General features: G+C 39.5%; 4 protein-coding genes and 2 pseudogenes across 8 annotated transcripts in view; 2 read left to right on the forward strand and 4 right to left on the reverse strand.

The window, feature by feature from the left end:
* Positions 1-16,479, forward strand: part of CPOX (coproporphyrinogen oxidase) — an 18,904-nt gene extending 2,425 nt beyond the window's left edge. Inside the window, exons 2-7 of one of the 2 annotated variants that reach the window (XM_069100724.1) lie at positions 21-164; positions 1,169-1,279; positions 2,715-2,856; positions 9,620-9,838; positions 13,311-13,415; positions 15,675-16,479. In XM_069100724.1, coding sequence (XP_068956825.1) covers positions 21-164; positions 1,169-1,279; positions 2,715-2,856; positions 9,620-9,838; positions 13,311-13,415; positions 15,675-15,762 — 809 coding nt within the window. In that variant the 3' untranslated portion in view covers positions 15,763-16,479. Of the gene's footprint in view, positions 1-20; positions 165-1,168; positions 1,280-2,714; positions 2,857-9,619; positions 9,839-10,166; positions 12,094-13,310; positions 13,416-15,674 lie in introns of those variants that run through there. The other variant, XM_069100725.1, reaches the window with a different exon arrangement.
* A 5,371-nt stretch (positions 16,480-21,850) lies between these two features.
* LOC138171168 (presenilin-associated rhomboid-like protein, mitochondrial pseudogene) lies at positions 21,851-28,109 on the reverse strand (annotated as a pseudogene).
* A 30,676-nt stretch (positions 28,110-58,785) lies between these two features.
* On the reverse strand, positions 58,786-98,819 carry GPR15 (G protein-coupled receptor 15). Of its 3 annotated transcripts, none has more exons than XM_069100728.1 (4): positions 98,399-98,819; positions 78,356-78,430; positions 76,592-77,799; positions 58,786-59,272 (listed from the first exon to the last, which is right to left on the reverse strand). In XM_069100728.1, exon 3 carries the CDS (start codon positions 77,671-77,673, stop codon positions 76,594-76,596), a length of 1,080 nt encoding a protein of 359 aa, XP_068956829.1. In that variant the 5' UTR covers positions 77,674-77,799; positions 78,356-78,430; positions 98,399-98,819; the 3' UTR covers positions 58,786-59,272; positions 76,592-76,593. The 3 variants fall into 3 exon arrangements, with proteins under 3 accessions (XP_068956829.1, XP_068956828.1, XP_068956827.1); XM_069100727.1 differs by having other exon boundaries at positions 76,592-77,802; XM_069100726.1 differs by lacking the exon at positions 58,786-59,272 and having other exon boundaries at positions 75,072-78,430.
* A 1,595-nt stretch (positions 98,820-100,414) lies between these two features.
* CLDND1 (claudin domain containing 1) lies at positions 100,415-109,669 on the forward strand. Of its 2 annotated transcripts, none has more exons than XM_069100730.1 (5): positions 100,415-100,489; positions 102,046-102,358; positions 104,697-104,807; positions 108,002-108,139; positions 108,306-109,669. In XM_069100730.1, exons 1-5 carry the CDS (start codon positions 100,457-100,459, stop codon positions 108,524-108,526), a joined length of 816 nt encoding a protein of 271 aa, XP_068956831.1. In that variant the 5' UTR covers positions 100,415-100,456; the 3' UTR covers positions 108,527-109,669. The 2 variants fall into 2 exon arrangements, with proteins under 2 accessions (XP_068956831.1, XP_068956830.1); XM_069100729.1 differs by lacking the exon at positions 100,415-100,489 and adding an exon at positions 100,698-100,853.
* Positions 106,919-107,548, reverse strand: LOC138171266 (glutathione S-transferase P pseudogene; annotated as a pseudogene).
* A 21,873-nt stretch (positions 109,670-131,542) lies between the features above and the next one.
* On the reverse strand, positions 131,543-132,523 carry LOC138171138 (olfactory receptor 5K1-like). The gene has a single exon (XM_069100495.1). It carries the CDS (start codon positions 132,521-132,523, stop codon positions 131,543-131,545), a length of 981 nt encoding a protein of 326 aa, XP_068956596.1.
* Between the last annotated feature and the right edge of the window lie 4,372 nt (positions 132,524-136,895).

The raw sequence follows: 136,895 nt of genomic DNA on the forward strand, positions 1-136,895 counted from the left end.
GTTTCTTTGTTTTCCCTCAGGAGGAGGTGGTATCAGCTGTGTGCTGCAGGATGGTCAGGTCTTTGAAAAAGCTGGAGTCAGCGTTTCTGTAGTTCACGGGAATCTTTCTGAAGAAGCAGCAAAACAAATGAGAAGCAGAGGGAAGATCCTCAAGACCAAAAATGGCAAGTCACATTATTCTAAAATGTATTTGATTGCACCCGTCAGTCTTTCTTACAGATTTTATTTATGAGATGAAGCGTTATGGTTGTTGGAAGTGACCGTTTGGACACATGCATTTGATGAGCGTGATTTCTCGTGGTTCAGTTGTGGCCCCATCTAAGGCTTTCTTGGCAAAGATCCTGGAGTGGTTTGCCATTTCCTTCTCTAGCTTATTTTACATTGAAGCAAACAGAGTCAAGTCACTGGCCCAGGGTCACATAACTAGTGAGTCTCTGAGGCTGATTTGAACTCATGATGGTGAGAGTCTTCCTGACTTCAGGCAGGGCCCCCTATTCAATGTGCCGCCTCTCTGCCTAGTGATGGGGCACTTACTATGCATACCAACACTTGCTGGTTGTATGACCATGAACCAGTCTCTTGACTTCTACAAGGCCTCCTTTTCCTTATCTCTAAAAGGAGGATAATAATGCTCACCATTTTCACAGGGTTGCTGTGAGAAAAGTGCTTTGTAAAATTTAAAGCACCATATAAATGTGAGTTGTTTATTGATAATGATTGGCACATTTACTATCACATTATCTGCATTGAAATGTGTATAAAATAAGGCAGGGAAGGTAAGTGGTTCAATGGATGGAACATTGGACTTGAAGTTGGAAAGAATTAAATTCAAATCAGTCCAGTCTCAGACATTTACTTGCCTGGGCAACTGACTAATCTCTGTCTGCCTCTGTTTCCTCATCAATGAAATGGGGATAATTAGAGCATTTACTTCCTGAAGTTGTGAGGGTAAAATGAGATAATATTTGTTAAGTGCTATGTAAACTTTAAAACACTATGTATCAGTGCAACTACTAAGGTTAAATAATCATAATAACCAGTAAATTAAATTTTAAAGTGCAAATTCAAAGGGCGATTCGAAATTTTACTCAGAAAAAAAAATAGTGAATTTCATTGTTTTAGATAGTGACTTTGTTTTTATTGAATGTCCTTTGTTATTACTCTGTAGGTCAGTTGGCCTTTTGTGCCATGGGAGTGAGCTCTGTCATCCACCCCAAGAATCCTCACGCACCCACTTTTCATTTCAACTATAGATACTTTGAAATAGAAGAAGCCGATGGTAAGACTCCCTGGGGACTTTGGAAACCTTCATGCTGTAAAATACGTACTTTTAAAGATAAAGAGTTCATATCATTTGGGAACAAGAAATAATATCCAATGCGGTTTAGATTGTTCATATTTCTTATGAAAGTGTTCCTTGGCAGATGTTGATAATGTCTTAAGGATGAAAACCAAGAGAGAGAGACTTTGACGGACTTAAGTTAACCATGAAACTAGCTGTTTAATCTCTCTGGCTTTCCTGAATGGTAGGTGTTTCTCAGAGACGACCAACGACATCATGAGGGTGATGGCTTGGTCTGCTTGTGAACTGTATTTGAGTGAGGCAGAGCTGTACAAGGAGAGTGAAACTTTCCTAGATGGAACAGATGCTTTGGCAAGTCCACAGAAAGAATAATACATCCCATTTTGAAACAACGGAAGTCATATGAGCATCTGAAGGAATGTCTTTATACTCTGCTAATGTGAGATCAGGAACTTTTTCTAAGAAAGTGGAACATATGGCAACTTATTACCTCTGTGTTACCAATTTTACAATTGCAGGGATCTGTGATTTCCACAATGTGGGTGATTCTTTCATCAGTGCATACTCGGATCCTCTTGTGCCTCAGTAGACATTCTTTAAATTTCTGTGGTCCAGAGAATTAATCATCTGATGGCCTGCCTCCTGTGATATCTAGTGTCTGCAGTGATATCAATACACCATTCATTGTCTCCAAATCAACCAATTTTGAACAGTATCTCCCTTCTCAAGTGCTATCTGTGTGTCAGTTATAGAATGGGGCAAATTTTAACACCACAGATTAATACCATTTGGATTTGTTCAACCTTTTTCAGGTTGATAACTAGAGCAGATTATGGACCACATTAAGTAGTTGCCCTTGGGTCTTATGCTACTTATTACTAATGGTATTTTAAGTCTTTTCTGGAAATTTTTAGTAGAATAGTATGTGTATGTACAAATTAAGGGTGTTGGGCTCCTTGATAATTTGTTTATGTCCTGGTTTTGAGGTGTGCCATATATTCTTGGATTCATTTGAATTATTGATATGATTATTATTTGAATGATGCTCTTAAATCCTCACTCCCACTTTAACCGTTCTGTTACCTTTCTTTTGCCTTTTTCCTTTTACTATCCCTTTGTCGTCATCTTCCTTTTTTTCCCTTTTCTGATGCCCGTACTTGCAGACTGCCATTGGCATTACTCAGCTTCAGAGTTGGCCACATGGCCTTAGAGTTTTCGAGTCTTTCTATAGGAAATCTTGCCGGTTCCACATATCTTCTACAATTATTATGCTTGTAACGTAAGCTCCTTGAGGCCTCCCTTCTGTATTTAAATCCCAACTCCTCAGTTCCCGGTTGATTGATCCTGTACCTCATGGCTAATTGGCCTGGTAGGGCGTTATTAATGATAGGTGATGTTTTTCATTTGGTAGGTAACAAGCAATGGTGGTTTGGTGGTGGATGTGATCTCACCCCGACTTATTTGAACCAAGAGGATGCTGTACACTTCCATAAAACCATCAAAGATGCTTGTGACCAGCATGACCCGAGCCTGTACCCCAAGTTTAAACAGTGGTAGGTGGAAACATCGAGACTCTCTGGGCACTGATGCAGCCCACGCTTTCGGGGGATCGCCTCAGGCTCAGGGACACTGACGCTTTCTCTTACTTCTTTTTTAAAACCATTCATTTTTGTAAGTAATTTAGGCAAAGAAATTTCTTTTTTGTCACAAATAATTTAGAATGATGAGATTTTAATTTCTTGAGAATAGGTTTTTTTAATTGATAACTTTTTTTAGATACCACAAACACCAATAAGTTCATAACCTCCACACAGCATTCCCTGAAAGCCATTCATGTATATAAAATCATGCAAGTGATTGCAACTAGTAATACCCACAACATGTGCTTTTATAGTTTTTTAAAAACAATAAATTTATGTCCTTTAATGAGTTAGTACCAATTTTGCCTATTGTATTTGATCTGAATTTTATTATGGCTTTATTTGCATCGTTACAGTGATTATGTCAGGAGGCAACTCAGTGATAGAGTAGACAGACTATTGAATTTGGAATCAACAAGACCTGAGTTTAGATCCATACCCTTCCTAACTTTGTGATCTTGGGTGAGTCACTCAACCTCCATTAACCTTGGTTTCCCCATTTGTAGAATGGGGTAATAATAGCACTTACCCACTACCTCTCATGTTTGCTTTGAAAGTAAAATTAGATAATATTTCTAAAGTCCTTTGCAAGCCTTAAAGTGCTACGTAAATGCTAGCTATTATTGTTATATAGATAAATAGATATAAACTTTTTATTCTCACTTCATTCTACAATCCTTCACATAAGTCCTTTAATGTTTCATTGAATCCTTCATATTTTTTGTTCTTTATGAATGTGAGCATTTGTCTGGACCTGTGATTGGAATTTATTGTGGCATATGGTGTTAGATTCTGGTCCAAATTCATTTCTTTTCCAAACTTTTAACTCCTTTTTCTAAAGGTTCTTTTTGACTAAAGAGAGGGGAAAAAACAGAATTTAACAGTAAAGGAGGAGGTAAGATTACGGTGAGAAAGAAGGGATGGGACCTGGAGTTGGTTTGAAAGTAAGGGATATTAGCTGTAGAGTGAGAAGGGAAGGAAACAGTATTAAAATTGTGAAGAGGCCTCTGGAATGGATTTGGATCTTAAATGGGGTGCTGGCCAGAAGATATTTGGGAACTGCAGTGAGGTCCTGTACCTCTTAGAACAGATTGATACTCTTTAATGATGAGGACAGAAAGGAGTGTGGGTTTTGTTGGGTTTTGCTTTGCTTTTGACACCAACAATACTCTTTCATCATGCCTTTAATAATGAAAACAGTGGTTCCACCTACATAAGACTTAGATTTGTATGTTAATCTTTTTCTTTATCTTCTACAAACAGGCCAACGTATTTTCCAGGAAGAGAGCTTCTAGGGCGTTTAAAAACTTCTATTAACTAGAACAAGCAGCTGTAGCAAAAGGAACTTTTATCTGTAAGAGGGAACCAAGGAAGACTGCCATTTATTTTATTTTTTTTAAAGCAATTGGGGTTAAGTAACTCGCTCAAGGTTACATAGCCAGTTATTTCTGGGTGTGGTGCTAAGTATCAGAGCCTGGATTTGATCTCAGATCATCTCGACTCTGGGGCCGGTGCTCTTACTCACTGAGCCACCTGGCCACTCTTAAGCAATTGGGGTTAAGTAACTTTCTCAATGTTACACGGCCAGGTGTTTCTGGGTGGGTGCTAAGTATCTGAGCCCAGATTCTATCCCAGGTCATCCCGACTCTGGGGCTGGTGCTTTTACTCACTGTGCTACCTGGCTGCACCAAAGACTGCCATTTAGAAGGAAAAGTTTGTGATTACTATTAAAATTGTTGGTTTTAATATATTTTTGTCCTTTTAAATCACTTTTTTTTGGAGAGAGACTTTGAAATCATTTACCTAAATCTTAAAGCTTCTTTGTAATCTAGCTTATGATATCCTTTCTTTACCATAACTTTAAAATATACAAATAAAGAAGAGAAAAGATGGTATCATATAGGTAAAAATGATCATGAACAACTATCATTTTGTATTTATTATGAATCCTTATTTCTGTTCATTTTTTTAAGTTAAATTTTTTTTCCCCAATTTTTAGCACTTTTATTTAAAGTCCCATCTCCCCTCCCTGAGAGAGTAAGGAACCAAATATAAGTTATGTATGTGCAATTATGTAAAACATTTCCATATTGGTCATTTTGTAGAAGAAGACTTGAATAAAAGGGAAAAAAAGAAAGTGAAAAATAGCATGCTTCAGTCAGTATTCAGACAGAATCCGTTCTTTCCCTGGAGACAGATGGTGTGCTTCACCATCAGTCCTTTGGGATTGTCTTTGATAAATGTGTTGCTGAGAATAACTAAGTCATTCACAGTTCTTCATCAAACAATATTGCTGTTACTGTGTACAACGGTCTCCTGCTTCTGTTCACTCTTCATCAGGTCATGTCAGTCTTTCCAGGTTTTTCTGAAATCATCCTGCTTGGAATTTCTTATAGCACAAGAATATTCCATTACAATTATATACCACAGCTTGTTTAGCCATTTCCCAGTTGATGGGCATCCCTTTAATTTCCAATTCTTAGTCACCACCAAAAAAAAGCTACTATAAGCTTGTTTGTTTTTTACAGAAGGTACTTTTCCCCTTTTTTTGGATGTCTTTGGCATATAGCTCTAGCAGTGGTATTGCTGGATCAAAGGGTACACACAGTTTTATAGCCCTTTGGGCAAAGTTCTAAATTGTTCTTCAGAACTGTTGACCAAGTTAAATTTTAGCAAAATTGTAGGATGTAAAATAAACCTACATAAATCATCCTCATTTCTTTATATGACCAACAAAGCCTAGTAGTACATGACAGAGAAAAGTCCATTTTAAATTATATAAATAAATAAGCAATATAAAATACTTGGCAGTCTGCCTGCCAACACAAACCCAGGAACTATATGAACACAACTACAAAACACTTCATACAAATAAAGTCAGACTGAAACAACTGGAAAAATATTAATTGTTCACAGGTAGGCTGAACCAATATAATAAAAATGACAATTCTACCTAAATTTAGCTATTCACTGCCATACCAATCAAACTCAAAAAATAATTTTATAGAACTAATAACAAAATTCATCTGGAAGAAGAAAAGGTCAAGGATTTTAAGGGAATCAATAAAAAAAAACGTGAAGGAAGGTGATCTAGTCATACCACATCTCAGACTATTATAAAGGGGTGATTATCAAAACAATCTGGTACTGGCCAAGAAATAAGAGGAGTGGGTCAGGAGAATAGATTAGGTACAAATTACATCATAGCAAATGACCATAGTAATCTAGTATATGATAAACCCAAAGATCTAAGTTTTTGGAACAAAAGCTCATTATTTCACAAAAACTGCTGAGAAAACTGGAAAACAGTATGGCAGAAACTAGGTATAGAATAGACCAACATCTCACACCTTATACCAGGATAAGGTCAAAATGGGTACGTGTTTCACACAGAGAGGGTAATACCATAAGCAAATTATAAGAGCATGGAATAGTTTATCTGTCAGATCTATAGATAAGGGAAAAGTTTATGACCAAACAGGAAATAGAGAACATTACAAAATGTAAAATAGATAATTTTGATTATATAAAATTTAAAAGGTTTTGCATAAACAATGCAACCAAAATTATAATGAAGGTAGAAAACTCAGGGAAATTTTGCAACAGGTATCTCTCGTAAAGGCCTCATTTTTTTTTTTTGCCTTTTGGAGGGCAGTTGGGGTTAAGCAACTTGCCCAAGGTTACACGGCTAGTTTTTTGTGTGGCTGTTAAGTGTCTGAAGCCGGAACCGAACTCGGGTCCTCCTGACTCCGGGGCCGGCGCTTTGAGGCCTTGTTTTTCAAATATGTAGAGAACTGAGTCAAGTTTATAAAAATACAAGTCATTTCTCAATTGATAGTCAAAAGGATATGAACAGGCAGTTTTCAGACAATGAAATCAAAGCTCTGTCTATAGTCATGAAAAAATACGCTAAATCATTATTGATTAGAGGAATGCAAATTAACACAACTCCAAGGTGCCTCATTCACAACTAATATGACAGAAAAGGAAAATGACAAATGTTGGAGTAGATGTGGGAAAACTGGTGCACTAATGCATCGTTGGTGGAGTTGTGAACTGATCCGACCATTCTGGAGAGCAGTTTGGAATATGCCCAAAAGGCTACACAATTCAGCTAGGTCTGTACCCCAAAGACACCAAAAAAGGGGGGAAGAACCTCAATGCACAGAAATATTTATAGCAGCTCTTTTTCCCTTTGCCTTTTCCTCTGTGTTATCTTATACTCCCATTACACCACCACAGTAATGACTTCTTAATTGAAACTAAAAACCCTTGGGGGTTCTGGAAGGCTGCGTGTGTGTACTGGGGGAGGGGATGGCATCGCAGCCAGAGGTACTGGGGAGGACCAGAGGAGACAAGCCCGCAGATGGCCTTGACGGGGCTTTTGAAGTTGCTGGCTGCCTGAAGCTGCAGTTGATGGGCCGTAGGGTAGATCTTGAAGCACAAATTGGCTGGCAGGCAGTTTGGGCCTGTACTCCGGGCGCACCCTGAGGAGCAGCTGGGGAAAGCTGGTGCCAAAGTAAGCACCGTCTGTGTGGTGGTACGCAGATGGCTGCACTGGGGCAGGGCAGCTTCCCCATGGCCCCCTCCGGTGTGTGTGACAGCAACATGGGCTGCTTTTCATAATGTGCCCAGGGAGTCCGGCATGTGGGCGATGCCTTGGTTTGTTTGGGAGGATGTCCGTCCATGTGGCATCTCGGCTGCCTGCTCAGTCAGGTTCCAAGTCGAGGTTCATGCCTCCTGCCTGCCTATAGTGGGGCCCCTGTGTGGTTGGACTTCTCTTGGATATAGACTTCATCCTCCTCACAGAAGAATTCATTGCCACGAAGCCCACGGAACCGTGAGATCCATGAGACTTAGTCTGAGCTTTTATGTCAGCTACCAGGCCAGGGCTGGGGAGGGAGACGGAGGTAGCAGCAAAGGCCGAAACGAAGCAGTGGGGAGTGGGGTCTAACCGCTCTTGTTGTGGATGCCCATCAGCTGGGGATGACTAAACAAGCCATGGTATGTGATTGTGATGGAATGTTATTATGCTGTAAGTAACGACAAGCAGCATGATTGCAGACAAGCCTGGAAAGACCGACATGAGCTGACGCAAAGTCAATGAACAGAAGTAGGGGAATGCCGTGCCCAGTAACAGCAATCCTGTTGGATGGAGAACTGCGAATGGCATAGGTGTTCTCAGCAATACAGTGATCCAAGACAGTCCCACAGGGTGATGAAGACCTGCTGTTGTCTGAATGCAGACTGTAGCAGGCTGTTTTCACTTTCTTTCATTCATTTCTTTTATTCAAGTCTTTGTACAAAATGACTAATATGAAAATCTTTTCCAAGATTATACATGTATAACATATAGTCGATTCCTTACCATCTCAGGGAGGGAGGAGAGAATTTGTAATTCAAAACTTAAAAAAAAAAAGCAAATGTTAAAAAAAATTGCTTAAGATATAATTATGGGGAAAATAAAATATTTTTTAAAAAAGAATATAGTTTAAAATCTTTTTAAAAACCTCTGACTCTAAAATAGACATATAGAGAAGAAAAAGGTTCTGGAGAATAGAGATTATGGCTGTGTAAGTATTAGGTGTGAGTATTAAGAGTTTTTCACCTACTGAAATATTAGGGGCTGCTAAGTGATGCAGTAGACAGAGCCCTGGAGACTTGAGTTCAAATCCCAGCTCAGGCACTGGGTGACCCTAGTCAAGTCTTTTGCCTCAGTTTCCTTACCTGTATATTGGAGATAATAGCACCTACCTCCTAGGATTGTCATGAGGATAAAATGAGATTTTGTTGTTGTCCAGTCTTTTCAGTCATGACTCTTTGTGACCCCTTTTGGGGTTTTCTTCACAAAGATACTGGAGTGGTTTGCCATTTCCTTCTCCAGCTCATTTTACAGGTGAGGAAACTAAGGCAAACAGGACTAAGTGATTTGCCCAGGGAAGTGTTAGTTATTATTCTTAACTATTATCATCATCATTGTTACATTAAAATCCCACTGTGTCTACAGTCCTTTCTCACAGTTATAAATAATGGCATGGAAATCAGTAACTTAAGGAACCAGTATGAATGCTGGTGTTACTATTTCATGGGGCACCTAGGTGTCATAGTAGATAGAGTGCCAGACCTGAAGGCACAGAGGAAAGAAGATTCTTCTTCATGAGTTCAAATCCGGCCTCAGACACTTACTAGCTGTGTGACCTTAAGCAAGTCACTTAACCCTGTTTGCCTCAGTTTCCTCTTCTGTAAAATGAGCTGCAGAAGAAAATGGCAAACCATTGCAGTGTCTTTGCCAAGAAAACTCCAAATGGGGTCACAAAGAGTTGAACACAACTGAAAACTGATTTAATAACAACATACTATTTACATTGCTATTGGGAGACTTTTCTCAAAGCATAATTTCCATTACGTCATGGACTGTGCTGATTTCCATAGTTAGTTCCTCAGCAAAATAACCAAAGCATTTATCATGCTGGAAAAATGGTCTGTGTATGAGATGGTGGGCTTTGTGTTTGTGTGTTGGCAGAGATCTGTTATTTTCATTCTGAGCAAAGGGGAGAGATTTAGCTGAGGTCCTTTTTTTTTTTTTTTAACACTGTAACTTGCATATTCATCTTAATGTTTTCCTCTTTGAAATTCAGTATTAGATTCCTTCTGACTTCTCTGTTTTTCTTTCCAGGTGTGATGACTACTTTGTTATAAAGCACAGGGGAGAGAGAAGGGGAATTGGGGGTATATTCTTTGACGATCTTGACTCCCCGTCCAAGGAAGATGTATTCCATTTTGTCCAAAGCTGTGCCCGTGCTGTTGTGCCTTCTTACATTCCCCTGGTGAAAAAACACTGTAATGATCCATTCACACCTGAGGAGAAACAATGGCAGCAACTTCGGAGAGGGAGGTGAGGCTGGAAAAAAAATAACCCATGGACATAGGCAGAAGCAACTACTGATGAAATGAGGAGTCACTTTTTTTCTGGTCATAACTTGTGATTGAAATATGACCCAAAAATAAGAGTGCCAGAACCAGGCAGTTCAGTCAGGCTTCTTTTTGTCATTTGATAAATGACTGAGGCTTTGTTGTGAAGTCATGCTCTGTCAACCCACATGAAATTCTCAGTACGTTCTTATTCAGTTGTTTTCAGGTAGGTCTGACTCTCACAACCCCATTTGGGGTTTTCTTGGCAAAGATACTGGAGTGTTTTGGTACTTCTCCATTTTATTTTACAGATGAGGAAACTGAGGCAAGATTAAGTGACTTGAGTAGGGTCAAACAGCTAGCAACTATCTGAGAAGAGTCTTCCTAATTCCATCTCCAGTGCTCTATCCATCATACTACCTAGCTATGTTTGAGACACTCACAAGCATTTGTCTATGTTTTGACCTATGTGTGATCTCATCATTGTACAGAACTTTCAGTGTGGAAATTCCCTCCATCACTACTTGTTGGCATCTTGTCTGTAACTTACAGTCTTGGAGGCTGTAAGACTTAAAGTTTAAAGTGCCTGGGACACCGAGTGGTTGGTGGTTAGGTGACTTACCCATGGTCACACATTTAGTATTGTAACAAAGGCAGGACCAGAACTCAGATCTTTCTCATAGCTGGTCCTCTGTCCTCTATGCCTCATATGTAAGGGGGCTTCATAAATATTAATTTAAATTGAATTCAATTGGTTTCTTTAATTAGTTCATTTACAGCTTTTCTTAGGCTTTGGACCAAAGGGTGAGATTTTTTTTTTAATTCTTGTAGAATTTTTTTTTAAATCAAATCTTAGGCTTTTTTTAATTTTGAGAGTTCCAAAGCATATGGTAATTTTTAGTTTGTTTTTCAAGAGTAAATGATAGTATCAGGAATCATTTTCATTGGTTTTCTGTAAGTTTGCATTTCCTGCTGTGGAATCAACCTCAGCAGATACTGCTTTGATATGTTACATTGATTAGATTAAGTCTACATTAAATCTTCAGCCAAAGTATATATGTGTGCATGTATGCATGTGTGTATATTCCCCACATTCCATATGTAGATCATTGCCAAATGCTTATTCCCTGGCCAGAGTCCCAGCCCCCAGGCTTACATTTGGGTCTCCCTTTCATGGCTACCTATGAGAATGTGTTTAGGGAATACAAAATAATTTGGATATTTGCTAAACAGAAGAAGAAAGGGTTATCAAGAAAATGAAACAATATCAGTGGTACAATGTATTGATATTAAAATAAATGTTTTTTGTACTAGCCTATCCTGTGACATACCATTGTTACTAATTCCCTCCATCAGCATGAATTATTAAAAGTTGATGATTTTCTACTTTTTAAAAATTCCCACAATAAAATGCAGCTTTGTTTCCATTAAAGCTTTAAAATGGATTACTTCTCAAATAATAATAATAGCTAGCATTCATGTAAAACCTGCTATGCTAAGCACTTCTCAAGTATTATGGCATGTGATCCTCACAACAATTGTGAAGGCAGGTGCTATTATCATGCCCATTTTACAGCTGAGGAAACTGAGGCAATCCGCGGTTAAGTTCATGCACAACTAGTAAAGGTCTGAGGCCGCATTTTAACTGGTTTTCCTGATTCCTGGCCCAGTGCTGTTCTCTGTTGTCCCATTTAGCTGCCTCAAGTGTATTGAGATCTTTCTTTCACCCAGTTTTATGAAGAATAACAGCATTAGGATTTTGGCCTTAAACTGTGTCGGGAGCCATCAGAAATACCTTCATTTACAAGAATATATTTATTTTATATCCTTTTCAGTCGTAATGTACAATCTTGTGATGGAAGAATTCCCTCTTTCTTAATGGGATCCCCTTTGTGATGCGATTAGACCAAGTTAGACTTTTTTGGGGTGTTTGTGTCGTTTTTTTTTTTTCTTTTGCCTTCCTGGGGCATTTTGAGCTAGGCAGAGGTGGAGAGGAGTTCGGTTAGCTCTTACTAGTCTTATGTAAAGACAGGAATATTGCTTAATAAGACTCCTCCCTCCTCCACAATTTAAGCTCTAGGTCTTAAGATAATTAAGGCCTCCTTGCAGCGCAATTTAAAAATTTATTCCCTGGGTGGCTCGGTGGAGCAGTGAATAGAGCACTGGTCCTGGAGTTAGGAGGACCTGAGTTCAAATCTGGCCTCAGACACTTAACACTTACTAGTTGTGTGACCTTGGGCAAGTCACTTAACCCCAATTGCCCTCCAAAAAGCAAAAAAAAAAAAATTATTGTCAATGAAGAAGGATTGTGATTTTTAAGACTTTTTACTACTTCTCTTGTATAGTTCTGACTTCCCTTTCAACACGCATTTATTAAACATCTGCTATATGCAAGACCCAAAGCTTGAGGAAGCTAGGTGGCACTGTGACTAGAGTGCCAGGCCCAGAGTCAGGAGGATCTTACTTCAAACCCAGCCTCAGACATATGCTAGCTGTGTGACCCTGCTTAGGTCACTTCACCTTGTTGCCTCGATTTGTACTGTCGATCTGTAAAACAAGCTAGAGAAGGAAATGACAAACTACTCTAGTATTTTTGCCAATAAAACCCCAAATGGGATCCTGGAGAGTAGGACACAAATGAAACAACTGAATGATGACAGTGGGCAGATTTGGTTAAGGATGATGGGATTTTAGAGCTAGAAGAGGTCACACCAGCTGAGGATGACACCTCCTGCTTCCCACAGAGCATGGGGGACATTCACTGAGAGCTCCCCCCCTCCTGATTCCTCCTTCACTTCCGTCTCCAATGAAGAGCTGGCACTACCCATGCCAAGTCCAGCCCTTGCAGATGAAACCGCTTTAGTGGTACAGTATAGATAGAACCCCGGGCCTGGGCTCAGAAAGAGCCGAGTTCAGATCCAGCCTCCGGTGCTCCCTAACTGTGTGACTGTGGCCAAGTCTCTTAACCTCTGTTGGTGGTTTCCTCAGCTGTAAAATGGGGGTCCAGGGTGGTTGTGAAGGTCAGATGACATAAGATTCACAAAGTATTTAGCATGGCACCTGGAGTTATGATCTGTGAGAAGAGAGTCAGTCTTGAAGCATCACCATAAAGGGTTGGGATCTGGAGGGGAGAGAACAGCATTGTTCTAGGACTTAGCTGTAAGGTCAGTCTGTTCAGTGTATTTATTGGAGAACATAACCTTCTTGTCTTACAACGCTGTGTGTTGTAATGGCATCTATCTCCTTTTGTTCAGTGGGTAGAATGCCCTATTTATTCATTCCTGTCCAGATGCTGAATCTCATCAGGACCTCCAGCTGGTGATCTTTGAGTGGCTGCCAGTTTTCCTAGGAGGGACCAAACCGCTCTGTTGTTAACCATTTCTTCACCAAGAGCTAACCTGAGAGAAGAGTCTCTTCAGCTAACTTTTTCCCCCTACTTTTCTCTGCTGTAACAGGTATGTGGAATTTAACCTACTATATGACAGAGGCACGAAATTTGGACTCTTCACTCCAGGATCTAGGATTGAAAGCATCCTTATGTCTTTGCCTCTGACTGCTAGGTAAGGAGATAATTTGATATAACTGTTATCTCCCAGTTACCCCTTTTCCTTAAGTGAACTAAAATTAAAGCCTCATATTTCCCTATTTGAGTATATTTGATCCCAAGAATACTGCAGAATACGTAGAGTATTTCAGGATACTTGGCCCCAAGAATATGTAGAAAGATGAGAATCAAACAAAGGAGTGAAATAATGAAGGAGGGAGAGGGGCAGTCTGGTTAGAGCCCCGTTGGCCTGCTTTCCCTGGCATTCCAGCTTTTGCTCAGGCCACCCCCCCCTCTCCTGGACAATACTTACTGCTTGCCTTTCTCTTACAAAATCTCCAGCTTCCTTCTAAGACCAATAAAAGTGTAAGGAGCTAGCATTGCACACCTCTCCTGCCCCCAGCCTTAGGAAGTACTTTCCATGGTCCTGTCTACATTTGGAACTTTCTTTCCTGTGTATGTGTCGTGTCTCCAATGTGAGGATGTCAGCCCTTTGAGGGTAAGGCTAGTCTAGGTTTATTTCCTAGTAAACCTCAGCACCTAGTACAGGGCCTGACCCCAAACCAACAATTCTGAAATGCTTCTTGAATTGAGCAACCATTTTGTATTGTGAGGAGAGGGACCCAGATACTTACATTATCCTTGACTATTTCGGATGAAAAAGAAAATATCATTGAATCTGCAGTGACTTTCTTGATTTTGGCTTTATCAGGCCTTTCACTCCCTAAGAATCTGTTTTGGGGCTTTTTTGGAAGCTGAATGAAGGATAACTTCAACCACCTAATAATTGTGTTGGCTTGTGTGATGATGCCCTGGTGTAGCCAGTTAAGTTTGAGCTACATCTTTGTGGTACCACTCCTGTTAGTAACAAAAAAAGAAGCAGAGTTTTTTTTTTGTCGTTGTTCTTAAAGACTGGGACTGCCCATCTTTTTGAACTACTCACACATCAGATCCCCAAAGCATAGGAGCTTTGGCCTTGGCCAACTGTTCACTCTTCCCTAGCAACCCTACCTTCCCCCAGTCCCCAGAGCTCAACATATTGATGCCAGACTTAGTACAGACACTTAGTCGATTTAATCTGGATAACGTATGGATTGCTGGGTTTGGAGTCAGGAAGATCTGAATTGAAATCTGATCTCAGACACACTTAGTAGCTGCATGACCCCAAAAAAGTCACTTAACCTCATTGCCTGTTTCCATAAAAAGGAGTTCATCATAGCACCTACCTCCCAGAGTTGTTGTAAGGATTTAACAAGATAATAGTTATAAAGTGCTTAGCACGTAAGCACTGTATAAATGTTGGCCATCAGTTCCTGAGTTCAGCCTCCCCAGTGGCAGGAATTACAGGTATGCACCTCCACACCTGACCAGAGAAACAGAGGTTTGGGTTTGGTTTTTTTTCCACATTAAATTTATTTATTTACTTTTAGTTTACAACATTCACTTCCACAGCCCCTTGTGTTCCAGATTTTCCTCCCCCTCCCCTCCCCACCCACCCCCAGTGGCAGCATGCAATCCGATGTAGATTCTGCAAATATCAGATAAGTAGAGTTCTTAAAACCCGGTTCTTTTTGCCCTCTGTGCAGTCTCTTCTGTGCCTTAAATATGTTTATTAGCTGTGAAATTTTCAGTTTATGAAATTTCTATAAAGATTTGGGGACATTTGCTAAGGAATATATAGTGAATTAATGATTAACCTAAGGTCACTGCTGGTCCACTCATAGCCTATGTCATTTATATCTTTACTCCAATATAATCAATAGATGAATGCATTGATAATCCAGGGACTAAGTAATAGACCCAGGGGTACCTGGTATTATTAAGTAATACTAATTGATCATCATTTGTTGTGTATCTCTTCATTTGAACAGCATTGTGTGAGGGGGCTGGAGATAAAGTGGGGCACAAGCCCCATTAGGGTTTTGCTTTGAAGCATCGTCATGGTGTGGAGGTGAAGGTTAAGCCTGGGCAGGTCCCACCAAGGTCCCAAAGCTTTTAGTACAAAGTGGGTCTATCATCAGAGGACTAGCTTAGCTGGTTATGGGCAGACTCATCTCTGGGGGTTGCCTCCCAGAGAATGAATTACTTTGGTGACACTGAGTCATCAAAACAGCTTCTAAGGTTGGTGGCCGTGCATTGGTGGGATCACTAAGATCATGAGTCATTTGAAGGACTGAATTCTGAGTCCTGAGGTCATTGTTTTCATTCTGTTGAAGTTTTGTTTTTGCTCTGATTTTGGAGGGGCTTTCATAAAAAACGTTCTTGTCTTACACAGATGGGAATACATGCATGCACCTCCCAAGAATTCCAAAGAAGCTGAGATCCTGGAAGTCCTGCACCATCCCAAAGACTGGGTACACTGATGGGCAGAGAGCAGATGTCTCATGGTCAAGGGAAAATGGAAGTGTGTGAACTCTGTCCCTCAGCGCCCTGAAGCTACTGGCATGTGGCAGTTGAATGGAGTATGTGTCTTAAATCAGTCAGGGGCTAATAATCTGTACGTCCTTTGACCTGCAACCTGAAGATCTGGGGGTGTCTGCCTCGCTGTTTATCATCACTCTTCCAATGGTGACCTTTGCCAGCGGTACATTGTCCAGGTGATGGTTTGGTTTTGTCTTCAAAAAGCTAATGAACGAAGTGCTGTGAGAACTGATTATTTTAGTGATATTTTCCTGTGGTTTTTCTATTGCAAAATGTAAAACTGGTTTCAGAATGATACATGATGTTCACAAGTGGCAAATTCAGCAACTCTCAGGACTGGAATAAATTATTTTTGTTGGAGAAAATTCTTGGCAAGTTATTTTGATGTATTTTTTTTTAAGTTCTGTATTTTATCTGGAAACAGGCCTTTGTCATTCTTGAAGTTTCCCTTTCTTATATTAAACGTAAATAAGGACTTAGAGATAAAAAAATAATACTTTGTTTAGATGAAAAAACTTTCATGCATATTTGGTTTTTGATTGTATAACTATAGCTATGTGATTTTTAATAGTAATTTTTAAAATCTCATAAGGTATCTGGCCTTGAAAACAGAATAACTGAACTCTGATCATACCACAAATAAAAGCTCTACAACTTTCTTTTCCTTATTCATATTTATTTTGTAAATATATATTATACATTATATATTTTATATATGTGTTTGTGTATACACACTTATATTTTATCACGTCCTTGCTTTTGCATCTCGTCTTTTCTTCATCTAACTTTTCCAGGAAACATTTTTAAACAGCAGGCTATCTCTCACTGTTATTTGGATGCAAGCATGGGCACTGCTAAAAATAAATCTGAAAAGAAAAGAAATAAATTCCCCAACAATGGTCATGGCAGCACATAGTGGACAGAGCCCACCTCAAAGCCTAGGACCAAGTCTTGCCTCGGACATATGCTGACTTTGTGACCCTGCAAGTAATTTAACTTCTGAGAGGCCCAGGCAGCTCTCTAAGAACATTGGTAGAGGCATTTCCCAACACCAATGAAATCACAAGTCCAGTTCCAATCCCTATTCCCAGTGATGATGGCAGTGGGGAATCATACATATTCCTGTTGGTGGAAAGGGCCCTTGGTCAACTAGTACAGTTTCCCCTTTGGAACATCCCTTGTAGAAGATCATCTCACTTGTTTGCTTGCTGAATTCACTACTGCCCAAGTTAGCCTCTCTCCGATTACTGGATGGCTCTGATGGTTAGAGGAGTCTACGTAGCCCTATAATTGAACCAAAAACAATGTGAGGTTTCAAGAATTAAGACTCCCAGAGGCCCCAAAACATTGTCAATGGAAAGCATAAATGGCATAAATGTACAAGTGCATTGTGAATGACTGAAATCCATGATGGCATGACTGGAAATTAAAGAAGGTATGAAGTTGTAGGGTGGGGAAGGGGACAGAGAAGTAGTTTGTAAGGAGTTCTAGAACTCGTCTCCAGAAGTTTCAGGAAGGGTATTAGTTAACAGCAGGTTAAAGATGGGTCACGGAAGGATATAATAGAAACAGCTGACACTCAATATCTTTGTGCTTTATGTATTCATAAGTTCTGTTGAATCTTGGTATCACGATAGTCCAAGAAGGAGAAGAGGTCAGCAATTAAATTGTGATGTTTCCTTCTTGTCACTCCAAAGAAATTAGCTGCTCCAATATATTTTAGATGAAAGGCTGCCCCTTTTGTTGAATGTGAGTATTTGGCTTGGAAAGGATAAATCCACAGCACCTTCTTCACTCTCACATCCTGTCTATCTCTTCTTACAATCACAAAATCTGTGTTTGTGCAAGAGGGCATCTGTTCTTCAACTTGAAAAGGCCACAAGCCAAGACCAAAGTGGGGGGAGGGTTGGTGCATGATTTGCTGTTGGTGGATGATTGTGCACTCACTGCAGCCTCTGAAGGTGAGATGCAACAAAGTATGTGTCAGGTCTTGGCTGCTTGTGCTAATTTTGGCCTAACAACTAACACCAAGAAAACCCAGGAGCTCCCTCAGCCAACACTGCACCATCCAGACATGGAACCACCAGTTACAGCAAATGGAGAGGTTTTGAATACTGTGGGTAAGTCCACTTCCCTTGGCAGTGTACTTTCCAGGGATGTCCACATTAATAATGAGGTTGGCACACACATTGCCAGACCTAGCTCAGTGTTTGGGAGGCTCCTAAGGAAAGTGTGGGAGAGAAGAGGTATTAGACTGACTACCAGACCGAAGGCCTACAGAGCTGTGGCGCTGACCTCATTGTTGTGCCTGTGAAACCTGGACAGTCTGCCAGCGCCTGGCCAGGAACTGAATCGCTTCCATTTGAATTGTCTTAGGAAGATTCTGAAGATCACCTGGCAGGATAAGGCACCAGACACTGGGGTCCTTACTCGAGCTAAACTGCCAGGCATTCAGACTCTGCTTCAGAGAGCACAACTCCAAGGGGCGGAATTAGGGTTCAAATTGTTCAAATGCAAAACATATACTTGCCAGAAAGACTTTTATGGAGAACTCACACAGGGTAAGCATTCACATGGTCAGAAGAAGTGATGCAAGGACACTCTCAAAGTCTCTCTGAAGAACTTTGGAATTATGTGACATGGGAGACACTGGCACAGGACCGCTCAGCATGGTATGCACACTTCAGAGAAAGCACTGTGTTCTATGAGCAAAGCAGAATTGAAACAGATAGGAGCTGACTCAGTAGGAATCTTGCCTGGTGTTACCAATAAAACTCATCTTGATTGGAAGGCTTTAGTGGTTGAATATTTTTTTTGAGGCAGTCTTGTACCCTTTTCCCTTGCATTTTGGGGCTCCCATCACACCTAGGCTGTAATATACCCATGACTCCTGAAAACTGTGTAACTATCATCAAAGTGAATCCCTTCTTCGTGGAATTTTTCTTAAATAACAGATTATGGATCAGGACTAGAAAGTTGGATGGACCTGTGACTTAATTGGTATAGAGGATTATTAGAAGAGGAATCTTCTTTTTTTCTTTCAGGTGCCCAAGACACAAATCTAACAGAAGAGAATGACTCCAAATAATCTTCAAGCAAAGCCTCAAAGAAAAGCACAGATTGAGCATGAGTTCAACTAGAATTCTTAGAAGATATGAAGGAAGGATTTTTGTAAGAGTTAAAAAATATCTTATAAATGAAATGAGAGTGCTATTGGAAATAATTAGAAAATAATTGAGAAGTATGGAAGAAATCTTGGAAAGAGAATTAACGAGAATACAATTGTACATAAGCAGCAGACTCCTTGAAAATTAGAGTGATCAAAAAGAAGTTAACGACTCTCTATGTAACAATAAGAAATATTAAAACAAAATCAAAAGACTTAAGAAAATAAAAGGAATCAAATATCTGAAAGAGCTGATCTGGCAAACAAATCAAAGAATTTAAGAATAAATTAAAACCAAAAACAGATCAGAGACATCACATTTAAGCAGATCATTAAAGAAAACTGCCTAGGTCTCTCAGAACCAGAAAGCAAAATTAAAATGGATAGCATCTACTGGTCATTTCCTGAAAGAAACCCCCAAACAAGAATGACAAAACATCATAGATAAAATCCAGACCTTCCAGGTAAAAAAATACATAAGCATCCAGAAGGAAACACTTCAATACCAAAGAGTCACAGTTGGTATCACACAAAATTTAGCAGCTACCACCATAAAGAAACAGAGAATTCAGAATGCAAATTCCCCAGAGTAAAACAGACAGACTTGTAACTAAGAATAACTTACCCAGAAAAAAAAATGAATATAAAGGTACAAGGGAAAAAAATGTTAACAGAATAGAGGACTTTCAAACATTCCTGATGAAAATGTCAGTGATAATTAAAAACATCGACATATAATCACAGGAGTCAAGGACTATATAAAAAATATAAACACAAGAAATGTTAGTGCAATAAACAATTCCATTTTGATAGGGAATTTGACACAATCTTTCCCATCAACCCTAATATTACTGGAGTATACAATGAGGAAAGAGTGAGGGAAATGGATGACATGAACTTAATTTTCATCTGAATTTAAAGGATGGAAGAATACACAGATATACACAGTTCGGTGCAGAAATATATTTCACTTAATGTGGAAACAGTAGGGTAAAGAGAGAAGAGAAGGTAGAATTCAACAAACGATAGATTCAGGGAGGGATGAGTCATAAACACAGAAAACTCTAACCATGGAGGGTGGATCATGAAATGTGGTTTAAACGCAAAGAAAGAAGGAAAACCTGTTATTGGGCTCTGAGCAGGGAAAGAGAAGAGGCAGTTGATAATATCAAATTTAAAACATTTTGCACAAACAAGACTAATGCAGCTAAAATGAGAAGGGAACCAGGTAATTCGGGAAAATCTTTGCATTAAGTTCCTTTGATAATGGTTTCATTATTCATCATATATTCATTTTATATGTATTTACATTTGTGTAACACATTGTACTGTAATGTAATGTAATGCCAAGGAAAGGCAACTTCCCAAGGTTCAAAATACCAGCATAGGTGCTCTCTATTTTATTCAGTGACAAACCAAGAACAGAGAAGATCAAAACATGACATCATTCAAAATACAGCATTTACTAAGTGTGATTAAATAATCTCCAAGTACTACCCCACCCCAGGACCTTCCAATCATTCAATCAATTACAAAGTCCCTGTTCTAAATACTACTTTACCCCTAGGCTGTACCTTCATTTAGTACACCACAAAGCCCCTCTTCTCAAATGGAGAAGTTTCCAATCTAAGTAAAGTACATTCATTTGTTCAACCATAGAACACAAAAAGGTCAAAAAGTCCCCCACCCCTGGATCACAATTCAATCTACCCCAGAGTTACATCAAGTTTAAATACAGCACTTAATACCCAAATGGAGGTCTTTTCTTCATCTTGACAAGTTCTCAGCAATCTTAGTTCCTGGGGAGACAAGGCTTAGCAAGGCCACAAGATACATTGCCAGTCCCTCCATTAATTCATCCTCTGTCTGCAGAACAGTCCTAGAACCCCTGAAAACATTAGCAAAACCCTCTCCTAGGATTTCTGTAAACATACAACAAGAAAATCCTTCTTCAGAGCTTCTGAACCAACAGAAAGGTTCCCAGACCCCTGCAACAACAGCACTGTCCTTCACCAGTGGACAGTATTCACTCTCTGTCTGCAGGACAGTCTCAGGGCTTCTTAACCAAAAGCCAGGTTCCAGGACTTCTTCAACAACAGGACTGTCTTTCACCAGTGGACAAATCTGGCAAAAGAACATCAAAACAGACAGACAAAGTACCAGCAAAACAGCCATGTCTCCTCAGTCCTTGGTAGCTCAGGGGGCAGGTCTCAAAAGTCCAGGGCAATTCAAAGTGGCCACCAGAAATTCTCTTAGTCTCTCTCTCTCTCCACGAGGTGCTGCTTCCAAAAAAAAGTTCTTCTGCCTCTCACTTGTCTCTCCAAATCTACGTCACCAGCTCCTCCCAGTTCGTGTCTCTCTTTTCAAGTCAACAAGTCCATCCCACAGGTGGGATTAACAAGCTCTGGGTTTTAACACAATCAATTTGAAAAACTAAGCCAATACAGGGGAATCTTTAAATGCCATTACTATCACACACATATATGCATTTATATATGCATATATTCACATTATCCATTATATATTCCAAAGCAAACACATCCAATGTATATATGTTATACACAAAATGATATAAACTTCAAGACTTGAAAAAAGAAAACACAGTTTGCACACATTTAGAGTAACCATCCCAAATGTTCACATGGATTGTTTGCACCCAAGCTGTCGTAGAGCATTCCAAGCTCATATTGATCTGATCAGCCACAGTCAGACACCTTGAAACTTGACTCTGACATAGTGGTGTCATTTTTATCCTCTTTAAGAATGAAGAACAACAACCAACCAACCATTACTAGGCATTTACTCCAAAGACATCAAAGAGAGGGAAAGAACAATATTAAAAAGAAAATTTAAATCATTCCAAATCAGCTCGTGGCCACACACCATAATCCAAACTGGACTCCTTCAGCACACACCACATGATCAAAAAATGCCCTTCTCATTGTCAGGCAGCTGTATGTCCCTTTACAATAAGAGCTTTGGGGGCCCTTCCTTGCTGTGAAGGTGAATGCTGGCCGGAAGAAGATGCCAACTTACCTTCAAAGATCTTTGTACGAACAGCTTCCAGGCCAATCATGATGGCCCCTGATGCTCTAAGTGATGATCCAGATCTCCCTGTGGCCACTTTACTGGCATGATTGACAAAAATCAAAATAGTATCTGGAGATGGCTATGAACTGCTTTCTTCAAAGACTTTGACTATGCTTGTGGAGAAATTCCACAAAACAGTGTTTGCTGCTGTGTGAAGTAAGGAGAAACAACTGAAGGTGGAAAGAAGGCTATACCAGGGGTAGAGTATGTATCCATTGACTTCTGTAGGGAAGGTTCTCTCCATAAACAGAATACAGAACACATTAGCAACTATGATACCAAGCACAGTTCACTGATCACCACTTAGGGTATTCCATCACTTGTTAAATGGCTCTCTGAAGTCATTTTGAGACATTTTTGCTGTCTACCCAATTTGCCTCTATGCTATCAAAAGAACTGTGGACCCTGGATTTCAGCACTTCTAACTGCCAAATAACAACTTATCCAACATACGTTGTAAGCCCAACAGTAAAAATCAAGGGTACCTAAGGTCGATAGAAGACAGAAAGACATATTAAAGGATTTCTATGTTTCGCCCACTCTTCCATTAGATTGTGAGTTCCTTGAGAGCAGGGCCTATCTTTTGCTTCTTTTGTTGTACCTAGTGCGTGGTACATAGTAGACGCTTAAATGATTATTCCTACATCTGGTCACTGAGATTAATTTCTGACTGCTTTTTTCTGAATCCGTTTTTCAAATGAATACAGAACTTAAACCTGGTGCCCAACAGCCGGGCACAGGATCAGCTGACATAGTGTTCTAGCCCTCAACCCCCAGCATCGTCCCAACCCTGCTGCCCTAGTTCCACCTGCTCCCAAGCCCCGCCCACCACATTAAGGTGCCTACATTCTAATGCAGTAAAATAAGACATAAAGAGAAGAAAAGGGAGGGTAGGAGAGGCATGAGCAGTGGAAGTGTGGTGTGGAAATAGCTGGGAAGTAACATGGAAGCCCAAGCTCACTCATTAGAGCCCAGGATTCCAAGAGCAGAGGCCAAGATGCCAGTGGGAGGGGAATGAGATTGATGGCCAGAGCACAGATTTGGAGATGACCAGAAAGTAGCATTGAAGTCTGCTTTCTAGTAAGATAAGGCTGGTGATAAAGAGATGAAAGGGTGGCATCTGCTCTTCAAACTTGTAATGGGAGCTCCTCTCCTATTCTTTCTCTGTTACGACACAACTTGTTTTTAACCAGTTCTCAATATACTACCCAAAATACAAACTGGAGGAAGAAAATGGAACAAACTTATAAACTGGGAAATCAGCTTTCAAACATCTGATAGACTTTGTTTAATTAGTTTTTCAACTGAATTTTTAAAATTTCTGTAAGGAAAATTTAAAAAAATCTTTTCCAATTTCCTATATTAAATTGCTAATGGTCCTTTCATCCTTCAAGTTTTTTAATTAAAAAATTTTTTTTAAGTTTATTTTTAGTTTTCAACATTCATTTCCCAAAGATTTTGAGTTACAGATTTTCTTCCCATCTCTCCCCTATTCCCCACCCCAAGCTGGCAAACATACTAAATACCCCTCCCCCCAATCTGCCCTCTGTTATATCCCTCTATCCCCCCCCCTTTACTTTCTTGTAGCGCAAGATAGATTTCTATACCCCATTACCTGTATATCTTATTTCCCGGTTGCATTAAAAAAAATTTTTTTAAACAATTGTTTTTAAAACTTTGAGTTTCAGATTCTCTCCTTTCCCCCTTCTCAATCACCCCTGCTGACAAGACAAGTAATTTAATATGGGTTATACATGTGTAGTAATGCAAAACATTTTCATAGTAGTCATATTGTGAAAGAAAAACTATATTTTCCTCCATCTTATACCACCCACTCCATTTATTCTATTTTCTCCTTTGACCCTGTCCCCTTTCACAATTATTTGCTTCTAACTACTGTCTCCCCCAATTTGCCCTCCCTTCTATCATCCCTCCTCTTATCCCCTTCCCCCTACTTTCCTATAGGGTAAGATACCCAATTGGGTATGCATGTTATTCCTTCCTTAAGTCAAATTCGATGTAAATAAGGTTGATTCTTTCCTTTTCTCCTTCCTGCTCTTCCCCTCCATTGTAATAGCCTTCTCCTGCCTCCTTTATTTGAGATAATCTATCCCATTCTATCTCTCACCCTCTCCTTCTCCCAATATATTCCTCTCTCATCTCTTAATTTAATTTTTTATATCATCCCTTCACATTCAATTCACCCTGTACCCTTTATCTATGTATACATGTACACACATATACACACATATATACATACACACATACACCCACCCATATATATACATATATATAAATGTGTGTATACATATATATGTATATAATCCCTTCAGCTGTCCTCATATTGAGAAAAGTCTCATGAGTTACAAATATCATCTTTACATGTAGAAATGTAAATAGTTCAACCTTAATAAGTTCCTTATGATTTCTCTTTCCTGTTTACCTTTTCATGCTTCTCTTGCTTCTTTAACTTAAAAGTCAAATTTTCTGTTCAGCTCTGATTTTTTCATCAAGAATGCCTGAAATTCCTCTATTTCATTGAATATCCATATTTTCCCCTGAAGTAATACTCAGTATTTCTGGGTAGGTGATTATTGGCTGTGATCTGTAACAGCAAGCAACCTAGCACACCCAGGGTGGCTGCCAACACAAGATCTTAGATCTGTTTCCCCAAAGGAAAGCAACTCAAAATGAGTTAACAATCTTACTTTAATCAATCAAACATATATCATTTTACCTAGTTCAGGGGAAAAGGTAAGCACCCTGCACTTCAGAGAATAAAAACAGAAGTTACAAGCAGACAGAGAAACAGATCAGCAGATAGGGCTTCCCACTGTCTGACCATTACAACCATACCTAGTCAGTTACCAGAGAGGGAAGCATCAACATCTGGGCTTTCAAAGTTGAGGGGCTCAATGGCTGTCCAGAGTCTCATATGGCTCCTTTGGCCTCTGGAATATCATATTCCAAGTCCTTCAATCCCTTAATGTAGAAGCTGCTAGATCTTGTGTTATCCTGATTGTATTTCCACAATACTTAAATTGTTTCTTCCTGAGTGCTTGCAGCATTTTCTCCTTGACTTGGGAACTCTGGAATTTGGCTATGATGTTCCTAGGAGTTTTCTTTTTGGGATCTTTTTCAAGAGGTAATCAGTGAATTCTTTTGATTTCTATTTTGCCCTCTGGTTCTAGAACATCAGAGCAATTTTCCTTGACAATTTCTTGAAAGATGATTTCTAGGCTCCTTTGTTGATCATGGCTTTCAGGTAGTCCAATAACTTTTAAATTATCTCTCGTGCATCTATTTTCCAGGTCAGTGGTTTTTCCAATGAGATATTTCATATTGCCTTCTATTTTTTCATTTGTTTGGATCTGTTTTATAGTATCTTGATTTCTCATAAAATCATTAGCTTCCATTTGCTCCAATCAGATTTTGAAGGAATTATTTTCTTCAGTAAATTTTTGAAATTCCTTTTTCTTCTGGTCAATTTGGCTTTTTAAGGCATTCTTCTCCTCATCGCCTTTTTGGGCCACTTTTGCCATTTGAGTTAGTCTATTTTTTAAGGTGTTATTTTCTTCAGTCAGGCTGTTGACTTATTTTTCATGATTTTCTTGCATCATTCTCATTTCTCTTCCCAATTTTTCCTCCACTTCTCTTACCTGATTTTCAAAATCCTTCTTGAGCTCCTGCATAACCTGCCACCAATTCTTATTTTTCTTGGAGGCTTTTGATGCAGGAGTTTTGTCTTCCTTTGTCTTTTGGTTTCATGTTTTGATCCTCTTTGTCCCCCAGAAAAGATTCTATAGTCTGATTTTGCTTCCTTTGTTTGCTCATCTTTTTTTTTTGTAAGAAATTGGGGTTAAGTAACTTGCTCAAGGTTACACGGCCAGTTATTTTTGCGTGGGTGCCAAGTATCTGAAGCTGTAACCGATACCAGGTCTTCCGACGCTGGGCCAGCATTCTTACTCGCTGTGCCACCTGGCCGCCCCTCTGTTTGCTCATCTTACCAGTCAGTTGCTTGACTTTTGAGCTCTTTGCCACAGTAGAACTCTGCCTCCAGAGTGGAGAGGGCTGTGTCCCAAATTGCTGGGGTTTTGCACAGCTGTTGTCAGAGCTTCTTCCAGGGACCTGCCTCTCCACAGCCTCCACAAGCTCTGCCCCGCCAGGGCTCCTCACCCCAGGACCATCACCCAAGACTGCGACCTAGATCCAAGCAGGTCAAAGCAGGAGAATCCTGCCTCGGCACCAGCAGAGAAGTTCCAGCCATTGCCCTCTGGTCAGCCACTTGGTCCCCCCATGATCTGCAGGATGGAAGCCAAATGCAGTATCAACAGCAAGCAGCTGCAGCTGAGCTAAGTCCTCCACCCCAGGAGCAGGCACCAGGCCGTGCTCTTCTCTCACCCAGGATCAGCAGAGTCCCCCAGTGACCTTTTACTTCCTCTTTGGCATTTATATAATTATAGAGAAGGCTGCCAGTGGCTCACTCTCCTGAAGTCTGCTCCAGCTAGCAAGGGCTGTGAGTCTCAGCCAGAACGGCTCACATGGGACTGTGCTCCACTCCCATCTCGGTGCCATAAACCCTTCCTGCTGGCCTGCCAGGCTGCCTTCAGTGGGAGACTTGTTCTCTCTGCCACTTTGTGGGCTTTGTAGCTCTAGAATGTGTTCAGAGTCCTATTTTACAGGTATTGGAGGTGGTTAGAGCAGGAGCTCATGCAAGTTCTTGCTTTCCTCTGTCATCTTGGCTCCACACCCCTTAAATTAAAAAAAGAAACAATTCTTTTTTTATTAGTAGATCGAAATAATCAGGTATTATTTTCTCATGTATAATAAAATTTTATACTTTTTCCTTTTAATTTTTTTTTTCTAAAATGAACAAGTTAAAAAAAAGAGTACTCAAGATTCTGGTTTCAGTCAAGATTATTTAAGAAAAAAATTACTAAACTGTGCTAGTGTAGCAGCAAGCACCCCAAGTGTCCCCAGGGTGGCTGCCCATACAGGTTCTTAGATCTCCTTTGATAAAGGAAAGCAACTCAAAATGGGTTAACAAGCTTACTTTAATCAGTCAGACATATATCATTTACCTTGTTCAGGGGAAAAAGGTCAGCACCCTGAACTTCAAAGTATACAGGCAGAATTATCAAGACAGAAACAGATCAAGTAGACAGATTTCCAAACTGTCCAACCATTACATCCATACCAAATCAACATCTGGGTTTCAACATCTGGGTTTTTCAAAGCCAGGGGGCTCTGGACAACGGCTTCCCAGAATTCAGATCAAATCACAGAACACTTCTCAAAGTGAGCCCCAAAACAAAGCCTCACATCAGGGCTTATATAGCCTTCTCCTGGCTCAGAGAATGTAACAACCTTATTGACTCACTGGCCAATCAAGAAGTATCTACTGAAAAACAAGTCTCCCACCCCAGGCTCCAGGTGCCCTTTAGCCTAGGGGCAGGGAAGATCTTTAAATTTACATTCCCATTACATTTGGCCCCAAGATCTTTCATGCCCATAGCATAGTCAATTTACTTTTGAATTAGCATTAAACATCTCTTAGGTCACATTTTGAAAATACAGAGCTAAAGTTACCAAAGTGGCCACTTGGCCTTAAACAAACACAAAGTACATTGCATTATTACCTCAATTCAAAACAAGAGTCCAAATTGGAGGGGGGTGTCCTTCCCCTCACACAGCTCCAGCCCTGGATTCCAAGTACAGAGAAGGGGCTGGGCAACAAAACCAACAAATGGGGTCAGTGGAAGTCCATGGCACTTCATCCCACCCACCATAGTCACAAGTCCATCCTCCCCCTGGGTCCCAAATTGTGGGATGCAGCCAGGAAACACACTCAGTGCCCCTGCTTTGCTGCTCAGTTCTTATCTTTTCCTGTGGCTGAATTCCGAACTCCTGGGTTCCTTCTCCTCCCGCAGGCAGCAGCCGCTCCTGGCTTCTGCCCAGGTCCCGATGCAGGCAGCTCACCATTCCTGCTCTCAGCTCAGTCTGCATGTAGGCCATTCTTCTCTCCTGCTCCATGGCTCCACAGTGTCACAGCTACCACAACTGGGAAACAAACAATTATCCCAGCACCCATACTTTCCTTTCACTCTGCAGATCCTGTTCGTGATGCTATTTGGTAGCAGTACACACCCCAGCATCCCCAGGGTCACTGCCACCACAGGTTATTGGATCTGCTTTGTTAAAGGAAAGCAACTCAAAATGGGTTAACAAGCTTACTTTAATCAGTCAGACATATATTGTTTACCTTGTTCAGGGGAAAAAGGTCAGCACCCTGAACTTCAAAGTATACAGGCAGAATTATCAAGACAGAAACAGATCAAGTAGACAGCTTTCCAAACTGTCCAACCATTACATAACCATACCAAATCAACATCTGGGTTTTTCAAAGCCGGGGGGGGCTCTGGACAACGGCTTCCCAGAATCCAGATCAAATCACAGAACACTTCTCAAAGTGAGCCCCAAAACAAAGCCTCACATCAGGGCTTATATAGCCTTCTCCTGGCTCAGAGAATGTAACAATCTTATTGACTCACTGACCAATCAAGAAGTATCTACTGAAAAGCAAGCCTCCCACACCAGGCTCCAGGTGCACTTTAGCCTAGGGGCAGGGAAGATCTTTAAATTTACATTCCCATTACAGCTAGTCTTTTAGGTTAAATAGCAGCAGAGAATTCACTTTACATGATTTTATTACTATTCCCAAGGGGAGGAGGAAAATAAATGCCAACAAGGCACTGTCTCCATGTGCCCCCTTATTGCCTCCAGCCTCCAGCTGAGGGCAGCCCACAATGGGGTGGCTGCCAGACAGGGACTGTACAATGGCTTTCACACTCTGGTCAATGAATCAGGGTCCCTCGGAGCTCAAACTTATTTAGAATTTTAGACTAACAGTCGGCATGAGACCAAAAGGAGACTACTACTATCTAATATAGGACCCGTAAAGTCAGGGTATTTTCTAAATTGCCCAATAATGAGTGAGGAAAAAGGCTAGGATTGTAGAGACGCTGTGCCACTTTATCAAGAGACTAGTTGGGAGCAGGAGGGGGGCGGTGAAGAGGGTGGTTAATTCCAAGTCTCTGGATTTTTAGCCTTGGTATACATGTGTCCTGGGGGCCTCAGGCTGTACCAAACTAGTTTTCAACAGTAAACAATAATTGACCTGAAATTTGCCATCTCACTGAGAAATAGCATTAGGAGGAATATTCTGTTGTACTGCTTGGATGTCATTAAAATTAGGTTCACAGTCATTCTCAATAATGTTTTTAATTACCTTTTTTCCAACAGTTTTCTTTAAGTCTTCAGAGTACATAGGAATAGCATGGTACAATGGAAAAGGGAACAAATTCGGAGTAAAATGGGTTGCATTCAAATTCTGGCTCTGCAATTTAAAAACTTTGTAATTGTAGGCAAGTTAATTAACTTTTCGGGACTTCAGCTCATCTCATGCGAAGGCTTGCCTAGTGGACCACTGAGGTCCCTTACAGATATCAATCTATCGTATGGTCATGGAATAGGAATTCCCTTTGAACAAGAAAACCACCTAAGCCTACTGGTACAGGTCTCAAAAGAAATCAGAAACAATTGTTAGAAATTTAGACCAAGAGAAAGTATCCTTGTGGTTTTACAGGGCAGCTGGGTGGCTGCAGAGGCCTACAGTTGCTGGGCTTTGGACTCAGGAGGACCAAGTTCAAATCTGACCTCAGATATTCAACAGCTGTGTGACCCTAGGTAAGTCACTCAATCTCTATGTCTCAGTTTCCTCAACTATAAAATGAGGATGATAATAATAGCACCTACCTCCCAGATTGTTGTAAGAATCAAATGAAACAATGACAATAATGAACTTAGGCCATGGGGTGGCCAGGTAGCACAGTGAGTAAGAGCGCCGGCCCCAGAGTTGGGATGACTTGGGATAGAATCTGGGCTCAGACACTTAGCACCCACCCAGAAACACCTGGCTGAGTAACCTTGAGCAAGTTACTTAACCCCAATTGCTTAGGGGCGGCCAGGTGGCTCAGCGAGTAAGAGCACTGGCTCCAGTGTCAGGATGACCTGGATATCAAATTTGGGCTCAGATACTCAGCACCACACCAAGAAATAACTGGCCGTGTAACCTTGAGCAAGTTACTTAACCCCAATTGCTTTAAAAAAAAAAAAAAGAGCTTAGGCCAGTGCCCGGCACACGGCAGACACTATGAAACACTGTTGATAATGACTGCCATACGAAAAACAGCATCAGGATCTGGCATCATCAGATCCCAGTGATCTTGACTTTTGTCTTGCCACTGGATTTCAATGACTTCGGAAGAGAGTGAGGCTGGTGACTTTGCACACTTATATCTGCCTCACTTATATCCAATTCACATGGAAGTCGAGACATCACCTGTGATGCCATTGGTTCTCTTTGAGAATGAAGCATGATTAGGAAAACAAGAAGCCTGGGTTCGTCTCCGCTGACTGATACTCACCAGTTGTGTGACCCTGAACTATCTTCTTTTCTTCTCTAAGCTTTAGTTTCCTCATCTATAAAAGGGGATGATACTACTTGTATTACTTACCACAGAAGGTTATTGTGAAACATGTGCTTTGTAACCCTCAAAGTACCAGATAAACTGAATTTGGGAAACGTTTTCTATAACAATATCCACGAAAATGGTAAGCATTGGAAAGATCTGTAAAAGTCTAGTGTCACATTTTGTGTGTAGGTGTTTTTTTTAATCGCTGGGTTAATAGATGCCTACCGAATTACTCATCTTGGAGTTTTAAGTGGTAAGAATGATATAAACATTCCTGAGGTCTACAAAGTGTCAGATGATAAGGCAAATATGTCTGAGAACATGTTTTCTCAAGGCCTTTGTTGTCTATCCTTTGTTTCTTTTGATGACTACTAGGTATATGTCATTATTTGTCTCTCATTCCCAAACTAGGAACTGTAGGGTGGAAAGTACATTTTTTCTTTTTCCCCTGAGAAACATTATAAAGCCTTAATATTCTTAAACCCCATACTTATATCAAGAGGCACTTAATGTAGGGGGAAAGGTAAGCAACAAAATAAAAAGAAAATCAAAACAAAAAATTTTTAAAAAGAACAGAAAACTTACATTTTTTTTGCTTACTGGGTTTTATTTTAATGAGTCTTAGGAGTCCAAGGGAGATTAACCTCCATTCATCAACTGATTAACAAACATATTTTATGTGTCAACTATGCACCAGGCATGTCCCAGGCATTAGGGATACAAATTCAATAGATGAAACAATCACTTCTCAGAACAAGTTTATATTCTGGTCCAATGGGCATACCTATCATCAGTACAGGTCCAGGAATTCTGAACTTTGGTGAGTTAAGTTTAATGTCTTCACTAAGTGTAACACTAACATAGAGAGTCCTCTGGAGGAGGGGTGGTGCTGACCAGTATTGGGATCAGGCCTATGAGTTGTTAGTGCATTCCCATGTTGAGTGAGATAGAGACTTTTATGAGTGAGAGAGACAGACAGACAGAGACACGTAGAGAAAGAGAGACAGAAAGAGAACATCTCGCTATTTATTCACTTTGGCTAAATTTACAGTTTGAATTACAAGACACTGCCAAGTTGGGAGTGAATTTGATTGAAACAGATAACAGAATGAACACATTCTACAAGACTGGAGAAAACAAGAGTCTGATATTTGACTTCTAAAGAGGCTCTAACAGAGAGAGTTAGCAACTTGGTCATTTGTATGGTGAACAACTGTCTCACCCAACCAAAAAGTTATTGGAATTGTGACTACATGTAAAGATGCAATCCAAAAACTTTTCTATTTAAGCATCCATATAATTAATTTACCAGTTCTTTAAGAAACACATTCAAGTGGACGAAAAGTCTGGAAACTTTAATATGAACTTGAATTTAGTCCTCTCTTTAGTCCACAAGTTTATTAGAGAATATATCTGTGACAAAAAGAACTCCTGGCCCTTTAAGGTGCTGCTACAAAAAAAAATTGGTTGAAGTCTTAAATTGGTATTATTGCACTAACTTCAAAACTTTAATTTACTGGGGTGCATGCCTCCTCTACCAGGACAAATTGAAACTCATTCTCGCTTCAGCAAGTCTTTTAATGAGCGGCCAAAAGTGGCCACTTTAAGTGGCCAAAAAAAGTTATTTGTCTGCTGGCCAATTATAGATGAAAGACTTTAGAGCTGAAAGAAAGCTTAGAGGTCACTTAGTCCCATTCTCTTGCTTTATAGGTGAGAAAACAGACCCAGAAAGGCTAAATAACTATCAGGACCTCCACCAAAGACCATCCCTCTTTTCAGTCCTCTCTTTTCTTATTATTAGGAGATGCCTTGCTTTCCAGGGCTAAGGCCCAGATAGCAACTTGTGCCCTGAGCTTGGCATAAAACCTTTATTCTAACCCTTTAGATGAACTATGCATCTCACGGCTTGATTCTTTGTCTTGACAGAACTATGTGTATCAAGATTTAGCCTCACTGCCTTGGGTCTCCTCCGTTCCAGAGCAGATTCTGGCACTCGTGTCTAGTTTCCCTCCTCCAAAAGAATAAAGAATGGTGGTTTGGGGGGTTCGTTTGTATTTTTTGTCTATAACCTCTGTGAGTTCTTTGGTCATTTATTTTTCAGAGTTGCTAGCAAGTTTAAGAACTGAGATTTGAACTCATGTTTTTCTAATTCCAAGTCCGGTCTACTAGACCAAGTTGCATCCCTTGAAATTTTATGTGTCCTAGAAGCTGATACTGCCCTCATTTGTATAATTCAAGAAAATATTCATTGGTAATATAAACTTAACTTTCAGATCTGATATTTTTATCAGAAGATGAAATACACTAGAATTTTGTTGGAAAGTGTATTAATTTCAATACATTCAGAAGTAGGTTTACATTATTTATTTGAGTGAAATGTAAATATATCTTGAACATGTTAATTTCAGTTGAATAGGAATTCATTTTCCATATTAGATGTATCTCAATTCTTTCTGAAACCCACAAGATTCATGAAAAAGCACTAGATGGCGCAAGTAAGCTAAAGAGAATAGATACAGACTTCAAAAATTAGGGTGTTTGAGGTTTTGAGGGGGGAAAAATCAGATGTTCATGGCTGTCATTGCTGAAGTGTTAGGTTTTGCAGAGTTAGAGTTGTTTTTTTAATGCAGTTTTCATATTTCAAATTGTCATAGTTCTGTGGATAAAAGTAACTCCTATTTGAAAATGTTATCATTAAGGGGATTGTCTAAATGGTTATTAGATATATTTAACTGCTTACAGTTAATTTGTAGATACTGTTTAGATGTCTGTAACGTTAAATCTAGTCTATCCACAACTGGACACTTTAGAAAGTGGAAAATCCTTGAGGTTGGGAAGTGCATCATTTTTCGTTTTTGTATTGTCATAACTAAGCCTAGTGGCTTGTACATAATAAATGTTTTCCAAATTTCATAACTATTAAAGGTATAAATATATTCACAACACATGTGAAGCAGTTTCATATTTGGTGCCAAAGATAAAAAGGTAAGGAATCAGGAAAAATGAGGCCTGAGAAAGACTTTAATTTAGAAAGACCAATGTCAGTCACTCGCTGCATCCTGGGCCATCACTGGTCATCTTGACTTTTGCCTTTGCCCCTGGACTCTGGTAACTCTGTTGGAGATGGTAAGTCTGCCTCACTTAAATCTAATTCACCACCCTTCTCTTTCAGAATGAAAAACGAACCACAATTTGCCTGGAGTAGTGATCAAAATTTTTAAAGAATACTAAGATGAAAAGTGTGGTTTAAAAAAAATCAGATGAACAGATGAAACACTCAGCACTTCATCTATCATTGCATCATATTATGATTTGGGTTTTGATAAATCTAAAAATATTCAATTGCATGACAAGTTTATATCCCATTTAGCCCGAGCTATAATAACCCCTCCCATCCCTTTCATTTTTCCTTCTGTCTATGATACTGTTACAATGCCTTTAATAAGAAAATGAATTGGATCTTTTTTTGCAGAAAAAAGAAGCAGCAGCTTATAGAGTAAGGGAATTAAGGGCAGCATTTCAGGGTTGGGGTGAGAAAAAATGATATATGGAAATTTATGTTTCTTTAGAAACTTTTATCTATATATGCTCTGGTTTTCCTGTGCTAACACTAACATGCATTCCTGTGGAGTCTTTCTGTCATATTCAACTTGTCTCTATTTGGCATCATAATTAGAATATTTGACCAAAAAAGCATGGAAGTTTCCACTCCACTATGTGAATTCCTTTTTAAGAGATTACTTCATCTAACTTTTCTAAATTTTGCTTTTCAGCTTGACCAAGAGCCTTCACTGCAACGATTTGGCTAAAAATAAAACCATTGGTAATGATAAAGAAAGGGATATGATGAGAAAAGATTTGTTTAGCAAATTGAAGTCACTTTTAAAACAAAGGTTTAATGTTCTCCTAAGTAGAATTTGAAATATTTTCCAAAGTGAACCAATAAACTACTATACACAAATCAAGCTGATCAGTCATGTATAATTGCTAGTGAAGTAGCCTCTGCTATATTTGGGAACCTTGGGAAGGAGAAGGCCCTCTGCGTGTATAGTGAGGATGTTATGAGGTGGGGAGGGAAAACTGCAAGAACATTTTGCAAAATTCCGTGTGAGAGCTCAGAATCTATATTTACATGACTGGTGACTGTTATTTCAGGGGAAAATAGTAGTCTTAAATTCTGTGATAATCTGACTCTTTTCACGATGTCACTTCATGTGAAGGAATGGGCACTTCAGAAGAGGACTTTTATTTAAAAGATTAGCAAAAATGAAGGAAAAAAACAACACAAGAAAGCATCATGCATCTTTGATGTTTTTTAAGGGGTCAGAGGAGAGCCATATCCTGTGGATAGGTTGATGTAGTGAACTCCCAGTGAGAAAAATCCTAAAGGACTTGGCCATTATCACATAACCAATATGTATCAGGAGTAAGGCCTGGTTCTTGACTCTAAGCCCACCTCTCTAGCCACGCTGCCTCTCTGACACCATTAAGTTTATATATTATGATAAAATATTGTTAGCTAGACTCTGAAATGCTCTTTCTTCCCATCCTGAGAAGAGGCCTTTAGAGAGAAAGAACAAGTAGCATCTCATTAAATGCTATACAGTGTGATGTTTCTAAATTAAACCGGAAAAGAGAGGAAGAATGATGAAGGCAATTATTTAGGGCCATTCAACCTGTCAGGCTATCAAGTCTAATATCCTTGAGACTTAGTCACTTTTATAGCTTTATTGGCTTGTGAAATGGGAGAATTTTAAAATTAAGCATTAACACGAGAAAAAGCTAGCCATTCTGAGGGAAATAGAGCGCCACGTGTCCTCTTTGCGCTGTCGCCTTTGGGTTTCCCACAATGCTTTTGTGAATGACTTGTACTTTGCAAGAGCAAGGAAGGTCCAGGCTATCTAGGCTTATGTGACCCCTGTGGTATCTCACTTGGGGTTCTCTGCCTTACCATCCATGTTATGTTTCTTTACTTGGGGAAAAAAAAACTGAGTATGTATACATATTCTTTCCTCTTTGAACCAATTCTGATGAGAGTGTGGTTCAAGCATTGCTTGGCATAACCACCCCACCCCCCTTATTTTCCTCTTCACCATAAAAACTCTTCTCTGCACACTTCTACATGAGAACATTTTCCCCATTCTACCACTCCTTTCTTCCTTCTCCCAGTGCATCCCTCTTTCTTATCACTTCATTTTTTTGGAGATGAAGGATTATACTCAATGTTGCTGGGTAGGTTAGTTTTGACTGTAATCCTAGCTCCTTTTTCTTCCAGAATATCATATTCCAAGCCCTTTAAGCCTCCTTTAAGTGGAAGTTGCTGAATCTTGTGTGATCCTAACTGTGGTTCCACAGTTTTTTAATTATTTCCTTCTGATTCCTTGAAGTGTTTTATCTCTGACCTGGGAGCTCTGAAACTTGGCTGTAATATTCTTAGAAGTTTTTATTTTGGGATTTCCTTCAGCAGGTGATTATTCTTTCAATTTCTATTTTATCCTCAGGATCTAAGATGTCAGGATAGTATCCTTGATAATTTCTTTCAATATGATGTCTAGGCTCTTTCTTTGATGATGGCTTTCAGGTAGTCCAAAAATTCTTAAATTATGTCTCCTTGATCTGTTTTCCAGGTCATTTGTTTTCCTAGTGATATATTTTATATTTTCCTCTATTTTCTCATTCTTTTGACTTTATTGTATTGTTTCTTGATGTCTCATGGAGTCACTGCCTTCCACTTGCCCAATTCTAACTTTGACAGAATTATTTTCTTCAGTGAGATTTTGCACCTCTTTTTCCATTTGACCTCTACTGCTTTTGAAGAAGTGTTTTCTTCAGTAAATTGTTGTGCCTCGTTTTTACCTTAAGGTCAATCCCAATTTTAAGGCATTATTGGCAACTGTGGATCTATACGATCCTATGAATTTTCAGTCATTTCTTTATTAACCGGATGTTTGATTATTTCTCCTCCAAAATGTCACGTTGGTAAACCAACGAATGGTTAAATAGATGAACTCATAGAGGCATGAACATTAATACAGCTTATGAAACTGAATGGAAATCCCCATAAGAGATAAATGTTTGAAACAAGCATGAAAATCCCACTTACCCATAACAGAGGTGAAAAAAAAAAGGAGGAAAGGTTAGAGTAATTATCTGAAATTCTATTTTTAACCTTCTGTTTAAAAATGACAAAATTTGAATAAATCGGTTGATGGTCGTTTTCTTTTTTAATCGGAGGAAGTGAAAAACATTAGCAACATAAGGTTTATGTATACATGAACACCTATGAACTCTTCTCTAAAGCCTTCTTTGTCTTCTTTAGCTAGAAACAGTCACTCCCTTCTCTGATTTTTCAGTGCTTTGTTTGAATCTTTTTTTTGTCATTCTGCAAATGCTTTATTAACTTCTGATTTATATCATTAATTTCTGCAAGATTTTGAGTTACAAGTTTTCTCTCCATTTTTCCCCTAACCACCACCCCAAAATAGCAGTCCCACAGGATATCCCCTCCTCCAATCTGCTTTCTCCCATATCTTCTCTCATAGCCCCTTAGACTGTTCCAGTAGAGCATGGTGGATCTCTATGCCCCAGTGCCTGTATATCTTATTTCCCAATTACATGTAACATAGTATTAATAATAGTATACATATAAATATAATTTTAAACATTTGATTTTAAAACTTTGAATTGCAGATTCATTCCCTTCCTTGCTTGTCACCCACCTGTACTGGGAAGATAAGCAATTCAGTATAGGTTGTACATGTGTTGCTATGCAAAACATTACCATAGTAGATATATTGTAAAAGACTGACTATATTTCCCTCTCTGTTATCCCACCACCCACTTGTTCTATTCTCTACTTTAATCCCATCCCTTTTCAAAAATAAGTGCTTCCAACGGCCCTCCGCCCCAGCCTGCCCTCCCTTCCATCATTCCCCTCTCATCCCCTTCCCCCCTACTCTCCTGTAGGGTGAGATACCCTATTTAGTGTGTACATCATTCCCTCCCCGAGCCAGATTCAATGAGAATAAGGTTGACCCATTCCCTTTTGCCTTCCTATTCTTCCCCTCCATTGTAACCATTTTCCCTTGCCTCTTCTATAAGAGATAGTTTCCCCATTCTGTCTCTCCCCGTCTCCTCTCATTACATTCCTCTCTCACCTCTTAATTACCCCTTTTAAGTATCATCCCTTCCTATTAAATTGGTCCTGTGCCCTCTATCTATGTATACCTATAAACATATATACACACATTCACATATGTATTCATATGCCTGTATACCCTTTGATATAGACATATATATGTATTTCTATTCCCTTCAACTATTTTCATACTGAGAAAAGTTTCATCAGTTACAATTGTCGTTTTTCCATGTAGGAATCTTAATAGTTCAACTTTGATAAGTGGCTTATGATTTCTTTTCCCTGTTTACCTTCTCAAGCTTGTCTTGCTTCTTGTATCTGAATGTCAAATTTTCTATTCAGCTTTGGTTTTTTTCATTAAGAATACTTGAAAGTCCTATATTCCACTGAATGACCATATTTTCCCCTGAAATGTGATACTCAGTTGTGCTGGGTAGGTGATTCTTGGTTTTAATCCCAGCTCCTTTTCCAGGCCCTTCAATCCCTCAGTGTAGAAGCTGCCAGATCCTGGGTTATCCTGATTGTGTTTCCACAATATTCAAATTGTTTCTTCCTGGCTGCTCGTAATATTCTCTCCTTGATCTGGAAATTTTGGAAGCTGGCTATAATATTCCTAGGAGTTTTCTTTTTTGGGATCTTTTTCAGGAGGTAATCAGTGGATTCTTTCAACCTCTATTTTGCCTTCTGGTTCTAAAACATCAGGGCAATTTTCCTTGAGAATTCCTTTAAAGATGATTTCTAGGTTCTTTCTTTGATCATGGCTTTCAGGTAGTCCAATAATTTTTAATTTATGTCTCCTGGATCTATTTTTCAGGTCAGTGTTTTTTTTTTCCCATCAGATAATTCACATTGCCTTCTATTCTTTCATTTGTTTGGATATGTTTAACATCATCTTGATTTCTCATAAAGTCACTAGCTTCCCTTTGCTCCATTCTAAATCTGAAGGAATGATTCTCCTCATTGATGTTTTGAGATTTTTTTTCCATCTGGCAAATTTGGCTTTTTAAGGCATTCCTCCCCTCATTGCCTTTTTGAGCCTCTTTTGCCAATTGAGTTAGTGTGTTTTTTAAGGAGTGATTTTCCTCAGTCAGGATGTTAACTCTCATTTTGTCATTTTCTTGCATCATTCTCATTTATCTTCCCAGTTTTTCCTCCACTTCTCTTATCTGTTTCTTAAGGTCCTCTATGGACTGTAACCAGCTCATATTTTCCTTTGAAGCTTTTGGCGCAGGAGTTCTGACTTCACTATCTTCCTCCTGTTCCATGCTTTGCTCCTTTTTGTCCCCAAAATAAGAGTCTAATGCTGGAATCTTCTGTTTTTTTTGTTTCCTTTGCCTGGTCATGTCCCCCTCAGTCACTTGACCCCTGGGCTTTTTGCACAGTAGGACTCTGCCACCAGACAGGGGAACTTTCGTCCCAAATGCTGGGGTTTTCTCAGTTGCTGGAGGTATTAGATGGGTGCCTTCTCTGAGGCCTCCACAAGCTCTGGCAAGCTGGACACACACCCCCAGGACCTCCACCCTAGACTGCAATCTAGATCCAAGCAGGTTAAAGCAAGAGCGATTACCCCTCAGACTGGTGCTTGGTCCCCCTACACTTTGCAGGCCAGGAGCTGAAGCTGCTACATGGTACCCACATGGTGTCTTAGCAGCTTCTCGTCCCAGGGGCAAAAACCACACACTCCCACTTACTGGGTCCCAAAGTCCATACTGCACTGACCTCTCACTTTGTCCTTTGCATCTACGTGTTGATATATCTGGAACTGTCCAGGCCACAGCTGCTGCTGATCTGGAGTCCCTCTGGCTGCTCCAGTAAGGCCCACCCTGGGGCTAAAACCTCCAGCTCACTTGGGCCTGGGCTCAGCTCCCAGAGCAATGCACTGGCCAATTCCTGCCAGCCTGCCAGGCTGTCCTCAGTGGGAGGTTAGCTTCTCTGTGTCATTTTGTGGGTTCTGCACCTCCAAAGTTTGTTTAGAGTCCCCTTTTTTATGGATTGGGGAAGGTGAAAGCTGGAGCCGCAGGGAGGTCCTGCTTCTACTCCGCCATCTTGACTCCGCCCGCTTTGTTTGAATCTTTACAAACACAGTAGATGTTCAATAACTGTTGAATGAATGGTTTAATGAATGAATTTGTACAATATGTTTCATATGTAATATATTTCAATGTGGAAAAATAAATTGCCATGTGCACTATGTTTTCTTCCAATGAGTAGCTGGTTTCTCTTTCTTATTTGTCATCCTGTTCATTGTTTTACTCTGTGGTTAAGTATATTCTAGAGACAACTGCCTTTTGTTTATCTGAAATTATAATATATAGTAGCTCCTGCATTACCATATGTGAATTGACCACATCTAAAGTCAACTAACAAGGTTATTTCCAGGCTCAGATGAAGTCTTATCTCTGTAAAGCCTTCCCCCAAACATCTCAAACTTCAGTTTTATTTCTCTCCTTAAGACTTCTCATCTTGACATATTTATCTGCCATATATTGCTTGTATTTTTGTATATATGTATACATATGTACATATGTGTGTAGACACATATGTGCATGTGAGCAGTTAAGTGATGCAGTGGATAGAGGACTGGGCTTGAAATCAAGAATATTTATTTTCATAAGTTCAAATCCAGCCTCAGACACTAGCTTTGTGACCCTGGTCAAGTCACTTAACCTTCTTTGCCTCAGTTTCCTCCTCTGTAAAATAAGTTGGAGAAAGAAATTAACAACCACTCAAGTTTCTTTGCAGAGAAAACCCCAAAAGGAGGCATGAAGAGCCAGATATGACTGAAACAATTCAACAACAAAATATATTTTCCTACCTCCTTGTCTGTGCTTTTTTCATAATTCCACCTAAGTTGCGGTCTATGCGTATGTATATGACATCTGCCCATATCGATGTTTTATCGTCTCAATTAGTATGCGAGACAGAAAACATCATACATCTTTGTATCCCCAACAGCACAACAATCTGTTAGCTCGTACCTGCTGTTAATGATTTCTTCTGTGAAAATAACTTGGGGATTTTGAGGGGCATGTTCTGTTTTACTATCTTTTCAAGTATTTCTCATCTACAACTTTGCTAAATAAATGCCTATCTGGCTGAATTTTTATGTTAAAATTTTTCAAAACTACATTCTGTATTTATTGTCTTTGGTCCTTCCTCCCTTCTCTGTTTTTCATTTTGAAATACATTAAATAATTTTCCTTTTAATTTTCCAACTCATACCGTGAAACTACTGCTACCGTCATATTTTGAGGCCCTTGGGATTAACCCAATCAGAGTCTCATAAAAAAGGGTTTGGAGATAGTGAGATGCTAAGGTAAACCCAATTTGTGGTTAATCCTGTCACTTCAATCTGAGGTACATGGCAGATGAATATCAAAGAGTTTTTTCATCTGGGACACAAACAGTTTGGAGAGATGGGCAGCAGCAGCAAGAACAATTCAACTGTGGGGGTCGTTGTGCCCCTAGGATATCACAGGGACACATTACCCTCTGGCAGCACATAAGGAACAGTGGAAGTCCTTAAGATGCAAGGCTTCCCAACCTACAACCCTATTAATGACTTTAAAGTATAGAATACTGCCCTATAAAGGACTGGGTAACAGAGACTGGGTGGGCCTGGATGAACACCCAGGAGAGTTTGCAGTTTTAAGTAGACCCACACAGTATAATTCTAGCCACATCCAATTCCTAATTAAAAAAAAAAAAGCTCTTCCTTAGTCTCTCCCTCATATTTTCTAAATAATTTCTAAAGAAATAGGGAACAGGGATTAGACCTATGATTTCATTAACACAAATATAAAAAATTCCCTCAACCAATGCGGGTTACCTTCTTCAGTGAAGGTCAACCTTCTTTAGTGTCTGGTCTCAAGAGAGCTGCCTAGAGCAAAGAGACTTGCCCAGTCACACAGATAGTATATATCAGAGGTAGAACTGTAAGGGTAATGTAATTTTGAATTTGAAGATCCCTTTGTGTTGGCAAAAGTAGCAGGTGCTTAGCACTTAGTAAGGGTCAAGCCTCTGTTGGGGAAACAGAAGGTATGAACTCCTGTCTCCTGCTATTGAGGAAGGGGTTGGCTGAAAGAGGAAGCTAATGCTGTGTGTATAAGAAAAGCCCCAGAGAGGCACAGTCAGAATTTCCTTGAGACCAAGATCTGGTGGCAGAGCAGCTACAGCTACAGAAGAATGGAGAGCTGAGTCCTAAAAACTTATGGTGGTGGAGGTGCTTCTGAACAGGAGCCCAGGAACACAGAGCCCAGGAGTGCAGAGCCTGGAGCCAGGAGCCCAGGAGCCCAGAGCCTGGAGCTTGGAGCCAGGAGCCCAGGAGCCCAGAGCCTGGAGCCAGGAGCCCAGGAGACTGAGGAAGCATGACTGGGATGCTGAGACTTTGTCTGTTTGTGCCTTGGTTGAGCCTTGAATTCCCTGGAGCAGAAATGGTGAAGGATCTGACATGGACCAGACCCTGTGAACTTCAGTGTGGAGCAGGACCTGCCCAGAGAGCTGGACAAGGAACTGGGAGCCGTCTGCCATTGAACCCAGGTGACAATCTGGTGAATCCAGGTAGAATCTGGGACCATGGAAGGGGATCCAGGGAATCTGAGAACAGGTCCCAAGTGAAGAGGAAAATATCTCTCCTTGGGTACTGAGCAATTATGGAATTATAGTTTACTGGTGACCTAAGGGGTGGAGGATTTTGTGTATAATACTTAGTAATTGATTGTGGAATAAGTGACTGATTGAGTTAACTTAAGTGTGATTATTTTACTTTGAGACTGTGTTGTGCATATTATATTGTGACTATTATATGATTGTTACTGATAAGTGACTGATTGAATTAACTTAGTGGCCCCATGAGTGGAAGACTTTGACTATTGTACATTGAGACTATGTTGTGAATATTATATTGTGATTTTCTCTTATAAGTTGTAATATTGTGAATGCTGTACTTCGATTTTCTGTGAAAGTTTTGCTTTGATTTGGTATGGAATAGAGTGATCACTATACTGTGTAATCAGAACCTTAAAAGCTGTTCACAGTAGCATTCTTCTGGAAAGCTGCATGTCCATGGCATTACAAGAGTTTAACCTGAACTCTTGACTCCAAAGCCATTTCTTTATCCACTACACCATGGTGACTCTGCACAAAGCAAAGATACTTCAAAAACATTAAGCATCTTTTCTTAAATGTAGGTCCTAAATGTCTATATATTAAGGTTCAACTAAAACACAAGATAGAAACTTGAGGCACACTTAAGTGTATGTATTTCTGAGAGGGAGACAAAAACCTATGCCACTCCCCGAGTTCTCCAGGTGCAGGATTCTGAGCAGCATCAGAGTGTGAATATTTAGGATCATAGGAGAGTCGGAAGGGACCTTGGAGGTCATCTGGCCCAATCTCCTCATTTTGCAGATGACATCTATGATCCTGTCCATCTGGGACCAGACTGTTAATATAAAACAGATCTCCACTCCTCCATACTTTTTTGCCTTGTGTGATTCTCCTTCATGCCTTTTGGAAAAGAAAAGGCCCTCTACACATGCTGGGAGCCTTCCTCTTATTCTTTCAATATTTAGGAGGGCAGTATTTAGTGCTCAAGCCAAGTATGTGTTATTGTTCTTGAGTCGTTTCAGTTGTGTCTGACTCTCCAAGACCCCATCTAGGGTTTTCTTGGTAAAGATCCTGGATTGGTTTGCCATTTTCTTCTCCTTATTTTACAGATGAAGAACTAAGGCAAACAGGGTTAAGTGACTCACTCGGCTAGTAAGTGTGTGAGGCCAAATTTGAACTCAGGTCCTCCTGACTCCAGCATAGACTTTATCCACTGTGCCACCTCACTGCCTAAGCACCTATGTCGTCTCTCACTAAATTACTATTTCATTTCCTTTTCTGGGCTTGTGTCCCTGACAATGTTCTTATGCCATTTATAGATTCAGAGGATTTAATTAGTCTTTCAGTATCTACTGTATTCCGGACTGAGGATAGTGGATGCTAGGGATAAACAACAAGCAAAACAATCATTTCCACCGAGTTTATATCCTAAGGGGAAGCAGAATAATATGCAAACATAGGAGTTTATACAAATCCCACATTAAAATTTAGTGAATAGGGAAGAATGGAGGCTAGGGGGATAAGGAAAAGTCTCCTGCAAAAGATGATGCTTGAAGGAAAACAGGGATTTCAGAAGGCAAAGGTGAGGAGGGAGTTCATTCCAGGCTTGGGCTTTTAGACAACCCAGAGGCATAAGGGAGTGCCCTGTGTGAAGAACTGCAAGAAGACCCATTGGGTTGGACCACAAGCTAATGCAGTATAGAGGACAACAACGTGTCATTAAACTAGGAAAGTACAGGGCAGATTACTTGAGAACGAGAAGCTTCCTTCAAGATCATCTAATCCAATCTCTTCTTTTTATGAACTGAAGAATGTGAGGACTAGAGAAATAAAATGATCCACCCACAGTGACACAAGAAGTAACTGGGACATGGGACTCCAAAGCTAACTCTCTTTATACTATGGTGCTCACAAGCAAGTCATCATCAATGGTGTAACAAACAAGCTGTCTCCAGCAGGACTGGAATCAAATAGTGGAAGAAATAAGTGAGAATGAGAACCACAATGTGGTAGCAAAAATAACTTTTATTGAATGAGGATAAGCTTATCTTTCCAGGAACAGAGAGGAAACCCCAGTAGAGATCTTGCCAAATGGAAATCTATATTGTAAGCCCACAGTGGTGGGGAACCTGAGGCCTCAAGGCCACATGTGGTCCTCTAGGTCCTCAAGTATGGCCCTTTGACTGAATCCGAACTTCACAGAACAAATCACCTTAATAAAAGGATTTCACCTGGTCAGGTCCATGCCACTGGGATTTATCTCCTGTGTTGCATAAAACTCAGTAGATTGGAGTCAGACAGGAGTGACTATTACAACTGGAAAACAAGAGAGAACCTTTTATTCACTTTATCTTTCTGTATAAAATCTTCCCCAAGTTCTCTTCTTCCTGCAAAGCTGTAGTCTATTTACACCCAGTATGAGTCCACTGATCTGTAACTCTTTTAAATGTGGTGATTTTTCTGACATTAGAGTAAAGCATGATTCACTGCCATAAAAGGTCATGAAGAGAATAGTGGTGTTAAAGAAAAAGACTTTTTTCAGCAGTAAACAATTTAGGATGATTGAAAGCACCTTGTAATTCCCCTAATGCAATCCCATCCAATTTTCTCCTCCTCCCTAAATTTTGGGCCCAGCTCATGATCTAAGATATAAATTCACATATATGTATCTTTGACATTACTATTCTCTTGTGATAGGTATGTGTATATATCTAAGGTACATATATGCACAAATACACATAAGTATATATCTTAAATATGTGTATGTATACATATGTACATATATGCCCACATCTATTGATTTACCTGTGTATGTATTGTTGTTTTCAGTCACATCTGAGTCTTTGTGACCCTTTGGAGGGTTTTCTTGACAAAGGTACTGGAGTGGTTTGCCATGTCCTTTTCCAGCTGATTTTACAGTTGAGGAAACTGAGGCAAATAGAGTTAAGTGACTTGTTTAGGGCCACACAGCTAGTAAGTGTCTCAGGCCAGATTTGAACTCATGAAGATGAGTCTTCTTCACTCCAGACCAGGTACTCTATCCACTGTACCACCTAGCTGCCTGAGTGTATGAATATGTATATGCATATGTATCTTAGATACATATATACATATATATTGATTGACTAACTTGTTAGGTGACTAACTCAATAATTTATGTCTGCATATCATATTTTGGACAATATGTTTTTTGATCACTTTGTTTTACCAGTATGGATCTCGTTTAAAATGGTATGTATTTCACTGAGGTATGAAGTGTTCCAGGGCTCAATATTAATTAGCACATCTCATCACGGAAAGGTAAATTTCTTCCAGTTGGGCTCTCTACAGGAGCCCATGATATCAGGAACAGCTCAAGTGAGAATAATGTTTTGCTTAATGTGAAAACACAGATGATTGTTGAACAGAAAGTTGTCTTTGAAGTTGTATCAGCCAAAGAATACTGCATAATTTTAACACATTTGTGTTATGATGATTCATTTGAGGGAAGCCTTTAAGGCCTCATTTTGTTTTATTGGATTTAAAAGATAAGCAATTACTAGACATGAAAGGATATTGAATTTTCAACACCTCACAACAACATAGCTGAATGAATATGGGCTCTGGGAGCTCCCTCAAGCTCTCCTTGAGTCCTTGAGGTACAGGCTCTGGGAACCTTCCTTGGACTCTTGATTAAATTGTCTCATTTGATGAGGCATTTTCATGAGGCAATAAGCCTTACATTGTGGCTGGGCCCAGACCTATAGCCTAGTTACTAACTACTAGGCTAGTTACTAGCCTAGCCCTCCATTGTTCATTGACTTCCCAACCTTGAGCCTATCAATGTATCAATATACCCTTGAAATGGCCTAGCCCACCATTGTCTGTAGCCTCCAGCTACCTCCCACCCTTAATCACTCACTGACCTCATTCACTCCTCCTGAAGACCCTCCCCAAACTCCTCCCCTAGACCACCCCTAGATTCCTCCCACAACCTTGTGTATATAAGACCCCCTCTCACACCATAGAATAGTGAGAGTGCCATGGAATGACCTAGCACAGACTTACTCTGTGTCTATTGCAAGTGAACTTTTAATGAATTTTACTTTTCTTTGGCTGAGAAGACTTGAGTAGAATTCATTCAGCAGGACCTGGTGTGTTGATATTTTGGGGTCTCCAGAGCAACCCTAGCCCTCTTAATGGGTAACCTCTTCAGAGATACCTGTCTTCTGCTACAGAAAAATCATCTATGAAAGATCATCATCAGTGAAATCCGTGTGCTGGTAATATTTTCATCAAGGGTATCCTATGTATTATCTAGTGAGCCAGGTGGTTTGGTGAGGATATGGACAAGTCACACAGGACAAGATTGCCTTAGATCTGCATCATTAAAGGGAACACCTGAATTGATGAGATTACAGATTATCTGAGTTTTTTGAGTGTCAATGACAAGCAGCACTTCACAACACACTTCCTTCTTTGCTTCTGCTGTTATAAACCTCTGTCCTCAAGTCCTCTGGATTCCTTCCCCCATCTTTTCAGAGGACCTTGTCTCTTACTGTACTGAGATAAGAGGGACTAAAGCAAAGAAGCAGAGGATGAGTTATGACAGAAGAGGGTGTAGGGCAGATGCAAAAGTTTATGAAAGACAGCTTCAGCAGCAGAAGAAAGCCTCCTTGGCAATACTGAGCCACTGATTTGTCTTATGTCCATCTTTCACTTTCAGAGGGGACCAGTGATGTCATGGGATGGTGTCTGGACTTGTTTGTGAGGCAAAGTATATAAACAAGTAAAGAGCTCTATGGCTACTATATATATATATATATATATATATATATATATATATATGCATATGTATAATAATTTAATCTCCCAAGTTTATTGAATATCATTGACTTTCAAATTTTTATTAATTTCAGTAAAGTGTATAATATGGAAAAGGGAAGGAAGGAAGGAAAGAGGGAAGGAAAGAAGGAAGGAAGGAAGGAAGGAAGGAAGGAAAGAAGGAAGGAAGGAAGGAAGGAAGGAAGGAAGGAAGGAAGGAAGGATGGATAGAAGGAAGGAAGGAAGCAAGGAAGGAAGGAAGGAAGGAAGGAAGGAAGGAAGGAGTGGCAAGACGTGACACCCACTAAGAATGATCGGCATCTTTAACCACTTACTTAAAACTTTTGGAGGGTCTTACCATGGTAGTTTGCTTTGACTCAATTATATTTTATTGGTGATTTTAAAAACAGAAAATGCTGAGTTGCTCCATGTTACACTACCATAAGAGATTCCAAAAAAGATATTGCAGAAATTAGTTTTCTAGAAAAGTTCGATTTCTTTATTAAAATAACCTCCTGGTACTGATTTTGCTAGAGGCTAAGTCAGATAATCTCTGAAAATTCCCTTTATCCCATGCATGATACGTCTTAGCACCAGAAAATGATGACTGTGTGGGTGCCTTTCTGGCTGGCACTGATTTTCGTAAAGAAGTGTCAGCCTGTGGTTTGGTGACATAATTGTAGAAATGCCACTCACTCTCCATACCTTGTAGCAGATCTTCACATCCTACATTTGTTTATTTCTTTATCTACCCAACTCATCATGTAAAAATTTTACATTTCAATTAAGCCTTTACCGTAAGTCTAGGACTATGAGAGTCAGAGAATAAAAAGTCTGACCTTCAGCAATCAGAGGGTTTCACTCCATTCAGCTAGAAGTAAAGTATTACTTATAATATTAAAGACTTTTAAAGACCTAAGATAGCATGTAGTAGAGCCCCCTCCCCACAATGCAAAGAGTCCCTCCACAGAATTCCTCATATTGATCACCTAGCATCTACTTAAATTTTTCTAATTAAAGATAGAAGGCTTCATTATTTTTCAAGACAGTCAACTTATAATATTGTGGAAGTGTCTAAAACCTGACTCCCTGAAAATTCCATCCATTGGTCCTAGTTCTAGATAAGGTAGAGGGGTCCTTAACAGAGTGGGACCTAGGTACAATTGGAAAGTTGGTAGTTTCTTTTTTTTTTTTCAGTATCTTCCTTCATACAATTTTTTTCTGCTTGGGTTCCTAATGACTTCATATTTCTATGATACCCATAATACTTAAGGTCATAAATCTCTAGATTTCATTATTTCTAAGAGGTTGTGCCACCTAAAAACATTAAAGGTTCTAGAGTAATTTAGACAGTTAGGTGGCACATTGTATAGAGTGCTTAGAGTCAGGGAGACCATCTTCCTGAGTTCAAATCTGACCTCAGACACTTATTAGTTATCTAAGTCACTTAACCCTGTTTGCCTCAGTATCCTCATGTGTAAAATGAACTGGAGAAGGAAATGGCCAACCACTCGAGTATCTTTGTCCCAAGGAGTCAGACACAACTGAACAACATATAAATCAATGGATGACAGAACCATAATGTGATTGTAAGGTGATCATGAATGCTCAGAATACCCCCTTAACCTTTTGAAGTTGACCTCAAGATGGACATTTAGCTTATCTTCTCAGAAAATGTACTACAGAGCACTGGTTTACCAGTGTGCTGTATTCATTGAGCAAGACTATACTGATCACTAACTATGTGTTAATGTGTATGTGCTACAGGCAATTAGGATAAAGAGGAATGGAGAGCGTTGCTGAGGGTCTTGGGGAGGAGATAGGAGTTACACTGGGAATTAAAAACAAGGGGCTAAGCACATTAGGGGAATAATAGCATGGGAAAATTTGGAAGTAAGGAATGAGAATTACATGCTTGGAATAGGATAACATGACCAGTTTAGCTGAAGGATTCCTGCTGGGGAGGTAGGAGAGAAAAGTTTGAAAAGGTAAAGATTGGGACCAAGTTGTTAGGATGGGATAAAAGGAATTTAGTAGGATAAGGAATTTAGACTTTAATCCATAGGTAATGGGGAGTCACTAAAGGTTTGTTTATTTGATCGGATTTTTTTTAAATCACAAAAGGCTCATGATGAATATTGTGTTTCAGGATATTTCTCATATTCTTTTGTGTTGCATATTTCAGTGGCAACTTTAGAAAATGGAGATTTCTGCCTTAATTCTAGCTGTTTAGAAGAAAGATCATAGTATAATAGAATCAAAGCTGGAAAGGCAATTAAAGGCCATTGAGTGCACTCCCTACTTTACAGAATATGAAACGAAGGTTGAGAGAGCTGAAGTGACTTACCTAGGGTCACACAACTAGAAGTATTTGAAGCTTCATTTAAAGGGGAGATATGAGAATGAGCCCTTTTAACAGGGAAGTAGAGGTGTTAATCTAGAATGAGAAAAAAAAGATCATCATCATATGTAAGATTTACAAAGCATAGATCATAGGTTTCAGTCTCATAACAATTCTGTAAAGGAGTACTTCAGGTATTATTAGTCCCATTTTACAGATGAGGAAACAGATTCTAAGGAGTTAAAATGACTTCCCCATTGTCACATAGCTAGTATTTATTTAAGTGGGATTTGAACCCAAGTCTCCTGACCCCTGCACTTTTCCCATTACATCTGGTTTCCTCTCACGGCAGTTACCTTGGCTTGTCTGATGCTCATGAGGATAATAGATCATTTTAAAATATGCTTCAGTAGGCAAATGTTTGTCTTCAACTGTTACATGACATTGTATTGTGACATGTATTGCTAATGCTTCATTAGTATTCTTTTATCTTCTGCCTTTCCCTCCAACTCTCTGCCTAAAACATATCTATGTTTTAAGGAGTCCCTAAAACATATCTATAGTCCCCCATCTTGACAAACAGAAGCAGCCCTCTGTGCCCCATGCTGCCTTGTGCCTTCTGCATAGAAGACTTTGCGTGTGACAGCTTTCATCTGCCAAGTAGAGAGATCAGTCATCATTACACCTTGTGTTCTCAAATTACAGCTGCACCTCTCTCACTTTCGTGAGAAGTGACAGGTTGGATGAGTCAGACCCCCAGGAGATGGCACGCAATGCTCACTCTAACCTCAACTGGGAACAGTTGAGAAAGCTCCAGGAAAGAGATCAGAGACTTTTCTTCTGCTACTAAAAGCACATAACTATCGCATCTCCTCTTGTCTCCTCTTTTTCTGTACCTACTCACCCCTTGGGTTTCTACTTCTCATCTTCCTTCTGAAATATGACTAAAGAATACATTTTCCTTTTGAATAGAAGAACAGTGCAATAGCATCCAATCACCTTCTCTGTGCAGGTAAGAAGAGTCTGTGCTCTATTTGAGAAGGCAAGTTACTTTGAAGTTGGGGAAGAGAGGAGAAGATGCTTCATTTAAAAAAATGCATACACATATGTATGTATGTACACATACACATATATGTGTATGTATTCGAATCTTTATATCCCAATGTCTAGGACAGTGCATCTTAAGTGTGGCAACAAGTGCTTGCTAAATTGAATTTTTTTAAAAATTTCTTTCCAGTTGTGTACGTGCATTACCCTCTTGGGAGAGGGTAAGATGATATTTTGGCACTTTTTTATAAGGATACTTAAAAACAAGAGTTTCCCATTCTCCAAGCACCTGAAAATCAGCAAAACGGAAAAGAAATTGTAAAAATTAAGCAGCCAAATCAGATTAGGTTACTTCTTTTTTAATTTTTTTTCCCAGTTTTTAAAAGATAATCTGTGTTTGAGTGGGAGCATTCATTGCTGATTTTCAGATGCTTTAGGTATCCTCCCACTTTTGTGTGGTATAATGGGTAAGAGTACTAGTCTTGGAGTCAGGAAGACCTAAGTTCAAGCTCTATCTGTGTGACCTTAAGCAAGTCACTTCACCTCTCTGCACCTCAGTTTTCCCATCTGCGCAACAGGGATAATAATGGCACCTACCTTACAGAATTGTCATGAGGATCAGATGGGCTTTTATATTTACAAACCTTAAAGCGCTATTTCTGTCAAGATGTTGTCATGTCATTTTAGTTATGATCAATGCTTTGTGATCCCATTTGGGTTTTCTTGGCAAAGACACTGGGAGTGGTTTGCCATTTCCTTCTCTAGCTGACTTTACATAAGAAGAAACTGAAGCAAAGAGGGTTAAATGACCTGTCCAGGGTCATGCAACTTGTTTCTGAGGTCAGATTTGAACTCAGGTTTTTCTGACTCCAGGCCTGGTTCTCTATCCACGACACCACCTAGCTGCCCAATAAAGTGTTATATGTGTTAAAATAATGATAATAAAAAATTATGCTGTACTCTTTGTCATCCCTCACTTAAATATCAGCAGCGCTTTTCAGGCTAAGTAGCTCGCTATGATGTTATTATATACAGTAAGGGAGGAATTCTTAAATCATTGCTATACCAGAGTAACCAAGTAGAAAAAGAACACAACATATCTGAACAGAGATTTCTTAAATGTAATATTTCAGAGTACTCTTGTCTTTTAAAAAAATGGATATGTTTGGCATCTTTTTTCTTTCCAAATCTCTTTCCCTTCTCCCTGCAAGAACTACCTCTTTCAACAAAAAAGCTTACACTTAAAAATAAACTTATAATCACATGCTTAAATCCTCAAGTCAACAGAAGTACGTGATGTAAGGGGGGGGCAGCTGGCATTTCACTAATTTGTTTAAATCTTCCTAATTAAAGTAGCACTGATTTTAGCAATATGCTAGGTGCAGAGTAAACACCTGACCAAAATGTTTTGCTTAATTTATTTTAGAGATGTAGAAATCATAGAGAATATGATATTTTGTGAAAAAATTATTTAATCATTTGAGTTACATGCACAATACTTGAGGACAGGACTGTTTTTCATCTTTATGTCCTCAGTGTGTAAGACATGTGGTAGACAATTAATAAATGCTTATTAAATTGAATTTTTCTTAAACAATTTCTTTCCAGCTGTGTATGTGTCTGGGAGAGGGTAAGACAGTAACATTTTGGTACTTCTTTATAAAAATGCTAAAAACCAGGAGCTTCCTACTCTGTGAGCATTCTTTTTGTATTGTAAGGTTGAGAGAGGGGGTGCTGAGAATATGCTGACACATCACAGGCAGTTTTTCTTTTGGGATCCCACATAAGGGGGACAGGAAAGGTGCAGGAAAGGAATATTTCAAGAAAAAAAGGGGTGAAAAAAGAAATTTCAGCATTCACTCGTGTGCCAACAATTCATCTTTGATCAGTATTTAAATCACATGAGAGCACAGCATTCCTCACAGGATATCCTCTTTGCTTTTCAGTAGGTCAGAGATGGGAGAGCTGTTTCAGATTTAAAAAATTCACTGAGACCTTCTCTCTAGCCAGTGGGAGCTTTATCGACACAAAAGCATACAGGCCTGAGATTTAGCAAGGAGCTAAACAAAGGCACTGATACAGGAAAAGGACCAGACTTATGGACAGAAAGCTGCACAGACTGCAGGGTGATGGTGTCATTTTTAGGGTTTCTGATAGGGGTTGGAGATTTAGGGACAGGATGAGGAAGATGGATGACACAAGATAGGGGAGAGAGGGGAGATTTTATGTCCCGGGATGGGGGGAGACAAGGAATTCCGTGGTCCAGGACAACAGGGAAGTTTTACTGCCTCTCCCACATAAGGGGGACAGGAAAGGTGCAGGAAGGGAATATTTCAAGAAAAAAAAGTGGTGAAAAAAGAAAGATAAGGGGAGAGACTCTGGGATGCCCCCAGGCTCAGGAGGGCCTCCTGAGGCACTGAAAAAGCACCCCTTCATATTAACCCTTAGGGCACCTTGGTATCCACATCAAAATTACATCTTCAGGATGACAGAGGAAAGAAAGTGGTTGGGAAATCCTTGACAGATATGGGAATATTGCAAACCACATTTATTTATTTTAAATAGAAGTAACGTGCCCAGATAACTGTAATGTCACATGAAATACCAAACAAGCCAGACTTACTTGCAGTCCATCTGCCTTGAGTGTTTAGATTTGGGACCACAGAGAAATGTGCTGTGAGTCTTTATGACGGCTGTCTTAGAGGATGGCAATCTCAAGTGGTTAGGTCTGTGCCTCTAAATAATCCTACATTTCTGTAATAATACCTTATATATCTATTACTTATGGATTTACCTGAATTCTATTAAACCCAATTTCAATTAATATAGTACAGCAGAAAAAGTACTGGATTTGGAGCCAAAATCCCAGCTCTGTCATTTACTTTGGTCAAGTCTCCTAACTTCTCTGGGCCTCAATTTCTTCATCTGGAAAATAATAGGGTTATAGCAGAGCACCCTCTGGCTCTAAATCTATTATCCTACATTACTCGTAAGGAAATCAATCCCATACAACTTTTACCTGCTGTATAAAGTAGCCCTTTCATTTAGATCTGTCTTAAAAATGCTTTTGTTCTCCCAAGTCTCAAGGGTAGATGGCATCTCCTACTTAAAGCATTCCTAGATTTGAAGAACAATTCATAAGGATGGATTTATATGGCAATTTGACAATATGGCTTCGTCTATGAACTCTAGTTCATTTTTATTTTATTTTATTTTTGCTTTTTGGAGGGCAATTGGGGTGAAGTGACTTGCCCAAAGTCCCACAACAAGTAAGTGTGAAAAGTGTCTGAGGCTAGATTTGAACTCAGGTCCTCCTGACTCCAGGGCTGGTGCTCTATTCACTGAGCCACCTAGCCGCCCCTGTGAACTCTAATTTAACCCACTTTGCTAGTGACTAGGAAAATTCATATCCAGGTCATAAACAGTAAAATTGGAGAGGAAGGGCAAATGGGGAGGAGGGTAATGGTGAAGAAGATAGGCAGAGTAAATTAAGTTGGCAATAGAGTGTTGGACCTCAAGGCAGGAATATTCCTCTTTGTGAGTTCATATCTGGCCTCAGATAGTTACTAACTGTGTGACCCTGGGCAAGTCACTTGACTGCCTCAGTTTCCTCATCTGTAAAATGCACTGGAGAAGGAAATGGCAAACCACTCCATTAGCTTTGCCAAGAAAACCTCAAATGGGGGCAAGAAGAGTGGGAAACAATGAAACATTTAAGTGCCACCTTACTGATAGTAATTCTTTTGATTCTTACAACCACCTGGTGAAGTCAGTACAATTGTTATGACCAGTTTATAGATTATGAAATCAACATTGAAAAGGGCTAAGTGACTTGCCCAGAGTCACATAGCTAGTAAAAGCCTGAGGTAGGATTCAAATTTAGTTTTCCCAGACTCCAAATCCAGAGCTCTATCAACACTTTTTACAATTGGGCTGAAATTTCATTATAACAGAATATGGTGGTATTGAATTCAATGTGGCATGAAAAATGAATTTCCGTTTTCCAGAATCTGGTGGCACTCTTTACCCAAAGCAATGTTAATAATTTCTTGGCTTGCCTCGGTGATAATTTATCCTTTAAAGTCTGGAAGAACCAATGAGGGAAAGAAATGAAGGGGATTGCTATTCTGAGCCTCTTTTTTTTTTTTAAACCAGCAAATAGGATTTGGTTTCTGAGGAAGAAACAATGGAAACTTTGAGTAGAAGTAAGCATTCCTTCTTAGGATTTTTAATAGTGGAAAATCATACCTGCTCAGACACAAACTCTAGATTATTACTTTTTTGGGAGGAAGGGGGGGGGGTTACAGGTTTTAAAAGGGGAAAAGAGAAAGAAGAGGTAGGATCCAATGGACAAAAATCCTATAAGGAAGCCAGTACATGAGTGATAGGAAATTCATAAAAATAAAATTCTCAAGATACAAAGAGAAATAATTTTAATCCAAAGGGAAATTGGAGGCAAGTGGGAAGGTTATTTAAAGACTGGTATGAATATACCATAACTCATCAAGTCACTTACATTTTTAAAAGATATTCATAGAAGATTGAAAAGATCAGCCTTTGCTGTTATGGGAATTTGGAGATCTGCAATTTCTCAAAAGCTATCCAGGTCACTTTCCTCCTCCTTTACAATACATGGTGTAGCTCATGGACCATCTGTACAGTCTGTCTCAGATATACATACTATTGAACAATCGCTATAGTGTGTTCCGTTCAGAGATGTTGAACACCCCTGTCTCTGAAGAACCAGAAAGAAGTGTCACAGAGAAGTCTGTGGAAATGTGAAGGAGCAACCAGAAACAATCCATAAATAAGGCTGAAAAACAGGAGTAAAGGATGCCATCAAAAGATTGTATGACAGAAGAGAAGAGGGGCTGATCATGTGACAAGAGTAAAACTAAGTCCTCTTAGTGCAGGTAAGGAATCCTGTGAAGTGATCACATTATTAGAATTAATGCTGCATGGATGGAACCAGTGACCATATTTTATATAATTAAAACTTCAAAGAGTATAAATTCAAATACATCTGACTGTTTCATGGGATTCGTGATTCGCAAGAATAAGAACCAAATTTCAAAGGATGACAGGTAGATATGGTCAATGTTTCAGCAGTATCCTCAAGAATTTTGCAGAAAATAGGGAAGGACATTATAGCAAACTTTTTTTTTATAGTAAACTCTTTGGAAGTCAAGGATGAAAGTCTCACAGGGTAAGTAGGCAGGGATTGATTGCAATCTGCATCACTGAAAGAAACTCTTAAATTAATGAAGTCACAGTGTCATTTGGGTGTTGAGTTTGAACACAAAAATATGACATGGTCCTCTAATCATGTCAGGAGAACAAAGCTCATAATGAATTGAGACAGACAAGGAGAGCTGAGTTCATCTTTTTTGGGGCAAAGCAAGGAATCAGCAAAGGGACCAGATCACTTCTCTGGGTATCTTGGATGATGATAACATATTCTAGAGAGGAGGCAGAACCATAAACACTTTATTTCTATTTTCAATGCTGAGGAGAATGAATTTTGAATTGGAAAAGGATGGAAAAAAAGTGTTAATAATTGACATCCAAGATAAAGAAGGATATAAGAGAGTTCCTATTGGCTCTTGATGAATGAAAGTCAATAGACTCTGATGAACTATAGCCCAGACTCCTGAAAGACATAACTGACAGCAGCCTTAAAGCACTTGTGGAAAATCAGAGAGGCACTTTAGGATGGGAGAAAGGTAATGTTATTATGATGTTCAAAAAGGGAAGAGGAGAGTTTGCAAACAATGGTCCATTGAGCTTGACTTTGATTTCCGGCAAAATTATAAGATGGATTAGTAAAGGAATCATCAATTAGTGGATAGAAAAGAAAGAACTGATCACAAAGAGCTAGTGTGGCATTATCAAGACAAGGTCAGGCCAGGCTGCCCTCATTTTCTTTCTGACAGATTAACTAGATTGGGAGATCAGCAGAATGCTGAAGATACTTATCTAAATGCTATACTTGTAAACAAGATGTAATGATATGGACTATGCAATGGTAGAGCTATTCAGAATTATTGGAATGGTCAGACATGAAGATGAATTACAAATGGATCACCTAATCCAACCACTTCATTGTGCAGATTAGGAAACTGAGGTTCAGAGAGAATAAATGTCTTAATCACAGTCACAGTTTGTGACAGAACCAGAGTACAAACTGGGATTCTATGACACGAGCTGGGTGGTATACTAGACAGAACCTTGGACTTAGAGTCAGGATAGACCCAAGTTCAAATCCTGCCTCAGACACTTGCTAACTCTGTGGTCCCAGGGAAGTCATTTAACCTCTCTCTCCTTCAGCTGCTTCATATGTAACATGAGGATAACTATAGCACCCACCTCTAAAGTCTGCAGTGTCTGGTGCATAGTGGACCCTTCACAATATCTGCTAAATAACCACGACTTTAAATTCAGATTCAGTCTCTTTTCATAGAACTTCAGGTCTCTAGAAGAACACACCGAGGGTCTTGACTTTGTCCTCTGCTCTCCGATAACTTGGATAGGGGTGTATCCATGGCCTGCTTATGAGATTTTCAGACGACACAAGACTGAGAAGGATGGCTAGCACTAAAAGACACAAGAATGATCCCAAAACTATCTCCACAGGCCAAATCAAGTAAGATGAAACACAACAGGAATACGTTTGAAGTCTCGTGTTGGTTAATAAAATCAAGGCTGTAAGCAGGAGGTAAAGGAAGACTACCTAGAGAATGGTCCATTTGAAAAAGATCCAGGGGCTCTGAGCTCTGCCGTAGCAACCCCCAAAGCTAATGCAATCTTAGAGGCCCAAAAGTAGGGAAGGAACAGAGAGAAAACTAGAGTGTCTGGGGCAGGAAGAGGGAAAGGAAGAAAGGGAAGGGAAGAAGACTGGTGAAAGGCATTGAGACCATGCCTCATGAGAGAGCAACAAAGATCCTGAGGATGTTTAACCGGGATAAGAGAAGAATTTTTGTTGTTCAGTTGTCTGTCACAACCGACTCTTTGCCAAATTTGGGATTTCTTGTCAAAGATACTGGGGTGGTTCACCATTTCCTTCTCCAGCTCATTTTACAGATGAGGAACTGAGGCAAACAGGGTTAAGGGACTTGCCCAGGATCACATAGTCAGGAAGACCTGGTTACAAATTCTGCTTCTGACACATGCTAGCTGTGTGAACTAAAGCAAGTCACTTCTTAGAACCCCAGGCAAATGTATAAAACTACTGTAGATGAGGTGCTCATTTGTGTTCGTAAAGGTAATTCCTTCATACCAATGGAATCACAAGTCCAGTCAAAAAATAAATGAGGTAAATATGAAGGAAGTTGTGAGTTGTGTGTGTGGTGGGTGTGGGGCAGGAACAGGAGAGGATGTGGGTGCAGGGAGAGCATTCAGTACCTAGAAGTAATGAAGAATAATAAAAACTCAAACAGAAACACAGACCACTGAACTATATATAAGAATCCCTGCAGGTTACATATTGACTTAGAAAACCACATATCAGCAATGTGGTGGGACAGCTGCATGGTTGACATCTCTTTTCTATAAGGTCTCTTCTCTCAAAGGTATAAGGGCCTCTTAAGATCTCAAAACTAAAAGGATGAAGGTGAGAGTTTGCATTAGGAGTTACTTCAGTAAATTACAGAACCATGGGACAGTCCTCTGCTAACTTTTGTGTGTAGTTAGCTGCTTAGAGAATGATTCAATTTAAAGACCCAAATGTGGATGTGATGGTACTTGGAAAAAAGAAATAGGTAGGCCTTAAATAGGATGTAGCATTATTTATGGGGGTCAAGATAATGTCAAGTGAAATAATGGCCCCAAACTGAAGCTTATCAATAGTCAAGGCAGCATCACACGGCCTCTTGAAGAGGGTGGTAGACTTGGAACCAGGAAGACTTCACTTCAAATTCTACCTCAGACATGTACTCTCTGTGTGACCCTGGGAAAATCACTTAACATTCCTAGGTCTTTGTCCTCATGTGTAATATGTGAGGATTGGACTTGATGAGGTTCCAACCATCTCTACATCCCTTACACTACCAGTACTGTGTACTATAGGACATAAGAGCACACCTTCAGAAACTACTGCTATTACCCAGAGACCATGGGAGTTTTATCTTAAGGACTATCTTTAGCAACTGCAGGCATCTAGGCTCCATCCAGTACTAAATTCTAAAACATATGCTCAAGGTTTGGTTTTATTAGCATGAGATAGCTGAGGATGTGTATAATAAAATGAATTCTCAGTTAAAAGTCCAAAAGAGGGGCGGTCAGGTGGTGCAGTGAGTAAGAGCACTTGCCTTGGAGTCAGAAGACCCAGGATCGGTTCCAGCCTCAGATACTTAACACCCACACAAAATAACTGGCCATGTTACCTTGAGCAAGTTACTTAACCCCAATTGTTTAAAAAAAAAAAGTCCAAAACAAAACTTTCCAATATTTATTCATTAAAGCATTTATTAAGCACCCTCTGTATAAAGAGAACTCAACTAGCTACTATCAAAGATGGGATGCTGAAAGCGTAACCCCTGCTCTTACAGAGTTTAGAATAGAAATGACTATTAAAAGATCATGCATTTACTGCTGGAAGGGGACCTTAGAGAAAACTAAGACTCAGAGTTTGTGACTTGTCTCCTAAGTGTCAGATAAGGCCTTCAAAGGAAGCAGGTCTTGTTGATTTTGGTGGATCAGCACCTTTTCCATTATGCCAAACAGGAATCTGTTGAAGAAATGAAAACACACACTCATAATCACAAGGGGCAATATTACATACAAACTACATGCCTTAGAGGAGCATAAAACAAAGTGCTATGTGAGAAATGATGAGGCAGGTCATACCTGACTGGGCATCAGGGAGAGAAAAGTTGGCATTTGCCTATATCTTGTATGTTTCCTCCTTCATTCAAATGTGAGCTCCATTAGGAAAGGACTGTGTTTTAAAAATTTCCTCGCTTACCCAGCACTTAGTATGATGCATGACACATAGTGAATGCTTGTTGACTGACTGATCTGGATTGGTTTTTTTTTTGGAGGCAATAGAGGTTAAGTGACTCGCCCAGAGTCACATAGCTAATAAATGCCTGATGCCAGATCTAAATTCAGAGCCTCCTGATTCTAGGGCCAATGCTCTATTGTGCTACCTCGCTGCCCCTGGATGGGTCATTGAGTTCAATGAAGAAAAAAAAAAGATGCCAAGATATATCAGGCAAACAGAACAGGATGAGTATAGATACAGGAGGATGTACAATGTGTTTGGGGACTAAAAAGGTTAGAAAGTCAGATAAGAGTGGAGAGTGAAACTCATCCTCGATCGCAGAAGACCTTGAATGACAAGCCTTAAGAAGTTGGTTAGGATTTTTTGAGCAGAGGAATGACACAAGCAGAAAAAAGCATAAGCAATATTTTTTCAGTAGTACTGTTAAGGAGGAATTGTAGAGAAGAGAGAGACAGGGCAAAGAGCCGTTTGAAGCATATTACAATAGTGTAGACAGTTGGTAATGAGGACCTATATTAAAGTGGTGTCAGTGGGAAGCAGAGGAGATGGCTGCACAAGATGTAGAAGGGGAAGCAGCTAAGTAGGCCAATTTACTGGAATACGAGAAATAAAAGGAAGGAGAGAGACCCCATCCCCAGGTCATACACACGGTGAAGGAGAGTGGAACTTCAGAAGGAAAAGCCAAAGCAAACCGCAGGACCAGCACTCGTACTAGGGAGTGGAAGGATGGGGAGATGACAAACCCAGTTTGGGACATAAGAAGTCTGAACTGCCAGGGAGACATCCAGCCCAACGTGTGTGCTTAGCAGGTGGGAACTGGGATTTGGAACTGAGGAGAAAGGCCCAGACTGAAGATTCAAATTTGAGGGCTATCTGCTTAGGGGCAGTAGCTGAAGCCAGAAGAGCAGATCCATCCATTCATTAGCATCTGTTAAGTACCTACCAGGGGTCACACACTTTGCTTGGTGCTAGGGATTCAAAGACAAGAATGCAATGATATTTCCCTTTAAGGAAATTCCATCTGGATTAGGAGGAATGAATGAGACTGCCAAGGGAAGAAATTCTAGAAAGAGAAGGTGAGAAGGCTAAGGACAGAGCCCTGCAGATGCCTGCATTAAGGAGTCAGGTACAAGACTAAGTGGTAGTGAAGAAGACAGAAGGAGCACTTGGAAAAGTCGGAGAACCGGTAGAGTTGGCTGTTTTTTGTCATTTGTTCTCAAACAGGACCAATGACAACAGCAGGGTGATGTCTTAACTTGCAAGTTAGTTGGATTTAAGTGAGGCAGATCTGTGCAAAGTGCCCAGCCTCACTTTCTCCTCCAGGGTCATGCAAGTCCAGGGGCAAGACCTAAGTCAGGACAACCGGTGATGGCCCCAGATGATGGTCCCAGGTTTCAGGTTTTTGGAGACAACACCTGATCAGTAACTAAAGACTCTAGAACTTGGTAAAGAACTTAAGAATTGGGGCAAAAGATGGCCTAGTTTGCCTTGACAAAAGAATCAGTGTGGGAGGGGAAGACTCCTCCCTCCCCCCAGCAGAGTTTCTTATCTCTGCAGCATATGAAAGACAGCATATCCAGGAACAAGGTATATTCAATAGCTTAAAAAACTTTCCCTGTGTGACTTATCTAGAAAACATAAGCAGCATCAACAAATTAGCTAGAATTGGCATACATCGATTTTTGTTCTTAATCTGTGGAAGCTATTCAACGTAACAGAGGCCACATCCTGGGTAGCGATGAATCATTTTCCTTGGGATACTGAAGACTACTCAGCTTGACACCACTCGGGCCTTTGCCATCATGAGAATGCTGTGAGGGGCACCACTCTCAGGGTAAAGGTTTCCCTGCAAAGACATAACTGTGAGGCGTGTTGGGATGTTTAGAGGACAGTACTTCAGGGAGTGTTCTAACTACTTGGGATTAAGAAATCTTAAACAGAGGCAGCTAAGTGGCATCTGCCCTGGAGTCAGGAGGACCTGAGTTCAAATGTGATCTCAGACACTTACTTGGTACATTTATTAGCTGTGTGACCTTGAGCGAGTCACTTAACCCCAATTGTTTTGCCTTCCCCCCCCAAAAAAAAAATCTTAAACAAAAGGACTACTCTTTCCCTTAAATATGCCCTGCACTCTCCTATGAACTGTACCTTTACTTAGATCTCTTGAAGGGAGCACTTTCTCATTGAATTCGTATTCTTTTTTTTCTTTCTTGAGCTAATCAGGGTTAAGTGACTGGCTGAGGGTCACATAGCTAGTAAATAGATAAGGTCTTATTTGAACTCAGGTCCTCCTGATTCCAGGACCAATCTATTGCTGTATCCACTGTGCCATCTAGCTATTCCTATTCATTCTTTAGAGCTCAGCCTTAGAGGTCACCACTGACTATGTCTCCTCAACTCTAGTCCACCCCCTACGATTCCTCTCAGAAGGAAGACATCGCAGAGTCACATAATCCTTTGTGTTATACCTCTCTGATGTACCTTATATAATACACATTATACATCACATAATATATATGACATATAATACACAGGCTTTTTTAGCAAAGAATCTGACAAATAATATACTCTTGATAAATGTTTGTTGAATTGGTATTTCTCCTAGCACCAAACACTGTGTGAAAATGAACTCATTTGAACCTTGTATTGTTTCCAATGAGAGTAGTTCCATTGTACTTTACTAAGCATATTGAAGATGCTTCAGCCAGAGCAGAGAACGCTAGAGTTAGCATATGGTTCTTTGGACGCATGCTAATAATATCCAAAATTCTGCAACAGAAAACATTTGGTGAAACCAATAGTGGAATAAATGATGTTCTATACCTTGCACTTAGTTTACAGTATCTTCTGCACAGTAAGCTCTAAAGAAATGCTCTATAATTACTACATCTACCTTCCTAACCATCTGTCCATCCATCTGTCCAGCTAACTAGCTAAGGGAAATAGTCCAAGAGGTCTTTTCCTTGGTAATGAGTATAGAGCATCTCTATCTAGAGCAGGAGTTCTTTACCATTGCTGTGTCATGGACTTTTTGGTCATCTGGTGAAGCCTAAAGTCCCCTTCAGAATAATGTCTTATTGCTAGTCATGAGAGAAGAAAATGACAGATTGCAGTAGAGATCAGTGAAAATAAAAATGTCATTGTTTTTCCCATCAAAGTTCATGAATCCTTGAAATCTATCCATGAATTCCTAGGGGTAGGTTCATGGATCCTAAGTTAAGAACCTGTCAGCTAGAACTTCTCCAACATGTTACTTGATATTATAAATGGAACAGAACTCCATTCCCTAATGTTGTGTCTATTTCAAAGGTCAAGACATAGGGATATTTTCAATTCCTGGTTCCTTCCCTAGTAATCCATGTGGGTTGGAAAATTGTATATGTCTTGGACTCAAGAAACATTATAGATAGATAGATGTGTGCATGAATGTGTATATGTTTGTGTATCTGTACATATTGTCACACATATGTATGTATTTATGTATATGTATTTCTATGTCTAGATAGAAACAAATCTTTAAACACACATATATACATACATGCCCCTGTTACTAAGAGAATCAAACAGTTGTAGCTTTCTTGAACTTTTACAATAACTGTTTCAACTGTATTCAAAAAGGGTGGAGACAAAAGACCATCAAACTCTGTCTAATTCTCTGGTTTCCTTCCTATTGCAGCAGAACAAATACCCCACTGAATTAGGAAGTCTTAGTTTGTCAGCATAATTACATATAAGGAGAAGTCTGATACAACATGGTTAGCCCCCAACATTTGCACTTTAAAAGAACTGATCTAAACTTTTAAATATGGCAGAACCCCCAGAGAGTAGGTATACCTGATTTCATAAAATAAACTTTAAAAAAGAATTCTTTCCTTATCATTTGAAATAAGAAATTAGAAAAATGGCACCTGTTCTTTTTAGCTTGGATATAATCTGTCTTCTGCATCATATTATGGGAGTAAATTATTTATGAACTTTTTACTGCCTTCAAGAGACACTTCCTCAGGATGAGGCATTATTTGATATTCTTAGAAACAAGAATCTCCAAGATCACCTGGCTATCCTAAGCACCCTAATGGATCATTTGTAAATAACTTTATGGATTTATACAATATTAGATCTGGAAGGGACTTAAAAGGTTCTCTACTCCAAACCACCCACACCTTGTAAATGAGGAAATAGAGAATCAGAGTTTTTGAATGACTTGTTCAACGACACATTACCAGGGAGTGGCAGAGAGAAGACTCAAATCAAGTTTTTCCTGACTATTGAACTTTCTTATAATACTTATATTCTTATAATAATGAATCAAATAGTTTCTTAAATATTCAGCATTCCACAGGTTAGATCATAGGTTCTTATCTTGGGGTTCAGAAATATGATAAATAGATATAGATTTGTGCATGCATGTGTGTATATTTGTATGTATCTATACACATATGCATGTATTTATGTATATGTGTATCTATGTCCAGATAGAAATATATTTAAACACATACATACATATACATAGATAGATGAATATATTATGGTATAATATGTCATATACTATAATATGTTATATAGTATACCACATTATAGTTCAGGATAACTAATTTCCTTTGTAAGCCTGTGTATTTTATTTTATACACTTAAAAACATTACTTAGAGAAAAGGTCTATAGGCCAAAGGTTCACTTTGCCATGGAAAACAAAGTTTAAGAAACCCTTGGGCTAAATAGATATTAAAGAGTTTAGTGAAAGGGTTCTTTTTGCCCTTTGCTGTTTCCATATTTTTATAAAGATTAATTCTGAGCAGTATGTTAATATCAGCTTTTTGTAGCTTAACTGATGAGTTTGACAGTTTTTTGTCTCCACCCTTTTTGAACACAATTGTAACAGTTATTGTGAAAGTGTGACAATGCTGTGTCTATTTGATTCTCTTAGTAAAAGGGGTCACAACTTTAGGGTGAGCGGCTATGGCCAAGACTAGCCCCAGATGGATGATCATTTTCTTCGAGTTTTGGTAAAAAATAGGTAACTCTCAGACTGATGTTATTTTTCCTGTTGATGATATTATTTTCCATTCAGATTAAGTATGTTTCTTTTCATACTGAATTTCTGAAAAAGATAGTAAAACTTCCAGCTTCCAAATTGATGCAAATAAAGGCCCCACCTTTTCCCCAAATCTTCATTATATAAAACCTGACTGTGGTCTTTGGTGATGGTTATTTTTCAACATATAACTATATATGTGAGGCAAAGTGGATGAAGCACTGGTCCTGGAGGCAGGAGGACCTGAGTTCAAATCCAGCCTCAGAAACTTAACACAAAAACTAGCCGTGTGACCTTGGGCAAGTCACTTAACCCCAATTGTCCTACCTTCTCCCCTCCAAAAAGGAAGAAAAAAAACATACCGTGTGCATAGCAGAACATAAGAGAGGATTTAAAATATGTAACAATAAATTTTCATTTCAAGAAAACCTATGTGATAAATAATACTCATTGTTTTGAGAACTGTCCACCTTTTCTTTGCTTCCTTGTGAGTTTTCTTTTATCCTCTGCTATGTACTTTTTTACTTTGTTCTTTTTTTCCTTCTCTCCAATCCCCTCCCCCAGAAGGCCACAATAAAGTTTAGATGTTTCTCTATAGCTATAAATATATACATATTTACGTTCTATATATTCTATATATAGAATGTTCTATATTTTGAGATATGGCTAAATTTGTATCAAAACATGTTTTAAAAGTTAAATGCCTAGAAAGATCATAAAATCAGGAAAAAGCTGGGAGGGGACCTCAGAAGTCATGCAATCCAACCTTCTCATTTTATACATAAGGAAAGGAAGTGAAGAGATTTGCTCCAGATCCTACAGATACTAGCATTGGAAAAGGGTTACAAGAACATGTTCACAGCACCAAACCCATGGTCTTCTCATAAAGAAATTCAAAGTGAAATAACTCGTGGGAAGACAAAGAGCTTCTAGGGATGCTTTGGCTTTTTCTAAATATCATAAAGAAATGAAAAATATAAAAATTTTCTTTCTATGAAAATAAAAAGGCTTACAAATGAGGATGTGTACAAAACATCAAAGTTGTGGTCCCATCATACTTTGTTCAGACCACACCTGAAATATTATGTGACTTTGTGTGAAGGACTAGAGACCAAGCTTTCCAAGGACCAGCTGAGAGGCAATGAGAGATGCTGGAGAGTCTAATCTGAAGTCCAGTATATGAGCTTGTATACTCCCTTTGCTACTTACTACCTTGGGCAAGTGACTTAATATTTGTCTGCCTCAGTTTCCTATCTGAAACTTGTCATTTTTGTCTTATGTCTCTTTCATCTACTAGTCCTGTGATTCCATGAGCTAGAAAAGTTAAGTTTTTGGAGAAGATATTATTATCACTTTCAGATCTTCTCTTCTCCAAAGTAGGTGCACCTAGATAGCAGAATAGATAGAGTTCCAGACCTGGAGATTGAATCCCGGGCTCAGACACTTAGCACCCACCCAGAAACACCTGGCCGTGTAACCTTGAGCAAGTAACTTAACCCCAATTGCTTAGGGGCGGCCAGGTGGCTCAGCGAATAAGAGCACTGGCTCCAGTGTTGGGATGACCTGGGGATCAAATCTGGGCTCAGATACTCAGCACCACACCCAGAAATAACTGGCCATTTTACTGCAGAAGATAAAGCATATTGGGGTCTTGTCTAAGGGTATTTCATTATGGAATATTACTGGGATAATGAGTGGAGTCACAGGGCAACTGGTTAATATGTCTTTTCTAGAAATAATAGGGTTGACTTAATTACTGTTCCCAGAAACAGAAGCAGAGGCTCATGTTATCACCCATTCCTACCTCTGTATCATCATGTTATCACCCATTCCTACCTCTGCATCTTGTACATGTGTCCCTTTGTTCCTAGTCACAGGCCAACCCCATAATTCAGACCATTATCATTTGTCATCTGGACTAATAATCGATTTCCTTGCTTTTCATCTTTCCTTCTCCCAATCCATTTGCCATTGTGGATGCCAAAAAAATTTCTTAAGACATAGGTCTAATTGTGTCACTTCCCTGCTCAAAAATCTTCAGTGGCTCCATATGACCTCTAGGAAAAACAGAAATTCCTCAACCTGACATTGAAAATTATTGACAACCTGTCTCCAAACTCTCTTTACAGACATTTCATATTATTTTCTTTCATTATTCTATATTCAGGCTATGCTTAATGTTACACACAACATTCTATTTCCAGTTTCTAACTTAGCACAATCTGTTCTTCAAGCCTAGAATATACTACATCTCCTTTCTCCTTCCTTTATCACCTCAGATGTCATCTCTTATTGCAAGGATTTTCCTAATTTCCCCCCACTCACGGCTCCACACATACAGCTTCTCTTCTCTCCATCCCTGTCATGTTTCTTTCTCTCTTAAAAGTGATTGGCATTTTTTTACATGTGTATATGTCACCTCTTCCCAGTAGAATGTGAACTCCCTGAAGGCAAGGACTGATTCTTCTCTTTGCATTCTCACTATCTAGTAGAGTGTTTTGCCTAATAAATCTTTGTGAAGTAAGTCTTCAATAGTTAGAATTTTAGGGTTCAAGTCTTCTCTTTCACTGACTCTCACTTGATTTTACCTGGTGGTCTAAAATCTACAAAGCAATTATTCTAATGTATTTTCCCATAAAACTGATTAGTTTATGCTCATTCCAGAAAGTGTCAATATAAGAAGATTTAGAAGTACAGGTCAAGATAATTGAGATAAAGAAAAAATAAATCATTTCACATAAAGATTGGAGATCTAAAGCAAAATTTACTCTTACTAGAAATAATGATCTAGCATTTGGGCTTCTAATAGTTGGGACCAAGTTTAACTCCTGGAGGGAAGGTCTTTGGCAGCAAGGTGATGCAGTGGATAGAGAACTAGATTTGGAGCCAAGAAAACGAGTTCAAATTCTGCTCAGACATTTACTAGCTGTATGACCCTGGATGAGTCCCTTAACTTCTCCCAGCCTCAGCTTTCTCATTTATGAAATAAAAGGGTTGGATTCCATGACTTCTAAACTGCCTTCCAATTGTAAATCTATGATTCTATGAAATAGGAAATCTGTGATTGGAGCAAATCCTCAGGACTCACACACACACACACACACACACACACACACACACACACAAAGGTGTAACTACAGTTCTTACTCTGTCCATGTCAACACTAAAATAGTAATCATTTTCTGGTTAGAGCTAGTCATACCTCCACCATCCTTTAATGTGGGTGATTTCCTCTGAGTGAGCATGAACGAGATATAGAGGAGGTTTGACTGATTTGTAAAATCTTGTTGTACAAAAGTAACAATAGAGGCATCTCCCACCTATTAGGTATACTTTGGTGCACAAGATGAAGAGTCTCACAGACTATGCAAATAATTAGAAGTTGCTATTAAAGATCAGCTTTTTATTCCTACCAAGATCAAAGATTTTAATGTTAGTAGGTTGTTTGAGGAATGTTCATCAAGAATGAGGACAGCTGCACTTTCTTCTTGTGTCCCAAGTGCGTAGCACAGCGCTTGGCATGCAGTAGGTGCTTAATAAATGGGTGATGGATTGGCACATATTTTCAAGGAAATGAGCCCCAAGTTGCTGCTATTTCTCTAATTTCTTCTTATTCTTCTCTTCCTCTATTTCCTTTTGTGGCTATCACAGTTAGGTAATAAGCTTGTTTATTTTAGATTTGATGTGGTCAAATTCTACTGCAATTTGCCAAAGCAAGACCAACAGGAATAAGACATGAGAAATTATACCGTGTTCCTGGAGCCAGTAAAAGAAGCCACAAAGTAATTACTTGAATGTATTTTTCCATAAGACTAGAGTTAGCCCATGCTCCTTCCAGAAAGTGTCAATATAGGAAGATTTAGAAACATAGGGTTTTCAAGTTAAGATACTTGAGATAAAGAAAGAAATGCTGTATTACATAAAAATTGGCCATTTAAAGCAAAACTTACTCATAAGAAGAATCATCTAGAGCTGGTAACCTCAGAGTCCATATAATCCAACTGCTTCATTTCACAGATGAGGAAACCTAAGCCTAGAAAGGTCATGAGACTTGCCCATGGTTACATAGGTAGTTATTTTCAGAGGCAAGATTTGAACCCAGGTCCACCGACTCCATATGCTGTGTTGTTTTTTCCCCCTGTATCATGTGGCTTCCTCTCAGAAGCAGAAACGAAAAGCGTTAAGTACTTAGCATCACTCTTTTATTTTTTAATTCTTACTGCAGTTGACGAATGCTGCTTCTCCATGGGGTAGAAAGCAGAGAACCTTCCAGTAATTTCCTATTTTAATCAAATATTCTCACTAACAAGGTGCTGAGTTCAGTTGTTTCAAGCTATTGAAGGAGTATAAGTCCTGATAACTCCCTCTAAATCTGGGTGTCCTAGGGAAAAGGACTGCTCACCTCATTCCGGTTATGATTCTCAATTCCCCCCATAGAAGTGACAAATATAATGCTTTCTGAAATCTACTTTTACACCAGTAGTATAAAAACCAGAGAGTGGCTTATTTTGTGCATATTCATTGAGACTGTAGCTACTCTGCATGTATACACATTCCCTAGTAAAGTAACCTATGCTGGCATAACTTAAGGTCTAGAGTAGGCTTAATGTTTAGTAGAAATTTACATTCAGAACAGTATGTAAAGGGCACATACCAATCTACCTGTATATCATTACAATTCCTATTATAAAGTATAATATGATAACTATTGTTATTACAATTATGTATGTCCTACTATTTAATAATTGTAACGTTAGAATTTAGTTCAACTATGTCCTTATGGAGCTAAGTGCTCCTAGATATTACGGGAATATTGTTTATTGGAAGTATCAGGGCTAATCTGAGTGGAGAGTAACTCAACCAAAGAGGCTAAAGCAAAGTATGACAAGGCAAAGTTTGAGAATCCAAAACTCCAACACTGAGATTCAAGATTTGTTGTCTAAAAAAGGCACCTTAAAGATAAGGCATATTTTCTAAAAGTCTGTGATATTGTTATTTAAAATCCCAGTTCTTATACCAGTTGCCAAAGCTCAGATTTCAGCTAAAAAGATATTATCTTTTTTAAAATTTTGAACTATTTATGTGAATACACCAGGGCAGAGCTGCAAGATAGGGACATCAGCTTCATTAGAAATGCAGGTTGCTGTTCCCATCCTCCCTCAGAGATAACACAAAATCTATATTTTTGTGACAAACATAAAACCACAGGCTGAGTTTCATTCTCCCCTTTATTTGCTCTCTTTTTGAATAGTTTTGGTTTTGCCACCAAAGAAGAGTAATAGAGAGGGCATCGCCCACTAAATCACTGTCTGGATGAGGGGCTTAGGATAGTTATTCAATATATGGAAAACTCATTTACTTTATTTAGGGCAGAATCATTATTTTTATCACTTATGGTGGAGGTAGTAATAACACTCATGTGATGCCTTGATAACAATAGCCAGCATTTATATAATGTTTTCAGGACTGAGAAGTGCTTTACAATATTATTTCATCTGATGCTCACAACAACCCAGAGAGGTAGGTGCTATACCACATGTTACAGATGACCAAACTGAGGCAGAGAGGTGAAGTGACTTTCCCAGAGTCACACAGTTATCTAGTGTCTGGGGTCAGACTTGAACTTGGGTTTTTCTGACTACAACTCCACTGCTCTATTCACAATTTACAAAGCACTTCCCACACATCAATTTTGTCAGATAGATGAAAGCCCACTTCAAAATATGTATTTTGGGGATTAGACCACTGAATTCCAGAACAAATGAAAGCACTTTCACTGTGGAAGAGATTTAGCAAGAATTACTGACTACTTCTAGGGAACGTGTTTATGTTCGTCAACTTGACAACTTACACACCATTTCGAAATTATGTGAGCTCAAGTCTTTGGACCTGGGGAGGCAGCAAAATATATTCAAGGAACAGGACTTGGAGTTAGAAAGACCTGGATTCATATCCTGCTTCTATCACTTAGAGACTGTGTGGCCTTGGATAAAACATTTAACTTCTCTGTCCTTCAATTTCTTCATCTGTGAAATTAAAGCCTTGGGTCTGATGGCCCCTAAAGTCCCTTCCAGTGCTAAGTCTATGACCCTATGATATCTTCAAATTCTGAGTTCTTTCCATGACGCCATGCTTATTTTTCTTCATGCTTTTCACTCACAACTCTCCAGATCCTATTTCCATAACTTTTCCCTGGCTTTCTCCCATGACAGAAATGATCTTCCTCTTCACCTCTGCTTCATAGAATTTCTGGGTTACTATAACATCCAGTCCAAATACTATCCTCCGTAGGAGGTGTGTCCCTGTCCCCTCAGGTGCTAGAATGTACAGTTATCCTTTCCACATCGTGGGGGTTAGAGGTGGATTTCCAGGATTCTGGAAAATCTACGTGGAAATTTTTAGCCCTTCCTTTTACCAGAGTAGAAATTTGAATTATTATGGTATTAAAAGAAAAATATGTTGATAGTATGTAATACTATACACATATTTGTATACATTTATGAGTTTCTAAACTTGTTCTGTGTCATCTGTGGCTTCTGCAAAAGTCCTCAAAAATGGCCATTTAATTTCTTATGCTGACCTGCAATGCATCAAAATCACACTTCCATCACCTGATCGCAATGGGGAAGGGATAGCTGGAAAGTCCTTGAGTATGAGGATTATTTCTGCCTTCCTTTGGATCTCGGCTCACAGGCACAGAGTCTGACTCACAGTGAGGGCTTAATAAATGCTTGTTGACTGACTTAGACAGTGACATGGGGATGGGGAGAGGAGGAGGAAGAGCTCATCACTGAAACTTCTAAATTAACAAGAGAGAAAAATACCCTGAAATAGCACGAATGTGACATCTTTAGTTGTACCTGACACGCTTGTTTTAAGGAACATGTTTATTTTATATGATACAGCTAGAATAAAATCTATCACAGTAACCAGTTGTTCTACTTGAACACTTTTTATATTAGCCACAGGTAACCAGTTTTTCAGGTTTAATCAGAATGTTTCTATGTCTTAGAAATTTGAAATATCATTATACTTCTAGGCTCAGATAATAGCAAGAATTTGGTAAGAATTATGGGAGTTGTCAAATAAAAGAATCAGAATTACAGGATTGTCATCATTTTTAAATGACTAATTCTAGTGAATGAATTACTATCCATTAGAGTCAGAGGCCCAATAAAAACCAAAAATTTAAAACAAAACAGAAAACAAAAATCAGATATATAGGTAGAATTTGCTAGATGAATTGACACATTTTAAGAACCTTGACCTTATTAATTAGGTTGTCACCAATATGAATTTAAATTTAGTGTTTAAAACAAATTAATAAGTTTATGATATTTTAAAATATTTCATCAGAACCATCTCTAATCATTTTAAAACTTTCACAAAATGCATCCTGAAATCAACTTTTTAAAGACAAGTTTTGTTGAAAGGGTAAGGGCTAAGAAGGCTGAGACACAAGGTTCCATCAGGTAATAGCCCTGACATATCTTGAGTCCTATTTTAGGGTGTCCAGCAATGTGTGTGGAGAAGGGCAGGACCAGGGCCACAGCAGCCTACCTACAGTGCTTCTGAGGGTGAAAACGGGTGAAGTCATTTGATATTTTCCTGTCTTAACTAATTCTTGCTAACAAGGTACTTAGTTCAGCTGTTTCTAAGCTGTTTGTATAAGTACTGACAGTTTCTTAAAAATTTTGATTCCTTGGGGTAAAGGACTGATCACCCCACTTAAGTTATAACTGAATTTCAAGAGTGACAAGCATAATATTTTCTGAGATCTAGACTTGCAACTATAGCATAAAGGAAGACAGCAATTTATTTATTGCATATTCATTGGAATTTTAAGTTCTTTGGATGCATTTTCACTTATCCTGGAAAAATAGCCTACACTGTTATTATTTAGTATCTGAATATACCTGATTAATAAAAAGGCACATTGCCATTCATTAAGGTACCAAAAGGTGGGAGAACCCAATCTAACCCCTTGATTGGTAAAGGGAAAAAGGTACATTCACTTGACAATAGTAATAAAGGTTCTAGCAATAAGATTCCTTTCTTCTGATTCCTTCCTGTTGGTTCTTCTTAGAAAAGTCTATCCTTTTGCCAGTGGACAGCAACTATAAAAGTCTAGTCATATCAGCAAGGTTTGAATTCATTGTGATGAAGTCAGGGCCACATTATCACTTTGTGGTTTTTGTGAGTAAAAGCTACTGGGATTTTTTTTTTTCTCTCTGGCATGTACATTATGCTAGTCATTGCTAGCTTACGATATTGTCACAGAGGAGGATGGTTTGGGTAGTCAAAATGAATCAGAGGAAGATTTCTTTCATCCAACTCACTTTCATATTGAAATTTCTGTTATCAATTTAGAAATTAACTTGTGACCCTCTAGGCACGTTTTATATTCAGTCACGAACATAGCTTCCTGTGCAGTGGGGAGAGCTACCTCTGTTCATCTCAGAGCAAAATATAACTCTTTGCAGTTGAAAAAAATGGAGAAATTTGGGAAAAAATAAAGCAGGTTAGTTTTCATCTGAAAATTGCTCTTATGGTGTGTGGGGAGTTGTGTGTGTAAGGTGTGGGTGTGGGTGTAGGGGAAACATTTGCTTATTAGAAATTTTATAAATTTTAAAATGCAAAAGTATGGCTTGTAAGCTTGTAAGCTCTCATTTATTGCCAAAAGGTGGGTGATTGAGGGAAAAAGGACCTGGGAATATATGTGAAAGTCCTTTATGCAGCTGATAATCATTTTATGTAACTACAGATTTAAAAATAGTATTCAATCTGTGGCAATTTCTGAATGATTGTTTTGCAAATTATTCTAAATAAGAAATTATAGGAATTCTATGTTAGAGTTGGAAAAGATCTTGGATATCGTCTAGTGGTTCTTAACCTAGGATTTATGAATTTTTTTATAAAGTGTTTTGAAAACTGTGTTTCAAATCCGGGCTCAGACACTTAGCACCCACCCAGAAACACCTGGCCCTGTAACCTTGAGCAAGTTACTTAACCCCAATTGCTTAAAAAAACAAAACAAAACAACAACAAAAAAAACTGTGTTTCAACATAATTGGCTTCCTTTGTTTTCTTACATACATTATTTTATGGAATTAAAAACTTTTTTCTGAGAAGTTCGTTGACTTGACCCAATTCCCAAGGTGGTCAACAACACAAAAAATGTAAGAACCTTTGACTTAGTCTAATATTTCTCAATTTTCTAATAAACTTGAATGTCCAAAAATATATAAATGAGGGGGGAAACTAAAAGAAAAGCTTGTTTTTTCCTATCTAAAATATTAAAAATAAAATAATGAATAAAAATATCTTATGAGCATGACTGCTTTTCAGTAAGAAAATAGCTTGATTTTCTCTATTTTGCTCCCAAATGTTTCCATTTTATTTTTCTCCAAGAGTATTTCATGTAGCTAGACTTTCTTCTTCATTTCACTTGATGAGCATTTACAGGTTTTGTCAATAGAATAAAAAGTTTCAGTGTTCTGTGGCCAAATTAGATTGGAACATTTTTAAATGGTTTCAATTTATAGAGGTGGAAACTCCACAGAAGACTGTATCAAGTCAGAAAGATTAAGTAACTTAACCAAGGTCATAAAGCATAGTTTTGTTTTGTTTTTTTGGCAGATAGACCTAGAATCCAGACGATTGTATTTTTTTCTATTCAGGAAGGCTAATGGCAAACGACAATTTATGGTGCTTATATTTAGATGGATTATATGTGACCCTAGGCAAGACTCTTAACAACTGTTTACCTCTATTTTGAATGTCCCAGTAAATGGAAAAACTACTGGCCCGACTCCTTTTCCTGATGCTGGTGCTTCTCATTTTCAATCTATAGTTTTTCAAACTTGGATGAAGCTTATGTATGAAATCTGGAATTGAATGATGTATAGAATAACTTGAAGATTTAAAAAATTTTACAAGTAGGTTACGCATAGCGAGTTATCAAAGGAAATGTTCACTTCCTAGTATAAAACTGCTACAATAAAAGCAAATTCTCTAACACAAAGCAACAAAAACTACTCTCTACAAGGGGCTTTCCATCTATGAAATGGGTTTCTGTCCTTCCCAATGTCACTGGATTGTGACCTACTCATTAAAATAAAGGACTTGACTTCTCTTTTCAGATATGTTTTCATCTCTGTATTCGATGTTAGGAGGTCTGGTTATTTTTAAATCAACCGTCATTTCTCCCAGAACATTGGATGTGTTGTAGATTATTAGATAAACGTTTTCCCTCTATAGCCACTGGACAGCTAGGGCAATGCAGTGAATGGAGCACAGGACCTAGAGTCAAGGAGACTCAAGTTCAGACCTAGCCTCAGACACTAGCTGTATCACCTTCAATAAGTCACTTATGGCAAGTGACTCCCAATATCTTTGCCAAGAAAACCTCAAGTGGGGTCACATAGAGTCAGACATGACTGAACAACAACAACAAAAATATAAAAGTTCCTTCTATAGCCATTATACTATGTTAATTAATTTATTAGAATTTTTCAGTAAAGGCATCTTATGGCATAGAAAGAGTGGCTTTAAAAAAAGATCTGGGCTCTGAATGATTCTTCTATGGAATTAAAGACACTTCATTAAAGGCAAATTATAAAATTCCTTTATGAAACTATTGCAAATGAGAGAGTACAACATAGATTTGAAAATCAAATTAAAAATCAGTAACTTGAAACACCATTATGAAAATATACATCTGCTAATATCTCTGATCAGGGAGACAAAAGTCTTACTAAAGACAAAGGCCCTACCCTATATATTAAAGATCAGTAACATTTTAAAAAGTCATTTTTCTCTCTGTAGGATAGCATAGAACATCTTCTACAAATAGACTATATCTTAAACTATATCTTAAAAATATATATGGTGAATAGTGCCATAGAAAAGTGTGATCCTGAGATTTTAGTTTAAACACAAGTCATTCATTCCATTAGGCTGAACCAGAAATCTAAGTGCCACCAATTATTACATTGTTAGTCATATTTTACATTGCCCATCTATGTTATTAAAGCCATATAATTACTGAAAGTTAAAACATTCATTTGTGGAGTTACTGCTAATGAGACAGCATGACGCATATAATAAAACACCATTAAAAAGCATTTACTTAAAGTATCATCACGAAAATACCCTTCTATCAGTCTCTCTGATCATTAGCCAGATCTCTTTCTAAGGATGGAACTTGACCTGTGTTTTCTTTCTTGACCCAAATACTATAAATCTATAAAGACTCTAGCAGATTAAAAAAGCATAGCAAGTTCAAGACACTTCCTAGGATAGGGAGGGGCTGTCAGCAGTTATGAAGGTTAAAAAAAGATTTTACAATATTATTCATCTTCACCACCACCCCTCCCCTTTCAGTTCAACCTAATTCCATCCTCCCTGGGGCTCCCTAACATTCTAGGAATGTAGAGAAAGAACTAAGGGCAAAAGATGACTTAGAAGCCAATGGGATTGGAGTGAGAACTTTGATTTGGATCTCAGCAAAAATCAAATACAGGTACCATATAAAGCTCACCCCAGACATTGTGACCATATTTGTTAGTGGCTGAAATATGTTCATTTTCTCAAAGGGTATTTCCCACAGAAGCACAATATCCAGAGAGGTGAGATAGTTCCAAGTAGAGAAAAATAGGCTGAAAGCATATCACAAAACACTTTGGAAGGATCATATCAGCTGGAACCCATTGTCCAGGAGTCCTCTTAAGTTATGCATTTGATCAGCAAAGGTCAGCAAGAAGACAGGCCACTTGAATAAATAACAATTGATTCAGTCCCATCCACAGCCTTTCTCTCCCTTATGTAGTAGCGTCCCTTAATTCAAACCGTTATATTCCTTCATCCTTAAACTTGTGAAATACACCCGAATTTTCTCCTCAACACTTATCTTCTCTATTCTTTTTCCTGATAAAAACCATCTGAACGGCCCTTTCCCCGCCCCCTAAGAAAAAACAAAACTCTTCCTGAAACTATTTCACTCTCTTACTTTTACAGAGACACAGAACGTCTTCTCCTTCTAGAAAAATCCTCTCCATGAATGAAGTTGGCGAAGATCTTACTAAGGTGACTGTCCGAGGTTTCAGTGCTGCTCCCAATGCTGGAATTCTTCAGACAAGGACAGAGACAGCAGATAATAGCTCGCCGTATATAGCCATCGAAGAAATAATAAATGAAAGGGTTAATGCAACTGTTAGAGAATGCCAAAGGACCACAGACCTCCATGCCCACTTGGAGGATGGCTGAAGAAAAGAAGGGCTCTTCTTGTAGCCCAGAGATGATGGACAAAACCTTAAAAACGTTAAAAGGCAGCCAGGAGCTGACAAAGGCTGCCACTACAATGAAGATAATTTTTATGGACTTTTGGAGCTTTTTGTTGTGTTTTCCTGACTGCTGGTAGTACGCACACAATTTCCTGGCAATAGAACAGTAGCAGGTCAAGATGCTCAGCAAAGGGACAAAAAAAGTGAAAATTAAGGATACCAGGCCCCAAGCACGTTTAGAGAGATCGGCCGGCTCTTCTGTGCAATAAGGTTTGCCCTCGATCACTGTGAGGTTCCTGGACAAAAGAGTGGGCAACCCCAGGAGGCAGGAGACGAACCAGACACCAACACAGACGCCGTAAGTGCAGTCTTTCCTCCTGAATTTCCTGGATGCTGAAGGGCACATGATAGCCAGGTAGCGCTCAGCACTCATGCAAGTCAAGAAGAAGACACTACTGTGCATGTTGACTGAGATGATGTAAGAGCTTCCCTTGCACAGAAATGAGCCAGTTCTCCACAGGCCTAAGGATGCCTCCTTGTCCACCCAGAGTGGCAGCGTCACAAGGAAAATAAAGTCAGAGACAGCCAGGTTGATGATAAATATGTCAATCAGTCTTTGGCTTCCCCTTTTAAGATGTAAGGCTCCAATTAGGATCAGGTTCCCCACAACACCGATCAGGAACACAGCAGTGTAGAAGATGGGAAGGAAGACAGATGTGTACAGGATGTGCGAGTGGTCATCCTCAAAGTCAGGACCTTGGCTAGCAGCATAGTTATCCAAATAGCTCAGCGGAGTCGTCTCATCCATCTCCAAAATTCAGGTACTGAAATGCCACAAATCTTCTCACACCTTTCAGATGTTTTGTGAGGATTTCTCAAATCTTGAGACAGGTTGTTTCATATGGTGGCCCCTTCTTTTGCCACCACTTTAAAGCTGCTGAGCAGAGCATAAAAACACATTTGTAAGTCCAGCCTCTACCAACAAGAAAAAAAAAAAAAGGCCTGCGTAGTCTGGTTCTCATTGGTTGTGGTTGTGGTTATTCTCATTTGCATTTGACCATAAAGCAAAGGAGATTTCTTTTTTTGGTCTTTCTTCAAAACTTTGAATCTGTTTTTTAAATACTGTTTGGCCACAACTAAAAGCAAACAAGTTCATCTTTTTACAATACCTTGCCTTCCTTTAAGTTGGATGTTTTTCTTTCCTGAGACCAAGAAATCTTCTATATTGTTTCATTAGGGGTTTGAAGGGTGTTGTTTTATTTTTTAGAGTTACGGAGTAGGTGATAGTGGTGAAGAAACCCCATGTTCACAAGATTGCCCCCCCCAAAAAATGAGGAAACTATAGCTGGGAATGATAAGAGGTAATGGTTGTTTCAATTTCGAGCTTTGAGAGACTGAGTAAATGGCTCCAGGTTCATTCCCCTTTTCTCTAGGTCTTTTGTTTTTACTAATTGAATCCTTATTCCACTCCCCATAAAATTTTTCCAAACCTTTTCTTTTCTTCTCAAGTCTCTCATAAATTCTCATTCTCCTTCCTCCTCAGTGAAGAACTTTCCTTTCATTTCCTGAAAAAAAAATTAGACTATTCACCACAAATTCCCTCTTTTCTTCTCTTCAACTCAAAAACCTGACATGACTTCTGCTTTTCTCTATCTTTATCCTAGTCCTTGGCAATGTCCAAAGCCAACCCCTCCACAAATTCCCTCGATCCCATTGTCGCCCATCTTCTCCAGAAAATTGTTCCATCTCTCTAAACTTTCGCCTCTCCTGATCAATGGATTCCTTCTCTTTTTAATTTTGTATTTATTTTTGTGGACTTAAGAAAGGAAACGAGCATTTCCATAACATAATAGAATAGGAGGAAAAAGATGATTATACATGGAACTACAAATCTATTTTGTACAACTCATTATTGCTTTCAAAAATACAGCCAAATTATGATGTAACTTTCTTTTTTCTTCCCTCTCCTCCATCCCCACCCTAAAGATGGCTACCATGAGACACAGATATGTATATACCCATAAACCATTCTATAAACATTTCTATTTGTCAGCTCTTTCTCTGGATGCAGACACTATCTTCCTCTAAGTTAATTTGTATACTTGTCATAGTCGAAATGACTGTTTTCAAATATGGCCCCGTGACCCCCAAAACCTTCCATAAATCCTCAAACATCCTCTTGTGTCTCTTTTCTCTTTCTCAAACTTCTAAAAACATTCTGTCCCTACTTTCACCTCCACTTCCTCTCCTCTCATTCCCTTCTCAGCTTTTTCTAATCTGGTTCCCTCGTTGATCATTAAATACTTTCCAAAGTTACCAATACTCTTAGCCGCCGAATTTGGTACTTTTTAAGTCCTCATTCTTCTTGACCTCTCTCTGGTGGCTGACCCTCCTCGTCACTTCTTCCTCCTGGATACCATCTTCTCCTGTTTTCCATGATACTACTCTTTCCTGGCCCCCATCTGCAGGATGACTCCTTCTCAGTCTCCTTGGAAGGCTTATTCTCTGTATGATTTCCACTAATATGTATAAGACTCTGTTCTGTTCTGTCATCATCATCATCTTCCTCTTCCTCTTCTTCTCTACCTTTCTGTCTCTTACGCTCCCACCTCTCTCTCTCTCTCCCCCACCCCCACCCCCTAAGTCAAGGTCAAATCATATCAACTGCCTCTTAGACATTTAAAACTGGATAGATCTATGTGGAATTCCAGGATGTGAATATTTTCTTAACATCTAATGATTGATTTTTAAACTAAGATAAATTTAAACCAGACAAAGGAAAAAATATAGAAGAAAAAGATGTTTAGTGATTTTTTTAAAGCCTGGTAAACTTTCTATTGTTAATTAACTTATTGAAACCACATGGGAGAAATAATAATAACTGTACCAAATCCTAAGCTGTGGTCAGTAAAATTGTTGTTTGAGGTAAAATGTCTTGAAAGTGTACTTTAAATTTTTTTTTAAGTTCAGTTGTAATTGTCTGAATGATCAATAAGCAGTAAGCCTTCATTCAAGAGATACGGTGTGACTTGAGAACTGCTGCAAGTCAATGTCTATCCCTGAGAAGATTGAAAGGACAGGCTTACAAAGGTAATGGCAGGATCCTCTTAATTCAGTTTCCCCATTGTGTTATTTCCTTTTTGAACATGAATGTCTTCTGAATGTCAGGTTAATCCTGAACCTGGCTATAATTGGCTGTTTCAAAATGTTAACTATGACTCTTACCTGAAATTAAACAAAACTAAGAATGCTTTGTCTTGTTATACCTGTGTTAAATCATTCTGTGCCCTTAGGCTTAGGCCTGGTGGAACAGTCTTGAAGTTGTGACAACCACATCCCCCCTTCTTCCTTTCCTAGCAAACTCTTTAACCATAGCAGGTAAAACCACAGTTTTTTGAATAGTGAATCCTTTTTTATAATCTTTTTTTACAATGAACTTGCAGGTCCCCAGCATTTCTGAACTGCTATAATGGGATGCAAGTATAAGGTGCTTTATTAGGTAACTTACTTTGGTATTCTTCCTATAGCTCTGTTGTTTAGAAACATTGCCTAGAGAATCTCTACAAGTGACCTGGAACCAGGAAATGGTCAAGGAAATGCCTCTACAAATCTGTTCTAGTCAGAGAACACATAAGATACCATTCCGTTTTCATCTAGCACTCGTATCTCCATTTCCTGTCCCCAATAAAACCCAGCAATAAGTCTTTTACTCGGCAAACCTGGGATGTGAACCACACTTGCTTGGACATGAACCATGACCTACCTGACCACAGGGGATCCATACCATAACTTCTGAGTGTTGAGTTGAGAAGGATGCCAAGAGGGGGTGCTATAGAATTTTTTTTTGTATTTGTTATTTTTTTCTTATTTTTATTTATATGTTTTTGCTTGGGTACAACAGGTATACCAATCAACATGAAAATAAATCTCCACAAAGAACATTGCCTGAAACAATTAAGCAAGTCCAAATGAAGGATTGGGACTGATAGTATGTACTCTTTTCCACTTCTGTTCATTACTATTTATAGCCAGAAAAGAACATATGTGCTTTAACTTTAATAATTTAATACCAACTTTGTCCATTGTATTTGAGCTGAGATGATTTTTTTCCTTTAGATTCATCTTCAATTACATTGCTCTAGTTATTATTGCATTTATTCATTCTCAGATTTTAAATAATCATGTATAGGAGATGGAAGCAAGGGGCAGGTAGTAGAGAATGAATGTGTCACCCTGCTAGAAAAGTATCGAGAACACTAAAAGCTTAGAATGATCTGAGACCAGGGAAAAAAAGTTAACAACAGCAGAAAAGTGTTTAAAGCTAGAGAAGGGAAAAGAATCAAAGAATGGTTGAAAGAGCTACTCATGATGGATGGGACAAAAACAGACGACAAAAGGACTCAGCTTTCATTATTCTTCTATCTCCTCAGCCAAAGACAATGACCTTGGAACTAATAAAAATGGCATAAAAATAGTTAATAGAGAAAGAAAACCTAAAACTCAGGTAAGTAGGGAGATAGTAAGAAAGCTCTGGGTTGATCTTGAGAAGTGTAAGTAATCAGATCCAGATGAATTGCATCCTAGACTCCTGAAAAACCTGGCAGGCATAATTACTGAGTCACTTTCAATGGGAGAGGTCCCTTTCATGATTATAGGAGATCAAATGTCTTGATTTTTAAAAAGAGAGAGAGAAGAGAGTAGATATACTGCATTTCTGTGAACTTAATTTGCCTCTGGTAAAAATTATTGAATTTATTATTGAGTATAGTTACCAAGCATCTGGAAAAAAATATGATGATCACAAAGAACTAGTAAGACTTCATAGGGTATGTCATGCCATGCCACAAATTAGCAAAGAAAACAAAAGAGAGGTAGTTGGTTATTGTTGGAGGGACATTGGAGGGACAAGGTAAACATTCATACCTTGTTGGTGGAGCTAAGAATTAGTCAGTTTAGTTTTTAAAGTACCTACAATGCTCATAACCATTTACCTCAGAGAAACTACTGCCAGGCATATACTCTAAGGAGGGTAAAAAAAGAAAAAGACTTCCTATATACCAAAACATTCATACTAGCACTTTTATGGGAGCTAACAACTAGAAATACATTACATTACCAATGATTATAAGAAAGAGCTCATATTTATATAGCTCCTTCAGATTTATAAGGCACTTTACATTTTTTATCTTATTTTATCTTCACAAAAACCCTCTGAGGTAGGTGCTATTGTTTTCTTCATTTTAGAGATAGGGAAACTAAAACTCAGAAAATTGCTATGTGACCCTAGGCAAATAACTTAACCTCTCTCAATCTCTGTTTTATCTATAAAAAGAAGGTAATAATAGCAAACACTTCACAGGCTTGTTGGAAAGATCAAATGAGATAATGTTTGTAAAGTGCCTTGCAAATCTTATCCTACAATATTAACTATTATCACTATATTAATTGATATACAGAAATAGAAAACAGAAAAATAGAAATTGTACAATAGTTACAATGATAAAAATAGAAAGAACAATAAAAACAAAACTGAACATTGTAATTATGGCTATTTTGTCCAGCAAAGTTGAGAAACTATATTTCGCTCTCTTTATTTGCAGAGGTCAGAAACTATACGTATGGATTATTTCTTATGTGATCAATATGTTAGCTAATTTTGTTGAACTGGTTTTTTTCCTCTCTTTTAAAAACGTTTACAAGGAAAGGCTTAAGGGGTCATGTGGGAGAACCATCAATCAAAAATCATTGTTTTAGGCACCTACTACAGCCTGGCACTGTGCTTGGTTCTGGGGATTAGAAGTTTTTTTGTTTTTTTTTTAAAGTTATACTAGCTCTCATTGGACTAGAAAATAATCACTGCCCTAAAAGGACCTACAGTCTAGCAGGGGAAATACCATGCATATAAGGAGAATGTATAAGACAAATATAGGGTAGTTCTATGAAGAGAAGGTAAGGAAAGTTTCTATGTAGAAAGTTGCACTTGAGCTGAATCCTGAGAAGTGTCAAAGATTCCAAGAGATGGGGATGAGGATGGAGTATATTCCAGGCATGAAGGACAGCCAGGGCAAACTCATGGAAATGGGAGATGGGCCATAGTGTGTGAGGAAAAACCAGATAGCCAATATGACTCACCTATATACTGTTTGAAGAGGAGTGATGTATATAAATAGAGTGGCAGGAAGGGGTTAGATTGTGAAGAACTTTAAATGCCAGAGGAGTTTATATTTGATTCTGGAAATAATAGGTAATTATTACTGAAGTCTACCGAGTAGGGGGGAGGGGTGGGATGCTAAGACCTGAGATTAAGGAAAGTCACTTAGGTAACTATTTGGATTGGATTGGAACTGACATAGACTCAAGGGAGGGAGACCAAAGAGGTTACTACAATAATAAAGGGGGGAAGTGATGAAGGGCCTTATGGTGGTGGTTGTGAGCAGGGAGAAGGGGATATATGCAAGAGTTGTTGTTAGGTAGAAACAATAAGATTTGACACTCGATTAAATATATGGATGAGTGAGACAGAAGAATTACGGGGAACACTTTGATTGCAAGCCTGGATGACGGAAAGATGGCAGTTTCCTCAATAGTAACAGGGAAGTAAAGGAAATGTATAGGGTTGAGGGGAAAAGAAAGTTAGTTCTGCTTTGGGCATGTTCACTTTGGGATGCCTATAAGAAATCTGCTTCAGTATGTCTGCCGCTTTATGGGGAGGAACTAGCAGTACTCAGGATGAGAGCTGGATATGTAGATCTAAGTATCATCTGCACAGAGGTGATCGTTGAACTTAGGGGGACGGGCGAGGCTACCAAGTGAGACGATATGATAGATCCCAGGATGGAGCCTTGGTGCATGCCCACAGTTACGGTATATGACATGGACAACCATCCAGCAAAGGAGACTGACTACTAGAAGTAGAAAAGAGAAGAAACCGGAAAGAGTCACATCACAAAAAACTCAGAGGGTGAGAGTGTTCCAGAGAAGAGGGTTGAGGGTCATCAATGGCGTCAAATGAGGCAGAGAGGTCAAGAAGGGTAAATATTGAGAAGAGGTCATTCGATTTGGCGATTAAGAGATCTTGGTAACTTTGGAAAGAGCAGTTTTAGTTGAGTGATCAAGTTAGAAGTCAGATTCCAGAGGGTTAATGAGTGAGAGTGAGGAAGAGGAAGTGGAGGTTACTTTTTCAAAGATTTGGCTGAGAAAGTGAGGAAAGATTGGACAATACCTCTCAAAGATGGCAGAATCTAATGAATGGGTTCTGTTTGTCTGTTTAGTCACTTGTTTTTTTCACTCTATATGTAACTTTTTGAAAAGGGCTTTCTATGACATATCCCTACTGATGGTATTCTTTTCATTTCATTTAAAAAAAATTTTGCAGGGAGGAAGGCAGGGAAATTGGGGTTATGTGACTTGCCCAAGGTCACATGGCTAGTAAGTGTTAAGTGTCTGAGGCCAGATCCAAACTCAGGTCCTCCTGACTCCAGAGGTGGTGCTCTATTCACTGTGCCACTTAGACACCCCATATTTTCATTTCTATAGATGAAGAAACTGAAGGGCAGATAAATTCATGATGTTATTGTCCACAGTGGCTGAGGGAGGGTGGAGAGTAATTAGTTCAGGTCTCCTACTAGACTTCAAGCCTAATATACCCATCCTGTCTATCACATAGGGATTCTATGAGAATCAAATGAGATAACATTGCTGGAATTTGAAAATTATAAGGTGTTACATATAGGTAGGGGCAGTTGGGTGGCCTAGTAGATAAGAGTGTTGTGACTGGAGTTTGGAAGACCTGAGTTGAAATTTGCCCTAAGACACTTAATAGCTCTGTTATCCCTAGGCAAGGCATTTAACCTCTCTCTGCCTCAGTTTCTTTATATTTTTGTCTTTATTAATTTGTTTGTTTACTTTTAGTTTACAAGATTCAGTTCTACAATCACTTGAGTTTCAAATTTTCTCTCCCTCCCTCCTCCCCACCCCATGGCAGCATGCAATCAAGTACAGGATCTGCAAATACTTTCACATTAGACATTAGTCAGGTTGTAAAGAAGCATGTCAGATGTCAGATGGAACGAAAAATGGGAAGAGGAAACTAAACAAGACAAGAAAAAGAAGGGGAGCAGGTAGTTTGCTTCAGTCTGCATTCAAACTCTGTTCTTTCCCTAAACGTAGACATCTCCTTCCACCATGAGTCTTTTGGGATTGACTTATATCACTGCATTGCTGAGAAGAGTCCAGTCTATCAAAGTTGGTCATCACACATACATTGTGTCTATAATTGTGTACAGATTTCTCCTGGTTCTGCTGTTCTCACTCAGCATCAGTTCGTATAAGCCTCTCCAGGTAAATATGAAGACCGTCTACTCCTCGTTTCTTATAGCACAATAGTATTCCATTACATGCATATACCACAGCTTCTTTAGCCATTTCCCAATTGATGGGCATCCCTTTAATTGCCAGTTCTTTGCCACCACAAAAAGAGATGCAATAAATATTTTTGTACATACAGGTCTTCCTCCCACTTCTGTGATCTCTTTGGGATACAATGCTAGAAGTAGTATTACTGGGCCAAAGGGTATGCAATTATTTATAGCCCTTTGGGCATAGCTCCAGATTGCTCTCCAGAATGGTTGAATCAGTTCACAACTCTACCAACAATGCATTAATGTTCCAATTTTTCCACATCCTCTCCAGCATTTGTCATTTTCCTGTTTTGTCATCTTAGTCAATCTGACTGCTGAGATGTGGTACCTCAGAGTTGTTTTGATTTGCATTTCTCTAATCACTAGTGATTTAGAGCATTTCTTCATATGCTTATAGATAATTTCTACCTCTAAAAAATTGCCTGTTCATATCCTTTGACCATTTATCAATTGGGGAATGACTTGTATCCTTATAGATTTGACTCAGTTCTCTATATTTTAGAAATGAGGCCTTTATCAGAAACATTGTAAAAATTCTTTCCCAATTTCCCACTTCCCTCTTAATCTTGGTTACATTGGCTTTGTTTGTACAGAAACTTTTCAATTTAATGTAATCAAGATTATCCATTTTAAATTTTATAATGCTCTCTAACTCTTGTTTGGTCATAAAATCTTCCCTTTTCCATAAATCTGAGAGGTAAACTATTCCTTGCTTTCCCAATTTGCTTACAGTATCAGCTTTTATACCTAGATTGTGCACCCTTTTAGACTTGATTTTGGTATATTGTGTTAGATGATGGTCTATGCCCAGTTTCTGTCATACTATATTCCAGTTTTCCCAGCAATTTTTGTCAAATAGTGAGTTCTTATCCCAAAAACTGGGGTCTTTGGGTTTATCAAACAGTAGATTACTATGATACCCAATCTATTCTATTGATCCACTATTCTATTCCTCAGCCAGTACCAAGTAGTTTTGATGACTGCTGCTTTATAATACAGATTAAAATCTGATATGGCTAGGCCACCTTTCCTAGGATTTCTCTTCATTAATTCCCTTGATATTCTGGACCTTTTGTTCTTCACTATATAACTACTATGGAAATGATGTGGGTAACTGCACATGTACAATCTACATTGAATTGCTGATCTTCCCAGTGGGGGTGGGTGAGGATGGAAGAAGGGGAAAAATCCGGAACTCAAAGTTTTGAAAACACATGCAACTGGGAAATAAGATATACAGGTACAAGGGTACAGAAACCCATCTTGCCCTACTAGAAAGTGAGGGGGGTGAAAGGGGAGAATATAAGAGAGAACAGATTGGGAGAAGGGGAATTCAGTAGGCTTGCTATTAATTGTAACTCAAAATCTTGTGGAAATGAATGTTGAAAACTGAAAATAAATACATTTTAAAATAAAATACAACTTTTCCTTTTTGCCACTGCCTCCCTCAGTATTCCCTCCCTGTGATCCCCCCTTTACCTACCCTTTCCCCTTACTACTATTTCCCTCCCTTCTAACTACCCCTCCCTTTTATCCCCAACTTACCCCTCCTCCTGTCTGTAAGGCACAATGGATTTTTATACTTAATGAAGTATGTAATTCCCTCCTTGAACCCAAACCGATGAGAGTAAATTTCATACAGTGCTCCTCTCCCTTCCTCCTTTCCCTCTATTATAAAGAGTTTTTGTGTCTTTTCATGTTAGAATCCTAAACTTAACTGATTATGTTGATCCCTCTTTGAACCAGAACTAATGAGAATAAAATTCATATGACGTTCATCTCCCTCCCTCCTATCCCTCTACTCTCGTATGTTTTTATACCTCTTCCTGTGGCATAGTGTATCTTTTTCTGCTTCATCCTTTCCTTTTCTCCCATTATAATCCCTTTGTACACCTTTAGTAAGGTTTTTTATCATCAGATTAGTTCATTTATACCCACACCCTCTATCTATGCATATCCCTTTTAAATGTTGCAATAATTATATAAATTTCAATATTGACAGGTATCAGCTTCTCATACAGGGATGTAAACACTTTGCTCTTATTGAATCCCAAGTTATGTGTGTGTGTGTGTGTGTGTGTGTGTGTGTGTGTGTGTTTTCCTTGTTTACCTTTTTATGTCTTTCTTGAGTCTTATAGAGATCACATTTTCCATTGAGCTCTGGCTTTTTCATCAGGAAAGTCAGGAAGTCCCTTATTTCATTAAATGACCATCTCCTTGCCTGAAAGATGATGCTCAGTTTTGCCCGGTAGTTGATCCTTGGTGGCAGTCCTAGGTATTTTGCCTTACAGAATATCACATTCCAATCCCTCCGATCTTTTAATGTAGAAGCTGGCAGGTCCTGTGTGATCCTGACTGTAGTTCTGCGATATTTGAATTGTTTCTTTTTGGCTGCTTGCAGTATTTTCTTCTTGACCTTGTAATTCTGGAATCTGGCTACTATATTCCTTGGAGTTTTCAATTTGGAATCTCTTTCAGGAGGAGTTGGGTGAATTCTTTCAATAACTATTTTACCCTCTGGTTCTAGGATCTCAGGACAGTTTTCTTTGACAATCTCTTGGAGGATGTTGTCCAGGCTGTTTTTTTCACCATGTCTTTCCAGTAGACCAATAATTCTTAGGTTACCTCTCCTGGATCCATTCTCCAGGTCAGTTGTTTTTCCAGTGAGATATTTTACACTTTCTTCTAATTTTTCAATCTTTATGTTTTCTTTGACTGACTCTTGCTGCATCATAGCATCCTTAGCTTCAATTTGACTGATTCTAATTTTTAGTGAATTATTTTCCTCAGTTAGTTTTTGAAGCTCCTTTTCCATATGTTCAGTTTTGATTTTTAGAGAGGTATTTTTTCTGGTTAGATTTTTGAACCTGGGACACAGTTCACCAATTTTACTTTTTAAGGATTTGTTTTCTTCAGTGAGATTTTTTTTCCAATTCAGTCACTGTAGATTTAAATTTATCTTTTACCTCTCTAATTTGGCTTTTAGAATCTTTCTTGAGCTCCTCCAAGAATGTTTTTTGGGCTTGAGACCAGTTCACATTTCCTTCTGTGGTCTCAGGTGTCAGTATAAAGTCTATGTTGTCCTCTGAATTTGGTTGTTCTTGCTCACCATAATAGAATTATATCATTCTTGATTTCACAGATTTATTCTTGCCCATTGTGATTGCCTCTGTCTTGAATTTTTTGAATGGATATCTGCTTGTGGGGTACAGATGTACTGCACTTCTCAGGCTGGGAGGCAGGGGTTTGGTTGTTAACTCTGTGTGCTGGAGCCTCTGGGGATCTAGACTGAGGCCAAGGCCAGGACTCTCAGTGTTTCCCCTGAGTTACCCTGAGGCTCACAGAGTAACCTATGGGGGAGGGGTGTTCTGGCCACTTGAGGTTTCCACCTCTGTGCCTCTGGCCTACAGCTCTGGAAGGTTCAGCAGCTGTACTTGCTGGCTCCACCCCCCTGGGTTTCAGGAGCTCCTGCTGGTCAGATGAGAAGGCGGGCTTGTTGGGACAACTTCCACCCTTTACTTCAGACTCCTTACTGCTTCAGTTATGCCCTTCCTCTTTTTTTTTCTCTCTCTTTTAAAATTTTTTTCCCAATTTATTTATTTTTAGTTTTCAACATTCATTTCCACAAGATTTTGAGTTACAAGTTTTTTCTCCCCATCTTTTCCCTACCCCCAGCCCAAAATAGCTAGCCTACCAAATACCCCTTTCCTCAATCTGTTCTCTTTTATATTCTCCCTCATCTCCCTCTCTACCTTTCTAGTAAGACAAGATGGCTTTCTATACTCCAGTACCTATATATCTTGTTTCCCAGTTGCATGTTAAAAAAAGCAAATTTTTTTAAAATATACATTTGTTTTTAAGACCTTGAGTTCCAGATTTTTCTCCCTCTTCCCTTCTCACACACACCCACTGGGAAGAAACAGAATTCAATATAGGTTGTACATGTGTAGTTACACAAAACATTTCCATAGTAGGTATATTGTTAAAGACTAACTATATTTCCTTCCATCCCATCCCACCCCTCACTTACTCTATTTTCTCCTTTGACCCTGTCCCTTTTCAAAAGTGTGTGCTTCTAACTGTCCTCTCTCCCAATTTGCCCTCCCTTCTATCCTCCCCTCTTATCCCCTTCCCCCCTACTTTGCTGTAGGGTAAGATACAACCAACTGAGTGTGTATGTTATTCCCTCCTTAAGCCAAATTCAATGAGAGTAAGGTTATCCCATTCCCTTTTACCTTCCTGCTCTTCCTCTCTACTGTAACAGTTTTCTCTTGCCTCTTTTATATGAAATAATTTATCCTATTCTATCTCTCCCTTTTTCCTTCTCACAATATATTCTTCTCTCGAATCTTAATTTTTTCAGATATCATCTCTTCATATTCAACTCATCCTGTACCCTCTGTCTATGTATACATGCACATACATATATATTTATTTGTATACATATATATATATATATATATACACACACACATATCTATTCCCTTCAACTATCCTTATATGAGAAAAGTCTTATGAGTTACAATTATCATCTTTCCATGTAGAAATGTGAATAGTTCAACTTTGATAAGTTCCTTATGATTTCTTTTCCCTGTTTACCTTCTCATGCTTCTCTTGCTTCTTGTATTTGAAAGTCAAATTTTCTGTTAAGCTCTGGTTTTTTCATCAAGAAGACTTGAAAGTCCTCTATTTCATTGAATGACCATATTTTCCCCTGAAACATGATACTCAGTTTTACTGGGTAGGTGATTCTTGGTTTTAGTCCTAGCTCCTTTGACCTCTGGAATATCATATTCCAAGCCCTTTGATCCCTTAATGTAGAAGCTGCTAGATCTTGTGTTATCCTGATTGTGTTTCCACAGTACTCACGTTGTTTCTTCCTAATTGCCTGCAGTATTTTCTCCTTGACCTGCGAACTCTGGAATTTGGCTATAATATTCCTAGGGGTTTTCTTTTGGGGCTCTTTTTTATGAGGTGATTGGTGAATTCCTTCAATTTCTATTTTGCCCTTTGGTTCTAGAATGTCAGGGTAGTTTTCCTTGACAATTTCTTGAAAGATGGTATCTAGGCTCTTTTTTTGATCATGGCTTTCAGGTAGTCTAATAATTTTAAAATTATCTCTCCTGGATCTATTTTCCAGGTCAGTAGTTTTTCCAGTGAGATATTTCACATTGTCTTCTATTCTTTCATTTGTTTGGATCTGTTTTATAGTATCTTAATTTCTCATAAAGTCATTAGCTTCCATTTGCTCCAATCTAATTTTGAAGGAATTCTTCTCTTCAATGAGTTTTTGAAATTCCTTTTCCATTTGGCTTTTTAAGGCATTCTTCTCTTCATTGGCTTTTTGGCCCTCTTTTGCCATTTGAGTGAGTCTATTTTTTAGGTGTTATTTTCTTCAGTCAGGCTGTTGACTCACATTTCTTGATTTTCTTGCATCATTTTCATTTCTCTTCCTAATTTTTCCTCCTCTTACTTGGTTTTCAAAATCCTTCTCAAGCTCCTCCATGGCCTGTAACCAGTTCATATTTTTCTTGGGAGCTTTTGATGCTGGAGTTCTGACTTCATTGTCTTCCTCCCATTCCATGCTTTGATCTTTTTTATCCCAGAAAAAGGACTCTATGGTAGCATTGCATTTCCTATGCTTGCTCATGTTGTCAGTCAAGTACTTGATTTTTGAACTCTTTGCCATGGTAGAACTCTGCTTTCAGAATGGAGAGAGCTTTGTCCCAAATAGCTGGGGGTTGCATAGCTGCTGGAGCAATTAGGGGGGTGCCCTCTCTGCAGCCCCCCAGGCTCTGGCACCTGGCCACACACCTGAAGACCTCCACCCAAGACCGTGATCCAGATCCAAGCAGGTTAAAGCAAGAGTGATTACCCTCTGATTGTTTGCTTGGCCCCCCTACAATCTGCATGCCAGGAGCTCCTGAGGCAGCCATGCAGCACAGCTGCCTCACCTCACTGCTTCTAGCCCCAGGGGCAAGGGCTGGACTATGGGCTTCCATCCGCCCCTGTTTCAACAGATTTCTGTGCTGACCTTTTACTTAGTCTTTGGCATTTATGGGTTGAGAAATCTGGAAACCGCCACAGCTGCTGGTGCTTCACTCTCCTGACGTCTGCTCTGGCCACTGCTAGTCAGGGCTGCCCTGGAGACAAAACTGCTTGGCTCACAGGGGGCTGGGATCAGCTCCCAGCTCAGTGTGATTGCCCCTTCCTGCCGGCCTGCCAAGCTGCCTTCAGTGGGAGATTTGTTTCTCTCTGTCACTTTGTCATTTCTGTAGCTCTAAAATGTGTTTAGAGTCATTTTTTTTACATGTATTGTAGGAGATGGAAGCTGAAGCCGTGGCTAAGTCCTGTTTCTACTCTGCCATCTTGGCTTTGCCCCATGAAAACCAGTTATGCCTTTCCTCAATGCCTCCCAAGCCTGAGGTTGTTTCCACTAATTCAGGATTTTTCTCTGGGTGAGACATTTATCTCTGGGTTTTCTGGGTCAGGGAGGGGAGCAGCTAGGGTTACTCTACCATCTTGGCTTCTGGAAGATCAGGTAGGTGATCTTTAAACTTCCAGGCTGTAGGCTGCTAGTCCCAGGAGAAGCTGTGGGCTCCACTTTCTCTTACCTACCTCCAGCTGATCCTCTGTCCTGAGGTGAGATGGCTGCGAATTGCCCTTAGGGTGGGTGAATCTGCTGGCTGGGTCTCCTTCTCACTCCACTGCAGTCTGCTCTCAGGTCCGTGCTTCCCCTGCCCAGACCTATGTGGGCACTTTCCTGGGCTGAGAAATCTGACACATTTCATCTCCCAATGGGTTCTGTCACTCTAAAATCTATTCAGATTCACTTTTTAAAGTTTAGTGATGGGATTCATGGAGGAGCTTAGAAAAGTTCCTGCTTCTGTTTATTTGTTTTTTAAATATGGGGAAAGTTTAAGTATGTTTGTAGACATTGGAGAAGGAACAAGTAAGTAGGAGGAGAGATTGGAGATGTTGAGAGACAGAGAGTGAGGAAGAAGGGCTGGCAGAGGAGGGAAAAGAAGCATGAGAGCAGGGGCAGTTTGCTGAGGATAAGAGAAGATAGAATTGAGAGTACAGGTAGAGACATTGGCCTTACTTCGGAAAAAGGCTACTTCTTTATGAAAAACTGGAATAAAGGAGGAGATACGGTGGAATAATATCAAGGCATCATAAAACGAAGAGGGAAGAACAAGGAGCTCTTGGCAAATGGCCTTAATTTTTAGTAAAGTATGAAATAAAGGAGCTCAGCTGAGAACTTCATAGAGAGAGGCTGTGGAAGGTTTAAAGAGAGAAAAGAAGTTTTGGAACAGTCATTTTAGAGCATGCAATAGAGAATAAATTAGGGAGGAGTAAAAGGACTGTGAGGAACCAGTTGAAATTAGAAAACCTGTATTTAGGGTAAATTCAGGTGGCACACTTGCATGACTTTTTTTTTTTTGCTTTATGGAGGGCAATTGAGTTTAAGTGACTTGCCCAAAGTCATATGGCTAGTAAGTGTATCAAGAGTCTGAGGTTGGATTTGAATTCAGGTTCTCCTAGCTGCCCCACATGACTTTTTCTAACTCTATTTAGTAGCACATGAGTATGACTAGAGGAAAGCAAATTGGGGAGGTGGGGGGAATAATCCAGGGTTTGGATTTGGAAAGGTGTGAGTAGTGATAGGACAATGGAACAAGAGAACTGGGAGTGGAGAATAGTGTAGAATTGAAGTGATTTATTAAAGGGTTAACATTGGGAAAGGAAAAGTACAGCCAGAAGAAGTACTATGGTCTAAGTAGAAGAAGGACTTCATGGCCTCAGTGAGAATGAAGAACAGGTTTAGGTGGAGTAAGGCATAGAGAGAGATGGGGTGATAGGAGATTGTAATCAGATAAAGGCATCTCATTGTTCGTGATCCTGGAAGTGGAACATTTGTGGGTGATGCAAGATCAAGGGTGTGACAATCCCTGTGTACAGCTAAGACAGAGAGGAGCTCAGTAGAGAATTGAGGAGACTGAAAACTGGAGAGACAAGGGTATTTAAAAGAGCTTCCACATATATTTTGAAGTCCCCTAACATTAGGACCGGAGTTAGGGTGACCTAGGAGGAAAGTGATTTCACAAAAGATTAAAGGAGATAGTGGGGTATGATACAAAATGGTCTTGAAATGAGCAGAAAGGAAGCAGAAAGAATGAAAGAAAACTTTCAATTGTTTCCAAAAAGCATGAAGGAAGGACCAGCTTACACAGATGGTTGGGGCCTGGGGGGTGTATGGGGAAGAGGAGGCTGTTTTAATATTTTCATAAAAGAATGTACCATACAAAGAAAAGGCATAATTTGCCAATTTTTTTTAAACCAACAAAACTGTTCATGTCAGACTAAGCACATTTTAAAAACGAGCTGCTAGACTTGTTGGGCAGGAAAGTGCTGTTGATATGCTTTACTTAGATTTTAGCAAAGCATTCAAACCTCTTTCATACTGTGCTAGTGGATGAGATAGAAGGATGTGACCTGGATTAGACCTGTTCCCAATTATTAGTCATTAATGAGTTGATGCCAACTGTTAAGAACTTCTCCACTGGAGTGCTCCAGAGACTGATGCTTGGACAATTGCTAGTCAACATATTTTCCCCCAATTTGTTAACATTTTTACTTAACGTTTTGAGTTCCAAATTCTATTCCTCCCTCTCTCCCTCCCCTCTCCCCTTGATGAGATGTTAAGCAATCAGATACAGGTTATACACGTGCAATTATATACAATATTAGTCAACATCTTTAATAGATGACTCAGAAAAAGGAATAGACAGGTTGTTTATCAACTCTGCATAATAACACAAAGGTAGGAGGAATAAAAAAGTGTTGAATGACAGAGTCAGGAAGCAAAAGGAGCTTGACAGGCTAGAACACCGGGTCAAATTCAATAAAATGAAATTTAAGAGGGATAGATATGTAAGTATACGCTTGGGCTCAAAAAAAATCAACTTTAAAAGTATAAGATAGGGAAAATGAGATATGTCTAAAAAAGCCCCGGAGGTTTTCGTGGAGTACAAGTTCATTGTAAGTCAATAGGGTGATAGGCAGCCCCCCCCAAAAAATTAAGGTGCCTGGACCCCTGAAATTGGATGAGCCCAACTAGTACCGTGTTTCCCCGATAATAAGACACTGTCTTATTATTTTTTGGACAGAAAAACACCAGAGGGCTTATTTTCAGGGGAGGGCTTATTTTAATGAACATTGACAGCAATTTTAATAAACAGATAAATGTGAACAAAAAAATGTACCTTTATTCAATAAGCAAATCACTGGGGAAGAACAGGATGACGCGCTCACTGCTGCAGCTCTGATTGGATGCAGCTCGGAGCGGGGCGTGCGTTTCACGGCGGGGGGGGAACAGTGCATACAGAGGGTACTGTAATGTAGCGTGTAGTGCAGAGCGCAGGGGATCACCTTCACTACAGTAGCAATCTCAATAGGGCTTATTTTTGGGGGAGGGCTTATTTTAGAGGAATCTTACACAGTAAGGGGAGGGCTTATTTTCGGGATAGGTCTTATTATCAGGGAAACACAGTAGGAGCTTGAGCCAGGTAGGTTATGTAGTCTGGGGGTGGGGGGGAACCAGGCCAATTATAAGGCTTGTTTATAAAAGGGGGGGAGGAGAGACATTTTAGATCCAAAATTAAAATGAGTCTCCCCTTCTTTAAATATGTCATTGTTCTGTAGTAAATGGAAAGCAGGAATCTCATAGATTTATGAAAGTTGATCAGGATGACTTTAGAAAACAATCAGATACTTATATTAATTCACCTTCTCTTAGTTTATTCTCCTACAAATTTAGTGAATATGTTAGAGAGTAAGAGGTAGGAGGGAAAAGGGGCAGGGAGAAAGTGGGAAATTATATGTGTATCCATGGGTATCTTGCTTAACATAATACATATTCCTGAAAAAAGAAACTCTGTACGATGGGGGAGGGGTGCCATATAATTATATTTTACATGTTTGGAAGAACTAAAGATATTCAACTGTGAAGCATTTTCTAAAAATTCTGTAATAAAAACACAAGCTGATAACATATGAAGCAGAACATTAACAAGTGACAATAAAATTGAGATGAGGTATATGCATGTGTAAATGGGCTCCCACATGTAGAAAAAATGGAAACTCCAACACATAAAGGAAATTCATGAATGGGATCCCAGCTAGAGTATGCCCACATATGTAAAAGGAACATAATAAACAGTAATGAGGGTCCCCAGTACATGTGTGTGCATGTAGACATACACACATGCATATGGCCCTCCTTGTAAGGTGTGATGGTAATGGCAATTTGAAGATCTTCCCTGCCCCCTGATAGGCTGAATGTGATCACATGGTGCCTGTGGTGGGAAGAATTTGCTGAGGGGTGGAGCAGAGCCCACAGGAAGCTGGGAGTGAGAGCAGTAGAGCTGGAGGGAGGAGAGGCTGCCCTCAAGGAGACAGCAGGCTTGTGTTTGTTTGTGGGAAGGCTAAAGGACGGTGTGACTCCCTGCTATGCTATGGCATATTAGCTTCTTTGTTGCTATGATGGATTCAGTTTCCTGGTGTTGAGATTTGGCTTTCTGGTATAAATGTTTTGCTTCTGTCTTCTATACTGAGTCTGTTATGTTTTGCAACTGAGAACTATGCCGGCATATTCACAGTCACCACTGGTGCTGAAAGGGAACAGATTTGATTCTAGAAACGCTTGTAGTAGCAGAGGCAAAGATGAGAATATCAACCAGCTTTAGTAAAAGAAGACCTCATTAGCTTAAATATCAAATTTTCTAGTCTTCATAACACTTGGGCTTTTATCTCTTCAGCTTATTTTTTAATTGGATTTCTCTTAATATGATGGGTCTGAGTTATCATAATACATAGTTTTCTCTCACCCATGGCACCTTTTCCACACTACATCTGTTATTCCTATATGGGTACACTATTTCCTGTCTATGGGAAAAATCTTTCCACTCTATCAAACAGACAAACGAATTGGGTTGTGTCCATGTTTTTAATTTCTCTCAAGTTGGCAACAAGCACTGCATGAGAGTTACAGTTCAGAACTGGCTCAATTTGGAGGTTGGAGTGCCCAGTGTATATACCTTTTAAACAGGGGTTGACATCATCTCCTTATCTTTTACCTACAGACCTAGGTCTATTACCATACCAAACCACTCCCAGCCTTGGGTTATCTAGGCAGAAGAATCTGCTTCCACCCAAGCCAGCGCAGAACACAAGGGAGCTTGTGTTTGATTAAGTCAATTCAGGTGGGGCTGGGGTTTGAGTAGGATAAGGGTATTCAGTGCAATCTGGGGGCAGCTTTATTAGGGCTCCATCAATTGTAAGTAAAGTCCTTCTAAAGGACAGACTGAATTTGGTGGGGGAGGGGGCTGAGGGGGAGCTCTGGTCTCCAAGACACTGATAACTAAGAAATATCATTTTTCACACCTCATAATTCATGCCACATGTAAATTCAGAGTTTCACAAATTAAGTTTGCTTAAAAAGTGTCATCCCAATTAACATCTTTAAAATTAGGCATGAGACTAATACTATCTCAATGTCATATACAATGAGTATTTGACTCATGTTTAAAATCTTTTAAATGGGTGTGAATTATTGTATAGTAAAATGTCAGTTGAAAATGGTTGGGTCCTTTAGACCAACCATTGGTTGAATAGAAAAGTGAGTGTGGGAAGCTAGGGGCACTCCACTACCTATCTACTTGTGAATTGTCACCAATTATTCAACTTTGCAGCGAGGAGCCATTCTGCACCCCCCCCCCCTTCACCAACCCTGAATTGCAGCATCTTCCTCCTGTCCTGAAAGGGTTGTTTTTGACAGAGTTCTCTTATATTTGGGCATTCACACACATACATCTTAGTGCAGTTTTAAGTGCTGAATAGCTTTTAATAGCTTATAACTGCACTTAAAACTGCAAGGTTGGCTGTCCTTTAGAAGAACATTACTGATAATGAGATTGCATTGAATCTCCAACCCCAACAAGAAATAGGTATGAATAAGAACTAAAACATCAAAGACAGAGGCAAGTTTGAAATAACTTGGTAAGGTTTTGTGGGGTTTTTCCTCAGAGGGTGAGAAGAAAGAATGAGGTGTTGATAAGCTGGTAGGGTGAGTTCATTTAGAAGCTAGAACAATACAGAGAGCTTTCTGATGTACCTTAGGTGGTTGGTAATGTGTCATAATGAAATGTTCTGGGTTGGAACTGGTAACTAACAGTCAGAAAGAGGCCCAGTATCTCATAGTGGTTCCCTGATATTCACATTGCTGTGTGGTAGCCTATAGTCACATCAGAAAAATGGAAGTATAGGCAGCTCATCTGGCTAAGTGACGTTTATTGAAGAATATGGCAAAGTGGACTAGATCTTGAAATGAAAGGGAAGAGTACAAGAACATGACTGCCTCCAAATCTCCTTCTAGGTCCATAATGAGTTTTCTAATTTCTCCATCAAGGGTGAGTTTCCATGCTTGCGGAAGGCAGGTGGCATACGTTTAACTGTCTATGACTGTTATTATATATTCCGTTCTGGGGTGCTTTCTCTGAATTCTCCCCATCTCCTCTTTGAACATTCTAGTGTTTTAAATGTTGGAAAGGTAAAACGTTATAGGTTGTTGGTATCACATGGAAATCAAGAAACACAGAAATCCAGTTCTGCATTTAATCTTATCTTAAAAACAGGTTCTCAAGTATTAATGGCATCTTTCACTAATTAACGATTTAAATTAATGACTGACAATAGTCACTCATTAGCTATAAATCACTTCATTCCCATACAAGTGCCAAGGCATTTAGTTAAATTGTATAGATAGAAGAACCATTCTTACTTGTTGGTTCCTCCCAGAAATGTCTAATTCATGGGTCATGAAGACTCTTACAAGAGGTGATTCAATACCAGGAATTCTTGATTTCATCTTCTCAGTGGTTGAGGAGTTTTTCTAGAGCCTACTATGTTACCTTACTATGGAAAGCACGATGTTAAGTGCTTTACAAATATTATCTTATTGCAGCGGCAAGTGCGCCAGCACCCCAGGGTGGCTAAAGGAAAGCAAATCAAAGTGGGTTAGCAAGCTTAATCAATCAAGCATGTGTCATTTACCTGGTTCAGGGGAAAAGGTCAGCGTCCGAACTTCAGAGAATGCAGGCAGAGGGTACAAGCAGGCAGAGAAGCAGACCAGCAGACGGGCTTCCGGCTGTCTGACCATCACACCCACACCTAGTCACAGTCACCAGAGAGGCAGGCACCGACATCGGGTTGTCAAAGCCCCTGCCGCTCAGCGGCTGTCCAGATCACACAGCACTTCTCAGAGTGAGCCCCACAGCAAAGCCTCCCATCAGGGCTCTCACAGCCTTTTCTCCTGGCTCAGAGAATGTCACCGCCCTCTTGACCCCCTGCCCAATCACACAGCATCTCCTGAGAAACAAGCCTCCCCCCCAGGCTCCAGGGGCACTTAGCCTGGGGCAGGGAAGACCTTAAACACTCACATTCCCATTACATTTATTTGATGCGCACAACAACCCTGGGAGGTAAGTGCTATTGTCCCGTTCTCCCCCCCCCCCCCCCCCCCCCCCATGTTAGTGCTGAGGGAACTGAAGCAAACAGAGATTAAGTGACTTGTACACAGCTAGGGCTTGGGAGTCACATTTGAACTCAGTTCTTGGTTTCAAGCCCAGCACGCTTTCCAAGGTGAACTTAGCTGCCTTTGAGGAAGCGAGGAACACATCTCACCCAACTAAAGACTTCATTTTTAGCTTGTAGCAGCTTGAATACTGTTTGATCCTTGCAGCACATCTAAGGTTTTGGAGTGCTTTTTAAACCCATCCTAACTTAATTCACTAAAAGTGGGGCCAGGTGCAAAAACTCCTGAACAAATTCAGAGTGGTCTCCAAGGCTGGAAGGCACCTCACAAGTGCCCGTACCCTCAGCCACCAGTGTCCTCTTGGAGCCCCACAGAGGCCTATTGTCTGCTGCAACCGAATGGACGTTCCTTGAGGGCACCTTCTGTTTCACTTCCCAGCCTGGCACACAGTTGGTACTAAATATGTGCTTGTTGACTGATTCACAGACGAAGAAGCCGAGGTCCAGGAGGAAATTGTTTCAGGTCACATGAGACCTCCAGAGGCCTAAGCTTTCTCATTTGTAGCTTGGGCAGGTGGAGCTGTAAGAGCTGTGGTCCTTTTGGCTGTGATGACATCTGCAGGTCTGGCACAGGCCTCCTTCCAGCTCCCACAGACTCTGTCCTCCTCTCATCCTTCTGGTCGAGCCCCAAGGGGAAACGATGAAGCCAGAATGCATCCCTGTCCGGTAAAGCCAGGGGATCTCCCCAGCTACCTATGACCTGCCACCATGGCCCCTCCCCCTTTACCAGTCCTGAACTGCAGCATCTTCCACCCCTCAGGAGTTCTCTTACATCCGGCATTTACAGATTTTAAGTGCAGTTTTAAGTGCTTAATAGCTTTTAATAGCTTTAAGTTTTTTCTTTGGGAGGGCAATTGGGGTTAAATGACTTGCCCAAGGTCACACAGCTAGTTTTTCTGTTAAGTGTCTGAGGTTGGATTTGAACTCAGGTCCTCCTGACTCCAGGGCGGTGCTCGATTCACCTAGCCGCCCACCTAGGCGCCCCTAGCTTTAAGTTTTAATAGCTTAAAACTGCACGGACTCTTGGTACATCCTGCATAAAACTGAAGCCAGAAAACCCATCCAAATAAAGCCTTTCCGAATACTTAGTAACTTTGGGGTATGTTTATTGACGTATATTACTTTTTTTGTGTCCTTATTCCTTTTTTTCCGTATTACTTCGAAAGTGCCTTAACATATGGTCTTTCTGGGACTGGGTGAGCCTGCCGCTTCCCAACCGGGCCAGGGCTTAGGTCCTTCCTCCCAGGACACTTCACCGGTCGGGAGGGGACTAAGGAGTGGCGAACTACAACTCCCACAAGGCCCCGCGTCTCCACGCCGTTCACCCGCCCACCTACGTACGCTTCCTCTCTCTCACTGCCTACAATTCCCACAACCCCTCGCGGTCCGCCCCCGACGGAGAAGAACTAGCCTAGCTGGGGGGGCGGGTGGGGAGAGGAGGAAGAGGAGGGAGCGGCTCGGAAGTGCGTCAGAGGAGGCGCGCGGGAGGCGGGGCGTCCGCGGGATCCGCGGCAGGAAATGCGGGATGGTGGCGGCCCAGGAGGATGGGCGGTGAGTCTGCCTCTGCTCCAAGTGTGACGGGACGGGCCGGGCCGGGCCGCGGTGGAGAGGGCGCCGGGTGCGGGGGGCGGGGAGCGCGTGTCCGCTCGCCGTGCTCCCGGCGGCGTCGGGCGGGTCTCGGGGTCACCGGGGCTGGAGGGGGCGGGATCGGCGAGCGCCCGGAGCTGGCCCGAGGGGCGGGGCCGCCCCCTCCCCGTGCGCGCCCCCTCCGCGCCCCTCTGGCCCAGCTGGATGTGGGGCGCGCCGCGTCCGCTGCTGGGGTGGGAGCGCTGTGGGCGCGGGGCAGCCTCCTGACTTCCTTAGGAGTTCCAGGATGAGAGAGAGAGCGCCCGGGGGGAGAAAGCGCGGAGCGGAGGTGAATCCGCGAGCCCCCCCGCCGTCCCGGCCTTCGGGGGGGGTGTGCGGGGCCCCCCCGCTGCGCCGCTGCCGCGCCCGAGCCCGCGCCGGGCGGTGTGGGCGTGCGCGGAGCGCCTTCGGAGGGGCGGGGGTGTCCGAGAGGGCTCCGACCCCGGGGTGAGCTTCCCCGGCCTCCGATGTCGGGGCGTGCCATGTCCGGGCGCACTCTGTGTGTGGGACTGAGCTTGGTTCCTGGGCGAAATGGAAAGAGCTTCTTTGTAACTGGCTGCTCCCGGAATGGAGTGTGTGTAGATTTCAGCTGGGATACTGTATCCAGCGCGCCCTGCCCTCCGGAGGGCCTTGGAACTTCCGGAGAGTTTCATTGTCCCAGTAACTTCTCTGAAGTGTCTCAGGCAGCGTTCATGGGACCCTGCTGTCTGTCCGCGGGCTTCTCTTGGCAAGCATCCGCCTTTTGGAGGGCAGTTGGGGTTAAGTAACCTGCCCAAGGTGACCCGGCTAGCTTATTGTGTGTGGGTGTTGAGTGTCTGAGGCCAGAACCGAACTCGGGTGCTCCTGACTCCGGGCCGGCGCTTTACTCCCTGAGCCACCTAGCCGCCCCCTTGCTGTTTTCTTCTAAAGAGGTTAAATGACTTGAGCAGGGTAATGCAGCTGAAGCATCTGAGGGAGGTCAGATTTGACCTCAGATCTTCCTGACTCCAGGCCCAGCACTCTAGCCACTGTGCCGCCTAGCCGCCTCGATTAGTTAAGAAATTAGGAAAGTATGATACTTAATCATAATGTACTATGCAAGAGGATTTAAGGGATGAAATTTAGACAGTGCCTTTAGTCAAGGTCAGTTCTTGGGCCAGAGTCGGCATTCTTAACAGTTTTCATGTCACGGACCCTCTTGACTGGCTGATGAAGCCTGTGGACCCTTTCTCAGAATGATGTTTTTAAATAATTGAATAAGTGCCAAATTTTAATTGAGACGTTAGTGAAAATAAGGATGCATTTTCTTTTTTTTCCCCTGTCCAAGTTGATGGACCCCCTTAAATTTGTCCTCAGATCCTAGACAAGAAACTGAGCTAGAGAATGAGGAAAGTAATTGCATGGTAATGAATATTTTTTAATATTTATTATTATGGAAGAAGCGGACTTGGTTTCATGAAAGTTAACTTGTCTGTTTCCCTTTTCTTTTTACCTTTTAAAAGCAAAAAAACCTGAATGCCAGAATGGATAACCGTTTTGCCACAGCATTGGTGATTGCTTGTGTGCTCAGCCTCATTTCTACCATCTACATGGCAGCATCAATTGGCACAGACTTCTGGTATGAATATCGAAGTCCGGCACCAGAAAATTTCAGTGACTTAAACAAAATCAGGGATGATTTTTTTGACAGTGATCCTGATGAAAAGGTTTATAATGACTTACTTTTCCGGTATAATGGCACAGTGGGATTGTGGAGAAGGTGTATCACTGTGCCAAACAAAAGCACACCTTGGTACAGCTCTCCAGAAAAGACAGGTATGTATTTATACATATGTACTTTTTTTTTTAAAGCAATTGGGGTTAAGTAACTTGCTCAAGGTTACACGGCCAGTTATTTCTGGGTGTGGCGCTGAGTATCTGAGCCCGGGATTCGATCTCCAGTTCATCCGGACACTGGAGCCGGTGCTCTTACTTGCTGAGCCACCTGGCCACCCCTAAGCAATTGGGGTTAAGTAACTTGCTCAAGGTTACACGGCCAGGTGTTTCTGGGTGGGTGCTAAGTGTCTGAGCCCAGGATTCGATCTCCAGGTCATCCTGACTCTGGGGCCAGTATTCTTACTCGCTGTGCTACCTGGGCGCCCCCACGTATATACTTTTAAAAAGAATTTCTTCACCCATGCCAAGTAATTGATTCTTTATTTTGGACAATTTGTGCCGTATTTCTTTGGATCTCCCACAGTGTTTATAGCTCAGCATCCTGTATGAATGATCCTATATGAATCCAATATATTGAATTCAGTACAGATTTATTAAAGTGCCATTTCTGTTCAGGCCACTGTCCTAGGCCCTGGGGGAACTATCATTGTTAAATAAAACTCAATCCTTGCTCTTTTAGTGCTTGCAGTTTAGTAGGGGGATATGAAAAATGCAAGGAACTTTATGACAAAATATTACATGATGGTAAATGTATGAAAGGTCCAGAGTCCTATGGAAGAGCAGAGAGGTGAATAAAGTGACTAAGGAGAACCTAGAAAGATTCGTGGAGGATATAAGAGTTTAAACTCGGCTTTAAACAAGGGGCAGGATTTCAGCGGATAAAGGAGTTTTAGGGGTTTGGTGTAGTAAATTGCATTCTAGACCTTGTGTATAGCATGAAGCAAGACAGGCAAGAAAGCCTGGGAAGTATATGGGAAACACTGATCTAGTTGGGCAGGAGCCTAGAGTAGGAAGAGAGTGGTAAGAAATCAGGCTGGGAGATAGGGTAATGGCACGTTATGTGCAAGGCTACAGTTTCTCCTTTGGTTTTGAGTAAAGAAGTGATGAGCAAATTAATCTGGTAACAGTATAAAGGATGGATGGGTTGGAGACAGGAAGAAGTGAAGGTAGGAAGACCAGGTAGGCCATCGAGTTAATGCAAAGAGGTGGCACTGAGAGCCTGTATTAGGGTGATTGAAGTAGGAATAGAGTGCCAACAGTATAATAGTTGTAGAATCCTTAGGACTTAGTATAACTAAAGGGAAATGAGAAGTGAGGGGGAAAGAAGGATCAAAGATAAATCCGTTTTGAACTGAGGATGCTTGGTTTTTGGGAAAAAATGTTAAACCTGTTTTTGGACAAGTTGAGTTTGAGGTGCTGGGCCTGACCTGTCAGTGTAAATGTCTGTCGCTGACTCTGGAGAGAGTTCAGGAACAGAGCTACAGATTTGACTGTCATCTTTATACAAAACTCATAATATTTGATATTGCCAAAGAAGAGAGAATAGACAAAAAGAAATTAACTCAGTAGGACCTCAGGTGTTCAAATCAGTGAACTTACATTGAGAAATTTACATTAAAGTCCTCTGTGCTTTTTGTCTCACACTTAAACTACTTTCCATGAGCCTCACAGAAACTGTGAATAAATGGTTTTAAAATGTGTCATAGAGTACATACATGAAAATATGAACCTAAACCAGTATGAGAGAAATAGACAAAGATCCAAAATCATGCCTACAAATACTTATCTCTGCCCTCTTTTAGGCAGTTGCCATGTAAGGTCTGTTACGATTTTGGTTCAAATTCATATGATAATCAGTAGTTTTACTGTGGAACCCCTTGGTTAAAAAATGGAAAACAAAAGCAACGTGAAAGCAAAAAGGAATATTTAATGTCTAAAGATTTATCTTTCAAATTGATTCAGCGAGACTCATACTTCACATTTTAAAACTTCAATTTCCGTTTTTAAAAACTGAATATTTTAAATAGTTTGGGTATTTTTTTAGCCGTGGCTACTGCTTTTGGTATTTCTGAATGGAAGCTTTGTATTCCTTGCAGAACATCAGGCGTGAGTAAGAATCAGTGAGTTGCTAAGTGTTAGAGTCTAGGAAGCCAAGGGGGGCAGTTTGGTAAAGCATGCCGGCCACAAGTTCTACAGCATCTTAAAAAGATTCTTTGCTGACGGCAGTCATGTCCACAGTTATATGATATCCGTCCTTTTTCTCTTCCCTTTTATTTTAAAAAATCTGTTTTCTTACCAGTGCTTTTTGGTCTACGCCAATGCTGGCACTAAATGTTATTGTTGCTCTGTATTTCCATAATTTTGAGATTAGTTACCAAAAGGGCTGATTGTTGAATGTGTTGAAAAGAACAAGTAATCATTGTCATTCTTGTTCCAGAGTCATATGACTCGATGACAGAATGCTTCAGCTTCACCCTGTCAGAACAATTCATGGAGAAGTATGTAGAGCCCGGAAACCACAACACTGGCATTGATCTGCTGCGGACCTGTGAGTAGTTTGGTAAAGAATGGCAGAAGGTTTGGGGGAGAAAAGAGAAGAAAATTCTCTCCATCCTATGTTACATTCATTCAGTACATGAGAGAAGAGTTTTCCTCTGTAGAGGGAAAAGTCTCACGTCCACTGCTTAGCAGCTTGGATGAGGCACCTAGCTTCCCCGAAAATAAACTTCCTCATCTATGAAGTATCCATTCTGCCTCCTTCAGCAGATTGTGAGGATCCAATGCAAATTTATGGAGGGAGCCAGAGGTACCAAGAGGTAGAGGGGAAACATTCTAAGCATGGTGGCAGCTTGTGCAAAGGCAGAGAGATGGGATCTCGTGCAGGGAATGGCAAGTAGGCCAGTTTGGCCAAAATACACAGTACATGAAGGGAATAAAGTGTAATTAGCCTAAAAAGGCAAGACGGAACCAAATGTGGAGGGCTTTCCATTCCAAGCAGATAGTTTGTATTTTATCCTAGAGGCAGTAGGGAACTACTGAAAATAATTGAACAGAGAAGTGACTCAGACCAGGCACCTCTGTGAATGACAGATCGGAATGGTTGGGTGCTGGGACACTGGTTAGAAAACTCGTAGAATCGTTGATTTTGAGAGGGAACGAGGGCCCAAACTAGGCTGGTTGTGCCGTAAGTAGGAAAAGGGATGAATTTGAGAGGTGGTGGATGATAGAATTACAGGAGTTGGTAGCATCAGCTGTGGATATGGAAGAAGGGATGAGGAAGCAGCGAGGTGAGAATGACTCCTGGGCTGCAGGATTGAATAACTAGAAGCATGGTGGTGTCCTTTAGAGAAAGAGGCCTAAGCAGAGCACTCAGTGTAGGGGGAAGCATGATCCTGTCAAGTTTGAGATACGTATAAGACATAGGGGGAGATGCCCAACAGGCAGTTGGAAATGTAATCCTGAGTCTCAGAAGAAAGCTGAGGGGATGGACATGTTGCTTTACATGTCTTCTGGGAGTGGATGAGATCGCCAAGAGAAAACGTGTGGAATAGGAAGACAAGAGAGCCCCACATGAAGCCCTGTGGATGCACTCATGCGTGGGATGGGTGAGAACGGGCATGAGACACTAAAAAGGACTGCTCAGGCAGGAGTGACCCAAGCTGCAGGAGCAAGTGTGGCAAAGAGGTGAAGAAAGGTGAGGCTGTGGATTTAGCCATAACGAGCTGTTATTTATCTTGACATGAGCAGTTTCTTTTCAGTGGTGGATTGTGGGCATAGTGGCCATAACCATTGTCAACAGCTTTCGTTGAAATCTAGGCTATGCCAAGAAGGAGAGAGTGAGAATGATAGCCCGGGAGCATAGTAACATCACGGGAGGTGTTTTAAGGATTGAAAAGAGCCGAAGCATGCTCGTAGGCAGCTCCGAAGAAGCTGGTCGATAAAGAGTTTGAAAGTTAGGGAAATAGAGTGGACCATTGTGCAACAAAGTTCCCCTTAGGAAACAGGAGTAGATGAGTTACAACTAGAGGGAAAAAGAAGCAGAGGAAGAGAAAATCGGGGAATGGTGTTGAAGTGGTTTGAAGGGTAGAATTGGGGTGACGAGGGAAAAAGGAGGGCTCCTTGGATGGTACAGTTTTTTCAGTGAAATATGATGTGAACCCCTGTGCTGAGAGGAGTTAAGGGGATAGTGTAGGTGGCTTGAGGTAAAAGGTTTGTAACAGACTGGGAATGTGATAGATTATAAATCATAGAAGAATAAAAGGATTCCTGTAAGGGCCCAGTTGAGATTCCATAACAAAGTGAAATGATTTGCACAGGATTTGGAGCCAGAAGACCTGGGTTTAGATTTCACCTGTGCTACATAACACATGTGTGATCCAGGACAGCTCATGTAACCTTCCAGTTCTCTTATCTGTAGAATTAAGGGAGTTGGACTTACCCTTTCCCCCTTAAAGTCTGTTATCCTTTACTTTTTGTTTCTACATTTACAGTTCTTCACATAAATGTGATTTTCTTGGTGATCCGTCATGAACTTTTGTTTTGTCTTAGGAGGAGGCAATCTGTTCTGATCAAAGTTTGCATTCTTTTTATGATCATTAACTAGTAAAGACCTAACATTCAAACTCTTTCCTTATCAATATTCTTTTTTTTTTCGGTGTTGAAAGCTTTTATTGCAAGACAAGGGTCAGGCCCAAGCCCTCACTGTTTACCATTGCCGTTGATGGTGAGATCATTGTGCTGGGGTGAGACCAGGAAGGCCTATGAGCTTGGACCAGGAGGAGAGCTGAGCTACATAGGCAGACAGTTAAGGGGAAGGTGTCCAAACAGTCTGGGGCCAGTGTCTGGTGAATCAGCAGCAGGTCTAGCAGGTTGCAGTCCTCAAAAGAGATCTTGTCCCTCACAATAAAGGCCTTGCCTCTCTGGGTCTGTGTCAGCAGGGTCTCAGAAGGCTTCAGCTGGGTGGGCAGGTCCTTCACATACTGATCCTTGCCTTCTTCATAATTCTGGTAGAGGAGGAGAAGGTACTTGACCCTGAGGTCCTCCACTCCATCATTGGCCACATCCAAAGAGCGGCTTCTCGATCATCCTTCCCACAGAGCCCGTGCTTGTGCCCCAGCTGTCTCAGGATGGTGTTGTTCTGTGAATTTGGGGAGCTGACTTTGAGGTGCCCCTTCACCCACATTTCCATGTCACTGTCTTCCTTCAGTTCTGGCCCTGGTCAGCCAGGAGCATCTGGGTGGCTTCGCATTGCCCTCAGACAGAGAAGTCGGTGAGGGAGTAGGGAGGCATCTCAGGAGATGGTGGCACAGAGGAGTGAGTGAAGCAGGAAGCTCTCACCAGTATTCTTCTTTTTTTTTTTTAAGCAATCGGGGTTAAGTCACTTGCTCAAGGTTACACGGCCAGTTATTTCTGGGTGGGTGCTGAGTATCTGAGCCCAGATTTGATCCCCAGGTCATCTCGATACTGGAGCCGGTGCTGTTACTCGCTGAGCCACCTGGCCGCCCCCTCATCAATATTCTTAACAATAAAATTATTCCTTAGAGAATATGGAGAAAATTTCTGCTTGAGAAAATGCTATGGCAAGATAATAACACCTCTCTCTCTGTCTCTCTCCCCCCTCTGTCTCCCTCCCTCTCCCCTTTTCCCTCTCTCTCCCCTTCTCCTTTTCCCTTTCTATCTCTCTCTCCCCTCCTTTTTCCCTCTCTCATTTCTCTTTGTCCCTCCATCCTCTTTCTCTATCAGATCTTTGGCGCTGCCAATTCCTTTTACCTTTTGTTAGTCTAGGTTTGATGTGCTTTGGGGCTTTGATTGGACTTTGTGCTTGTGCGTGCCGGAGTCTGTATCCAACCATTGCCACAGGAGTCCTTCATTTACTTGCAGGTGGGTGTATGAGTTTGACTGTATGTGAACTTTTAGCCTTAATATAAAGGGCCTTTCAGGGGTGGGTCATGACCTGCCACAGTCCAGTGTCATGTGGAGATGTCGGAGATTCCCCTACCTAACTATGTGCGTGTTTTTTTCTTTTCTCACTTCCCCTCCCAATCAGGCTTGTGTACTCTGGGCTCAGTAAGTTGCTACGTTGCTGGTATTGAACTACTTCATCAGAAGCTACAGCTGCCTGAGAATGTGAAGGGTGAATTTGGTTGGTCCTTCTGCCTGGCCTGTGTCTCAGCCCCCTTGCAGTTCATGGCTGCTGCCCTCTTCATCTGGGCAGCACGTACTAACCGAAAAGAGTACACACTAATGAAGGCCTATCGGGTGGCATAGATGGGCCACAGCTTCAATGACAGTTTGCTACACTACAGTATTTTTTAATGTCCATCTGGATCTCTTATCTTTCTCCCCGCTGCCCTGCCTTTCTCCTCTGCTGTGGACACACTTCTGTTCTGGATGTCTAGTTTCATTGTTTTCTTACCCTTGATTTTAAATTTGTGTGGTGGTCTGTGAGAAATCACACCTTTCATATGTCCAAATAGACCTAGATCCAAAATCTAGAAAAGAGAGATTAGTGCATAAAGAGCATAAATTGAGATTGAGTGTCTGTCACCTGAATGAGGCTGATGTAAAGCACATTTAACAAGTAACAACTTCTATGAGACTGAGGTTAAGGTACAGTATTTATATTGAATTTGTGGTACTCTGTTTTAAAGATCTCTGATGATGATCATAACTTAAGTTTTACTGTTGTGTAGAACCTATCATCCATGGATATTAGTGCTGTTTTCAAATGTTTGTTTAAACTTTATATAATGAAGAAAAGATAAGTCAAATTTCTCTAACCTTTGAAGTGTGGCTTCATCTAATGTGAAATACAGCAGCTCTTTTAAACTGCACTGTGCATAAAATCTTTGAGCAAGGATGTGAAGATGGATATTTTAGTTGAATCCTTGTTTGTGGATCAATACTATCAGTACTGAAAGTTAGCTTAAACAGCACAGCATTAATTTTTTTTTGCTTCCTTTAAAATTTCAGTGTCCTGGATCACTTCCCAAATGCACAGTCCTACTGAAAGATAAAATGCTTTCTAATAGTGTGTTGGGGTCACGGAATTGAGTGACCCAACTACCATCCAAGTCAATTAAGAACTCTCTCAGAACATTTATCCAGAAGAAGGTTATTTCTCAAGATCTAAGGCTTTGGCTGCCTATTAACAACTGTGGTCTTTATTTCCTGTGATGGAATGAGGTGCCTTTCCTCACCTGACCTCTTCAAGGACATCTCAGCATTGTTTAATTTCCTCTAATTCAGTTATTTTTATAAATATGTGTATAAACTTTTGAACTTTTAAAATCCTATTTATTTATTCCATTTCTGTAGAACATGGCAGGTTTTTTAAAGAAAATGTAACATAATAATTTCTTACCATGTCCCAAATCTGTTGTTTAAAAAATAAAATTGGATCAGAAAAGAGATTGTCAGAAGTGTGAGTGTGTCTACCTTAGAGTGATAAAGAGAAATGAAGAAATTAAAGTGAACGTGCAACACTGGTGAGAAGGGAAAGGTTGGAGGAGAGAAGACAAACAGGGGAAAAAATAGAGTGGAGGAAAATACGCAGGTGGTAATCATAACCATGTATGTTGTGAATGGAAGAACTCTCCCATAAAATGGAAGTGGATAGCTGAGTGGATCAAAAACCAGAATTGCACCATACGTTGTTTACAGGAAGCACACTTGAATCAGAGACACACAGTTAAAAGTAAGGGGCTGGGGGCGGCTAGGTGGTGCAGTGAGTAAAGCACCGGCCCCAAGGACCCAAGCTCAGTTCCGGCCTCAGTTAACACCCACACACACACAAAAAAACTAGCCGTCTTACCTTGGGCAAGTTACTTAACCCCAACTGCCCTCCAAAAAACAACAAAAATAAGGGGCTGCAAGAGACTCTTCTTTAGCTGAAGTAAAAAAAGCAGGGGCAGCAATCCGATCTCAAAGTAAAAGCAGAAACAGCCCTGATTGAGAGATAAGGAAGGAAACTATATCCAGCTAAACGGTGCCATAGACAGTGAAGCAGTGTCAGTACTAAACATCTGGGCACCGAGTGGTATAGCATCCAAATTCTTCAGTGAGTTACAGGCATTATGTTGTTTGTTTTTGCTTTTTGGAGGGGGGAAGGCAGGGCAATTGGGGTTGAATGACTTGCCCAAAATCACACAGCTAGTAAGTGTTAAGTGTCTGAAGTCAAATTTGAACTCAGGTCCTCCTGACTCCAGGTCCAGTGCTCTATCCACTGTACCACCTAGCTGCCCCAGGCATTATGAAATGTAAAACATATTTTTGATTACATATTTTTTGTACAAAGAAAACTAATGCAACCAAGATCAGAAGGAAAGCAAAAAAACTAGGAAAGGTTCCTTTTGAAAAATTAATTTCTGATTTACTGCATTCACTTCCACAAGCTTTTGAGTTCCACATTTTCTCCCTCCCTCCCCAAAATGGCATGCAATCTGATACTGGCTCTTCATATACATTCACATTAAACATTTTCATATTAGTCATGTTGCAAAGAAGAATTGTAACCAATGGGATGAATCACAAGAAAATAAAAAAAAAATAGTATGCTTTAATCTGCATTCAGATTAATTCTTTTTTCTGGATGTGGATAGCATTTTTCTATTATGAGCCTTTTTACTTAGAACCTTGGGTCTTACAACCTTGCATTGCTGAGAAGAGCCAAGTCTGTCAAAGTTAGTCATCACACAATGTGGCTATAGCTGTGTGCAATGTTATGGTTCTGCTCACCTCTCTCTACATCAGTTCATAGAAATCTTTCCAGGTTTTCCTGAAGTCGGCCTGCTCATCGCTTATAGCACAATAATATTGGGAAACATTCTTTTTTTTCTTTATAATTTTTTTTGAAATGCTTTATTAACTTCTGACTTACATCATTCATTTAAGCCAGATTTTGAGTTACAAATTTTCTCCCCTTTTTTGCCCCTACCCACTGCCCCAAAATAGCAGTCCCAGAGGATATCCCCTCCTCCAATCTGCTCTCTCCCATGTCTTCTCCCATACCCCTTTGGACTTTTCCAGTGAATCTCTATGCCCCAGTGCCTGTATATCTTATTTCCCAATTACATGTAGAATAGTATTAATAATAATATATATTTGAATATTTGATTTTAAAACTTTGAATTCCAGATTCATTGTCACCCACCCTTATTGGGAAGATCAGCGGTTCAGTATAGGTTGTACATGTGTGGCTAATGCAAAACATTAACATAGTAGATATAAAAGACTGACTTATATTTCCCTCCCTCCTATCCCACCTTTCACTTGTTCTATTCTCTGCTTTGATCCCATCCCTTTTCAAAAGTGGGTGCTTCCAACTTCCCTCCCCCCCAGCCTTCCCTCCCTTCCATCATCCCCCCTCTCATCCCCTTTCCCCCTACTCTCCTGTAAGGTGAGATACCTTATTTAGTGTGTATGTCATTCCCTCTCTGAGCCAGATTCAATGAGAATAACGTTGACCCATTCTCTTTTCCCTTCCTATTTTCCCCCTCCATTGCAACCATTTTCCTTTGCCTCTTCTATATGAGATAGTTTACCCCATTCTGTCTCTCCACATCTCCTCTCATTATATTCTTCTCTCACCTCTTAATTTCACCGTTTAAGTATCATCCCATCCTGTTAAATTGGTCCTGTGCCCTCTATCTATGTATACCTGTAAACATATATACACACATTCCAATATGTATTCATATGCCCATCTACCCTCATATATATTTCTATTTCCTTCAACTACTGAGAAAAGTTTCATAAGTTATAATTGTTGTTTTTCCATGTAGGAATGTTAATAGTTCAACTTTGGTAAGTTCCTTATGATTTCTTTTCCCTGTTTACCTTCTCATGCTTCTCATGCTTCTCTTGCTTCTTGTATCTGAGTGTCAAATTTTCTATTCAATTCTGGTTTTTTCAGCAAGAATGCTTGAAAGTCCTCTATTCCACTGAATGACCATATTTTCCCCTAAAACATGATGCTCAGTTTTGCTGGGTAGGTGACTCTTGGTTTTAATCCCAGTTCCTTTGACCTCTGGAATATCATATTCCAAGCCCTTCGATCCCTCAGTGTAGAAGCTGCCAGATCCTGGGTTATCCTGATTGTGTTTCCACAATATTCAAATTGTTTCTTCCTGGCAGCTTGTAATATTCTCTCCTTAATCTGGAAATTCCGGAACCTGGCTATAATATTCCTAGGAGTTTTCTTTATGGGATCTTTTTCAGGAGGTGATTGGTGGATTCTTTCAACCTCTCTTTTGCCCTCTGGTTCTAAAACATCAGGGCAGTTTTCTTTGAATTTTTAAATTATCTTTCCTGGATCTATTTTCCAGGTCAGTGGTTTTTCCCATGAGATAGTTCACATTGCCTTCTATTCTTTCATTTGTTTGGATCTGTTTAACAGCATCTTGATTTCTCATAAAGTCATTAGCTTCCATTTGCTCCAATCTAATTCTGAAGCAATGATTCTCCTCAGTGAGCTTTTGAGATTCCTTTTCCCTCTGGCAAATTCGGCTTTTTAAGGCATTCTTCTCCTCATTGCCTTTTTGAGCCTCTTTTGCCATTTGAGTTAGTCTGCTTTTTAAGGTGTTATTTTCCTCAGTCAGGCTGTTGACTCTCATTTCATAATTTTCTTGCATCGTTTTCATTTCTCTTGCCAATTTTTCCTCCACTTCTCTTATCTGCTTCTTAAGGTCCTCTATGTCCTGTAACCAGCTCGTATTGTCCTTTGAAGCTTTTGGTGCAGGAGTTCTGACTTTGCTGTCTTCCCCCTGTTCCATGCTTTGCTCCTTTTTGTCCCCAAAATAGGAGTCTAATGTTGTAATCTTCTGTCTGCTTCGTTTCCTTTGCCTGGTCATGTCGCCCCTCAGTCACTTGACCCCTGGGCTTTTTGCCACAGTAGGACTCTGCCACCAGACAGGGGAGCTTTCATCCCAAACCCTGGGGTTTTCTCAGCTTCTGGAGGCATTAGATGGGTGCCCCTCAGACTGGTGCTTGGTCCCCCTACACTCTGCAGGCCAGGAGCTGAAGCTGCCATGTGGTTCTGGCTGGCTGTGCCTGTGTCTCAGCAGCTTCTCGCTCCTGGGGCAAAAGCCACACACTCCCACTTACTGGGTGCCAAAGTCCAGACTGCACTGACCTCTCACTTTGTCCTTCGAATCTATGCGTTGATAAATCTGGAAATGGCCACAGCTGCTGCTGCTCTGTATTCTCTCCTGCTGGAGGCTGGTCAGGCCCACCCTGGGGCTGAAACCTCTGGTTCACAGTGCCTGGGCTTGGCTCCCAGAGCGCTGAGCTGGCTGATTCCTGCCGGCCTGCCGGGCTGTCCTCAGCAGGAGGTTAGCTTCTCTGTGTCAATTTTTGGTTTCTGCAGCTCCAAAGTTTGTTCAGAGTCCCCTTTTACATGGATTGGGGAAGGTGGAAGCCGGAGCAGTGGGGAGGTCCTGCTTCCATTCTGCCATCTTGACTCTGCCCCGACAGTAGCAACTTGGGAAACATTCTTTACAGCAAGTATCTCTGACAAAGGCGTCATTTCTCAAAAGAGAACTGAGTGAAACTTTAAAAATACAAGCCATTTCCCTATTGATAAATGGTCAAAGGATATGAATAGGCAGTTTTCAAACAATGAAATCCAAGCTGTCTATAGGCATATGAAGAAGTGCTCTAAATCACTTTTGATTAGAGAATTGCAAATTAAAACAACTGAGTTAGCAACTCACACATATCCAATTGGCCACTAATGCACTCTTGGTGGAATTATGAACTGTTCCAATCATTCTGGGGAGCAATTTGAAACTATGCCAATACTAGCCAACCAAACTGTGCATATACTTTGATCCAGCAACACCACTACTGTATTTGTGTTCCAAAGACCATAAAAAGGGAAAAGGACCTACACGTGCAGAAAAATATCTAAAATAGTCCTTTTCATGGTGTTAAAATCCTGGCAATTGGGGGGATACCCATAAATTGGGGAATAACTAAGCAAGCTGTGGTATCTGAATATAATGGAATACTGTTGTGCAATGAGAAAGGACAAACAGGCAGATTTTGGAAAAACCCGGAAAGATTTACATGAGCTGATGATGAGTGAAGTGAGTAGAGTTAGGAGAGTGTTGTACCAGGTGACTGCAATATTGTATGATGAATAGCTATGAATGACTTATCTATTCTCAGCAATATGGTGATCTAAGGCAATTACAAAGGTTTGGAGTTTGAATGCAGATCAAAGCATACTTTTTTCATATACCTTATTCCTTTTTGTGGCTTTTTTTTCCCCATTAATTTCTTTCACAGCTAGGACTAATATGGAAATATGCTTTACATGATAGCACATGCATAACATATATCAAATTGTCTACCATTTTCAGAAGGGGGGAAGGAGGGAGAAAAATTTGGCATTCAAATTCTTGTAAAAATGAGGGCTAAAAATTGTCTTGACACGTATTTGGGAAGAAAAATTACTATTTAGAAAACAAAGGGAGCATGCATTCCCAGTCAGCATTGCCAGAGCACAAGCTTAGGCTATTGAATTGTATTGGCTTTTTTATCTAAATAGTAGACAGCTTATTTTCATCTTATCATCCAGACCAGCATGGAATTCTAATTCAATAATTCATTTGCTTTCCAGTTTCTTTAATTTAAAAAAAATTCATTCACCTAAAATAAATGAATCAGTCCATCAACACCAATTATATACCAGTTATTGTACTAGGTACTAGGAATACAGATAGAAAAAATGAAAAAAATCCCTACTCTCAAATTCAAAACAAAGCAAAATTCAAATGGCATTATTGTCCTTGCCTCTCCAAATTCCTTGTGATATTTTGCCTTTGTTGAGTAAAACCAGGCAAACAAGCCTAGTCTTAAAGGCACAGATCTGTTATATGCAGCATTTGTAAAATAAAAAAGAATTTATGGCAGCATTCCCTTATGGCTAAAGTGACAACAGCATTGTATAAAAACGTTATCTTTCCATTCTTTAAAAAGGTTTCTGAAGGGGCGGCCAGGTAGCACAGCGAGTAGGAGCACTGGCTCCAGTGTTGAGATAGACCTGGAGATAGAATCCCGGGCTCAGACACTTAGCAACCACCCAGAAACACCTGGCCATGTAGTCTTGAGCAAGTTACTTAACCCCAATTGCTTAGGGGCGGCCAGGTGGCTCAGCGAGTAAGAGCACCGGCTCCAGTGTTGGGACGACCTGGAGATCAAATCCTGGGCTCAGAAGCTCAGCACCACACCCAGAAATGGCTGGCTGTGTAACCTTGAGCAAGTTACCTAACCCTGATTGCCTAAAAAAAAATTTCTGAATTATCAATTTTGTAAACAAATCGTCTTGGCCACTGACATATACTTTATTATATGCTGTTTCTTATTAAATTTCCTTCATTTTTTGTTCGGTTGTTCTACTCTTTTACTTGTAATAGTCACCCACCATGTTAGAAAGTGGGAAAGATACCATTTATTTTTAATTTGATTTAAATAATTTATTTATTTTAAAGCAATCAGGGTCAAGGTTACACAGCCAGTTATTTCTGGGTGTGGTGCTAAGTATCTGAGCCCGGATTTGATCCCCAGGTCATCCCAACACTGGAGCCGGTGCTCTTACTCGCTGAGCCACCTGGCTGCCCATAAGCAATTGGGGTTAAGTAACTTGCTCAAGGTTACACGGCCAGGTTTTTCTGGGTGGGTGCTAAGTGTCTGAGACTGGATTCAATCCACATGTCATCCCAACACTGGAGCCAGTGCTCTTACTCGCTGTGCTACCTGGCTGCCCCAATACCATTTATTTTTAATAAGGTTCCAAACCTCCAAGCAAGTTCCCAGACCAGTTTTGCAATCTTTTTGCATTGTTTTTACGTGATGAATTCCCCACTAGGCCATTTATTGGTTGTGGATACCTGGGTTTGCAAGTAAAATAATGTACCCGCTTACTACCTTTCAAAAAGAGAAGCAAACTATTATTAATTATAAAATATCTGAGTAGCCAGTTTCCTTCCTGTTCTTAATTTGGATACTCTCTAATTCTGCTATCTTTATTGGAATGTGGGCAGGAAAAGACACATAAATTCTAGGTAACTTTGAGTAATGATTGGTCTGTTTAAAAAGCAATAGTCACTATAAGGAAAGGGATGAAATTTGGCTAAAAAAAGAGACCTCTGCATGAAGAAGGGCTATCTTTTCTCAACATGTTCCTGTCAACTATTATGACAGGTGGAGATGTGAATCATTTGCTACAGGGAAAAGTTAAAGACCTGTGTTGCTCTGTTATAGCCATGAAGATGAGCCTCTCTTTAAGAAGCATTATCATTAAATAGGTAGGATGATAAGACATTAGCATAGCTGTAGTTGTACATTTTATTTTTTGCTGCATTCTTAATAAGTTATGATATCTTAGAGTGATTTTTGCTGTTGTCCTTCCTGGGGTGGATGTGTTATATTTGTTGGCAAAACAGATTTTCGGCTGTCCCATGATGTCACACAATAGGGTGACTTGACCTAAAGTCAATGCAAAGCTAAATTCTATTTATGGCATTTCTGATCACCTCAGAAATCCACAGGAAAAGGAAGGTCTGTGCCTTTCAAAAATCTTTACAAATGCTTTAATTATTTTCCAGTCAGAATCTAAGATTTCATAAATATTAGAGGAATGAGAGGAGCATAAAACTTTTATATCCTTTTAGCAATGTTTTTTATTGTAAAGTCTTCCTTTCAACAGCCATAAAAACTACCAAATATTAGGAAATAAATAAAAAGGACAGAAGGAAAAAACCTTAAGTGAATAGATGCTATAATTATTTTTAAAACTAGATAAAAGTTACTTAAAAATATATGTGTATCAACAGGCGAAATCCTTGTAATAGTAAAACCATAAGTTCCCTAAAGCATTTTTACAGAGACACTGGGCAAAATAGTTCCCAGGAAGAAAATCCAGGGCCTTCCTTAAGAGGAAGTCCAGGACCCTCTTTACAAAAAAGTTCCAAACTGTCCTCTCCAGAAAAGGCAGAACCCTCCTGTTGTGAAAGGAGAATATTTACATGGCAAGTAAAGAATGCCAAAATCTCCAAACACTGCCCAAAAAAATCATCATCATCATCATCATCATCATCATCATCATCATCATCATCATCATCATCATCATCGTCATCATCATCATCATCATCATCATCATCATCATCATCATCATCATCGTCATCATCATCATCATCATCATCGTCATCATCATCATCATCATCATCATCATCATCATCACTCATCAGGAAAAGACACCAAGCATCCCCAGGGATTTCTTTCTCTTCTCTTTCAACTGTGATCTCTCCTGAGTCATTCTGATCTCATCTAGTTCACCTCAATCTTTTCTTACCTCAAGTTCTATATGTTAATATGCAAAGAAACTTGTTTTTTTTAGTCACATGTTGTAGCATCAATGCAATATTTACAGCGCCCACGATCATGATAAAGACCATGACTATAAATATTGCATGACATTCAATTCCAAAATATACCAAATTCTCCATATAGAGGACAGAACTGAAACATTGATTTAGACACCAGAAAACTCAATCCCAAAACCAGTAAGCCAATTCCATCATAGTATCAAAGATATTAAGAAGCCATAATAACACTGAGAGCCACAGCATCCTTTAGCCTTCCCACAAACCAATACAAGTTCAATATTTACTATCAAACCTCTCTATCTCCTTGCCTGAGCCTCCTCTCTCTCCCACCACCTCTCTGGCTCTGGCTCTCAGTTTCCTGTGGCCTCTGCTTCCCTTCAGCAAACTCCACCCACCACAGGCTCCATGTGACTATATTCAGACTATTAGGGGCAAGAGTTTACTTTCAAAGCAGGGAAGGTTTACAAATTCTCCCCTAAACTTATTAAGGGGCAGGGAAGATCTTCAAATTCAAATTCCTGTTCCCATTACACACACACACACACACACACACACACAGACATATATGGGTGTAAGGTAGTTTAATATGTCAGCCTACCTAGTCACATTTTGTGTTAAATGCTTGAGATGATCATAACATCTTAGGGAAATTTAAAATCAGGGTATTATTCTGCCCTGTACATTTATAAACTATCAAATTTCACAGTAATCTTATTAGTCACATTAAAATAAGAATCTGATCACACATATTTTTTAGACTGAGAGCATGTTTTGATCTTTACGTCAGTGTTTCTCTTTTGCTAATATTTAAATTTACCTTTTCAGTTTAAACTGGGTTTTGCCTGTCCTAACAACTACCTCAGTTTTGTGACTGCTGAAGGCTCTTGGCTAAAACTTTGATGATGTAGACTCAGTCAATAAGCACAATCACAGTATTCTGTCCTGTACCCTACACTCAAAAAAATCATGATTCATAATAAGTACCCTACTTGAAAATGAATCAAGAACACTAATGCTTATTTCGAATTAGCTCTTCTACACATGGGGACTCATGAAATCATGAGTAGGTCACCCACATGTTCTTCCATTACATCATCAATGGATAAAACAAATTTAACTTTATTCCTCCCTCGGTTACCTACAAATGTGCCTTGTATATACCAATTTCATCAAACGTTTATATTGCGACAGCTAGTCCTGGTAGACAGAATCTCAGTGGTGGAAAGGACTTAGTTCCTGCTTATTCCATATCTGAACAACAACAAAAACCTACAGTAGCTAAGTAACTCGTCACCAAGTCTTTACTTGAAGACCTCCATCTGTGCATAGTTAGTTGTTAGGAAGCTTTCCTTATGTTTAAATTAAAATTAGTTTTTTTGTAATTTCTATCTGTTATTCCTGGTTCGGAGAGCTAAGTAGAAAAAGTCTAATCCCTCTTCCACTTGACATCTCTTATACATGCAGATAGCAATTGCATCCCAACCAAGTATTCTGGTTAAATGTGCTCAATTCCTTCAACAGATCCTCATTAGACACGATCTCAAAGCTCTTCATTTGAATTGCCCTCTTCAGGACACATCAAAGTTTTTTCTAAGATGTGATCTCCACAGCTGAACATAATACTCAAGACTGTGGTCCAGCAAGTGCACATGTATACAGCAAGAACTAATTAAATGTAGCCTAAGATGGCTTTCCCTGTTTTGGCTTCCACATCATGCTATTTTTGTTGTTTGTTTTCTTTTGGAGGGCAATTGGGGTTAAGTGACTTGCCCAAGGTCACACAGCTAGTTTTTGTATTAAGTGTCTGAGGTCAGATCTGAACTCAGGTCCTCCTGACTCCAGGGCCGGTGCTCTATTCACTGAGCCACCTAGCCATCCCCTTCATATCGTGCTTTTGACAATATTAAATTTGTGGTCCATTTAAATTGGCAGGACTTTGAGAGAAATTGAAATTTTATGTAGTCGTGCCTCCCCCCCTTACTTGTGAAGTTGATATTTTTTTGATCCCTAGTCCAAGACAACATTTATCATTATATTTCATCTTAGATTTGACCCATTGTTTTAGCCTATCAAGATCTTTGGGGACCGACCTTAATTGTAGTGCAATATATAGTTATTCTGCACATTTGATAAGCATGGAAGTTATGCCCTTCTCAAGGTTGCTGATTTAAAAAAAAAAATGTTAAATAGCACAGGACTTAGGACAGATTCCCAGGTCACTCCACTAGAAATTGCCTTCCAAGTTGACATCAAACAATGATTGCCTTTCGGGTCTAGTCGTTGAATCAGCTCTGAATCCACCTAAATGTAATAATACCTCGCTCATATCTCTCCATCCTTTCTACAAGAATTGAAAGAAATTTTGTCAAATGCTTTCCTAAAATCTAGGTAAGCAATACCAGTTTAGTGACCCTGTCAAAAAAAAAAGGAAAAGATATTAGCCTGCTATGTACTGTTTAATTAACCCATGCTGACTCTCTGTGATCACTGCTTCCCTTTTCCACATCTTCATTAATCAATGCTTTAATGATCTCTCCAAGAATTTTGCCAAGAACTGTGTAGTCTCTCTCTCTCTTTTTTAATCAAGATATTTATTTAAAAGAATAGTACATCTCTCCAATTTGAGATCACTAGCAGTGACTTAGCAATTATGGCTGCCAGGTCTTTCCATACCTATGCTATTCATCAGGTTTGGTGACTTGAACTCATAATAGTTAGCCAGGTACACTCTGTACATGACTTGGCTAAAGTCATAATTCTCTATTGGACATTTTTTCTGACCTTTCCATTCAAAAAGATCTCTCACTTTGGTTGATAAAACAGAAGCCAGTTAAATAGTTAAGCAGTCCTGCCTTCCCTCTGAAGTCCCTTTTCATATCATCTCCACCCTCCCATTGCAATTCTCTTCCTATTTTAACACTTCTCTTTTCCCCAATACAGCTTTAGAGCAAAACAGAACCCTTTTTGTTTTCATTGCCAGCCTCAGCTCACTCTGAGCTTTCATATTCCCAACATGATTTTTACAGCACTGTCCTGTGTTTTTGTATTGTCCTTTATTGCTGACTTGTTATTTTCTTCTATTTATCTCTTTTAAAAATGTAAATTGGTCCATGAGTTCCACACACACACACACACACACACACACACACACACACACACACATATTACTTAGTAATTCTTTGAAATTTGCTCTCCTCAGATGTAAGGTATATGGAAGACTATGCCTGACTTTACTTTTTTATGCTACAAATTTTAAAATAGTATTAATTTTCACTCGTTTTCTATCATTTCTATCCCAGCAACAGATCTCTCCTTGGTAAGAATGAGACATAAAAGTTCTCCTTAACAGTTCCTCCAGCATTTGGAAGATAAAATTATCATTGGGATAAGTAAAAAAAAAAACTTCTTAGCTGCTTTGCTTTCTTCAGAGAGAATGCCTGCAGATGTCTCTATAACCAGTCCCCATCACTGCTGTTCTCAAATCTCTATGTTGGACTTGGGATTTGTTTCCCCTACTCCTGAATTTTCTACCATTGTTGATCTTTAACTGGTGCCTTTCTCTAGTTTCTCCATTTCCTTACATGAGGATATCTTCTTAATCTACTTTTCTACTTTGTCTTCACTACTCCCAACCCTTTCCTTTTTATATTGGTTTTTTTTTGAATAAAACATATCTTTCTAACCATGTTTATATCCCAGCCAGAGGATTCATCCCAAGTTTCAGTAAAATCTAAGATAGCAGATTCACCTTCATGCGCTATTATATGACATGCCTTGCCTGTTAGCCAGTCTTTGTGCACTAGTCCATCATCTGAAAACACGGGTTTTATCACTGGTTCTTTTCTTGGGATTTATCAACAATAAATTTCTGAGTATCTCCACCACTCTTCTCTCTGGTGCCTAACTAGAAAACTACACATCAGCAGCTTTCTCTCTTCCTCTTATTTGAGAATGGCTTTACAGCTGTTACTTAGCTGGGTTTAGGGATCCTTTTCCCCTTTCTCATCTATCTCATTTTTCTGCCTCCCAGCCTCCTGACATAGAGGAGGGCTACTCTATCCTTTGTCAGATACTTTAGCATTGTTTTTGCACTGAAAGATTTCTTCTATTTTTTTTTAAGAAACCCTCTGTTCTCTCTGATAACCTGGAGAGTGGAAAAGTCTGCCTTGAATTCCTTTAGTTTCTAGAAGTAAGTCCAGCCTGCCTTTTGAGCACAGATTAAAAGTTATTTGGATGTGGCAGATATACCGACATTGAACTCTAATTTTCTCTCTTCTCCATTCTTGCTGGAAGTAACAGCCTCAGCCCCTCATCTTTCCTGCTGGGAGCCAACCTGGGTAATGTACATGGCAGATTTCTTGTGGGAAAACTGAAGTTATTACTCTCATTCTCACATAATATTAGCACCTTTCCACATTATTGGCCCCCTTTTATTTTACCTTGCAAATATTTTAACCATGGCCAGTTTCCAATCTCTTATCCAAGTATAAAATCAAGTGAAAAATGAAACAGTTTCAATTCTCAGAAAGCGTGCAATCTATTAAGGGATATAACAGGTGAATATTTAGATATAAACAAAATAATTGTATTCAGAATAAATGTAAAGTCGTTAAATACAGTTAAAAGCAATTAGGAAGGGAAAGCACTAACAGGTGAGGGAGTCAAGAAAGGTTTTGTATAGAAGACAGGGCTTGAACTGCATCTAGAAGGAAATTAGATTATACAAGGTGGAAGTGAGAATGGTGTACGTTCAAATACAGGGGAAAGTCATTGCAAAGGAAATGGGACTGCCTTGTGCTAGAAACAAAAGTCTGTTATATTATAAAGAATGGCAAGGATAGTAACATGTAAAGAGGCTGGAAAGAGAGTGATGTTTTTTCTTTTTTAAACGTAGCATTCTGAATTCAAATAGCAATAAAGAATTCACAAACAGTGGTGACAGTTGGAGATATTTACAATAAAATGTGGGCATATCAGCATGATATGGCTAATTATTTTTCAAAGTTTTCCTGTTATCTTATAAAGTTTGAGGTTTTTCATGAAGCTTCATGATAATCTAAAGTAGAATTAAAGGACCTTAAAAGCCAAACAAAAGATTTTATTTTTTATTTTAGAGGCAACAGGAAGTCCATTGAAATAGGGAAATCAGATTTTTGCACAGGGAAATTCATCACTTTTGGAACTGTGTGAAGGCTGGATCAGAGTGGAGAGAGACTTGAGGGAAGGAGATTGATGGGCTATGGAGTCAGAACAAGCTATTTCTTTAAAAAACTATCAAACTGAGACAGCTTCACTCTTTTCTGTTTGTTTTTTTCCTACTGTTCCAAAGGATAAAGATCACAGTTCACTCACCAAATACACATTGTGAATTGAAGTGGGAGGGGGAGGGGGAAGAGTTTCTCCCTCTCCCTCTCCCTTCCCGCTCTCCCAATGTCATTTACTTGGCTCTGAGAAGTGAGCCTGGAGGTGTTTATTTCTATTTGGTGTCATTGGTCTTTTTTAGTTGTTGGCAGTTAGGTGGAATGTTGGATAGAGCATCTGGCTTGGAGTCAAGACAACTTGAGTTCAAATCTTCCATCAGACACTCAGTAGCTATTTGACCTTGGAAAAGTCACTTAAACCTGTCTGCACTAGTTTTCTCATCTGTAAAATGAACTGGAGAAGGAAATTGCAAACTACTTCAGTATCTCTGCCAAGAAAACCCCTAATGGAGCTCACAAAGAGCTGAACGTGCCTGAAACAGCTAAACAGCAAAAGTCCTTCTCATTTTCAGGGGTGGGGGATCCACACTGGACATGAATGTTCAATTCATGGTGACCTTGGAGTCAGGGTTCCAGGTGGGATGTCGCAGCTAGCCATCCTAGCAAGGAAGTCCCGAGAAGCCAGGGTATCTGGGACTGGAGCCCTAAATTGGGTTTGGAATTGAAAATGGAACTGTGCTTTATAGGAGATGAGCTGAGTTATGAACCTAATTCTCTTCCCCTCCCCAGAGACTGAGGTGTATTAGGGGTATCAGGATTAAGTCTACATACTGTTTAGTAAATTTGTATATTTGGGATTATACTTTTGAAGTAAAAAAAAATTTTTTAAAGCTAATCTAACAAATGGTTAAATAGAACTGTGATATAGGGGATCCACCACACACACACATACACACACACACACACACACTTGAAGAACACCACTGATGAAGACAGAGGTGTGGCAAAGAGCCTGGATGCCCCCAATTCCCTAAAGTAGCAGAGAATCCTCAGGGAGGGGAGAAATATGACATACTCAGTCATCAGATGGTCAGAGCTAGGGTAAGCAGTGTTATTAGAAGCGTAACCAACCCAGGCTGGTTTTGTGAATGTTTCCAACTCTGTTTAACTACACAGTAGGAGCAGACAAGAAGAATCCTAGAATTAATCCACAGTTGGGATTAGACAGGGGATAAAGAGTAATAGGGCAAAGGGATGAAAGAGTTGAGATTAGAGAAAGTCATTGTAAGAATCTTAAAAATAGTTCTATTATGACTTCATTTTAAAAATATGAAATGCACATGTTTTCATTTTTAAGAAAATACCTGGAAATGAATAGTGAAGTATGTTCTTTATATTCATATTTTTACCTTTCTCTCTCCCCTTTTTAATAAATGATGCTTAGACTTTTTATCCTATACTTAGGACTCTTACAGATGAAAAAGCTGCACTTCAGGTGTTAGCACTCAAGCATGTGAAGAGAAACATACTTCTCTCTAAGATAATTCTTGTGTGATTATAGCCTGTCATAGCACCTAGTTATAAATAATATTCAGGAAGCTAATAATATTGAAGTTTAGAGTCTAGAATTTACATTTAACAAGTAAATTTAATTTAGGGGTTGTGGTGGCGGGGAAAGGGCAGGTTATTTAAGATAACCAAAACAAAGATGCAACCTTTTTATGCCTCTCAGACATAGAAGAGGATGTGGTTTTAGTTGCTTCTTCTTAGTTTAATTCTGCAAGAATGTATTGATGTTTCAGAGATAAGACAATATACAGTTAGACTCAGCCATTTTCATTTTACCTTGACTTTCTATTTTGTTTTGTTTTTTAAAAAGATTTTCTAAAAATCTTCTGGCTATTATGGTACGGTCAAAATTTATCATACCACAGGAGGAATTTGATTAATTAGATACAGTGAAAATCTATATGTAGGTTCAAAAGTGCATTTTTGCAAGAAGTGTATTTCTGGAACACAGTATCACTCTGCTCAAATTTCAAATATCTCAAAATTCAAAATCAAGAAATCTCAAATTTCAATACAAAATCAAAACCAGCAAAAAATGTAGCAACTTAGGCTTTTCAGGCAAGCATCACTGTTCCAAAAAGAAGAAAATTAGCAAATATTTGACAGTTTTCAATTGCATAAAAATTAAATCACCTGAAAACTTTGCTTTAGTGATAAAAAATGACTAAGGAAATGCATTTTTTGTGTGTGGTTTAAAGAAGGAAGTTTGTGGTTTTCTACCTAGATGGAGTATACTCCTGAATAATGTTCTAAAACATTTTAATCTTTATAAATCTGACAAAAATCACCAATCATGAACACTTCCTTACACAAAGAAGAGAAAAAGAGTATCGGAGATGACACTATGATGAGTCTCTATTCATGCAGCTTGTTTTAAATACGTACGTACATATTTCATCTAACACTGTGGCTCCAATGTTATCCTGCTCCTCTCTCTTACCTCACTCACTTCCTTCTGCTCTCTTTTGTGTATTTTAAGAACGGTCCATCGGTGCTTTCTTTCCTTCTTTTTCAGTGTCGCTTTCACTAACAATCTTCTCCCAAACTCTCCCCTGAGTGCTGTGAGGAGGAACATTCCCTTGTAATAAATAAACATAGACAGGGAAAAACAAATCTATATACTGGTCCTCTGTGAAAATGTCTCATTTTGTATTTTTAGTTCATCACTCCTCTGCCAAGAGGTAGAAAGCATGATTTATCATAAATATTCTGAAATTTTGATTGGTCATTGCATTGATTATGGTTTTTGAGTCTTAAGTTTTCTTTCTAGTTTCTAGTTTGGATTTTTTCCCCTTACAATCATTGTATAATTTTTTCCCCTGGTTCTCACTTACCCCTGAATGAAATCATGAAACTCTTCTGGGTTTCTCTAAATTTGTCCCTTTTAATAATATCTAATGGTACATTCATATACCATAATTTCTTCAATAATTCCTTAATTGACAGATACCCACTTTTCTTCTAGTCTTTTTTTTTTTTAAGCAATTGGGGTTAAGTAACTTGCTCAAGTTTACACGGCCAGGTGTTTCTGGGTGGGTGTTAAGTGTCTGAGCCCAGATTCGATCCCCAGGTCATCCCGACACTGGGGCCTGTGCTCTAACTCACTGTGCTACCTGGCCACACCCCAGTCCTTTCTTAAAACAAAAGGTACTGCTATAAATATATTTGTGCATATGGGGTCTTTCATTCTTTCTTGAAACTCTTGGGAACATATGCCTAGAAGGAACATATGGTGAAAGGGTATGCATAATTAAGGGACTTTGGGAACTTTACAGTTGAAGAAACTGAGGCAAGCAGAGGTTAAACTAAGGTCACATAGCTAATTTCTGAGTCCAGTCTGAGGCTGGATTTGAGCTCAAATCTTCCTGACCCCAGGCCCAGAGCTCTAGCCACTGAACAACCAGCTACCTCATCATCCTTATCAGCAAAAATGACATCAAAGAAGAGACATTGCCATCTGTTTTTCAGCTGCACCTTAAGGACATTTGTATCATCTCCTCCCTTAGAATGTGAGCTTCATGAAAGCCAGGACTGTTTTACTTTTTGACTTGTATTCCCAGTGCTTAGAACTTATAGTAAATGTTTAATAAATGCTTTGTTCTTCCTTTCATTCTTGATTTTTAGATAGCTATGATTTACCATTATCATCTGTCAAGGAATTTGTACTTATGCTTGCTAATGTTTGTCATATTTTGGCAATAGCCTTTTTTGTCCCTATTTGATATTTTCCTCTGATTTTATTAAAGTTTATTGATAAAAATCTATTATGTTTAAGGCCTTTCAGGAGGAAGATCTCAAGTGTAACTCTGACCTTACCCACATAGTTAACCTCAAAAATTATTTAGTATGGATGTCTCCTTCTCTTTTTCCTATGCACCCTCTGTGTCAGGTGCCTGAAACCTGTAGCGGGGATCAGGAACTAGAAGACAGAAGGATATAGAATAGGTTTGGCCAAGTAATGCCAAATTTATTAGTTTGGTGTTTTAATATTGAATCAATTCTGTATTCCTGGAATAAATCTAAATCTGGCCATAGTGTATACTTTTTGTCATTTTTAAGCATTTTGTTAAAGCATCTTTTGCTAATGTATTATTCAATATTTTGTATTGATATTTCTTAGGGATAGTGTTCTATAATTTTCTCTCTCTGCTTTATCTCTTCCTCATTTTGTTATTAGAATTGTATTTGTCTCATAGAAGGAGTTTAATAAGATCCCTCTGCTTATGTTTCCAAATTATTTATCTAATGTAGTTCATTGTTCTTCAGTTATTTGATAAAATTCACTTTTAAATTTCATCTGCTTTATTTTCTTTTTTTTCTCCTATGGGAATGCATTTGTGGCTTTCCAATTTCTTTTTCTGGGATTAGCTGATTCCAATGCTTTATTTTTTATTTCATTAATCTGATCATTTCATATTTTTGCAAATATTCATCCACTTTATTTAATTATCAGTTTTGTTCAGATGTAATTAGGCAAATGAGTTTTTAATAATTTTCTTTGTTTCACCTTTATTTGGAGGAAAGAGAAGGGGATAAGCATTTATCTAGCAGCTACTATGTTGCACAGACTGTGCTAAGCACTTTACAAATATCTCATTTGATCCTCACAACAATATTGCGATATGGGCACTATTTTATAGTAAAGGAAACTAAGGCAAACAAGTTAAGGGACTTGCCCAGGGTCACACAGCTAGTAATTGTCTTGAGCTGGATTTGAGCTCTAGCTACCCTCCCCACCCCATCTAGCCTTCTTACTCCTCACCCTCCCATACACTCTTTGATCTAGCTACACGGGACTCCTGGGTCTTCCAGGAAAAAGATACTCCCTTTCTTAGTTCCAGGCACTCTAGCTGGCTGTCTTCCATGGGTGAGATGCTCTCCTTCCTCGGCACTGCCTGTTGGCTTCTCTGGCTCCCTTCAAGTGCAAACAAAAATCTTACCTTCTATGGGAAACCTTTCCCAATTCCTCTCAATGTTAGTGCCTTCCCTCTGCAAATTATTCCTATTTATCCCGCATGTAGCTGGTTTTAACGTGTTTGTTTGTTGTCTTCCCCATTTAACTCCTTCAGGGCAGTGACTGTCTCTTTCCTTTCTTTGTTTGATCAATGCTTAGCACAGTGCCTACTCACATGGTAGGGGACAAGGCTGGCAGCAGAGAGCTGCAGAAAACTCAGAGGAAACAGGCAGATGTGACTTCCAAGAAAGGCCTGACGATGGCAGCAACAAGGGAAAGAGCAAAGCAGCAGGTGCTACTCTACAGCAACAGTTCTCTCTCTCTCTGTCTCTCCCTCCCTCTGTCTCTCTCTCTGTCTCTCTCTCTTTCTCTGTCTCTGTCTCTCCCTCTCTCTGTCTCTGTCTGTCTCTTTCTGTCTCTCTCTCCCCCCTCTCTTTGTCTCTCTCTCTGTTTCTCTCTCCCTCTCTCTCTCTCTCCTTTTCTCCCCCTCTCTCCCTCCCTCTCTCCCTCCCTCTGTCTCTGTCTCTATGTCTCTCTCTCTGTCTCTCTGTCTCTGTCTCTGTCTCTGTCTCTGTCTCTGTCTCTGTCTCTCTCTCTCTGTCTCTCTGTCTCTCTCTCTGTCTCTCTGTCTCTCTCTCTCTCTCTCTCTCTCTGTGTCTCTCTCTCTGTCTCTCTCTCTCTCTGTCTCTCTGTCTCTGTCTCTCTCTCTCACACACACACACACAAACATCTAGTTTGTAGCAACTGTTCAATGATATCCCATACATATATATTGAATTAAATTGAAATCGTGTAGGCATTTGCAGGAAAGAGTAACTGTATTTTGGATGAAAATTCTCCTTGTTAGTTATTTTGCCGTGCTGTTGCTCATCTTTGGCACTGAACGACTGTGTTTAGTCCTTCCTGTGATATTTAGTTGCTATGTGATCATTGTCAAATCACCTTGCTTCTCTGGAAGTCTAGTAAGAGAAATATTGGTGAAGGCCCATGGGGTTTCTAATTTACCAAAAACAATGTTTGAAGCTGGGACTGACTGGGGCAGGAGGGGGGGGGCGGTCCACAATTGAAGGTGGCCCAGGCCTTATGGAGATGAGGACTAAATTTCTGGGAAGAGTTGTTACTATGCATTCTTCCTTGCTAACTTGATGCTTGGAGATGAGTCCCATTTCTGTTTTCTATGCTTTATAAAAAATGGGTTCCAATCAAATGTTTTTGATGGCCTTGGCTACTTACAGATAAACTGATTAATAATGACACAAAATTATTTAAATTTATTGACATGCTGTTTCCAGGTTAGCTTGCTAATGACTTTGAAATAGCAATTGAAATGGCATCAATTGGCACCAAAGAGATGGGCAGTGTGAGACAATGGAAAGGTCACTAGCTGAAGAACCCAATTTCAAAGCCTTCCTCTGATGTTTGAATCCCATATAATCTTGGGTAAGGAACTTAGCCTCCTCTTGGTCTGTTTCCCCATCTGCAAAATGAATATGTTGGAATAGATATCCTCAGACATCCCTTTCATCTATCTATAATAATGTGCCAGGAGACATATTCTATGGAAATAAACTTTTAAAAACAGTTACTTTAGAAAATGTCAAGAGAGTTCAGAAACAAATTTAATTGCAGCAGGGCTCTTTCTAAGCAAATAACCATGACCTTGAGGTAACTGAATAAGGCTAAATTTATCAGTTTGTATTTAATCTGAATCCATTCTGCTCTCTATAGATTCCCCTGGCAATATATGTATTGTTCTGATATTATGTTCACTCCTTAAGGTTGGAAGTCACCAACTCACTGGAATGGTCCATTTCCTTGAGTAGTCAATCAAAGACGTTTCTAGGGGTGGCCAGGTGGTTCAGTGAGTAAGAGCACCGGCTCCAGTGTCGGGATGACCGGGGGATCAAATCTGGGCTCAGATACTCAGCACCACACCCAGAAATAACTGGCCGTGTAACCTTGGGCAAGTTACTTAACCCTGACCACTTTAAAAAAAAAAAAAGACGTTTCTGAATGAAGCTTTGATTTTTAAATAAATCTCTATTTTCATTCATGATTAGGACAAGGGCCACCTTCTACAAAAGGCCTTATTTGGATTTGTGGAGAGGGAAAGACTTGATGACTAAATAATTATTAGAGAACATTATAAAATGCAAAATGGATAATTTTGATTACATGAAATTGAAAAGCTTCTGTACAAACAAAGCCAATGTAACCAAGATTAAGGGGGAGGTGGGAAATTGGAAAAGAATTTTTACAACCTATGTCTCTGATAAAGGACTCATTTCTAAAATATACAGAGAATTGAGTCAAATCTATAAGAATATAAGCCATTCCCCAATTGATAAAAGGTCAAAGGATATGAACAGGCAGTTTTCAGAGAAAGAAATTAAAGATATCTATAAGCATATGAAGAAATGCTCTAAATCACTATTGATTAGAGAAATGCAAATCAAAACAACTCTGAGGTACCACATCTCACCAGTCAGACTGGCTAAGATGACAACACAGGAAAATGATAAATGCTGAAGAGGATGTGGGCAAATTGGAACACTAATGCTTTGCTGGTGGAGTTTTGAACTGATCCAGCCTTTCTGGAGAGCAATCTGGATTATGCCCAAAGGGCTATAAATAATTTCATACCCTTTGACCCAGCAATACCATTTCTAGGGTTATATCCCAAAGAGATCATAGAAGTGGGAGGAAGACCCATATGTACAAAAATATTTATAGCCGCTCTTTTTGTGGTAGCAAAGAACTGGAAATTAAGGGGGTGCCCATCAATTGGGGAATGGCTGAACAAGTTGGGGTATATGCATGTTATGGAATACTATTGCGCTATAAGAAATGAGGAGCAGATGGACTTCATATTTACCTGCAGAGGCTTATACAAACTGATGCTGAGTGAGAAGAGCAGAACCAGGAGGAATTTGTACACAATTACAGACACAACATATGTGTGATGACCAACCGTGAGAGACTGGACTCTTCTCAGCAATGCAGTGATATAAGTCAGCTCCAAAAGACTCATGATGGAGAGAGATGTCTACATCCAGAGAAAGAACTAGAAAGAACTGAGTTCGTATCCAGATTGAAGCAAACTACCTGATCGTTTTCCTTTTCTTGTTTGGTTTTATGTCCTCTCTAACATTTTTCATTCCATCTGATACAATCTGTCTTTATAACCTGACTAATGTCTAATGTGAAAGTATTTACCGATCCTATACTTGACTGTATGCCACCATGGGGGTGTGGGGAGGGAAGGGAGGGGGACAGAATGTAAAACTCAAGGAATTGTGTAATTGAATCTTGTCATCTAAAAGTAAACAAACAAATTAATAAAAAAAATTTAAAAAATAAAAAAGAGGCCTTATTTGATCTTCTCCAGTTGCTAAACTTTTCAAAGTTACCTTGTGTCTACTTTGTAAATGTGGGGACTTAACTTGGCTTGGTACAATAAATGCTTTCCTGCTGGAATGATTTTAGTTTTAGAGTAAAATAAATATTCTTGAACTTATTTATTCCTTTACACATTATTGGCTCAATTCAGCCTTAGGGTTATGTAATTTAATAATGCCGAATGAAAATGTGCATTTGTTTTCTCTGTGTCATTTCTTAGGAAAAGTTTTATTGTATTTTAATCAATAAGTCATGGAGAATACATTTTGTTTCAAATATCCCAAGGTAATTTTTTCTTCAGATTCTTTTTCAGGACACTGATTACTTCCTTGTTCCTCAGGCTATAAATAAAAGGGTTTAAAAAGGGAATGACTATTGTATAAAAGATAGCAATTGGCATGTTCTTATCTCCTTCATTAAGAGAACCTGGTCGAATGTACATGAAGAGAAGAGAACCATAGAATATGGAGACAGACACAAAATGGGATGCACAGGTGGAAAAGGCCTTGCCTCGCCCCTCCTTGGATTTCATTCTGAAGATAGTGAAAAGGATGTAAAGATAAGAAACTAAGATAATGACCATGGTAAAGACTAGAATGGAGCCTGAAAATATATACATCATTAATTCATTAATATAAGGGTCAACACAGGACAGTCTGAACAATGGAATTACATCACAAAAAAAATGATTTATTCTACGAGACCCACAGAAAATTAACCTGAATACAAAACCTACATGAACTGCAGAAGTCAGATTACCACCTATGTATGATACAATGAGCATGTGAATACAGAGCTTCTTTGACATCATGGTGGGATAATGCAGTGGGTTACAGATGGCCATATAACGGTCGTATGCCATGGCTGCCAGAAGAAAACAGTCTGAAGTTTCAACCACACAAAGAAAATAAAATTGTGTCATGCATTCGTAGATGGAAATCATCCTTTCCTTGGAAAAGAGATTTACCAACATGTTGGGAGTTACAGCGCAGACACAACAAGCATCCATAAGAGCCAAGTTACCAAGAAAGAAATACATCGGTGTATGAAGTCGAGGTTCGGTGGAAATTAATATTGTCAGTCCAAGGTTCCCAACAATGGTTATCAGATAGATTACAAGGAATACCACAAATAACATGACTTTCATCTCTGGGTGATTTGTAAATCCAATGAGGATAAAGTCCGTTGTCAAGGTATGATTTTCCTCAGTCATCTTGAGCTTTTCTGTTGAAAACAGGAATTGCATATCCATAAGAATGTAACACCATACCCCCTTCTTCCTTACTTTTTTGACCAAAAGGCACATCTTCCTTCTTCCTGCGTTGTCTCCCAAAATCTAATGCAGGTCAGGTCTAAGGGAGGATTATTCTCCCAGAAATGTCTGTTTATCTAATCATAATCTCCCAAAGTTTTGAGTTCCAGGTAAAGTACCAGATTGGTTGGACATGGGCATTTAAAAAAAGTACCATTTAGGAGAATAACCACCTCACCACCCACACCAAAGACTTGCCATTCATTGAGAAACTTCTGTTCTGGGTTTCCACTCTCTTAATTGGCAACTGTTTCTCCTAGGAAACTATTTCAGGAAAGCCTCAGTCAGGCTTCACTTTGCTTCTTTCTGCCTTTCATAACCAGAACTCAAACCCATAACAAACAGCAAGAGGCAGTAGCTGAAGGTCTCAATCCGGCAGCACCAGCACAGCAAAGCTCTGAACCGCCAGTGCCAGGGTAGACAACCCTGTAGCATTTGCTCCCCTATAGCTTATTCAAGGGAACCACTGGGATTTATTGAGTAGGGAGTGTGACATGATCATACTGCACTTTGGGAAAATCGCTTTAGTGGGTGAATGGAGAATGGATCCAAGGATCCAAGGGAGAGACTTGAAGTAGGAAGATCCACCAGGAGGCTATTATAATAGTCTAGGTATGAAGGATCTACACTAGGGTGTTGGCATTGTAAGTGGAGAGAAGGGGATTGCTATATTTAACACAGTTAAGTCTTTCAAGCTGGTTTTCCTTTACATTAATGAGGCATCCTAGAAATGACTCTCTTGGTTTTCTTCACTCTATGTCAGTTCGTACAAATCTTCTAAATTTCTCAGAATTCCCCTCTTCTATCATTTCTGTTCACACTTTATACTCTTGCTTTCTTGGTTCCTGAGAAGTAAAATGACTCTCCTGGTCACAGAGGCGAAGGTATGATGGTGAGAGGTGGGCCTTTAGTAGATTTTCGCTGCATACAATGGTATATACATGTTAAAACTGCATATTTTCAAATGTTTTGAGTTTTGAGGTTTCGAAATATCCCAAGAATTGTGAATCATATCCAAATACTCTCCAATTCCGAACTGTATAACAATGACACGAAAATGCCTATCGCAATAGCATCTGCTGTCTTTGAAAGGTTATAAAAACGCTAAATGGCCTAAGATTCATTTGTCCTACACCTGAGGAATTTTTTCCAAATTATTTGTAAATGTTCTTTTCATCATTAACCACATCTTGCAGTAACATATTGGATAAGTTGATGTATCACTGTATAAGGAAGATCTTCCTTTAGCATGTGCTACTTTGTCTTTCAAATTTAAAGGTACATCCTGAGGGTCTAATTTTATTGGCTCTGGTGAAAAAAAAAACTCTATGTTCATAGTCTTCACGATAGTCAAGATCTGTGTTAATATCTGTTATCTACCAGAGGCATTCTATCCTAATGGATGAAAACTTCGTATCAGTCAGTTAGGACTGTTTTCAAGTTGACCCCTACTGACTGCATGGCACAGAGGAAATCATTTGACATCTCAGAGCCTCAGTGTCTCTAAGACTAAATTGTAAAGCAGGGATCAATCTGCATTGTAGAGGGAGTTTTCTTATTGAAAGTTCCATACAGCAATAAAACACAGATTTAGTCCCCAAAAGTTTACCATTTCAGTTGTCATTTTCATAGAGCCTAAATCCTTTCAGTATATTGGCATATGAAAGCTCTTCTATTTCTTTGATCGCTGTAATTGTCCTAAAAATGTTTGTCTCATCTCTTATGTCTTTCTTAGAGATCAGACTACCAAGGTATCTGCTTCCTAGTGAAACATAATGACCTTTCTGCTTTCCTTCCAGTGTCCTACTTCATTATGTTCATTTAGAATTTTTGGATTCAGTATATACCAACCAATATTAATCTTTAAGTAACCCTCTATAATCTCAAACATCTCATAAGTATAACTAGGCTAATTTTTCATTACATGAATTACCGTGCATTTCTCCTGTCTAAGAATCATCTTCCCCTTTTGCTCACTCAGGTGATATTTTCTTTCAATTCATTCCTGGAATGAAACTGCTTGAGATTTTTGATTTTACTTCTCTAATATCTTAAAACAAAGAACAATCCTCAAAATATTATCAAGATTTTGAAAAGAAAAATGGAAATGTCACTACTACTTTGTATTAGGGAATACCTGCTAATGATATGAGGCATTTAACTATAAGGGATTATCAATTTTTTATTGATTTGAAAATAAATATTAAATTTTCTTTTTTTTAATATAATACCTGCCTGAAACCCCATTACAATCCCCAATATTCAGATAAGTTAAAAATGATTAACATGTATGCTATTTTTAGTCACTTTCTTAGAAAAGAGACTTACCAGTATACCTTGTCAAGTGAATACTCCACTGCTTTTCAGAATTGGTCAGATTGCACAAGAATTCTGGGTGTAGTGCCACAGTCCAAATCGGGAATTTTGATTTCAGGAAAGTCTCAAAGAATTGATAGCAATTTTTTTCAAACTGTGAGAAACTAAAAGAACTTGAGGAAACAAGTGTTTCTGAATATTAGCATTTTATAAAAAATAAACAAAACAACCTTCTCTCACCTCAATTTCCTTGAAGAGTATTTTGTAATCATTGGCTGTTTACTAGATTATTCATTCTTGGCACCAGAATATACAGAAATAAATTGTGGACTCTGCAACTTTGAGGATAGGAAGAATGAGAATGTAAGAGACTAAGTACATCTGCCAATATCTCAGCCACATTCATTCCATTACTACCCAAAGCAAGTTATAATTTTCTTAACAATTCAAAAGGGATTCCCTTGCAGTTGACATTAGAGTATTTCTATAGGGTGTGGCAAGATGAGACAGCCAATCTCCAAAACATTACAAATGAACCAAATTGGGATTAATTAAATGTAACCTTTGAGGTACTGGGATTAAACCAAATGCCCATTACTAAAAGTTGTATAAGGGCTATGTTGTTTATTTCAGTTTAGTCTCAGACTTTTTTTTTGTGGTGTCCCTAGTACAGTACCTGGTACATAGCACTTAATAAATGTTAATTGACTAACTTTTTATCTTCTTCAATTTTATTGGAAATTGCAATGAGGAGAAAATGTGCACTATATTCTTATTTTATTATCATTTTGTTTTTCTGTGTAGATGTCTTGATTCCTTAACAGAGGGTCTTTAATTTCCCTTTTTATAAGCAGCATTATCCTCATCCTCATAGATCAAATGTGTATAGCCCTTAAAGGTTTATAAAGCATTTCCTCTCAACTGTGTGATATAGATCAAGACTTCTTAAATTTTTTCCACTCATGATCCCTTTTTGACCAAGACATTTTTATGCAGCCCTAATCATATAGGTGTATAAAGTAGGCATGCAGATCAAATATTTACTCATAATAAATCATAAAGAAATTTATTTTAAAACAATTATTTGGTATACATATAATTTTACCATTTATTAAAGATGAAAGCAAAATTGCATCTTAATGAGATGGATATATTTCTTTATTTACAAGTAAAAACTTTTCATTGATAGTAACAAATTTCTCAAAACATTGTTTTTCATTTGAAGATTTTAAGTCATTCAAAATAGCCCTTTCACTTATTGCAATATGCTGCACACTTGGCATTAAGATGTTGTTTTAGCTTGTCTGCTCTCTGCACTCAAAACTTCATTACAAATTAGACGAAGAGTTTTTTTTCCACAGCATCATCATTACTAAAAGTAAATCCATATTGCAAAAATTATTCAACATATTTTCTTTTTCTTCTCAGTTTAGGTGCATTACAACTTGGTAGCAAAGACCCTACCATATTATCATCAGTATTTTAACTTCTTCTTTCTAAATTTAGTCACATACACATAACCAAAAATATTTTTGTTCTAAAATATAAATAAATATTTCTAATAATTTCTCAAATAAATACTGGCTTTCATGTATTAAATTACATATGTTTGTGCTTAATTTAAAACACTGGTTTTCACATTTACATATACATACAAGGGTGATGGTGGAGAAATATTGTTAAAGGGTTTTTGTCTTTCTTTAATGCAATTAAACACTTATGTGTCTGTAAAAGAAGGAGATAGGAGCAATTAGGTAGGTGGTGCAGTGAATAGAACACTGGCCCTGAACTCAGGAAGACCCGAATTCAAATCTGACCACAGACACTTGACACTTAACTAGCTGTGTGACTTTGGGCAAGTCACTTCATCCCAATTGCCTTACCTTCCCCTCTCAAAAAAAAAAGAGTTAATAGCAAATTTTAAAATCAAACATTTTTTTTTAAAGCAATTGGGGTTACACGGCCAGGTGTTTCTGAGTGGCTGCTAAGTGTCTGA

This window comes from Petaurus breviceps, unplaced genomic scaffold, assembly GCF_028583685.1.
Source record: "Petaurus breviceps papuanus isolate PSGF00001 unplaced genomic scaffold, PetGlider_PUasm1.0 419, whole genome shotgun sequence".
Lineage (NCBI taxonomy): Eukaryota > Metazoa > Chordata > Mammalia > Diprotodontia > Petauridae > Petaurus > Petaurus breviceps.

Coding starts and splice junctions, on each gene's coding strand:
- GPR15 (XM_069100728.1), bottom strand. CDS start 77,673: ATGGATGAGACGACTCCGCTGAGCTATTTGGATAACTATGCTGCTAGC.
- CLDND1 (XM_069100729.1), top strand. CDS start 100,812: ATGAGAGAGAGAGCGCCCGGGGGGAGAAAGCGCGGAGCGGAG. Junction 100,854..102,045: donor GGAGAAAGCGCGGAGCGGAG/GTGAATCCGCGA, acceptor ACCTTTTAAAAG/CAAAAAAACCTGAATGCCAG. Junction 102,359..104,696: donor CAGCTCTCCAGAAAAGACAG/GTATGTATTTAT, acceptor TTCTTGTTCCAG/AGTCATATGACTCGATGACA.
- LOC138171138 (XM_069100495.1), bottom strand. CDS start 132,523: ATGGATATGCAATTCCTGTTTTCAACAGAAAAGCTCAAGATGACTGAG.